The 144179-nt window shown below is 47.0% G+C and overlaps 1 protein-coding gene across 1 annotated transcript; it reads left to right on the forward strand.

Annotated features, from left to right (window-relative positions):
- Positions 1–43420: 43420 nt before the first annotated feature.
- On the forward strand, positions 43421–115278 carry PRIMA1 (proline rich membrane anchor 1). Its single transcript, XM_083167565.1, has 5 exons — positions 43421–44453; positions 58617–58737; positions 61597–61744; positions 91734–91845; positions 112373–115278. The coding sequence occupies exons 2-5, from the start codon at positions 58648–58650 to the stop codon at positions 112440–112442; spliced, it is 420 nt and encodes a 139-aa protein (XP_083023691.1). The 5' UTR covers positions 43421–44453; positions 58617–58647; the 3' UTR covers positions 112443–115278.
- Positions 115279–144179: the final 28901 nt, after the last annotated feature.

The following is a 144179-nucleotide window of genomic DNA, read 5'->3' on the forward strand; positions in this document are numbered from 1 at the left end:
GACAAGCTCCTGCTACAGCAATTAAACTGGTTCTACCACGGATGCAGAGTATCTCTGTCTATTTTACTGTTATTTAATAGCAACTGGCTCATGAATATGTTTGTTTTGCAATGGAATGTACGTTCATGAGTAAATCGCACTTATCTCCCCCGCTGTGAGTCACACGAGTCCAAAAGCGGAAGTTATAAGGCAGATTTTATACCTCGACGGGGGGCCCTGCGCAGGGTCGTCTTAACACTATTGTAGGCCCGGGGCAAAGAAATGCGCTGGGGCCCCTACACACCCATTAACAGGATGGACACAAGCAATAGGTCGATATGGAAACTGTCAACATGAAAAAGGTTGACGTGTTTTTTGCTTTTTTTTGGGCACGGTGCCTTCCTACACTCAGAATACTTATAATCTAACTCTGTGTCCACTTGGATGTTAATTATGAAAAAACACCTTTTTCGTGTGAAAAACTTATGTTGACCTTTTCCACGTCGGCGTTTTAATGTTGAGTTATTGCTTGTGTCGATTTTTTGACCATGTCGACCCACGGTAAGTTAACCTTTTTTCGACCAATGGCATGTTGACCAACAGTGGTCGACTTAATTGACTGTCGACCTGCCGACTGCATTGTGGGTACTGCACAATCTGCCAGCATTAATCCTTATCAGTGTCCTATATCCAAGATTCTCAAAATCGGTCCTCAGGACCCCACACAGTGCATGTTTTGCAGGGCTCCTCACAGAATCGCAAGTGAAATCCTTATCTCCGCCTGTGGATCTTTTAAAAAGTGTCAGTCAGTAATGGGTGCACCTGTGCACCTGCCGGGTGACCTGGAAAACGTGAACTGTGTGGGGTACTGAGGACCGAGTTTGGGAACCCCTGTCCTATATAAAACCGGCATAACCTGTAATCTCCTGCACTACAGAGATGTAATATTTGGGCATCAAGGAGCCAATAGCACAACCTTGTGCCATCGCAGGGCTGGTACGTCCACTGAAATGGCTCCAAATGGAACGTCAATTTAAATAAAGGCCGACAACAATGTAATGTTCCACTGAGCGCTTGACATAAATTGAGGATCAGCAGACACAGGCGCAGGCCCCGCACATGCGTGTGATTGCAGTCATTACACAGCTAATGCTATTTCCCAGCTGTGGAACTGCAGTTTCTGTGAAGGGGCAAGCGCCGTAAATGCCTTGTCTGCCCCTCGTCCGCCACGCTAATTAACCGCATGGAAAATCAGCAGCGGCAGGATTAATTTACCGTGAGCAAAGCCGGCTGCAAAGTGTCAGGGCAGCTAGAATAAATGGTTTTCTCTGGCTAATGACAGAGAGGTTATGTATTAATATGCAGATAATTATATTATCCCTCTTACTGAAGGCAACAGACACAGCTTGCTGTTTAGATGGGTTTCTTGGAAGCCAAAGTCGTCTTCTTTAATTAGCTTCCAATTCTCATTTGATTTTAAAAATGATTTCTTGCTCTTTATACTAAGTTACATGTTTGTATGTAGTATTATTCTCACCTTGATACATTTTATTATGCTAGACTAGTTATTCAGAATGATCCACCACCCACACCCTGGAGCAGCCGGTGGTTTTTGTTGTGGTATACATACAGTACGATATCTCAACAATCAGGACGCCAGCGGTAAAAAATACCAACCCCGGCATCCCAAAATGGAGAATCCTGACAGAGGTTTACAGCCATGGGTGCCGATGTGTCGGCCGGGCCCCTCTAAAATGGTGGGGGCGTTTCCAGAGGGCGGAGTGTGGTCTCCGAGAAAAACAACGTAATTTGTACGGGATGCAGGATCCTTGTCTCCTCACATACACAGAGGGAGAGAGAGCACAGGCTGCCGCTGCGGCAGTCTCTCTCCCCAGCTCAGAACACTCCACTGAGCAGCGTGTGCTGGGCTGGGGGTGGAGGCTGTGCTGCGACAGCAGCCTGTCATCCATCTCCCCACTGCCTAGCTCCCTGCAACAGGGGGAGAGAGGAGAGGGACTCTGGCCCCTCCAAGGGGTTGGATCGTTTGGTCTACAGCAAGTTGGTTGGCAAGCATTAGGTCGACACCGTTAGGTCAACATGGGTCTAGGTCGACATGGGTTTAGGTCGACAGTTCAATAGGTCGACACATGCAATAGGTCGACAGGGTCTAGGTCGACAGTCAAAAGGTCGACATGGGGTTTTTCACTGTTTTTTTATCCGAATGTCGACACAGTCTACATGGACACAGGTTCCAGTGCACTGCAACGCCCTTTAGGCGCGGTGCCTTACTACGCTCGGCCCACTATTTTATTCTTCCACCACGCCCTAGTGGATGGTAGGGCATAAAATACCGCCTGTCGGCACATGCCAGCGCAAAAAAACAGTGAAAAATCCCATGTCGACCTTTTGACTGTCGACCTAGACCCTGTTGACCTAATGCTTGTGTCGACCTAATGGCCTGTCGACCAAAACCCATGTCGACCTTGACCCATGTCAACCTTGACCCATGTCAACCTTGACCCATGTAGACCTATCCCCATGTCGACCTAAAGGCGTTGACCCAATGCTTGTCGACCAACTTGCTGTAGACCCAATGACTGTGTCCCGTAAAAAGTACCCACCCCTAACCCCTCTGAATGCCAATGCGTTACAGCAGCCTAAACCTAACCCCTACATTACTGCAACCCTCCACAATAATACCTAACCCCCTACCCCGCCAGCTAAACCTAACCGCTTCACAGCCTATCCCTTACTGTTGCCAGTAATGCCTTACCCTGTCCCTTACTGTTCCCAGCAACGCCTTACCCTGTCCCTTACTGTTCCCAGTAAGGCCTTACCCTGTCCCTTACTGTTCCCAGTAATGCCTTACCCTGTCCCCTACTGTTCCCAGTAATGCCTTACCCTGTCCCTTACTGTTCCCAGTAATGCCTTACCCTGTCCCTTACTGTTCCCAGTAATGCCTTACCCTGTCCCCTACTGTTCCGAGTAATGCCTTACCCTGTCCCTTACTGTTCCCAGTAATGCCTTACCCTGTCCCTTACTGTTCCCAGTAATGCCTTACCCTGTCCCTTACTGTTCCCAGTAATGCCTTACCCTGTCCCTTACTGTTCCCATTAATGCCTTACCCTGTCCCTTACTGTTCCCAGTAATGCCTTACCCTGTCCCTTACTGTTCCCAGTAATGCCTTACCCTGTCCCTTACTGTTGCCAGTAATGCCTTACCCTGTCCCTTACTGTTCCCAGTAATGCCTTACCCTGTCCCTTACTGTTCCCAGTAATGCCTTACCCTGGCCCCTACTTCCCCAGTCACAAGCTAGCCTGCCCTACATACTTACCAATCAGAATGCCAGCTGTCCATATTACGCCGTCGGCATCTTCATTCTTTTTGAAGTATTGGTGCCGTGCCCTGACAGTAGTTGGCATCTGTATATTAAACACTGGCATCCTGGCCATCTGGAGACTGACCACATCCCATTTGTAGGGCCTATTGCATCCGCAAAGTAAGAGGTGTACTGAAGTAGTGCCCAATATAAACACACATTACATGGTTAATGTGGATGATGAGATTCAGTCACTAGGTCTCCCACCATTAAGTCGACAAGCATTAAGGTTAACACTACTAGTTTGACATGCATGAATGTCGACATGACTTAAGGTCAACATGGGGTTAGGTCGACAGGGTCATTAGGTCGACACAAGCATTAGATCAACGTGGGGAAGGTAGACAGTTAAAAGGTCAACATTGGGTTTTTCGCTTTGAGCCGACATGTGCCAACAGGCGGTATTGAATGCCCTACCATCCACTAGGGTGTGGTACGAGAATAAAATAGTATGCCCGACGCATGGCGAGGGCAGTGCGCCATGCAAGGGGACCCGGTACACTTTTTTTAGTGTCCATGTCGACTGTGTCGACATTCGGGTGAAAAAGAAAAACTTGCTGATTTAGAAATGACTGTCTGGATGTTGATTGGTTACATTTTCTCAGCCAGTCAGCTTCCGGCCAGTCTTTTCAAAATCAGCGCGCTCTTTCCGCCCCACCGCCCGGCAAATAGTGCTACAAGCTTCCAGCCGCTGCTGCCTGACACCCGCCACAGCAGCTCCCCGGGGCAGTGCTGTCTTCTCCATTGAGGTGGTCTCCTAGATTCCTTGGGCCCCTGGGCCACTGCCCATTAAGCCCAATGGAAAAGATGGCACTTACCTTCAGTCATGTCGACCTTCGTGCATGTCGACCTAGTGGTGGCAACCTAATGCTTGTCGACCTAATTGTTGTCTATCTAATGTACCTGTGGACGATATCCCATCATTCAAGTCCTATGGACAATGGGCCTGATTCAGAGGGACTTGCCATATTGCAGGGTGGGACGATCATGACAGCGCATCTCTGCTGAATCCGTAAGCAGAAGTCACTGATGTTCAAGCCTTGCGTTACAAAGCCCTGGGGCAGTGGCGTAGCTAGAAATGTAAAAAAATTACGCCCCCCCCAGCTGACAGGTGACCCTGGCAGCAGTGAGCACTGAGCTTGTCCCTCTCCGTGCATATCTAATGAGCGGGGACCCAGAACGGTGCATATTTAATGAGCGGGTCCCATATGCATGGGGAAGGGACCCGCTCATTCAATATGCACTGCACTGGGTCCCCGCTCATTATATATGCACGGAGTGGGACCAGCTCAGCGCCTTACTACTCCCAGGGTCACCTGTTGGTTCAGCCAGCGGCACCCACCACAGACCCCGCTGGCGTCGCTCCCCCAAGCCGCCGCAGGGTCTGCCACATATGTAGCTACGCCCCTGCCTTGGGGCGTATGCTCTCATGGCGGAGAAGTGCCAAGATTGTGGTTCCAACATGTGTCTTCCCATTCTCACTCACAGTCCTCTACTCGGATTCTTCACTCCCTCATTTGTGCCACACTCCTGTCCTTCTGTGAAGAAAGAAACAGGTTGCCCCCTCACCCACAATGATCAGATCTCTTTGCAGGACCTTCGAATGTCCACGTATAACGTATTGGGCTGTGGATCCTGAGCCGATGTAGTGATGCGGCTCCAGCGGAGGGACTGCTGCACAGTTCAAAATTCAAACAGGGGAGCCACACCCACTGCCAGTGAGTCAGTTTGGAATGGCAGTTGGTGGCAGTGGGTGTGACTCCTCTATTTGAATTTTGAACGGTGCTGCGCCCCCGCCTCTGGAGCTGCTTCTGCTCACATCCAATCCTGAAAGGCCCAGCCATGGTTTTTATTGGGAGGCCTGACTACTTCTAACTCATGGTTGCCATCAATGGCAATAGTGCAATTGGCCATCGATGGTGGCATCCTATGCAATGGAGGACCATCAATGTTTTTACCTATCGATGGGCATCCATTTTCTTTGACTGATTGGCCTAAAGGCAGAGCATCACAGGTGTCAGGGGCGGAGCTATAAGTGTCCCGGTCCCTTGGGGAGAACAAAAACTAATCAGTTATGCTTGCCACCGATAGAGGGAAACTATCTGTGTACCCATCGATGGCAATGGCAATCCCTAAACAGCACTGTCTGGAACATCCTCAGGAGGCAACTGGAGAGAACAAATTTTATTCTCTGATCATTAAAATAAGCCATTCGCAATCTCAGAGAAAGTGGCAGAACAATTGCTTATAAGGCAAAATAAATGTGTTGCTACCACAGTGTGACTTATAATTCACAGCAGCTGCCTTTAGTGTACGGAAGGGATAATATATATTTACATTCACAGCCATAAATCGCACATTTAAAGGCCTGTGAAGAGAGATTCCATTTTCACAATGCGTTTCCACCCAGGGTGCAGGGGAAAAATTACTTCAACTCGCTAAATTTTATATGCCCCGGGTTGGACTTGGTGACAAATGACCTGCAACAGCAGCTGCTGTGGATTGAACAGTCCCTGTAACACAGTGATGGATATGAGAATCCCCCTCGCAGCCAATAAATCAGCTGATAATTAGATGGAGTGGTTGCAAACAGGATTCAGTAGAAGCTGAGATGGATAACTAGAGGGAGGAAATAAATCACTGCTCGGAGCTGAGGTTGGAAAATACCCAAGATGAGTGAGGTCATTTATAAACAGTACTAGCTGAGGGGACCCATTTCTGTTAACCCGCCACTTACTTGAGGAGAGTGGCCAGTTTTGGAAGTTTTGGTCCATACATTGCTAACATGAGACAAAACATTTACATGAAGCGCAAACGGGAGGAATCAGAGACTCTAGGCTGCTGTCCTGTCAGCTCGCACAGAACTTCTGCACCCAGTGCTGTCTGCACTTCTGCACCATAGTGGATGAAGCATATCTTGAAAAACTGCTGCACCTGCATTTCAAAGCCTTACATATGCTTTAATACACCAATGGTGTCTCCAAATAAATTCCCACCACCCCAAAAAAAAAGAAAAATGTAACATTTACTATGGCCCTTATTCTGTTTCACTCGCAAAGGTAAATTCCTTCTCAAATGGACAAAACCATGTGCACTGCAGGTGGGGCAGATGTAACATGTGCAGAGAGAATTAGATTTGGGTGAGGTATTTTGTTTCTGTGCAGGGTAAATACTGACTGCTTTATTTTTACACTGCAATATAGATCTCACTTTGCAGTAAAACTCCACCCAAATCTAATTCTCTCTGCACATGTTACATCTGCCCCACCTGCAGTGCACATGGGTTTGTCCATTTGAGAAGGAATTTGCCTTTGCGAGTGAAACAGAATAAGGGCCTATGAGGGGCATATTTATTAATTATAGGGTATCACCACTATTTGCATCACTAAGATATTTGGCATTCACCAGAATGTAGTAAAGATGCACAAAGAAGGAAAATAATAATAATAATAATAATAATAATAATAATAATAATAATAATAAAAATAGCAAGCATTACACTATATTGGGAACTGGCAAGGGCGTAACTACCATAGGTGCAAGGGGTGCAGCTGCTATGGGGCCCAGAGCTGAAGGGGGGCCATCTTTGCTGTCTAAGTATATGTTTTACATACATTTATCACCATCAGTTACTAAATAGGGGGCCCTTACAAACTTTTACTATGGGGCCCACGATTATCTAGGTACGCCTCTGGGAACTGGGGCAGTTCTGGACATGTACAGTCCCTCCCAAAATGGTCGCCACCTCATAGGAGACAGTTATTATTATGGATGCTAGTGGAGGGAGCTGCCATTTTGGGAGGGACATTGTTAAGGGGGCAGTATCAACAGCAAACCCTCCCTAGTACATTGGGTTGATACTGTACATAGCAGATATTATGGGGGATATGTTCTAAACCTTGGAGAATAGGCTATACCTTTAAATGACATGAATTACACAGGTTCTGTGGCTGATTAAATCTAAGAGAAAAAATGCTTGAAGCTAACCAGCCACAGAAACTGTGTAATTCATGTGTCCCAGGTTTAAAGTGATATTGTCGTAAGCATTTTGGAGAGAGATAAAGGGACATTGATAATAGTCAGGTAATGTGGATGGAGGAAAACTACCAACCAACCAGCTCCTAGCTGCCATTTTTTCAAACACAGCATGTAACATGGCAGTTAGGAGCTGACTGACTGGCATTTTATCTCTCCCCACTTTGTCTCTCTCTCCGAGACTTACTACATACACCCCAAAGTACCAGCAATAAGCTCATAACTACCATGTTACAGGCTATTTTTGTTTAAATGATTTAGGTGCGGATTGGTTGGTAGTTTATCTCTTTCCACTTTATCATCTCCAATGCTTAGTACATCGGTCCCAAAGTATAAACAGACATTAAAGATTCTCAGACAATACAATACAATACAATATCATATATGGGATAACAATGTGTAAACAGACTTTGAATGATTTTATTAGAATAGGATATATATAAAAAGTATGGGAAATAGGAAATAAAACAAAGGGGCTCATTCAGGATCGCTCTGTAAAATCCGAGAATATAAGTTTAAACTGACTTTTATTTCCGAAGGGGAGAGAAATTATTTGATGGTCGGCGACTGATGTTTAGCGAGCAGTACCGAATCAGGCCCCAAAGTTGGAACGAGAAAAGTTTTCGTACAGAACGGAGAAGTTTGTTGGCGCTACCCGTTCATTCCAGAAATAGGATGGCAACAAAGAAATTCCCAAGACTTTAATACGTCAATCTCCACTTACTCAGAGCTACATACAGTAAGTGTTAGTTCAGGCTGGCATGAAACAGGTTCTGCAATATCCCCCCCCCACCCCTGTCTTGTTCCGCTCACGTACATACAATTCCCAGGGCGTCCTCCGGGGCTATACGAGTAAATGCTATGAGTAATGGTAGCGCAAATCTAGAGCCAGCTTCTAAATTGAGATGGTATTTTAAGAAAGGTTATGGTTACAAACAGGTCAGGCATCTAAAATAGACATCACTAGAAGTAATTTTATCTTTGTATATAAAATATTTATCTACCTTTCCAATTATATACCTCGGAATTCTAATTTGGGGAACACTGAGTGCTGCGCGGGACGCCATGGGAATGGGTATTGCGCAGTTTGGATTCATTCTGCTGCCGTGCACAATCTAAAGAGAAGACTTACACTTGGCGATGACGGTACTTTGAGAAAGAACTTAATTGTATAAAAGAAAATGTACCCACTAAAGGTGCTTTTCCAAGGTGCTTTTCCACTAAAGGTGTATTTTCGGCCGATAAAAATGGCAGAATTTCGTGATTAATGACCGATGGTCATTATCACAGTATCCAATTATCATTTTTATTGCTCGAAAAATGGACCTGCAACCCGCGAGGTTGGTTTTGCCAATTCTGGACCTCCAACAACTTGATCCATATTAAATTTACACCTCAAAAGTCTTTGGACACCTCCCAGCAGTAGTAGCAAATGCTTTATCTATTTGTTCTCAGGATTGTGTTGGCACCTCATATGATAGGCCATGTCGCCCATTCTTTTGGGTCAGGGGCGTAACTAAATAGTCGTAGATAAAGTGTAGATACAGTAGATAATGTACTACCAACCAATCAGCCCCTAACTGTCACCCTATAGGCTGTGGGATAGATTTATCACAATTTGGAAAGAGATAGTTATTTGAAACATTATCTCTTGCAGCTTTATCGTCATACTTGCCGACTTTCTGGCTGCTCTTTCTGGGAGAGGGCAGCCAGCTCAGGGGGGGGGGGGGGGGCCGCCGAGAGTTGAAAGGGGTGGGGAGGGGGCGGAGCCACACGGACGGCTACTTGTTGGGGCGTGGCCAGAGCGATAGCTTTGTTGTAGCCACGCCCCCCACGTACATTGCCATTTTTTATGGCATTGCACTGCGGTGGTCGGGGCTAAAACAGCGATATTTGCAGGAGCCAGGCACTTTTGCGGGAGGGTTGCCCCTCTTTCCGGGGGGGCCAGGAGGGGGACCCGATTTCCGGGACCCTCCCGGCCATTCCGGGAGGGTAGGCAACCCTGTTTATCGGTCTCCACAACTTGATACACCCCCACCCCCCATCCTATTAGCATCTGACTCAATGATATCTTCAAGGGCCAATTATGTGTACAGAGATGTGGCTAACTCCAATTGGCTTGCAGCCAGCGCCAAATGTGTATTACAGCGCCTTGAGTCCTGATGGAGAAAGTGCGCTATATAAACAAAACTTACTTACTTCCTTACATTTACATACACTGTGACATCACTATCACACTGTATCACACTGTAACACACTGGATTGCATCAGTATCAGACTGGGTATGAGTCATAGTTAGGGTCGACAGTAATTACTGTAGGTCGACAAGCTATAGATCGCCCACTGATGGTCTACAGTAGGTCGACACGTGAAAAAAGTCAACGTACAATAAATCGACATGGTCAAAAAGTCGACACAGGCAATAGATTGGCATGAAAAACATCAACATGAAAAAGGTCAACATGAGTTTTTCTGTTTTTTTGGTGCCTATGTTGACATAAGTAAATATGGTCACCATATAAGCGTACCGCGTCCCCTCGGATGGCTCCCTTCGCTCGGGATTGCTTCTAGCACACTATTATTATAATCTATGTAAAATAAGAAAAACCACCTATTCGGAAAAAAAATTTGAAAAACTTTTTTGATGTGGTTGACTTTTTGACTATCGACCAATCCCATCACACTATACATTAGAATTCGATAACATTCAGCATTTTTCTATTACTGAAATAGAATTTGGCCCCATATCGAATGTTGTACATATTCCGATGATCGTTTGCCTTTAAGAAAAGGAGTTACGATGTAGCAGCTATCTCTGACAGCGATAACATTGTGTAATACAAAACACCTGTGTATGCAGCCGATATTGCGCAAATTATCTGCATGTGAATCATTGTACTGGGCCAGCTCGCCGCTGATTGGCTGACCTCCACATAACCCATAAAATATGTATATACTTCTCAGTATACAACTAACAAAGACAGATCTCTATTAATACGAGGACATGTGCGCCCCACATGTTCCTGGGGTCTGTTATTATTCTATATTTTATGGGGAAAACTGACAGTAAAAGGAAAATAGAGCAAATTAACTGACATTTTTGCGCTGATTTATGGGTTTATTATTGTTATAACAGTTTAAGAAATCCTATATATGTAAAGGAGCTTATTTGAAATGAGACGTATATAACAAGTCTTTTATATGTGTAAGAGATGCCCCCCATATTGTGCCTATGGGCAGTGCCGCCAATAAGTATTGGCGGCATTGCCCATATAGCTATAGTGTTTAACATGCGTGGGTCGATGGCGCTCAGATTGTTGGGTAGAGGTTCAGGACTGAGAAGCTTCAGTGAGTGATCAGCTACAGAACAGTATTTAGATGGGGTGGGGGCATGAGTTGCATGTCATGATGCTTGCCCCCCCTCACTGCAGGGCATATGGGCATCTCCTATAACCTGCCCTGCCTCACCTCCTTTATTCTCCTCCTGCTTATTGTACCTGTCTACAGCAATCAAATCCAGAGTAATAAAATGCACACAGAAGCATTCCAAGTGTGTCTCTGTCCCCATCCCTCCTCCAACCCCATATTTATGTGTTCTTCTGAAACCCCTCCCCCTAGGACCTGATTAACCAATAGGCTGATCAGGCTGCAGCCTATAGTGCTGGGATCTGGGTGGGGGTGCAGTGCCGGCACCATAGACTGCATTGGGGCTGTGTGAGGTCTCGTAAGGGTGCTCCCCAAGATCTGTGGGGGTGCTTCCTGTTGCCATCGGAGCACTCCCACAGTGGGAGGTCCTGTCTGGGAACTGTGGGAGCATTGCTCCTTATTCACATTACATCACAATGTATTGCTCCTTATTCACACTGCACCACAGAGTAGTGCCCTTTATACACAATATGCCACACTGTATACGCATAACTGCACACAGTGATAGCGACCCTCATTCACATATTGCCACATGGTAATGCCCCTTGCACATTATACCACACATTAGTAATGCCTTTATACACATAATGCCACACAGTAATTGCCCTTACACATTATGCTGCACATTAGTACACACATGATACTCATTATTACATCACCCGCCCAACACTCAACCGGCCGGGACTATGCAGATATTGCAGACTGGGATGGCTGCAGGGAGTTATTCTTCTGGCTCAATTGGTCCATGGGAGGAGGAGCTGCTATGGTTGGGCATGCTCAGCTGCCGGCATTTGCCTAGTTTGCCTATGCCTAGGGCCAGCTCTGATCCCATCTTCTTCCACAGACGGAAACATGACATGTGTGGGGTTACAGGAGGGATGGAGTGAACCTCTGATCTAGAAAATTAAAAACTCCCTGCACTACTTAGTAGCTACCAGATTGGCCAAGGGAAGTGGTGGCACAAAGCTATTTTTCTGTTGCTTGTGGAATCCATCAACAGCAGCGTTATAAAGTCTTCACCTACCAACACCAAGAACAGGAGAGCCCGGTTATTTCTAACAGGTAGGCTTACCGTAACATCCCTTTAAACCAGGCGCTTGTGGATTACACAGGTTCCGTGGCTGATTAAAACAAGGGGAAATACAGGCTTGATGTCAGCCAGCCATAGGACCCGCACCATCTGACAGCCCAGTGAGGAGGGCATTTGTGGATACTACCACCTACACCTGTGTTCATCTGGTGCCCCCCGGTCATCAATTTACCAGAACCAACTTTTTTTTAAAAAGGGGACATCCATCTACACCGCATGTAAGTGAGAATTTGGTGACTGCACAAAATGACTTTTAAGGGAACCTTGACTCCAACTCATGGAGTAAAAAACCCACATTATGTGGAACTGAATCAATTAAAGCTAACCAATTGGACCGTAGAAGTTCTAAGGCCCATTTGAGCCCTTACTTTAAGTGTAATTGTTTCATAGCTATTATGATATATGAAATGTTATTATGTGTAATGCTATGTGATTTGTTTTAATTAAAATTGTGTTTTTTAATTGTCCAACTGATTCATTATTTATATACCAAGCGCCAAACGATATTGTCTCTTTTGTTCCACAGGACCTGCCTCGTTCATCATTCATGAGTGTCCCCGTATATAGGGATAGAACACCAAGCCAACTTATAGGGATCAACCCATGTGATAAATAAAAGGGAAAATGAGGAAGAAGACCATCGCAAATCTTCCCAATCTGTAAAACGAGATCCAGGTTATGGATATTTTCTATATACAGTACAAGGAAATGCCTCCAGGCTTATTGGTCATTGCTCCATCCTGTAACTAACCAGCGATCAATACACTCTGTCATGGTGTTAATCAAGTGTCCTGGGATCAACACAAGTCATTAGAAACTCAATGAGCATTGCTAAAACATACAGTATATCAACTGAAATTGGCCGCAGAAACAGTTTAATGCTTGAGGGGCCCCCACCAACAAAATTGATTCCAAACACCCCCCCCCCCCCCCAGTACGTCCGATGCTGCGGACAGGGGAGAAGGAAAGACTCAGAGTAGACCGTTGACAGTCACTCTGCAGCTGCAGTGGACCGTTGCACTGCCATTTACTGCAGTGGGAGTAAGTAACAGTCACCAGTGGGAGCTGGATGGGGCAGGCCAGACTAGGGATGGCCATCGGTGCAGACGCCATTGATGGTTGCCATCGATGGCAAGTCTGCACCCAACCATCGATAGTAGTAAACTATTTGATGGCTAACCAACGATAGTTTTAACTATCGATGGTCATCCATTATATGTGACTGAATGGCCTGTGGGCCAATCAGAACTTGGGGGGTGGGACTTCTGGGTGTCGGGGGGCAGATCTTGAAAAAAAAAAAAAAGAAACATCGGTTCTCCTTTGCCATCAATGTGGGGAAACCATCTGGTTCTCCCACATCGATGGCAAAAGTATTCAACTCGGCCATAAACCAGCGATGATTTCAAATCATCGATGGTCGACTTTGACAAAAGATCAACACAAGCCTACAGTCCACATTGACATTGTCGACACTCAAAAGGTCAACACGAGTTTTTCACTTTTTTATTTACATAGAAGTGCTTCGGGCACGGTGCCCTGCTACGCCTGGCACACTGTTACTTTCTCACTCTATGCCCACTTGTATAGCAAAGTATGAACAAAGTCGGTCTAAACCAAGAAAGCATGAAAAACTTGTGTCGACGATGTCCATGTTGACCCTAAGCTTGTGTCGAACTTCTGTCATTGTCGATCTATGGACCCAGGAACGGATAAGTGGTTACTTATTAGCAAAGGATTTCTCCTCCTCTGCCCAGCACCCGCAGCTGCCGCGTCACCCAGGACCCACCCTGTTTTGTGGGAATGCCCATTAAAGGCCGGGGCTCCGCCTGGTGTCCAGGCTGTGAGTGTCTCGGCGAAAGCAAAAATTTGACGAAGGCGATCGCACATGCGCACCAGAGACGAGGCGCATGCGCAGACCCCCACCCCCAAATCGCCCCCTAAGTGAGGGTGTGATGATCAAACGGGGGACTACACAGACCTGGATGTATGCCATACTTGCCTACTTTTGAAAACTAGTTTCAGGGAGTTTAGAGTTGGTAATAGAATTTTGCACAGCGCCCCATTGAGGGGGCGTGTCATGCTCCACTTAAAGGGTGTGGCTAGTTCCATATATGGAGAGATTGTGAAAAGAGATTGTGAAGTGGCAGCTAGAAGCATGGGTGTGTACTGCTACATCTGAGAGGAATCTTTGGTACTTATTTCCTAGCACGGCGCCCGTCTCATTGATTGTATACCTTAAGTTTAAGGTACTTAAGGCATACAATCAACGCGATGTACCCGATTTTTTAATCTCATGGATCTTATGCATCCATAAGATGCATGAGATCCATGAGATCCATGAGATAAAAAATCGTGAGCCCCCAATAACCATTGTAAACGCCACCAGCACTATCAACGCCAACCGAAAGTGTGACGAGCGCAGCGAGCCCGCAAAGGGGCGGCGTTACGCGTCCTCCGACCTTTTCATACCGCCACTATCCACGTCGGCGTGGAATTGATTTTATATAGCGTGGCGAGCGCAGCTAACCACCAAGCTACTACTTCACATGTATTCCGCGTCCGCTCGCCACGCTTCAGGCTCGCTGCGCTCGCCACACTATATAAAATCAACTCCACGCCGACGTGGATAGTGGGGGTATGAAAAGGTCGGAGGACGCGTACCAACGCCGCTCGCCACGCTTCGGGTTGGCGTCAATAGTGGGGCGGCGTTAACAATGGGGGGGCCATTTCACCCATAAGGGGGTTAGCAATTAAAATTGGGGTTTTGGGGGCTTTTTACATTGATTCCAATGTAAAAATCTCGTCGATTGCGTCGATTGCATCATCTCATGCATCTTATGCCGCACAAACACATAAGATGCATGAGATGCTTGAGATATCAGCCCAACACATACAATGTAGATCGTGGGCGCCGTGCTAGGAAATAAGTACCGAATCTTTTATAATGAGTTATATCCAAATGTAGATGAGCCCCAAAGCAGTTAGTAAGAGATACTATACTTGGTAAAGTGCTGGGGAATGGTGCTGATGATTCAATGTAAATGTATCTGTCTCTCATTCCTTTTTCCCAAAATGTAACAGTGTAATGTGGGCTAGGTGACATGAGGGAGATTGCTAGACTAATGAGGCAGAGAGGGAGATTGCTGCTATGTCAGGGAGTCTCCTGCAGAATACAGGAGGGCAGGTAACTATGATGTAACAGTGTAATGTGGGCTAGGTGACATGAGGGAGATTGCTAGACTAATGAGGGAGAGAGGGAGATTGCTGCTATGTCAGGGTGTCTCCTGCAGAATGCAGGAGGGGAGGTAACTATGATGTAACAGTGTAATGTGGGCTAGATGACATGAGGGAGATTGCTAGACTAATGAGGGAGAGAGGGAGATTGCTGCTATGTCAGGGTGTCTCCTGCAGAATGCAGGAGGGGAGGTTACTATGGTGTAACAGTGTAATGTGGGCTAGGTGACATGAGGGAGATTGCTGGACTAATGAGGGAGAGAGGGAGATTGCTGCTATTTCATATTTCAGGGAGTCTCCTGCAGAATGCAGAAGGGGAGGTAACTATAGTGTAACAGTGTAATGTGGGCTAGGTGACATCAAGGAGATTGGTAGACTAATGAGGGAGAGAGGGAGATTGCTGCTATGTCAGGGAGTCTCCTGCAGAATGCAGGAGGGGAGGTAACTATGATGTAAGCGCAGATACATCCTAGTACAGGGGAAGGTGCAAGTGTGCACTAATAATGATAATAACTGGCTAGATGGGGGGTAGGCGCACCACAATGTACTTACAAGTCTTTATATGGGCGTATATATACGTTTATTTCATGCATGCACCCAATTTAATATTCAGCTCCCCATCAGGACTCCTCTATGCATCTGAGATCCAAACTGTCTGGATGTACAGCAGGAATAGCGCTCTCCGTACCATTGGCTGAAAGATGAACATCAATGTGCCTGTTTTTATGAAACAATTTCTCTTGAATTATAAATGAATTCATCATATGGCCCATAAAAGCTTCAGTCTGCAGCAATGTACCACTAGGTGGCGTACCAGGTTAGGAGAAATGTACCACAACCACACTCATTCCATTTAATGTCCTTTCATCCAGTAATATTGTCATCCAGGAAGCAGCAACTGATCTGTTATTTGGGGACGTTAAGAGGAGCTGATGCGGCCCAGGATGTACGTAGTCCTGTGTGTGCAGCGTACATTGCAGTACAGGCCATGAAGAGTTGGACTTTAATTGCTCTACACTTATGGGGGTTTATTTACTAATTTGGGAGTTCTATTGAAGATGGGATGTTGCCCATGGCAACCATTCAGATTCCATTTATTATCTTCTAGGGTACTTGTGCAGTTTCACGGCACCAGATAAAATATCGCATGCGATCCGATGCGATCCGATTGCACCCGATTTTCATGGAAAATGGGACCTTTTCATACCCCCACTATCCAACTATGCATGGAGTTGATTTTATATAGTGTGGCGAGCGCAGCGAGCCCCGTGAGGGGACACGGATTAGTTTACATGTATTGCGCGTCCCTTGCGGCGCGCAATACATGTAACGTCATCCGTGTCATCCAATGCGTAGTTGGATAGTGGGGGTATGAAAAGGTCCCATTTTCCATGAAAATCAGGTGCAATCGGATCGCATCGGATCGCATGCGATATTGTATGGCACCGTGAAACTACACAAGTACCTCTTCTAGAAGGTGCAAAGTAAATAAGACGTAGAATCTGATTGGTTGCAATGGGCAATATGCCATCTTTAATTCAAACCCCATCTTAGTCAATTTACCCCTCAAGGAGGTGTAAATGGGATATCGGAAGATGCATACAGCTTTATTATAACACTGCAATTTAGTTTGGGGCATAATGGTGTGTGGTGTAATATGTAATGGGCATCACGGTATATGGAATAATGTGTAACAGACATCATAGTGTGTGGAATGATGTGTAACAGGCATTATGGAGTGGGTAATAATGTGTAACAGGCATCACGGTCAGGGCAGCCAAGAGGGGAGGAATGGGTACTAATTACCTGGGCCCAGGCTTGCTGGAGGGGCCCCACAGGGGCCCTGGTCCAACCCCTCCCTTCCCCCTCCGTCCGTCCCGGGTAGCAACAGCATGCTGAGCCTTCTGTCAGCACAGCACATGCTGTAGGTGTGTGCTGCTGCTGAGATTACAGTTTTTAGAGTTTTCTTTCCCACACCTCCCACACTTAGGCCATGCCCACAAAATTTTACCGGGGCCCGGCATTCCTCTCGGCAGCCCTGATCACTGTGTGTGGAATAATGTGTAACAGGCATCACGGTGTGTGGAATAATGTGTAACAGGCATCACGGTGTGTGGAATAATGTGTAACAGGCATCACGGTGTGTGGAATAATGCGTAACGGGGGGGGATATGGTCATTGGGTCTACAAGCATTAGGTTGACACCACTAGGTCAACATGACTGAAGGTCGACATGACTGAAGGTCGACATGACTGAAGGTTGACATGCAAGAAGGTTGACATGACTGAAGGGTGACATGGGTTAGGTTGACCCAAGCATTAGGTCAACACAAGCATTAGGTCAACATGGGGAAGGTCGACAGTGAAAAGGTCGACATGCTTCACTTATTTTTTTTAGCCAACATGTGCCGACAGGTGGTATTTCATGCCCTACCATCGACTAAGGCGTGGTGGGAGAATAAAATAAAATAAAATAGTGTGTCGACCGTAGCAAGGCACCGTGCCCGAACTGTGTCGACAGTCAGGACAAAAAAGGGAAAAACCCTCATGCTTGTGTGGACCTAATGACCCTGTTGACCTAACCCATGTCGACCGTCAGTCATTTTGACCTTCCTGCATGTCGACCTTCAGTCATGTCGACCTTCATGCATGTCGACCTAGTGGTGTCGACCTATTACTTGTCACCCTAGTTCATGTCTATCCAATGATCCATACCCATAATGGGAATCGGGGTGTGTAGCACAATTTGTAATGGGCATCACGGTGTGTGGCACAATGTGTATTGGGCGTTATGGTGTGTGGCACAATGTGTAATGGGCATTATGGTGTGTGGCACAATGGGGCAGATGTATGAACGGTCGTTATGGGGGAGAAGGGGTATTAGCGCACGTTATGTGCACTGATACCGCTTCTCCCCCATGTATGAAGCGGCCGGGATGCGGTAATGGACAGGGGCGCTATGCGCCCCTGTCCATATCGGCGCTGCTATCAAAATGATAGCAGGCCGAATGTATGAACGGTCAGCATCGCTGACCGTTCCGCACGAAGCCGGGTTTGGCTTCGCCAGCATCAGGCTGGCGAAGCCCTATCTAAACAGCAGGGACAGCGCTGTCCCTGCTGTTAGGTCTGGGCTGCGCTGGGGATCTCGCGTGAACAGCGAGATCTCGCGCATGCCCAGTGCTGCCGGCCGGGGGACAGGAGATAGCGCATCAGTATTAACTGATGCGCTATCTTCAGAAAGGGACATCGCCGAAGGGGGGAGTTAACGCTCCCCCACTTCGGCAGACAAGATGTTAATACATCTTGTCGATGTCCCTTCCTGCTTCGCCTCGCTATTAAGGCGAAGCAGGAAGTATCATAGCGGCGCGATAAGCGCTGCTATGATACATCTGCCCCAATGTGTAATACCCATTACAGTGTGTGGCACAATGTGTAATGGCGAGGTGTGTCTAAGGGGCTCTAGTGGCTCGGTATGTCTAAGCGGCACTACTGTGTGGTATAATGTGAATTGGTACTATTATGTGGCCATGTCCCTATTTTTATCAGTTGATACTCCACCCATATTGTAGCTCCACCCACAATATCCACTGTAAGGGGTGCTAAAATCTATGTTTGCTTAACAAAGAAATTTGACTCGAGCCGGCCATGCTCTCCTCCCTGCAGCTTCCACCTATGGCCATGCTAGCCTCTCCCTGCAGCTTCCACCTATCATTTCTTCTTGATAAATCATAGCTACAGTAGAAGCCGATTAGGGATCTTCTCTCTTCCAATGGTTAATGCATTTCCCGTTAGTGTTTTATTGACGAAGTGCAACTAGCTAAATGAGAATCTTTCCCGTACAGCAGCGGCACTTTACTTAATTTCATATGCAAATGCAAGAGACCGCCAAAGTGTGGAGAAAACCTGTGTGATTGGCAGTGGAACAATCTCCCACACACTGGGTCTACACCTGCAGCTGCAGCCACCAGAGTGGATAGGGAGGACGGTGCTGTGGGGGGGGGGGGTTTGGCAGAACACTAATAATTACACCTCCTGATTAGAGTGTATAGGGGGGCAAGGTGCGGGGGGAAGAACATTAATAATTATACCTCCCAACTAGAGTGGTTGGGGGGGGGGGGGAGGGGGGAAGGTGCGGGGGGCAGGTGCTAAATACACAGGCCTGGGATATCATCGCCTACCCTCTGCACAAGGCCCCTAATTTTTGGGGTAGTTCCCTTCAGCCACGGTAGAGTAGGTGGCTCGAGACTATGTAAAGACCCCGGACATCAAAATCTGCATTCCAGAGCTTGTAGTGTCCGGTCCGGGGGTGTCCCCGTCCTGGGGGTGTCTTTTCCGGCAGGATGCCTGTGACAGCTTTCACCAGGGACATGATAAAGGGAAGATTACAGCCTCCCCGTGTGGTCCGGACCGTTCCGATTATTCTCCCCCTCCTCCTCTCCCTGGCGACAGCTGTCACAGGACACCCCTGGACAGGAAGCTACAAGCTCCGGAATGCAGAGTTTGATGTCCGGTCCGGGGTCTTGTCCTGGTCCGGTTTTCATCCATACCCGGTGGCTCTATTCACAGTGAGGCAATGCACCTTTTTTGGGGTGCCAGCCAAAGCTGTGGAAAGGGGGGGGGGGGGGGGGCATTTTTTGTGTGTGCTGGAAGCCTAATTGTCCAGTAACAGCCCTGCGGCCCCCTACTCTCATTTGTGAGACCCACCGAGTTTCTGCTCCATCACAAAATCTAATTCCACTACAGAAAGCACAAACCTGATAACCTGCTACGCTCTAATTACTTACAGTAATTAGCTATAAGACCCCGGAGTGCAGGAAAACAGCAACCTGATTAGTAAATGCTAGCAGCAGATTAAGAGGACACTGATTGCGAGATAATGGTGCCACAAATATAAAATGTATTATAGCATTCCCATACATGGAAGTTCTGCGTGTTCCTGCCGGCAATCAGGCAGAGAGGTTCTGTGTCCAGATCAGGGAATACCTTTGCATTGCTAATGATGATATATAGTGTATGTCATACCGCAAGAGCAACAGCCTGTACGTAGATCTGTCAGAGTCATGCTGGCCATGCGCCTGATGAATGTCCTATTACTGGGAATACGCTGCATTTTCCATAACAGAGAAATATGTTCCAGCACCAGAGCTAAACCAGATCCGGCGGTTACTATTGGATCTTAGCTGGTCCCGGTGTCGTAAATCAAATTGGAGATGTAGTTACTAAAAACAAATGACATTGAAATGTATTGTATTAAAAAATAAACGTTTAAAAATGTAGACTTAGAACTATTTTTACTTACCTGCAGATCGCCTTCTTTTTTTTTTTTTTTTACAAACACAGAACAAAAGAAGTTTGGCAAAGTAGTATGCGAAAAGCGTCCTGTTGTTATCACATAATGGGGTTATTCTGGTTGAATCGCTCGGATACGAATTCGCAATCTTGCCAGTCAACCAAACCCAGCATTGCGAATGGTTGGCTACCGCCATCCGGCGCCCCGTGCCTCCTCCGCCCCCCACCTGCTGTCCTGGGTTGCGTGCACTCTGTGTATGCACATGCGTAGAAATGCGCACAGCGCGACCATCAGGGTGGCAGCGAACAGACTTGAATAAGGTCCAATAACCCTATTGGTAATGAAGAACCTTGACACTCCAGTTGTTGTTGAGCTACACATCCCAGCATGCCCTGCAACGGTTTAAGCATGGCCAAATGGCAGGGCATGCTGGAAAATGTAGTTCAACAACAGCTGACGTGCCAAGGTTCCCATCACTGCCCTCTTTTCTCCCACAGATGGCTCCCATCACAGGGGAACAAGTGAAGGTGAGAGTCAGTTTTAAAAATTAGGGGCCATTTTATTATTTAATTTTTTAGGCTAATTCCCGAATACACCCAGTTTGGGGGGTGAGCCGCACATATTAAGGGGGAAATTTACTAAGATGTGCATACTACTTCACATGTGATGTTGCTAAGGCAACCAATCAGATCCTGTCTACTATCTTCTAGAGATGTGTCTACCCTATATAGGTCGACATGCATCGGGCCAACCACTAAAGGTCGACAGAGCTTTATGTCGACACCTGCAATAAGTCAACATGGTTGGAAGGTTGACACAAGCATTAGGTCAACAATGGGAGGTCTATAGTCAAAAGGTTGACATGATTTTTTTACGGATGTTGACATAGTCGACATGGACACCGTCAAAATGTACCGCTGCGCTCGCCACACTTTGTGTTCGGTGCCTCGCTGCAATCACTGCCTCGGTGCCTCGCTGCACTATTTTATTCTCCCGCCACGCCATAGTGGAAGGTAGGGCATGAAATAACACCTGCCGTGCCGCCTGAAAAAAGTGTGAAATCCTCATGTCGACCTTTTGACTGTCAACCTTGCCATTGTCGACCCAATGCATTTCGACCTAAAGAGGGTCATCCTTATTATGACCATATCCCATCTTCAATATCTGCTGTGATCTCCCCCAGTCCTGCAAGCAGCCGCATCGGTTTCTCTGGGGGATGTAATGCTGCCTGATTTACCAATGTATCAGCCCCCCCCCCCACACACACACACACACCCGCATTGCTCGCCATCTGTAGATGGACATTTTATAACTTTATCACTTTTCACGGCTTAGTACATTTAGTAAATCCGGCCCTCTGTGTTGCGTATCCTGCGGACAGGTGGAGCCATATCTTTCTGTCTCGGTGCCACATTCGTCGAGGCATGGTGGCACCCGCAGAATGAACAAATGGTGGCTCCCTCTGTGTGCCCGAAATTGAATCCCCTGTATTTAAACAGTTATGACCCCCAGTAATTACATCTAGACCCAGGACCGGCTCCACCACTAGGCAGCTTTAGGCATTTGCCTAGGGCGCTGGCCACTAGAGGGTGGAAGTTGGAGCACGTGTCGTCCACGCCGCCGCATCGCCCATTCCCCCGTGGAGTTACCAGGGCCACAGCAGCATGGCCCCCGGGAGCAGGAGGTAAGCGGACAATCTCCCCCCCCCCCCCCATGGAGCATCTTCGTGGCTGCCGCATCGCCCATCCCCTTGTGGAGTTACCAGGGCCACAGCAGCATGGCCCCGGCAGCAGGAGGTAAGCGGACACTCTTCCCCCCCCCCATGGAGCATCTTCGCGGCTGCCGCACCGCCCATCCCCCCGTCCCCCGTGGAGTGACTCGGCGGCAGCAGGAGGGGAGCGGACACCGCATCGCCTGGCACCCCCCCTTCCCTCATCAACAACCCCCCCCCCTTATGGCACGGATGAGCGCCGGGGCGCCGCCCCCTGCCTGGGGCGCTCCGGTGCCTTACACCGGCCCTGTCTAGACCACAGGTTCTCAAAGTCGGTCTCCACACAGAATCACAAGTGAAATAATTAGCTCCACCTGTGGATCTTTTAAAATGTGTCAGTCAGTAATGAGCAGGGCATAAAGTGGTCATGCAGAGGTGGGGGAACTCATTTCTTTATGCCACCTAATTACACCCCATCTCCTCCCCCCATTAGGCAGAGACAGGGCCAGTGGTAGGGTTTTGGCCTCCCCCTGCAAACTAGAATGTTTTCCTGTAAGAATTACTGTGCAGGGCCAATGTGGAGGTTAAAATGTTCCACCTCACCATAAGAGGTGGTGGAACTCAGTTCCACTCCGTTCCCCCTCACTTTAACCCCTGGTAATGAGTGCACCTGCCGGGTGACCAGGAAAACGTGAACTGTGTGGGGTCCTGAGAACCGAGTTTAAGAACCACTGATTTAGACTAACTTCATTACAAAGTACTTTATTGCTATTATTTAGCCAAATTATCTTAAATCGTAGTATAAATTAATTCCATTCAGAGTCTGTGAATCCCTATAGACTCCATATTGTACAGACTGTTAATCAATGCAGAAGCGGCCACCCAGCAATAAGTGACAATGGTTTTGACCCCAATTATCAGCTCCCCTGTAAATCCATTAGGAAAGTGAGCTGTAAATCCGTATTTTAATTAAGTGCTTTTAATGACTTTTATCAATTATTAAACTGTTTCCTCAATTATTCATTGGTTTCCTGCCATTTCCTGCAGGATCATAAATCCTCAGGAATCATCATATTGTATTTAATGCTTTTAATATCAGTGTCGCTGGAATGGGATCTCCTATATTTCATGCCTTTTGATTGCAGGACTGAGCTTTCCCTGGAGACTAGAGGAAGGTCCAGGTGACCAAGGTGGGGCTTCATAGTGGCCCTATGATGTGTTCACAGCATTACGTCGCTGGGATCCAACCAGGACATCAGGCCTCTTGTCCTGAACAATTCACCAAAGAAGTGACAGGTTGTGAGAGAGTTGCCACACTCCTGGGAGTTGGGGAGACTACTCCCCAAATTCATCCCTGTAACCACAAGTTGGCTTCATTCAGTGGCGTAACTACTGTAAGGCAGCCCCAGCTGACGCTTGGGGGGAGCAAGCCACAGTGGGGTCTGTGTGGGTGCCGGCACCCACTCGATGCACTGATATGCTGCTGCCTGTCGCTGCCCACTGGCTGAGCACCAGAGGCTAGTCAGCTGCAGCGCGGGTGCGGCCATGGCAGAGATGACAAATCTCTCCCCTGATTCATTTAACTGTACACAGAGCTGGCTATTGGCTACTGTGTACAGGAAGGGCAAAGGTGGATGGGAAGCGGGCCCCGGGCCCCTCCTGCAAACTTGGACCTGGGTAAAAAGTACCCGCTCCGTCCCCCTGTCCCCCCCCCCCCCCGTCTCGAAGGCCCTGCTCTGTTTAACCAAATTAACGTCGCTCCATCTGTATGATTGGTGGTCTCCTCCCCCATCCCCCAATGACGCGCCGCTGCTCTCCCCTGCTCCCTTTGTGATGTCAGAGACCAGGCTTATTGCCTGTTCGCTGTGGGGCATCACAAATGCCGGGTCACTCCCGGGCAGGGTTACCACATCATTCCTTTCATTCATTCATCCTTTCATATTAATTAAACAGGTTCTGTGGCTGGCTGACTTCAAGGCTCCATTTCACCTAGTTTTAATCAGCCGCAGAACCTGTGTAATTAATATGTGCCCAGAATTAAAGGGATATGGTGTGCGACCCGGCATTTGCGATGTGAAAGGGATATAAACAAACTCCTACCTCTACCCAACATTTCCTATTGCTTCTCTATAATGTCCCATCCAAAAAAGTTAAAGAACACCAAAATGGGCAATGAGCTGCGCAAGAGGCCAGCATGGATGTAGCAGCATAAATGATAGGAATTGCACGTCAGGGATTATGTGGTTTTAGTCTGGTTCTCTTTTTAATAAGTTTGAAACAAGTCACAATTTAAGGGTAATTCCCCTGTCCGACTTATACTCTGCAACGCAGATCACAAGCCCTGCAAATCCCCTTTATTTATGTATTTCATTTCCAATGCCAAGATGAGGGCTTATGTTCTCCCAGTATGTGTCACCGGGGTATCACGACCGCCGGCATTATCCTTGTTTAAAGGGAGATTTTCTGTCCCTGTCTCCATCAGCGGGAATAACAGCAACAGCTCCCAGAGTCTTTAGAAGTAGAATTAAACTGTTTATGTCTTGTGTTTACTGCACATTTATTTGCTCTTTAAAATCTCCCCCCGAGTTGCGCTCTGTAATACACCTCACAGAGCAGTTTATTGGGATCCGCACGTAATCCCCTGACTCTGACATGACAATCTGTTACAGGAGTAATGACAGGCATGCACCAGACATGGATTACATCTCAAGACGAGAGGCAGAAAATTAATTCTGAAAAGCAAATATTCTATATCCACCCAAGTAAATATTCTCTCCGAGGAAGATGGATGGATAAGGTTTCCCAAAATAAGCTTTAACTCATAAGCGTCCGTGAAGAAGAGGAAATTTGTGAGCAGGGTTATAGGAATATATACAGAAACTCAAGTGCTATAACAATAAGGTAACCTGGTACCATCCGGGGCTGGTAGACTTTGTTATCCAATTCCAACATTGGACTCCTGCTTCTTCCCCCAGTAATGTGTATGGTCTTTAATCTAAGCATGTATATAATGGGTGGAGGTGTGTGGTGAACATGGGACTCTATATCTACGGGGTCCTCTCCACACACCCTGAACGCTTAGACAATGCTTATCTGCCCAACAAAAAACAATCTCTGGTTAAAGGGAGCTGGGCACCATGTTCCTGGAGATCTGCACATGGGCAGTAGAGCAATCACAGGGTAAAGGGTGCTGGGCGCCATGTTCCTGGAGATCTGCACATGGGCAGTAGAGCAATCACAGGGTAAAGGGTGCTGGGCGCCATGTTCCTGGAGATCTGTACATGGGCAGTAGAACAATCACTGGGTAAAGGGCGCTGGGTGCCATGTTCCTGGAGATCTGCACATGGGCAGTAGAGCAATCACAGGGTAAAGGGTGCTGGGCGCCATGTTTCTGGAGATCTGCACATGGGCAGTATAACAATCACTGGCTAAAGGTTGCTGGGTGCCATGTTCCTGGAGATCTGCACATGGGCAGTAGAACAATCACTGGCTAAAGGTTGCTGGGTGCCATGTTCCTGGAGATCTGCACATGGGCAGTAGAACAATCACTGGCTAAAGGTTGCTGGGTGCCATGTTCCTGGAGATCTGCACATGAGCAGTAGAACAATCACTGGGTAAAGAGTGCTATGCGCCATGTTCCTGGAGATCTGCACTTGAGCAGTAGAGCACTCACTGGGTAAAGGGCGCTAGGCGCCATGTTTCTGGAGATCTGCACAAGAGCAGTAGAGCAATCACTGGGTAAAAAAGGGTGCTGGGCGCCATGTTCCTGGAGTTCTGCACATGGCCAGTAAAGCAATCACAGGGTAAAGGGCGCTGGGCACCATGTTCCTGGAGATCTGCACATGGGCAGTAGACCAATCACTGGGTAAAGAGTGCTGGGTGCATGTTCCTGGAGATCTGCATATGGGCAGTAGAGCACTCACTGGGTAAAGAGTGCTGGGTGCCATGTTCCTGGAGATCTGCACATGGGCAGTAGAGCAATCACTGGGTAAAGGGCGCTGGGCGCCATGTTCCTGGAGATCTGCACATAAGCAGTAGAGCAATCACTGGGTAAAGGGCCCTGGGTGCCATGTTCCTGGAGATCTGCACATGAGCACTAGAACAATCACTGGGTAAAGGGCTCTGGGCACCATGTTCCTGGAGATATGCACATGAGCAGTAGAACAATCACTGGGTAAAGGACGCTGGGCGCCATGTTTCTGGAGATCTGCACATGAGCAGTAGAACAATCACTGGGTAAAGGGTGCTGGGCGCCATGTTTCTGGAGATCAGCACATGAGTAGCAGAACAATCACTGGGTAAAGGGTGCTTAGTGCCATGTTCCTTGAGATCTGCACATGAGCAGTAGAGCAATCACTGGGTAAAGGGCGCTGGGCGCCATGTTCCTGGAGATCAGCACATGAGCAGTAGAACAATCACTGGGTAAAGGGTGCTGGGCGCCATGTTCCTGGAGATCTGCACATGGGCAGTAGAGCAATCACAGGGTAAAGGGTGCTGGGCGCCATGTTCGTGAAGATCTGCACATGAGCAGTAGAACAATCACTGGGTAAAGGGCGCTGGGTGCCATGTTCCTGGAGATCTGCACATGAGCAGTAGAACAATCACTGGGTAAAGGGCGCTGGGTGCCATGTTCCTGGAGATCAGCACATGAGCAGTAGAACAATCACTGGGTAAAGGGTGCTGGGCGCCATGTTTCTGGAGATCTGCACATGAGCAGTAGAACAATCACTGGGTAAAGGGTGCTGGGTGCCATGTTCCTGAAGATCTGCACATGAGCAGTAGAACAATCACTGGGTAAAGGGCGCTGGGTGCCATGTTTCTGGAGATCAGCACATGAGCAGTAGAACAATCACTGGGTAAAGGGTGCTGGGCGCCATGTTTCTGGAGATCTGCACATGAGCAGTAGAACAATCACTGGGTAAAGGGTGCTGGGTGCCATGTTCCTGGAGATCTGCACATGAGCAGTAGAACAATCAATGGGTAAAGGGCGCTGGGTGCCATGTTTCTGGAGATCAGCACATGAGTAGCAGAACAATCACTGGGTAAAGGGTGCTTAGTGCCATGTTCCTTGAGATCTGCACATGAGCAGTAGAGCAATCACTGGGTAAAGGGCGCTGGGCGCCATGTTCCTGGAGATCAGCACATGAGCAGTAGAACAATCACTGGGTAAAGGGTGCTGGGCGCCATGTTCCTGGAGATCTGCACATGGGCAGTAGAGCAATCACAGGGTAAAGGGTGCTGGGCGCCATGTTCCTGGAGATCTGCACATGAGCAGTAGAACAATCACTGGGTAAAGGGCGCTGGGCGCCATGTTCCTGGAGATCTGCACATGAGCAGTAGAACAATCACTGGGTAAAGGGCGCTGGGCGCCATGTTCCTGGAGATCTGCACATGAGCAGTAGAACAATCACTGGGTAAAGGGCGCTGGGCGCCATGTTCCTGGAGATCAGCACATGAGCAGTAGAACAATCACTGGGTAAAGGGTGCTGGGCGCCATGTTCCTTGAGATCTGCACATGAGCAGTAGAACAATCAATCACTGGGTAAAGGGTGCTGGGTGCCATGTTCCTGGAGATCTGCCATGGATTACATACATCAGAGCATGTATATTTATACTGTATGTGCTAAATGGTTCCCCCTGCACTGTCTGGGCCGCTGCTGACTGTATTACATTATGATCCAATACTAGATTGTGATTTTTACACCTACAGTATGTACCTAACCCTTGCCTTAGACTTGTTTGCTGTACTGTCTACTTCTATTTGCTTTCAACTTATGTACATTACACAGTAATTGTGCTCCGAATGGATCCACGCTGGTTTCTATTAATATCATGTAATTTGTCCGAATTATTCTGCCGGCAGAAATATCCCCACAAGCCTTGATTTTCTTGTTTGCAACAATAAATGGATTATTAATTCAAGAGGACAGGAAAACTCCGTTCCTGCTTGTAAACAAGGGTGACAAATTATGATTGCAGCCACGCCGTCAAACAAATCGTATCACTCTTGATTTGCGCGAATTGTCGGACGCCTACGAATGCCATTGACAACCAAGTTCATTTGTAGATGTGAGGCTAGTGGTCCTCTGCAGCCTCAGACCATGTCCTTGGGAAGGGACCTTTAAAAAAAAAGTGACAGGCTGAGTTGTGAGAATGGAGGCCGTCCTTATAACCTCACCAGAATGAAGGCCATTCTGTTCTTGTACAACTGTTCTCAATGACCTTTGACCTTTGATCCTGGCAGCTTTGGATGTACAAAAGACAATTCCCAAGGTCACACATGTTACAGTATGTAGGGCTGTGATGATTTCCCATGATGGTGCCATGGAAAAAAGAATGTGATTTTCAAAATGCCACATTATAATCATCCTGTTATAAGCAGAAGTGTAGTCAGATCCATGCAAGTGTCTCCCTGTGTTCCCTTCAGTTACTAGATTATCATATAATTAGCAAGGACTGCAGAACAAATAAATAACATACGCTTCTTTGATTGTAGGGGATCAGGCTGCGTAATCGGGTCAGCCTGTACTAATGGAATGTCTGGACAGTGCTAGATACATCAGTCAGCACTGAGCATACTAATCCCACTAGGTGCAGGAGCAGCAAAGATCTCACAGATAATGCAATATACAAATCAAGGGCAAAGCCATATTTAAGCCCATGGTCCTTTAAGAGCAGATATGAAGGGTATACAATAGTTTAACCTAAGGCTGCAGCTCTTAGTGGCCCAGAAACCCCCATCCTCTTGGCAAGTGGTTCAAATTATGACAATAGTAATGGTATATAATACGATTACTGGAGTTGTCGCCACATCTTGCAGTGTAAGGGACAAAGCGGTACTGCTGCGCATGCCCAGTGGTAGTAACTTCTTCTGCCAAGTTGTCTGTGTTCTCAGTCAGTGCACTGGACCAGAGAGCAGCTGCCAGGAAGAAGAGACAGGAGCCTTACCATGAGGTGGGAGAATGTGAGCTTTGAAAGTGCAGTACTGGTTCTATTAAATTTTTAGTATATTTATACATTATGGTATGTTTAACCTTTTCCTGACATAATGGGGGAAATTTACTAAAGGAAATTTGTAAAAAAATAGGTTTATTTGTATCCAGAAATACACTTATTTTTTACATTTACTATCCCGAAAATACGGCAATTCGTAGTTGTATTGATGTGCTATCAATACGAATACGAACTGCCGTATTTTCGGGATAGTAAATGTCAAAAATAAGTGTATTTCTGGATACAAATACAGCTAATTTTTTTTACAAATTTCCTTTAGTAAATTTCCCCCATATTGTGTTAAATATTAGTCCTGTATTCCATAGAGTATCTAGTGTATAAAAAGACCAGTGTGGACATTAATGTCCAGGGTGGTTACTAGGTTCTACTAGCGCCCCCAAAGACTCCTGCTCTTACTCCGATGTTCAAGTGTAAAATTTGTGGACTGCATTTGGAAAACCCCTCTAGAAATCCTGCATTTGCCACCGAAGGGGTGGGGGGTTCAGAGGAGGGGGGGGGGGGGTTGTGCTGGGCAGGGCCGGCTGGGGGGCGGTAGTTGGGAGCAGGGCAGGAGGGAGAGCTGGAGGTCTGGATTAGCGGGCAGGAGGGAGGGCTCGCTGCACTCTGTGCAGTTCAGTCCCGGTGCATATTAACTGACATTTTCCTCCACCCGCACCGCGTACAGCCGCTCAGCGTCTGAGGGTGAGCCAAGTGCTCAGCGCTGCCCGGCTGAGCGGCTGTACATGGTGCGTGTGGAGGAAAATGTCAGTTTACATGCACCGGGACTGAACTGCGTGCAGCGAGCCCTCCCCCCTGCCCGCTAAGCCAGACCTCCAGCTCTCCCTCCCGCCCGCTGAGCTAGACCGTCACCCGAGCTCCTCCTGAAGGGTGAGTAGCACGGCGGCCGTATCCCTCCCCCCCCCCCCCAGATCAGCGTGCCGCTGCCGGCATCACGCATCACCTTCCCCCCCCAGGAGCAGCACGGCGGCCGTATTCCTCCCCACCCCCCACCCGTAGAGCGGGTGAGCGCCTTGCACCGGCACTGGTGCTGGGGCATTTAGTGGTCAACACTAAAATTCTTTAATATGACCAATGCCACATTGGGTGAGTTTGGAAAATCCTGATTCAGGTTTCTCAAAAAAGCATGCATGTGGGAAAAACCATGCTGCACTGCAGGCTGGGCAGATGTAACATGTGCAAAGAGAGAAATGGGGCCTATACACGGTGAGATGCCATTTGAGTCTATACATTGTGTGCTATTTGGACACGGTGTGATTTAACCCCACATGAGATACGAACTACACCCAATTTTACTACGCGCGCATCGCATCGCAAGGCAAATACACGCGGTGCAGCGTGTACTGGACGTGATGGTCAAATCGCACACGATAATCACACCGTGTAGGCGGAGGCCCCATAGGATTTGGGTGGGGTGTGTACAAACTGAAATCTAAATTGCAGTGTAAGAATAAAGCAGTCAGTATTTACCCTGTACAGAAACAAAATAACCCAAATCTAAGTCGCTCTACACACGATATTTACACACATATTTTCGGGGACATTTGTAAAACAATGGTCCACATTCCTAATACCCCTTTAACACCAGCCTAAATTCCCGGGTTGAGTCCGGGAACAACCCGGGACTAGCGCTGGTGTGAAAGGTTCCTGGGACAAATTATCGTGCTAATTTGCCGGCAATCCAACCCTGCTAGGTAGTTGTTTCCGGGTTCAACGCCGGAGAGCTGCGTCATCATCACCACCGCCTGTCCCGTCATTTGCGCCCGCCGCCTGCGTGGATCCCCGGCCTGCACAGAGGACAAGCAACCGGGGTGAGTATTCTCTCCACCTCCTGCCCACCCCTGCAGCCATCCCGCCGACTGCCCAACGCCATACCGCTGACTGCCGCCTCCTCCCCACCATCCTGCCGACTGCCTGCCTCCTCCCCACCTCCTGCCGGCCTCCTTCCCGCCCCCTTCACACACCAGAAAATGCAGGGACTTTTCTGGTGTGAAAGGGTCCCTGCTTGTCCCGGGAATGTAATTCCCGGGTTTGTCTCTGCATTTCTGGTGTGAAAGGCTGAATGTAGAGTTGTGAGCTATGTACAGTATCAAGGATGGTATCCCCAATATGGCCACATGAATTCTGGCATAACAAAGGCAGCTTTTGTTGTCCGCCACACATGTGGGGAATAGAAACATATAGCGACACCACCGGCATTACTAATAAACAGTGCAACTTAAACCCAGGTTATTGTCGGCTTGCTGCCTGGCCAACCTTGGTCTATGGGCATTGTAAAAGCACCAAACCTAATAACCCAGCAACCCGGCAATTCGACCTGGATTATAGAAGGGATAAACCCGGGTCACCCTGTGTATAATGGGCAAGATCCCAGGTCCGACCCAGCTTTGCGATGTGAAAGTGGTACAAGTGTGAAATTCGTGTACAGTGTTGTTACTTTCAAATATAAATAATAGAGTTGTATATTTCCTGATGCATTTATTTACAGTGTCTTATATAGCGCAGCAGATTCCGTTACAGTGTCTTATATAGCGCAGCAGATTCCGTTACAGCGTCTTATATAGAGCAGCAGATTCCGTTACAGTGTCTTATATAGTGCAGCAGATTCCGTTACAGCGTCTTATATAGCGCAGCAGATTCCGTTACAGTGTCTTATCTAGCGCAGCAGATTCCGTTACAGTGGCCCTTATTCTGATCGGTGCGGCCGGAGCCGATTATGCGGCCAGGACCGTGCGTGCGAAACCCCGCCTTCCATACGGATCGCCAACTCCGTCCGTATGCGGTAAGAAGCTGGCCGAACGGACCGCACGTGTATTTTACACAGAATACGCCTCCTCCATCTAAGGGAACCTCCCCCATCATTCGATGGTCGCAGACCATCGAATGCAGGACCGAGTGCTCCACCAGCTCCCGCAACCTCAGACCACACTGACATTTTTCCGTGCAAAAGCAGGGATCTGGGCGGGCAGCTGACATCCGGCGATGTCATATGTCCGCCCCCTACACGCGCGTCACGGCCGCATTACCATACGTACGCCAAGCGTTTGCATGGGAACGCCCATGAAACGCGGGGCGTACGCATATGGTAATGAGCCCAAATAGCCCTTCACGCCCCTCTCCACCCCCTGTTCGGAGTGTTGATATTTCATGCGGGATTTGGCCGTACGCCCCGCTCGCACATGCGCAGAGACGCCTCTGCACATGCGCAGGCACAAAACATCGGCGGCCCGAACGCACGCGGATATATCCGCACCGATCAGAATAAGGGCCAGTGTCTTATATAGCGCAGCAGATTCCGTTACAGCGTCTTATATAGAGCAGCAGATTCCGTTACAGTGTCTTATATAGCGCGGCAGATTCCGTTACAGCGTCTTATATAGCGCAGCAGATTCCGTTACAGTATCTTATATAGCGCAGCAGATTCCGTTACAGTATCTTATATAGCGCAGCAGATTCCGTTACAGTGTCTTATATAGCGCAGCAGATTCCGTTACAGTTTCTTATATAGCGCAGCAGATTCCGTTACAGTGTCTTATATAGCGCAGCAGATTCCGTTACAGTGTCTTATATAGCGCAGCAGATTCCGTTACAGTGTCTTATATAGCGCAGCAGATTCCGTTACAGTGTCTTATATAGCGCAGCAGATTCCGTTACAGTGTCTTATATAGCGCAGCAGATTCCGTTACAGTGTCTTATATAACGCAGCAGATTCCGTTACAGCGTCTTATATAGCGCAGCAGATTCCGTTACAGTGTCTTATATAGCGCAGCAGATTCCGTTACAGTGTCTTATATAGCGCAGCAGATTCCGTTACAGCGTCTTATATAGAGCAGCAGATTCCGTTACAGTGTCTTATATAGTGCAGCAGATTCCGTTACAGTGTCTTATATAGCTCAGCAGATTCCGTTACAGTGTCTTATATAGCGCAGCAGATTCCGTTACAGGGTCTTATATAGCGCAGCAGATTCCGTTACAGGGTCTTATATAGCGCAGCAGATTCCGTTACAGTGTCTTATATAGCGCAGCAGATTCCGTAACAGTGTCTTATCTAGTGCAGCAGATTCCGTTACAGTGTCTTATATAGCGCAGCAGATTCCGTTACAGAGTCTTATCTAGCGCAGCAGATTCCGTTACAGTGTCTTATATAGCGCAGCAGATTCCATTACAGCGTCTTATATAGCGCAGCAGATTCCGTTACAGGGTCTTATATAGCGCAGCAGATTCCGTTACAGTGTCTTATATAGCGCAGCAGATTCCGTTACAGTGTCTTATATAGCGCAGCAGATTCCGTTACAGGGTCTTATATAGCGCAGCAGATTCCGTTACAGTGTCTTATATAGCGCAGCAGATTCCGTTACAGCGTCTTATCTAGCGCAGCAGATTCCGTTACAGCATCTTATATAGAGCAGCAGATTCCGTTACAGTGTCTTATATAGCGCAGCAGATTCCGTTACAGTGTCTTATATAGCGCAGCAGATTCCGTTACAGTGTCTTATCTAGCGCAGCAGATTCCGTTACAGTGGCCCTTATTCTGATCGGTGCGGCCGGAGCCGATTATGCGGCCAGGACCGTGCGTGCGAAACCCCGCCTTCCATATGGATCGCCAACTCCGTCCGTATGCGGTAAGAAGCTGGCCGAACGGACCGCACGTGTATTTTACACGGAATACGCCTCCTCCATCTCAGGGAACCTCCCCCATCATTCGATGGTCGCAGACCATCGAATGCAGGACCGAGTTCTCCACCAGCTCCCGCAACCTCAGACCACACGGACATTTTTCCGTGCAAAAGCAGGGATCTGGGCGGGCAGCTGACATCCGGCGATGTCATATGTCCGCCCCCTACACGTGCGTCACGCCCGCATTACCATACGTACGCCCAGCGTTTTCATGGGAACTCCCATGAAACGCGGGGCGTATGCATATAGTAATGAGCCCAAATAGCCCTTCACGCCCCTCTCCACCCCCTGTTCGGAGTGTTGATATTTCATGCGGGAATTGGCCCTACGCCCCGCTCGCACATGCGCAGAGACGCCTCTGCACATGCGCAGACACAAAACATCGGCGGCCCGAACGCACGCGGATATATCCGCACCGATAAGAATAAGGGCCAGTGTCTTATATAGCGCAGCAGATTCCGTTACAGCGTCTTATATAGAGCAGCAGATTACGTTACAGTGTCTTATATAGCGCGGCAGATTCCGTTACAGCGTCTTATATAGCGCAGCAGATTCCGTTACAGTATCTTATATAGCGCAGCAGATTCCGTTACAGTATCTTATATAGCGCAGCAGATTCCGTTACAGTGTCTTATATAGCGCAGCAGATTCCGTTACAGTTTCTTATATAGCGCAGCAAATTCCGTTACAGTGTCTTATATAGCGCAGCAGATTCCGTTACAGTGTCTTATATAGCGCAGCAGATTCCGTTACAGCGTCTTATATAGCGCAGCAGATTCCGTTACAGCGTCTTATATAGAGCAGCAGATTCCGTTGCGCTTTACATTAGTAGACAGTGATAAAACAAACTGGGTAACAACAGACAGACTTGGAGGTAGGAGGGCCCTGCTGCAAGCTTACAATCTATACAAAATCTGATGTCTTCTCTGTGAGATTTGGGAACATTACCAGGTATCATGGCAGCTACAGATCGGCACCCGATCACTACCCAGGAGTTTCCGCAGTAGCGGAAGGCTTCACAGCTAGTACCCCCCTGCCACCACCTCCCCCCCCCCCTTCCCTACTGTTATCCAAATCATTCAAATAAATGCAGCCAGGCTTACCGCTGTTAAATATGATGCACAGTAATACTAAACAAATAATACAATTTTAAGGATTAATTGCTGATATGATCCACAGTTGCTGATGAAGCTAATGAGAACCCAGCCAATATTAGATCCTTGGATTTCAAGTCATTTTGTTTTCAGTCTAGAACAACCGGATGCAATATCCCACAGTAGATGCGGTCCCCCCCCCCCCCCCCCCGAGCTAGCTTTCACTTCATCTACTGCCACATATGTAGATGGCCAAGTGTATTATGCGGTTGGTGTTGAGCGCAAGTGCTGAAATAGCTTCAGGAGACTTGCAGATCGTCCTGCGCTGACAGGCTATAGAACGGAACCATCAAGATACATTAAGGGGATTGCACTAATTCCTGGGGACGTGCAGCGAGGCCTGAGCTCAGGATGGTCGGATTAAGTAGCAGAACGCCAGCCCGGCTAATGTGCAGCGGAAACACTAACAGACGATTGGAGGCTGATCTAATAGGAATTAAGTCACGGCTGATTCTGGAGGAGATGATGAATGTCTGCATTTGTCTAGATTGACATTTAGGAACTTACATATAGGGGTTGAGCAGCAAATTTGTTGATGGTGGGGGGACTGCGCATGTGCAGACCCCCCGCAACGAGGGGCGTCGTGGCGTTCGCATAGAGATTGACAGCGTTCCAGGGTAGATATCTAGAGTTTCATGGGCGTGCCCTTAGAAATCCTGGGCGGGGCCCATTTAAAAGCAGACGTTTCCGGCCTTCTCAGGGCTGGTGGATGACGTCACAAGACGTCAGCGCCCGCCCCCAAATCATACAAGAAGGTGCAGCCGAAAAAAGTGACTTTAGGACTAATTCAGAGACGTGATAGCAAGGCTGCGAATTTGCAGGCCGGGCGATTATCTATAGACCGCAAATGTCTACCGCCATTAGTATGCTTGCATGAGGCCGTGCTAGTTTTTTGATCGGTGGCCTTACGCTAGGTGATTGACAGGAAGCCGGCATTTGGGGGGTGGTAATTGGCCATTTTCTGGGAGTGTCAGGGAAACGCGGGCGTGACCAGGTGTTTGAGTGGAAGGGCGTGTGACGTCAGCTCTGACCCCGATCAGCTTGTTTCTATCGCAGCCGCCGTGATCAGGTCTGAATTAGGCCTTTAACCTTAGTGTGTGGGATTACTCACAGGGGGCTGATCAGTGGGATAGAACTGCAAAGACTGATTACTGGTAGCATTTAAAACGGCAATGCTAGTAAATGTAAATCCAGGCCTTGTTTTGCCCCCAGTAGCATTGCCGATTTAAATCCCGCTGACAAAACCGCTGCAAATTCACAATTTTGACCATTTACCTCCAGGAAGCCCACAAAGGGCTTTGGAGTGAATTGCCAGCCCATAAAGCAGGGGGTGTGGCCTAATCACTGAGAGGTGACCACACCCTCTTTATTTAAAAAAAAAAGTTACTGTTAATGCGCCGCGGATCTGCGCCGGTCTGCACACAGAGGAACTGTGCACCCCCAGCCGGGTACATCTCCATGGTATGAGTCATTGGGTCAACCCAACTTTTGCCCCGAATGTCCACATACTGTAGTCTACATGGACACCGTCAAAGTGTACCGTGTCCCCAGATTCGGAGACTGCTACACCAAGTGTATGCGATCGACATTGATAGGCGTCGACACTGACACCTTCAAAACTGTAAAAAAAAAATCATGTCACTTTCCATGTGTCTGAGATTTTCATGTCAACTTTTTTGCTCCTATCAACATTTTTGTCAACTTTGACAATTTATGTCAACCTTTTGGTATCGACCTACTGATTTTCTACCCAAAACAAGAAAATTCACATAAATTACACAAATCACCGGCCGGTAATAATCATAAAAAACATATAAAATAAATAAAGATCACCTTATCCAGCTCAATATGAGGCAATGCATGAGTTAATTTGTTAATATAGCATGGCAGGGAAAAAACAGCTGTTATAGAGCTTTCTCTGTTATGGTTTAATTAGTCCAGGTTTTATGCCCGGTACACACCAGGACGATCCTGCTCGTCACAGGAACGTATGACCCGCTTACGAGCTGATGGAGCCGCCGACCGGCACAGAAAAAGCCCCTGATGTGATTGCGATCCGATCACGACCCGCACCCACTACAATGGTTGTTTCTGAGATCCTACCTGCAGCAGGTAGGATCTCAGAAAAGACCTAACAACCCATGGGGCCGCGCATCGGACCGGGATCACATCAAAAGGGCAGCGAAATGGCCCAAAACACGGCCGATTTACATACAATCGGTCGAGATTGTATGGCTCGTTTTGGGCCATATCGTCCTGGTGTGTACACATTAGTTTTATTGTAATTCCTTTGCTTGTATGGAAATAGTGAACAATAATAATAATAATAATGTCTTTATTATCATAAAATGCTCACATACATGAACATTAAACGAAATTCAGTTATGAACAGTACAAAAGATGAGAAAAGACAATAAAAGTAGAACAATATGCAAACAAGATCTGTACCCAGAAAAATTCCCACTAAAAATTTAAGACACGAATTGCTGTTGGAAACAATAAACCCGCTTATTAGCTCTCTCACAGCTTGGTTTGTTAGTAATTGTTAGTAGCATGCAAATTTTACAGTGAAATGTAGACTCAGTCAATACTGAAAACAATTTTGATGCCTGAGCTCATAAGAGCTCTGACTTGCCAGTCTTCCCGTTGAGTTGCTTGTCTGGAACCGTGGCGTCCCGGCTGCTGGTTCCTTGACAAAGTTTGTGCAGTTCTTCAGGGTTCTGTCCACGGACAATCACTGGGGCGACGGTGATCGGTGCAAAGGTCCTTTAACGCGTTTCTCCGCCTGTAACTCGGAGGCTTTCTGGGGAAGCCGCCGAGTTACAGGCGAGGCACCGTGCCCGAAGCACAAGAGGCTGCCGTACACTTAGGGGGTTATTTTGGTTCACTCTTTCTGACAAATTCCTTCTTAAATGGACAAAACCATGTGCACTGCAGGTGGGGCAGATGTAACATGTGCAGAAAGAGTTAGATATGGGTGGGGTTTTTCTTCCAAGTGACATCTATATTGCAGTGTAAAAATAAAGCAGTCAGTATTTACCCTGCACAGAAACAAAATAACTCACCCAGATCTAATTCTCTCTGCACATTTTACTTCAGCCCCACCTGCAGTTTGTCCATCTAAGAAGGATTTTGACAGAAAGAGTGAACTAGAATAAGGCCCTTAGTCAGGGGCGTAACTAGATATTCGCAGGCCTCATAGCAAAAGTTTATAAGGGCCCCTATATACCAAATATTGGCGATAAATGTATATAGAAAATATAAATTATACAGTAATGATGGGCCCCCTTTTGCTCCGGGACCCATAGCAGCTGCACCCCTTGCACCTATGGTAGTTACAAGGCGTAACTACCATAGGTGCAAGGGGTGCAGCTGCTATGCCCTTAGTGTCCAGAACTAGACATCTAGATGTAGATGCCTAAAAAAATAAAAAAAATACGTGTTGACCTTCTGCATTGTCGACCTTCCACCGGTCGACCTAAGGACACTGTCAACCTTCAGTCCCTTTTTGACCTTCTGCCTGTCGACCTTCCGTTGTCGATCTCAGGAGTGTCAACCTTTCTTAGGCCGACCTAACAACTATATCCCCTCCTCCCGCCGTGCCAGTAAATCAGCTAATGGTGACATCTGACTTACTGGGTGAGATTTAATAGGATGAGAGATTCAGAAAGTGAGAGATTTGGTAAGAAATCTCCAGTTTTTTTTAAAGTGGCAATCATTTACACTTTTGCCGTGTAAATGATTGCCGCTTTAAAAAAACTAATGCCTAGTTGGTTAGAAGTGATTAGGGCTATTACAGATCAATGTCATTAACATTCTGGAGCAGTTTATTATTATCTTATCTCAGCTATTCTCATGTCACTAAGTGAAAACACAACTTAACATAGGGCATCATTCAGACCCGCTTGCTGTGCTGCGTATATATCCGCCGCCCCGCCGAACACATGCCCCCCTCTGGGCAAATCCGCACATTAGATACTTCCACATCCGCTCGCATGCAGCCGCACAGAGGAAAAATCATTCGATGGTCACAAACCATCGAATTATTTCTCTAGTCTTCGCTCTGAAAAGTAAGTCTAATGGGGGGGGGGGGGGCTTCTCTGCCTGTCATCATTCTGGGCAGTGCCAGATGACTCTTACGGAGTTGTGCAGGGCTACCTGCAAAGGTGACCGTCAAGTCATCTTGTTGACATTCAGAATGTTGACTCCAGAATGTTCAAAATATCGACACCGAGAATCACAATATCACAAAATCAAAATTACGTGTTTAGTTTTTTTCTTAGTTTTTTTTTTTTTCTCTTTAAATAAATTTGCAAAAATAAGCAATTTTTTTTCACGTTGTCACTATGGGGTACTGTGTGCAGAATCGTTGGGGTAAAAATTTAATTATTCCATTTTGGTATAAGGCTGTAACATAGGAAAATGAGGAAACAGTGAAGCGCCGTGAATACTTTCCGCATGCACTGTAATATAATATATACAGTGCTGAACTTATGACCTTTACTGACATTTTGTGTGTTGATATAGCATATGTCGACATTCTAAATGACTACATGCAGGCCATGTCGGCATTCTGGTGTCGATATGGACGATATAACATTTCCCACCTCACCCGTGTACCATGATTTGCAGAAATGCCCCAAAGACTGTCACAATGAATGGGTAGCCATGTTTAAAAGTTACACTAGCCCCCTCCCCTCCGGGGAGTGTCAGCTGATCAGGATTCCTAGCCATCATTATCACTTAGGCGGCCTCAGACACCTGTTGCCTGAACCACAGAAATGATTTCTGATCAATAAGCCATCAGTTCAGACTGAGACCAGTGGACAATGGGATGTTGCTATCTTGGTACCCAAGGCTGGAAGCTGTATATGCTGTCTATATATGCAGCCACCCCTCCCCCTACTCCTTGCACACAGACAACCTTTTAAATCAAGGAGGCAAAAAAGTGTATTTCCTGGGAACAACGGAACACATCACTCACACAACATCAGCGTCAGTAAATTTACTGAAGAATAAATTGTTACACCCAATGAAGTAAGAGAAAATCAGTCGCCCTTTTAATGCTGCACATGTCAGTAAGAAATACTTAATACTTAAATGACAGCACCAAGTAATTTCCATGCTTGGCAGTATTGCATCAGGGACAATGTATACAGGACCAATCAGCGAATTAATCAAAGGTGACGTGCATCGCTCACATAATCTGTAATCCGATGGTTATTCACCATCGATAGCACCCAGTGACCCGCTAAGCCCCACCTCCTTTCCTAATTGTTCCGTGGCCTGCCCTTCACCAGCAGAGGGAAGTCCATTGATTGATGCTAAGCATCAATGGTTTCCCTTCCATGGTTTTATGCCATTTATGTTTAAAACCAATAGCACTATCAATGTTGATCACCGTCGGTTGACCTACCAATGGCCATCTCTAATTCTGCTTCATGATGACAAAATTCATATCACAATGTCCCGCCTCTGCTGTGCGAAGATGTGGCATTCATCATTGGGCACGGGACATGGTGATGTCATCATGGCCACGCCCCCTCACACTAGCTGTCCTCTGGGCTCTCCTGGAGAGGCGGTACAAACAATATGTATTGTAATGTATCAGGTGTTCCCTGTGGGGGCTGCGAGGGGCTATTCAGATGTACAAAGATGGTCTGTCCTCTGGGCTCCTACCTGTTATTTCACACACTGGGTTTGAAAAATGACAGGTAGGAGCTGATTGGCTGGTTGTTTATCACTCTCTACGTTATCACTTTTTGAAGCTTGATAAATCTGGCGGTATATGATATAAGATAATGGACTGTTATTGTGACTGGAACAATAGGGGGAAGTATACGGATAGGGGGCTAAGTGCGAAGTGGAGAGGATACAGTTCTACTTTGGCAGTGGGGTGGCCAATCCCAGGATCGGCGGGATCCTGGAATTTGGCCCCAAAATGTCTGGGATTTCAATCCCGGGATTGGAGTATCCAATCCCGGGATTAGACTGCGCATGCGCAGTCTAATGCCGGGCAACGTCTGAGCACTCGCTCAGACGCTGCCCGGCTGTTCCTGACCCGGTGTGTGGCCTGTGCAGCGTGATTCGGTCATAGGTCACGCTGCGCAGGCCACAGCGTGGCATCACCAGCACCCAGAACTCCCTCGCCGGCGGGCCTATCCCAGCTTCACACGTCATACCGGACACGCCTCCCAGCCGCCCGCGTCATTCCCGACGCCTGCCCCCGCATCTCTGCCGCCTGCCCCCTTCCACAGCTCCCAAAAAGTAAATTATGTGGGGGTACACCGGCAATTTTCTTTTAGGGATGCTCAATCCCGATTGAGCATTTTTCAATCCCGATTCCCGGGATTGAAAAAATGCCCCGGGATTGGCATCCCTATTTGGCAGTAAGTATATTATTTCTTATAATATTATACTAATACCATGGTCCCCATTAATTTAAAATTGGATATTGTTTTTTTTTTAAATAAAACTAGAAGTTAGGTATTAATAAACCATGTTCAGTTCTTGACTGCAAATAAAGTGTTTTTATATCCACGTCTTGACTATGCAGGAGCATTAATGCATTACATGAGTCTGATTTATTTATACATGTGTTTATCCAGGCAATGGGCAGGTTTGATAACCAGCATTCGTCTTGGCCTATTGGTGTATGCTCTTTTCCAATCGGTAAATAAGAGCATGTATGAAGTGTGGCTGTTACCTAGTGTTTGCATTTGGTGGCATTTAACAGCAGACCCTCCAATGACCTCGATCCATTCACTGCGCAAGTAAGCGGCTGCGTTAAGTGCGTGTGGTGGTGTCTATGATGTCATACCGTTGACATGCTTCTATCACTGGTAGGAAATGCTTGGCCCTAGGCCTAGATCAGGCTTGTCCAACCTGCGGCCCTCCAGATGTGCTAAAACTACACATCCCAGCATGCCTTGCCACAATTTGGCTATTAGGGAATGCTAGAATGATGGCAATGCATGCTGGGATGTGTAGTTTTAGCACATCTGGAGGGCCGCAGGTTGGACATGCCTAGCCTAGATAAAGAAAACCGAAGGCTGATTAAGCTTGAGGTGACATAAACTATAACCGAAGGATTCTGAGCTGCCTGCACTTTAGGTTGTGTGTTTTGCTAGGGGCTATGATGATCAGTATTAGCCAATTAGGGAGCAGGGGAGGAGTTCCTATAGTTAGGAATAGCCAGGAAGTCAGGTGATCTGTCTCTCTGGTCCGGTTTTCCCCACCATCCCTCCCTATTTTTCTATCTTCTTGGCGGCGGTAAAGAACGGTCGCTGTTGAAATGGAAGTAGTATGAGGATAGTGCGGTGCGCTCTCCCGACATTGATACGTCACTAGCCCTTGCCCCTTGGACAGGGGATGGGCTACACCATCGATAGCACCCAGTGACCCGCTAAGCCCCACCTCCTTTCCTGATTGTTCCGTGGTGGGTTGCGAGGGGAGAGTTGAACACCAACGATGTTTGAACGGTGTGATGTGATCTTACCCCTCTTTTCTCTATGACCGTTCTTTAGAGCCGCCACCCATTTTATAGATCAATATAAATAACTGTCAATCAATAAATTTGACATTCATATTAAAACGCCAGCACTTGTGTCTGTCTCGTTATTTTTAGTGTTAAGTTATATAAGGTTTAGATACGTTTATTGAAGTGTGGGGCATAAAGATTGCCGATGGTAAGTTTATGCACTCACAATACTGCTTACTCTGCAGGTTAGGACACATAGATCTAATACAGAGTAATCATCCTGCATGATACAAATATCTGGACATTATCAATTGTAGCCTTTCAAATCTCTCGCTACGTTCCATACACACTCGCCGATGCCGGCGGGTGACGATCAATGGTGGGGGTGGGGGAGTCTTAAAGGGGGAGGAGGGTAGTTAACGACCTGTGGGTGTGCACATCGTCCGTCGACGTGTGCGTACACACTTAGAGATATAATGAGCGATATCGCTCGCAAGGGCTAAAATGAGCGATAAACAGGCCTTTAGATTTGGGTGGGTTGTGTTCAAACTGAAATCTATACTGTATTGTAAATAAAGCTGTCTAATATGTGTAGGCTACATGCAAAAGCTGACAGTATTTACTCTGCACAGGAAAAACAAAGAAACAAAAAATGTCTTTATTAAAAGATTCATATACAGTGCAGCAAATGACTTACAGACACCTGCTTACATGATGTAACTGGCACTAGACAGGTAATGGGTTAATGACTGGCATTGGTCACAGTGTTTCAGTACACCTGGCTGCAACATTACTTCAATCTAGTTGCCTCCAGCATTGTATGCACCTTGGTGCCTGGTGCCACCCACCTCTGCCCACATCACTCATCTCCCACTCCCAGGCAGGTACCCTGCAGCCAGTGAGTGCCAGGCAGCCTCCCCCATGCCCTCCCACCACCTATACTGGATAGTATGGCTCTGTCTAGGCGCTGGAGAAGCATCAGATAATAACAGAGAGTGCCACCTGCACAATGGGCTCTAGCTGGGGATGAGCAATGACTGCAGCACACTGAGGGCACATTGCAGCCAGCCTCCTCTGCACCCCCAGTGCTGCTGCTGGAGACCTGACCTATGCTGGCCGGGAAGAGGATGCAGGAGAGTTTGGAGGAATACGCGATGTTCTCCTGTCACAGCTGTGGCTCCGGGAGTCCCTGGCTGTGAGTGAGCTGCACCCCAGCTGGGAGTCCCTGTCTGTGAGTGAGCTGCACCGGGGCTGGGAGTCCCTGTCTGTGAGTGAGCTGCACCCCTCCTCTGCTCCGGCTGGGAGTCCCTGGCTGTGAGTGAGCTGCACTCCTCCTGTGCTCCGGCTGTGAGTCCCTGTCTGTGAGTGAGCTGCACCCCGGCTGGGAGCCCCTGTCTGTGAGTGAGCTGCACTCCTCCTGTGCTCAGTACTCCGGCTGTGAGTCCCTGTCTGTGAGTGAGCTGCACTCCTCCTGTGCTCAGTACTCCGGCTGTGAGTCCCTGTCTGTGAGTGAGCTGTACTCCTCCTGTGCTCAGAACTCCGGCTGTGAGTCCCTGTCTGTGAGTGAGCTGTACTCCTCCTGTGCTCAGAACTCCGGCTGTGAGTCCCTGTCTGTGACTGAGCTGCACTCCTCCTGTGTTCAGTACTCCGGCTGTGAGTCCCTGTCTGTGAGTGAGCTGCACTCCTCCTGTGTTCAGAACTCCGGCTGTGAGTCCCTGTCTGTGAGTGAGCTGCACTCCTCCTGTGCTCAGTACTCCGGCTGGGGGTCTCTGGAGCGGGCGGGCGCAGGAGAGGAGGAGGAGGAGGAGGTAGCACCAGTGTCCAGAAGCTGGAGGAAGATGCAGCTGCACTCGGGTGAGGCTGAGACATGGGAGATATAATTACTACAGAGGGAGGATTCGGACCTGGAGCTCGAGCAGAGCCTCCAACTTTCCCCTGCAGGGAAGGAAGAAGCCTGGAGCCCCCACTGGGCACAGCCACAGCACAGGTAAGTGAGTATGGGATGCCCCATAGCCTCTCACAGCCCTGACAATCTCTCCTAGACAGACACATGCAGTATTCTGTTCCTGTATGTTTCCTTCTACCCAGAGAGCTTCCATATCTGTCTGCATTTATTGTCAATGTCCTCTGCTTATTGCAGTGTTACATGCCTTCTGCTGCTGGTTCCTTGTGCCAAGGCAATGCCACACAAACTTTATCCTGACCATCACTTTGCTATAGGACCTCTGGTAAAATAGCATTCCTGCTGTATACCACTCTTACTCCACTGCCAGGGCATCCCTACTGTACGACACTCTTACCCCACTGCCAGGGCATCCCTGCTGTATGCAATTCTTACCCCACTGCCAGGGCATCCCTGCTGTACGCCACTCTTACCCTACTGCCAGGGCATCCCTGCTGTACGCCACTCTTACCCCACTGCCAGGGCATCCCTGCTGTTCGCCACTCTTGCCCCACTGCCAGGGCATCCCTGCTGTACGCCACTCTTACCCCACTGTCAGGGCATCCCTGCTTTATTCCTCTCTTACCCCACTGCCAGGGCATCCCTGCTGTACGCCACTCTTACCCCACTGCCAGAGCATCCCTGCTGTACGCCACTCTAACCCCACTGCCAGAGCATCCCTGCTGTACGCCACTCTTACCCTACTGCCAGGGCATCCCTGCTGTACGCCACTCTTACCCCACTGCCAGGGCATCCCTGCCGTACGCCCCTCTTACCCCACTGCCAGGGCATCCCTACCGTACGCCCCTCTAACCCCACTGCCAGGGCATCCCTGCTGTATGCCACTCTTACCTCACTGCCAGGGCATCCCTGCTGTACATCACTCTTACCCCACTGCCAGGGCATTCCTGCTTTATTCCACTCTTACCCCACTGCCAGGGCATCCCTGCTGTACGCCACTCTTACCCCACTGCCAGGGCATCCCTGCTGTGCGCCACTCTTACCCACTGCCAGGGCATCCCTGCTGTGCGCCACTCTTACCCACTGCCAGGGCATCCCTGCTGTGCGCCACTCTTACACCACTGCCAGGGCATCCCTGCTGTGCTCCACTCCTACCCCACTGCCAGAGCATCCCTGCTGTGTGCCACTCTTACCACACTGCCAGAGCATCCCTGCTGTACGCCACTCTTACCCCACTGCCAGAGCATTCCTGCTTTATTCCACTCTTACCCCACTGCCAGAGCATCCCTGCTGTACGCCACTCTTACCCCACTGCCAGAGCATCCCTGCTGTACGCCACTCTTACCCCACTGCCAGAGCATCCCTGCTGTACGCCACTCTTACCCCACTGCCAGAGCATTCCTGCTTTATTCCACTCTTACCCCACTGCCAGAGCATCCCTGCTGTACGCCACTCTTACCCCACTGCCAGGGCATCCCTGCTGTACGCCACTCTTACCCCACTACCAGGGCATCCCTTCTGTATGCCACTCTTACCCCACTGCCAGGGAATCTCTGCTGTACGCCCCTCTTACCCCACTGCCAGGGAATCCCTGCTGTATGCCCCTCTTACCCCACTGCCAGGGCATCCCTGCTGTACGCCCCTCTTACCCCACTGCCAGAGCATCCCTGCTGTATGCCACTCTTACCCCACTACCAGCGCATCCCTGCTGTACGCCCCTCTTACCCCACTGCCAGAGCATCCCTGCTGTATGCCACTCTTACCCCACTACCAGGGCATCCTTGCTGTACGCCCCTCTTACCCCACTGCCAGAGCATCCCTGCTTTTTTCCACTCTTACCCCACTGCCAGGGCATCTCGGGTGTACGCCCCTCTGACCCCACTGTCAGGGCATCCCTGCTGTACACCACTCTTACCCCACTGCCAGGGCATCCCTGCTGTACGCCACTCTCACCCCACTGCCAGAGCATCCCTGCTGTATGCCACTCTTACCCCACTGCCAGGGCATCCCTGCTGTACACCACTCTTACCCAACTGCCAGGGTATCCATGCTGTGTGCCACTCTTACCCCACTGCCAGAGCATCCCTGCTGTATGTCACTCTTACCCCACTGCCAGGGCATCCTCCTTGTACCCCGTAACTCCTATTGGTATGGATGGTGTAGATCTGCATGCCATTACGGTAATATATCTAGGTCTCAGTAGTGTTCTGAGTATTAGATCTGTACCATATACAATCCTTGTATTGCTGCGGTTTGTGGTTCGCCTCGTCCGTGCGGAAGGAGTTAAGGAATCCTTGCTGAAATGAAGCAATGTAAACAGTGCACCTTATGCATTCTCAGCATAAGACAATCTCAGGGAAGGACGCCAGTAAATATTTGGCAGGTTTCCCCCCCACTGAAACATACTCATTTTTTATTCATTTATAAATAATAGTGCACACGGATTGCAGAGCGGTATTCGTCTGGCATTAGCAAAAGTTTATTAAATGTACGTCTGCAATCTGGCAGCCCAGGGCAGTAGCTATTAATGCACCCTAGTGTGATGATAACATTTTAATGAATGGTTCTCAGAGGTACAGAAAATCACTTATCTCCTCGCTGCTGAATGAGGACTGATAAGCCCTATTCTGGGGCATGGGAATCAGATAGGACTTTAATGGTGCTTGATAGGACTATATGTACTTTGCAAAATTGGCATGGGCTGGCAAACAGTGCCACACGGATAACTGCTTATGTCTGGAGAGCTCTTTATTCCTTAGATTCCTAATAAACAGATTTACACTGGGACAATGGGACCGTCTGTCTCAAAATGCAATGGTGACAGCAAGAGGTTCTGCAGCAGCTGGAAGCATTGACGCTGATGTTTATTAATCAAACATCGAGCAGCACTTATGGACTGCTGGTATCCATAGGCCTATACCCCTGACATTCATGGGTGCATTGACAGTTGTTGTTACTGCTTAACCCTTTGAGCGCTGTGTGAATTCGTCAAAATAGGTGTGAAAATTGCCAAGCAAACATTTGTATTCATCGTAATGACCTGTAATGTTTACCGTACACAGGAAATATAACTTTTTTTGCACACAACATTTTTTATTTGAATTGATATAACAAATGTGAGCGACGCTGGCATTGTTTTTAGCAGATATTTTGAACATCTCTCACAGAGATGTTGGCACTGCAATGCATTATGGGTAATTACGCTCTAAGGAGCAGATTTATCAACAGTTGATATTCTTGTTATCACTCACTATGTTCTGGGCAAACAGCCCCTGTCTTGTGAAAAAATGACAGTTATGGGGCTGATTGGCTGAAGCACCATTTGTAAGGAGTGATAACCAGAATATCATTCATTAAATTTAGGGGATAAAATCAGGGTTTTGGGTAATACTGTACAAAGTAGCATAAATTAAAGTAATTTATGTCTACATATAAATAATATTGTCGCTCAGCACTTATGCAGTACATACCATACAGCAGTAACTGTGACAGTGATTTGCATTTGATGCCAGGGGAATCGTACACTTGAGACACACACAGTAGTAAGAAGCCAGAGAGCCTTGTGCCAGCCACTACGGCTGGATAAGATGACAATAGCTGCGCTGTGAATGGTGGGGGTGGGATGTTCCTCCTTGAGGATTCTGTGTTGGAATTCCGTGCACTGAGCTGTTTACTACTGGAGTTTGCAGAATCATCTTCCAGGAGTCACCGGGAGGGGAAGGAGCAAAGTTCTGCGCAGCAGGTAAAACTTTCTGGGGATTATTCTGGTTCACTCGCAGAGGCAAATTCGCTCTCAGATGGACAAAACCATGTGCGCTGCAGGGGGGGGGGGGGGGTAGATGTAACATGTGCAGAGAGAGTTAGATTTGGTGAGGTATTTTGTTTCTGTGCAGGGTAAATACTGACTGCTTTATTTTTACACTGCAATATAGATTTCAGGTTGAAGTACAAACCCCACCCAAATCTAACTCTCTCTGCACAAGTAACATCTGCCCCACCTGCAGTGCACATGGTTTTGTCCATCTAAGAAGGATTTTGGCAGAAAGAGTGAACTAGAATAAGGCACTTACTGAGGGCCAGATGACTGTACTAAACTTGAAAAGTGATAAACCACCAGCCAATCAGCTGCTAACTGCCATGTCACAGGCTGTGTTTGAAAAAATGACAGGTAGGAGCTGATTGGTTGTTGGTTTATCACTCTCCTTTTGATCGCTTTTCAAGGCTTAGTAAATCTGCTGCTCAATGAGAAAGAGGCATTTAGATGACGTACTGTGTTATCGGGTGTCCCTGGTGGCACTCTGCCCAAAACGGTTTGCTCAGTAGTTGATGCCAAGTTTCTGCTGCCAGTATCATCCTAAGCTCATTGCGCCCAAAAGCGTGAGACAGAAATATGGCGCAGAGTAACAATAGGTAAAATAATATCTTGGTTATATTGGTTCAGATTGTAAGGATATCCATGCTTGAGCAGAGGTGACTTAAATAGCACCACAATCATTTTGATGTGACTATCTGTGCTCAAGCATGGCATAACCTGGACTGTTAAGGTTCCTTGAGGTCTGAGTTTGGGTGTATGTCAAGAAAATGCTATATTTAAACAGTTCCTTGAGGATAAAGCCTGGGAACCACTTACCTACTCTATATAAGGACTTACCCTATAACATGACATACCCTACAGCATGGCATAGACTATATAACATGACATACCCTACACAGCATGGCATAGACTATATAACATGGCATACCCTACAGCATGGCATAGACTATATAACATGACATACCCTACACAGCATGGCATAGACTATATAACATGGCATACCCTACACAGCATGGCATAGACTATATAACATGGCATACCCTACACAGCATGGCATAGACTATATAACATGGCATACCCTACAGCATGGCATAGACTATATAACATGGCATACCCTACAGAATGGCATAGACTATATAACATGGCATACCCTACAGCATGGCATAGACTATATAACATAGCATACCCTACAGCATGGCATAGACTATATAACATGGCGTACCCTACACAGCATGGCATAGACCATATAACATGGCATGGACTATATAACATGGCATACCCTACAGCATGGCATAGCCTATATAACATGGCATAGACTGTATAACATGGCATAGACTATATAACATGGCATACCCTACAGCATGGCATAGCCTATATAACATGGCATAGACTGTATAACATGGCATAGACTATATAACATGGCATACCCTACAGCATGGCATAGACTATATAACATGGCATACCCTACACAGCATGGCATAGACTATATAACATGGCATACCCTACACAGCATGGCATAGACTATATAACATGGCATACCCTACAGCATGGCATAGCCTATATAACATGGCTTACCCTACAGCATGGCATAGAATATATAACATGGCATACCCTACAGCATGGCATAGACTATATAACATGGCATACCCTACAGCATGGCATATACTATATAACATGGCATACCCTACACAGCATGGCATAGACTATATAACATGGCATACCCTACACAGCATGGCATAGACTATATAACATGGCATACCATACACAGCATGGCATAGACTATATAACATGGCATAGACTGTATAACATGGCATAGACTATATAACATGGCATAGACTATATAACATGGCATACCCTACAACATGGCATAGACTATATAACATGGCATACCCTACAGCATGGCATAGACTATATAACATGGCGTACCCTACAGCATGGCATAGACTATATAACATGGCCTACCCTACACAGCATGGCATAGACTATATAACATGGCATAGACTATATAACATGGCATACACTGTATAACATGGCATAGACTATATAACATGGCATGGCATAGACTATATAACATGGCATACCCTACAGCATGGCATAGACTATATAACATGGCATACCCTACACAGCATGGCATAGACTATATAACATGGCATACCCTACAGCATGGCATAGAATATATAACATGGCATACCCTACAGCATGGCATAGACTATATAACATGGCATACCCTACAGCATGGCATAGACTATATAACATGGCATACCCTACAGCATGGCATAGACTATATAACATGGCATACCCTACACAGCATGGCATAGACTATATAACATGGCCTACCCTACAGCATGGCATATACTATATAACATGGCATACCCTACACAGCATGGCATAGACTATATAACATGGCATACCCTACACAGCATGGCATAGACTATATAACATGGCATAGACTGTATAACATGGCATAGACTATATAACATGGCATAGACTATATAACATGGCATAGACTATATAACATGGCATACCCTACAACATGGCATAGACTATATAACATGGCGTACCCTACAGCATGGCATAGACTATATAACATGGCCTACCCTACACAGCATGGCATAGACTATATAACATGGCATACAGTAGGAGCAAGTTTCATCTTTGCTCCTTTGGGCGGGGCTAGCCATGGCTAGCCATGGCTAATCTATTGTTCTCAACTGCAATACAATACGTATTGCAGCTGAGAACAATAGAATAGCCATGGCTAGCCATGGCTAGCCATGGCCAAAGGAGCAAAGATGAAACTTGCTCCTACTGTACACTATATAACATGGCATACACTGTATAACATGGCATACACTGTATAACATGGCATACACTATATAACATGGCATAGACTATATAACATGGCATAGACTATATAGCATGGCATAGACTATATAACATGGCATAGACTATATAGCATGGCATAGACTATATAACATGGCATAGACTATATAGCATGGCATAGACTATATAACATGGCATAGACTATATAACATGGCATAGACTGTATAACATGGCATACACTATATAACATTGCGTACACTGTATAACATGGCATACACTATATAACATGGCATAGACTATATAACATGGCATAGACTATATAGCATGGCATAGACTATATAACATGGCATAGACTATATAGCATGGCATACACTATATAACATGGCATACACTATATAACATGGCATAGCCTATATAACATGGCATACACTATATAACATGGCATACACTATATAACATGGCATACACTGTATAACATGGCATAGACTGTATAACATGGCATAGACTATATAACATGGCATAGACTATATAACATGGCATACACTATATAACATTGCGTACACTGTATAACATGGCATACACTATATAACATGGCATAGACTATATAACATGGCATAGACTATATAGCATGGCATAGACTATATAACATGGCATACACTATATAACATGGCATAGACTATATAACATGGCATAGACTATATAACATGGCATACACTATATAACATGGCATACACTATATAACATGGCATACACTATATAACATGGCATACACTGTATAACATGGCATAGTCTATATAACATGGCATAGTCTATATAACATGGCATAGACTATATAACATGGCATAGACTATATAACATGGCATACACTATATAACATGGCATAGCCTATATAACATGGCATAGTCTATATAACATGGCATACACTATATAACATGGCATACACTATATAACATGGCATAGCCTATATAACATGGCATAGTCTATATAACATGGCATAGCCTATATAACATGGCATAGACTATATAACATGGCATAGACTATATAGCATGGCATAGACTATATAACATGGCATAGACTATATAACATGGCATACACTATATAACATGGCATAGACTGTATAACATGGCATAGACTATATAACATGGCATACACTATATAACATGGCATACACTATATAACATGGCATAGCCTATATAACATGGCATAGACTATATAGCATGGCATAGACTATATAACATGGCATACACTATATAACATGGCATAGACTATATAACATGGCATACCCTACAGCATGGCATAGACTGTATAACATGGCATACCCTACAGCATGGCATAGACTATAAAACATGGCATACCCTACACAGCATGGCATAGACTATATAACATGGCATAGACTGTATAACATGGCATACACTATATAACATGGCATACCCTACACAGCATGGCATACACTATATAACATGGCATAGACTATATAACATGGCATAGACTGTATAACATGGCATACACTATATAACATGGCGTACCCTACACAGCATGGCATACACTATATAACATGGCATAGACTATATAACATGGCATAGACTATATAACATGGCATACACTATATAACATGGCATAGACTGTATAACATGGCATAGACTATATAACATGGCATAGACTATATAACATGGCATACACTATATAACATGGCATACACTATATAACCTGGCATACACTATATAACATGGCATAGACTATATAACATGGCATACACTGTATAACCTGGCATACACTATATAACATGGCATAGACTATATAACATGGCATAGACTATATAACATGGCATACACTATATAACATGGCATACACTATATAACATGGCATAGCCTATATAACATGGCATAGACTATATAGCATGGCATAGACTATATAACATGGCATACACTATATAACATGGCATAGACTATATAACATGGCATACCCTACAGCATGGCATAGACTGTATAACATGGCATACCCTACAGCATGGCATAGACTATAAAACATGGCATACCCTACACAGCATGGCATAGACTATATAACATGGCATAGACTGTATAACATGGCATACACTATATAACATGGCATACCCTACACAGCATGGCATACACTATATAACATGGCATAGACTATATAACATGGCATAGACTGTATAACATGGCATACACTATATAACATGGCGTACCCTACACAGCATGGCATACACTATATAACATGGCATAGACTATATAACATGGCATAGACTATATAACATGGCATACACTATATAACATGGCATAGACTGTATAACATGGCATAGACTATATAACATGGCATAGACTATATAACATGGCATACACTATATAACATGGCATACACTATATAACCTGGCATACACTATATAACATGGCATAGACTATATAACATGGCATACACTGTATAACCTGGCATACACTATATAACATGGCATAGACTATATAACATGGCATAGACTATATAACATGGCATACACTATATAACATGGCATACACTATATAACATGGCATAGCCTATATAACATGGCATAGACTATATAGCATGGCATAGACTATATAACATGGCATACACTATATAACATGGCATAGACTATATAACATGGCATACCCTACAGCATGGCATAGACTGTATAACATGGCATACCCTACAGCATGGCATAGACTATAAAACATGGCATACCCTACACAGCATGGCATAGACTATATAACATGGCATAGACTGTATAACATGGCATACACTATATAACATGGCATACCCTACACAGCATGGCATACACTATATAACATGGCATAGACTATATAACATGGCATAGACTGTATAACATGGCATACACTATATAACATGGCGTACCCTACACAGCATGGCATACACTATATAACATGGCATAGACTATATAACATGGCATAGACTATATAACATGGCATAGACTGTATAACATGGCATAGACTATATAACATGGCATAGACTATATAACATGGCATACACTATATAACATGGCATAGACTGTATAACATGGCATAGACTATATAACATGGCATAGACTATATAACATGGCATACACTATATAACATGGCATAGACTGTATAACATGGCATAGACTATATAACATGGCATAGACTATATAACATGGCATACACTATATAACATGGCATACACTATATAACCTGGCATACACTATATAACATGGCATAGACTATATAACATGGCATACACTATATAACCTGGCATACACTATATAACATGGCATAGACTATATAACATGGCATAGACTGTATAACATGGCATAGACTATATAACATGGCATAGACTGTATAACATGGCATACACTGTATAACATGGCATAGACTATATAACATGGCATAGACTATATAACATGGCATAGACTATATAGCATGGCATAGACTATATAGCATGGCATAGACTATATAACATGGCATAGACTATATAACATGGCATAGACTGTATAACATGGCATAGACTATATAACATGGCATAGACTATATAACATGGCATAGACTATATAACATGGCATACACTATATAACATTGCGTACACTGTATAACATGGCATAGACTATATAACATGGCATAGACTATATAACATTGCGTACACTGTATAACATGGCATAGACTATATAACATGGCATACACTATATAACATGGCATAGACTATATAACATGGCATAGACTATATAACATGGCATACACTATATAACATGGCATACACTATATAACATGGCATAGACTATATAACATGGCATAGACTATATAACATGGCATACACTATATAACATGGCATACACTATATAACATGGCATAGACTGTATAACATGGCATAGACTATATAACATGGCGTACACTATATAACATGGCATAGACTATATAACATGGCATACACTATATAACATGGCATACACTATATAACATGGCATACACTATATAACATGGCATACACTATATAACATGGCATAGACTATATAACATGGCATAGACTATATAACATGGCATACACTATATAACATGGCATACACTATATAACATGGCATACACTGTATAACATGGCATACACTATATAACATGGCATATACTATATAACATGGCATAGACTGTATAACATGGCATAGACTGTATAACATGGCATAGACTATATAACATGGCATACACTATATAACATGGCATACACTATATAACATGGCATAGACTATATAACATGGCATAGACTGTATAACATGGCATAGACTATATAGCATGGCATAGACTATATAACATGGCATACACTATATAACATGGCATACACTATATAACATGGCATAGACTATATAACATGGCATAGACTATATAACATGGCATACACTGTATAACATGGCATAGACTATATAACATGGCATAGACTATATAACATGGCATAGACTGTATAACATGGCATAGACTATATAACATGGCATACACTATATAACATGGCATACACTATATAACATGGCATACACTGTATAACATGGCATAGACTGTATAACATGGCATAGACTATATAACATGGCATACACTATATAACATGGCGTACCCTACACAGCATGGCATACACTATATAACATGGCATAGACTATATAACATGGCATAGACTATATTACATGGCATACACTGTATAACATGGCATAGACTATATAACATGGCATACCCTACAGCATGGCATACACTATATAATGTGGCATACCCTACAGCATGGCATAGACTATATAACATGGCATAGACTGTATAACATGGCATAGACTATATAGCATGGCATAGACTATATAACATGGCATACACTATATTACATGGCATAGACTATATAACATGGCATACACTATATTACATGGCATAGACTATATAACATGGCATACACTATATTACATGGCATACACTATATAACATGGCATACACTATATTACATGGCATAGACTATATAACATGGCATACACTATATTACATGGCATACCCTACAGCATACACTGTGCATTTAGATTAGTTTAGGATGTTATGTAAACCCCAGGAAATGTCTATGATTAGAATGTTTGCTTTCGGTAAAAGCCAGATAAGGCTCCTGAGGTTTGATGGTGGAAGAGAAGGAGGGTTCACCATTTATTAGGCCCGTTCTTGGTCTTTAGGCTATAAGCCTAAGAGCAGGCGTATTCGCATCTGGGGCCCATGTTTGAGCTCTGCTGTATGGATGTCAGTCTCCCGCCCCGTTCTCGAACTGGACAGCGCAAATAATGGTCAGTTAAGAATGACTTATATTTCCGAAAAAAAAATTCTGGTCGGCAACCATGTAACGATTTCTCCCCCGTTTGTTACCCTGCGAATGAATGTTTATGCAAAACATCCATTTGTAAAGCGGTGGGAATGTACGCGCGGCGGCAGAGGGTGGGCATTCGCTCGCCCATGGGTGGCGTTAGATGGAAAAGTGAAAAATCGCTGCTTAGCAAGTGAGAATCAGAATCACCCCCAATATATATAGCTAATAATGTTCCTCAGAATTACTATTCTGCTAGTCTCTGTTCTAACCTGTAGGTGTCGCTGTTGTTTCCATTGTCCATAAGTAGGCTTGTCCTGGGTGTACTCTTAAAGAAATAGAATTTTTTTTTTATTTAAAATTCAATGAAAACAGTACACACTGTCATGCCAGAATGCGTTGTCAACTCCATCTATCTATTCAGTTCTTATATCGGCTCCAACCTGGATTTCCAAGTTCATTTTATCATCTGTACAACATACTTACCTACCTGACCCGCTCCATGAGGGAGAACATGCTCTGTTCCTGGACTTCCCTGGTAATGTAGGATTGCCAGCACATGTGGGGAAAACACCTTTCTTATCAGTTACCTAGCTCCCCACAGGTGATGGCAATCATACATTACCAGGGAAGCCCAGGAACAGCGCATTTTCTCCCTGAAGGGGAGGGTCAGGTAGGCAGGTATGCTGTACAATTCAATTCTTACTGTACAATACATTTCTTACTGTACAATACATTTTAAACCAGGGGTAGCCAACTCCAGTCCCATACCTCCCAACATGACCCTCTCCAGGAGGGACACAATTCTCTGTTTCTAGACTTCCCTCTTAATGTATGATTGCCATCACCTGTTTTAAACAGGATAATTGATAAGAAAGGTGATTCAGCACAGGTGATGGTAATCATAAATTAAGAGGGAAGTCCAGAAACAGAGCATTGTGTCCGTCCTGGAGAGGGTCATGTTGGGAGGTATGCAGTCCTCGCGAGCTACCAACAGTTCATGTTTTCCAGATCACCTCACACAGAGCCGGATTATAATAGGGGCACAAGGGGTCAGTGCCCCTGGGCCCCCCTCTAGCTAGGGCCCCCCTGTGGTTGGCATGTATTTTTCAAAAAAATTTTTTTTTAGCTAAAGGTTTTGTGCATGGGAGTGGGGTAGTGCTGCAGCTTCACCTATCTGTCAATGTGACAATGATTAATGGTGCTGAGCATTGGGAGCCAAGTGTGCAGTGCATTACTGGGAGTTGACTAAGTCCCATGACACTTTGCACCAGAGGGCAGAGGCTGAGACGTTTGTGCTGAGCTCTGATTGGTGGAGCTCATTACATGCTTCTCAGGCCCATGGATAACAGCAGCAGCAGCCTAGTCATGGGAGGGTTTTTAATCAGAGGCAGCACTGGGACTGTGAGGTCTCCTTCAGAGAAAGGTGCAGAGGGACAAACACAGGCTTTTCATGTGATATATATGAGTGTGTGTGTGTGTGTGTGTGTGTGTGTGTGTGTGTGTGTATCCCCTGAAGTTACCCATTGACCAAGTTTATACTGCCTTTACTCTGTTTTGACAGTGTAATATTCTCCCGTGCAGTTTGCGGCCAGTAATGACAAGTGCAAGGGGGCCCCCCTGTCTAAAGTGCCCCGGGCCCCCCGAAGGCTTAATCTGGCACTGACCTCACAGGTGCACTCATTACTGACTCACACATTTAAAAGATCCACATGTTCAGCTAATTACTTCACTTGTGATTCTGTGAGGAGACCTGGAAAACATGCACTGTTGGTAGCTCTCGAGGACTGGAGTTGGCTACCCCTGTTTTAAACCAACCTTACAGTAAGAAAGTTATATCAATAGATATATGAAAAATAAATACTTATATTTGTTTATTCTGCTAGTCAATTTAATGTAAGTAATGTGGCATCCACACGGGGCGATTGCTTACCAGATCGCTTAAAAATGAAGCACAGATCACTCCGTGTGTACCCCCCAGCGACAGGACCTGACTACATTTATACTGCATGCAGATCTGACAGATCGCTCTGCACAGACCACTCAGCACACAGCGCTGACGCATTGCTGTGCAGCGCTGTGTGTTGAGGGATCTGAGCGCTCTAACTTTTCTCAGATCGCTCAGCAGTGTCGCCTTGTGTATAGGCCCCATTAGTCCACCCTGTGAATATGCTATTTATTGAATAACCCGGTTGATGTGTGAAACGCTCTATGTCTCATTGCTGCATGTGCACACATTGGCTGCTGGCATGTTATTGTCACACGTGAGCTCCCCGCTGCTGCCAGATCAGTCTCTTCCTCTGTAGTTCTGCAGGTTTGACCAGCGCTGAAGAAGTAATGCAGAACAGGGGGCTCTTCCACTGCTGTCCCCTCTCTCCCTCGCTCCTGATTCACTGTCTGACGCTCCCCCTGGCAGGATTCCTCCAGGTAAGAGGAAAATTCATCTGACACGTTTTCTGTGTAGAAATGACCCCGGCTGCTGGTGATTAGTGTTTTGCATTATTTACGTTTAAAGTTCCTGCACCCTAGACGGGACTAAAGGCAGAGTGGTGACTACATAGCAGAGTGCTGCTGTGCTTATGGGATGCGGTCATTTGGTCTACAGCATGATGGTAGACAGTCATTAGGTCGACACCATTAGGTTGACATGGGAAAAGGTTGACATGGGTCGAGGTCGACATAGGAAAAGGTTGACATGGTTCTAGGTCGACAGGTCATTAGTTCGACAGGTCGTTAGTTCGACAGGTCATTAGTTCGACATGGGGTTTTTCACTATTTTTTGAGCCGACATGTGCCAACAGGCGGTATTTCATGCCCTACCTTCCACTAGGGCGTGGTGGGAGAAAAAAAATAGTGTGCCGAGCGCAGCGAGCACTGTGAGGGGATGCGGTGCACTCTAAACTGTGTCCATCTCGACTGTGTTGAAATTCAGGTAAAAAAAAACTGTGAAAAACCCCATGTCGACCTTTTCACTGTCGACCTAGACATTGTCGAACTAATGACCTGTCGAACTAATGACCTTCCGACCTAGAACCATGTCGACCTTTTCTCATGTCGATCTACACCCATGTCAACCTTTTTCCATGTCGACCTAATGGTGTCAACCTAATGGCTGTCGACCATCATGCTGTAGACCAAATTATCCCAACCCGTTCTTATTGTGTATCCCCAGTACAGTGGCCGACGGTGTCTACATATGTCACTAAGAGAGCTGCATGGCAAGGGTTGACCCGTGAAAATCATTGACATGAGTTTTTCACAATTTTTTTGGGCACTATAACACCCATGTGGACTTCGATTGGGAAGAGTAAAGTGGCCAAAAGCATGGGGTACGCGCTAAACTAAATGGGGGTCCAGTGCTCAGGTGTCGACATTGACGCACAAAATGTGAAAAAGTCATGTCAAGCTTTTCATGTACCGACATTTTCCATGTCGACATTGTTATTTTTATTTTGCTTGTGTTGAAATTTTTCTTGGGTTGACCTTGCGCATCTCGACTTTTTGTCAATGTCGGCCACAGGCACGTCTACCTTTTGGTGTCGACCTATTAACTGTCAACCTAGACACTGTCTATCCTATGATCTGTACCCGATCTGTGATACAAGTGCCAGTTTATGTAACTTTTAGGGAATTTTCCTAACCTGTGTCATCCAAATCTTTTGCAACTCAGTTTAAAAAATATAGTTTTAAAGTGGCGGATCCAGGGGTGGGGGTGTGCAGCACAGTACAAAGTTTTAATTGGGGAGCTACACCAGCTGCCACCCCAAGCACTTCCGCCTGTCACCCCCAAACATGGCTCCGTGGCTGGGTCAGTTTGGAATTTTAAGTTTAAGCCAAGTTTTTATCCAAACAGTTTTATTTGTGCCTCAGTAAACAGACTTTTGTTCCGCTAGCTGCGTAAATCATAAACAGTCTATATTTAACATGCGACATTTGATCTTTATTTGTTGAGTTAAATGTACTTCAATGAAATATGGCTATTTATAACGAAGTGTCCTTTTTAATATGCCTGCTCCATAAATGGTATAATCTCTAACTGACAATTATAACTGAATGATTGGCTCCGTATATACGTTAAAGCTTAATTCCCAGAGCACCTAAGACAATCCACTATCATTAAATGCTGCCGTGCCTGCTGTCTATATACTTCTAATGGGTACAATAAATACTCTTGTTCTGCAGCTATATAATTCAAATTAATTTATACCAACGTTGGCAGTTCTAGTGTATATTTCTATGAATATCCTACGTGACCTGGCACCCTCTGCTTTTGAGGGACTACAAGACACAGGATGCCCTGCCAGATGCCTTCTTGTAAGATTAGCAAATCAGAACATGACTCTGTATAATTCCGTCTGGATTATTAGAGCCGTTCTGGGAATAATTTCAGAGTTCCATGTCGCTTGATGGGGTATGGGTCACTAGAGGTTGACACATGAAATAGGTCCACATGGCTAAGGTCGACAGGTTGACACAAGCATTAGGTTGACAGTTGTTTTTTTTAACAGACATGTGCAGACAGGTGGTATTTCATGCCCTACCATTCACTACGGCAGGGCTGGGCAATTGCGGCCCTCCAGATGTTGAGGAACTACACATCCCAGCATGCCTTGCATCAGTTTCAGCATGGCCACATAGCAAAACTAATGCAAAGCATCCTGGGATGTGTAGTTCCTCAACATCTGGAGGGCCGCAATTGCCCAGCCCTGCACTACGGCGTGGTGGGAGAATAAAATAGTGTGCCTGAAACATGGAGAGCCTTACGAGGGGACGTGGTACACTTAGACGGTGTCCATGTCGACTGCGTCAACATTTGGGACAAATAAAACCGTGAAAAACTCGACCTTTTGACTGTCAACCTTCCCATTGTCGACCTAATGCTTGTGTCGACGTTCCGACACTATCAACCGTAGCCATGTCGACCTTTTTCAGGCCAAGGCCTGTCGACCTTCAGTGGTCGACCCAATGCATGTCAACCTAAATTAGGTCGACTTGATGCTGGGGTAAGTCACAGCCACAGACAGCATTTTTTTTTTATCGCTGGCCGTACGCAGGGTGATTGACAGGCTGGCATTTGTGGGTGGTAACCGTCCGCCCAGGTGATTTCAGGAAAGTCATGTGACGTCAGCTCAGATACCTGTTTATAAATGGTGATCACTAAGTGCTGGGAGTATGCGGGGACGTTGTGGCACGCAAGTTGTCACTTTCTTATAAATAGCTTCAGTTTATGTGTCAAGCAGTGCCTGAAATACACTGAATAATGAACTTATGGGTTCCCTTATATAGATTGCCAAGGCTGAGCTCCAGAAGACATGTTCCAGATCCACAGTGGAAAATCTACCAGGTGGTTGCCAGCAAGTGTGCCAGTGCAGACCTCCACCGTTACTGCCTCCGCCACCCCCGCCACCGCCACCTCCAAGACTCCCAGTGCCTAGTGAGTACCCTGCACACTGTCATTCCTACCGGTGTGTAATAGTAATTCCTACCGGTGTGTGATAGTCATTCCTACCGGTGTGTAATCGTCATTCCTACTGGTGTGTAATAGTCATTCCTACCGGTGTGTAATAGTCATTCCTACCGGTGTGTAATAGTCATTCCTACTGGTGTGTAATAGTAATTCCTACCGGTGTGTGATAGTCATTCCTACCGGTGTGTAATCTTCATTCCTACTGGTGTGTAATAGTAATTCCTACCGGTGTGTGATAGTCATTCCTACCGGTGTGTAATCGTCATTCCTACCGGTGTGTAATAGTCATTCCTACCGGTGTGTAATCGTCATTCCTACTGGTGTGTAATAGTCATTCCTACCGGTGTGTGATAGTCATTCCTACCGGTGTGTAATAGTCATTCCTACCGGTGTGTAATAGTCATTCCTACTGGTGTGTAATAGTCATTCCTACCGGTGTGTAATCGTCATTCCTACTGGTGTGTAATAGTCATTCCTACTGGTGTGTAATAGTCATTCCTACTGGTGTGTAATAGTCATTCCTACCGGTGTGTGATAGTCATTCCTACCGGTGTGTAATCGTCATTCCTACCGGTGTGTAATCGTCATTCCTACCGGTGTGTAATAGTCATTCTGGTACTTGTGTAGTTTCACGGCGCCATTGTGGAATAGTAATTCCTATTGTACTGGTGTGTAATAGTAATTCCCACCATTGTGTAATAGTAATTCCTATTGGTGTGTAACAGTAATTCCTACCGGTGTGTATTAGTAATTCCTACTGGTGTGTAATAGTAATTCCTACCGGTGTGTATATAATTCCTACTGGTGTGTAATAGTAATTCCTACCAGTGTGTGCCTACCGGTGTGTAATAGTCATTCCTACAATTGTATAATAGTCATTCCTACCATTGTGTAATAGTAATTCCTATTGGTGTGTAATAGTAATTCCTACCATTGTATAATAGTCATTCCTACCATTGTGTAACAGTGATTCCTACCGGTGTGTAATAGTAAATCCTACTGGTGTGTAATATTAATTCCCACCATTGTGTAATAGTAATTCCTACCATTGTGTAATAGTAATTCCTATTGGTGTGTAACAGTAAATCCTACCATTATATAATAGTCATTCCTACCATTGTGTAATAGTAATTTCTACCGGTGTATAATAGTAACTCCTACTGGTGTGTAATAGTCATTCCTACCATTGTATAATAATCATTCCCACCATTGTGTAATAGTAATTCCTATTGTACTGGTGTGTAATAGTAATTCCCACCATTGTTTAATAGTAATTCCTATTGATGTGTAATAGTAATTCCTATTGGTGTGTAATAGTAATTCCTACCGGTGTGTATTAGTAATTCCTACTGGTGTGTAATAGTAATTCCTACCGGTGTGTATATAATTCCTACTGGTGTGTAATAGTAATTCCTACCAGTGTGTGCCTACCGGTGTGTAATAGTCATTCCTACCATTGTATAATAGTCATTCCTACCATTGTGTAATAGTAATTCCTATTGGTGTGTAATAGTAATTCCTACCATTGTATAATAGTCATTCCTACCATTGTGTAACAGTGATTCCTACCGGTGTGTAATAGTAAATCCTACTGGTGTGTAATATTAATTCCCACCATTGTGTAATAGTAATTCCTACCATTGTGTAATAGTAATTCCTACCATTGTGTAATAGTAATTCCTATTGGTGTGTAACAGTAAATCCTACCATTATATTATAGTCATTCCTACCATTGTGTAATAGTAATTCCTACCGGTGTATAATAGTAACTCCTACTGGTGTGTAATAGTCATTCCTACCATTGTATAATAATCATTCCCACCATTGTGTAATAGTAATTCCTATTGTACTGGTGTGTAATAGTAATTCCCACCATTGTTTAATAGTAATTCCTATTGATGTGTAATAGTAATTCCTACTGGTGTGTAATAGTAATTCCTACCGGTGTGTAATAGTAATTCCTACCGGTGTGTAATAGTAATTGTAATAGTAATTCCTATTGTACTGGTGTGTAATAGTAATTCCCACCATTGTGTAATAGTAATTCCTATTGGTGTGTAATAGTAATTCCTACCGGTGTGTATTAGTAATTCCTACTGGTGTGTAATAGTAATTCCTACCGGTGTGTATATAATTCCTACTGGTGTGTAATAGTATTTCCTACCAGTGTGTGCCTACCGGTGTGTAATAGTCATTCCTACCATTGTATAATAGTCATTCCTACCATTGTATAATAGTCATTCCTACCATTGTGTAACAGTGATTCCTACCGGTGTGTAATAGTAAATCCTACTGGTGTGTAATATTCATTCCCACCATTGTGTAATAGTAATTCCTACCATTGTGTAATAGTAATTCCTACCATTGTGTAATAGTAATTCCAATTGGTGTGTAACAGTAAATCCTACCATTATATAATAGTCATTCCTACCATTGTGTAATAGTAATTCCTACCGGTGTATAATAGTAACTCCTACTGGTGTGTAATAGTCATTCCTACCATTGTATAATAATCATTCCCACCATTGTGTAATAGTAATTCCTATTGTACTGGTGTGTAATAGTAATTCCCACCATTGTTTAATAGTAATTCCTATTGATGTGTAATAGTAATTCCTACTGGTGTGTAATAGTCATTCCTACCGGTGTGTAATAGTAATTCCTACTGGTGTGTGATAGTCATTCCTACCGGTGTGTAATAGTAATTCCTACCAGTGTGTGTTAGTAATTCCTACCGGTGTGTAATAGTCATTCCTACCGGTGTGTAATAGTCATTCCTACCAGTGTGTAATAGTCATTACTACCAGTGTGTAATAGTCATTCCTACCAGTGTGTAATAGTAGTTCCTACCAGTGTGTGTTAGTAATTTTTACCGGTGTGTAATAGTCATTCCTACCAGTGTGTAATAGTCATTCCTACCAGTGTGTAATAGTCATTCCTACTGGTGTGTAATAGTCATTCCTACCGGTGTGTAATAGTCATTCCTACCAGTGTGTAATAGTAATTCCTACTGGTGTGTAATAGTCATTCCTACCGGTGTGTAATAGTCATTCCTACCAGTGTGTAATAGTCATTCCTACCAGTGTGTAATAGTAGTTCCTACCAGTGTGTGTTAGTAATTCCTACCGGTGTGTAATAGTCATTCCTACCAGTGTGTAATAGTAATTCCTACTGGTGTGTAATAGTCATTCCTACCGGTGTGTAATAGTCATTCCTACCGGTGTGTAATAGTCATTCCTACTGGTGTGTAATAGTCATTCCTACCAGTGTGTAATAGTCATTCCTACCAGTGTGTAATAGTAGTTCCTACCAGTGTGTGTTAGTAATTTGTACCGGTGTGTAGTAGTCATTTGCATCGTATGCAAATCGCATCCAAATATTGCATGTGATTTGCATACGATTCGATCCGCAATGCGATTTAGCACCCCCCCACTATCCACATCAGCCCGAAGCAAGGCTAGCGCTGCGAGCCCTATGAGTGGATGCGGTACGCATACTCCCGACCTGTTCTTACCCCCACTATCCATGGCGGCGTGGAGTTGAATTTATAAAGCGTGGCGAGTGCATGCGGAAAACGAGCCCAAAGCGTGGCAAGCGGACACGGATTACTTGACGTGTATTCCGCTTCTGGCTCAAAGGGGCTACACCGACGTGGATAGTGGGGGTATGAACAGGTCGGGAGGACGCGTACCGCATATGAGCAGCCATCAGGTACACACTAGTGGTTTGAAGCCGCTGGGTGGGGGTGTTGCCGTGCTGGCCAATAAGCAGTGATCGGCAGCACAGCAGGCACTGAGGGAGGGTGCAGGGAGGCAGTGGTAAGACGGTTCTCTTCCAATAGCCGTCCACGCTGTGCATTTGACTAGTTGCATCAGATAATATACAGCCTGGTGTGGTTGCAAACAATCCATCCATGCCAGGCAAGTGGTTAAAACCTGTTGCATACTGTACGATAAAACTCATTGATAAACGGGCCCCTATACCGTGAGGTTAGTACATTCTCTGAACCTCTTCTGCTCTGTCTGGAGCCCTGAGATGTTGATTGTTAAGCTGAAGCCATAGGTAGGCAAATGCGGGGGGGGGGGGGGGGGTTCTGGTTGCACATAATCCTCTCGGCAAGTGCCTTAAATGATGACAACAATAGGACTGGTATATAATATGATCAATAGAGCTGCTACCACATCATGCAGTGTAAGGGACAGAGCAGAGCTGCTGCACATGCCCGGTGTACTATCTTCTACCACATTTACTGTATGTGTGGATCTGAGCCCTCAAACATTGCAGTGGACCAGAGAGCAGCAGCCAGGAGGAAGAGACAGGAGCCTTACCATGAATTGGGAGATTGTGAGCTTAGAGAGTGCAGTACTGGTTCTATAATGTTTGTGTATTTATATATTTATTATGTTTAACCTTTTCCTGACCAATTATTTAAAAGTTTGAAACAGCCTGAACCAGATGTACTGTTAAATATTAGTACTGTATTCCATACAGTATCCAATGTATTACAAGACCAACTTTCAGGGCTTTTACCAGTCCCTCAGACTCTCGTACTTACTCCAATGTGCTGCAGAGTGGGAGATTTAGGATTACATTTGGAAACCCCCCTCTAAAAATCCTGCATTTACCACTGGAAGCTGCATTGGTAAGCTTTGGTTAATTGAATTGAAGGATCAGTCTGCGGTATATATTTTGCTGATCATTAGGAGCAGTACATTACAGGGCCAGCATGGTGATGTTCTGTGATCCAGGATCAGCCCAAGGATGTTCTGTGATGCTGGGTCACTGTGAGAATGGTCTGTGAAGCGGGATTATGCTAGGCATAGTCTCTGATGCTATTGATGCTAGGTGTGTCTGGGGATGGTTAGTCTATGATCCTGGGTAGAGCCTTGGGAATGTCTGTGATTATAGGTCAGCATTGAGATAGTCTGTGATCCTGGTCAGCCCAGTCAATGACATCTTCTCACTGTAGCGGTCAGCCCAGCCAATGACATCTCACTGTAAGGATCAGCCCAACCAAAGACATCTTCTCACTGTAGCGGTCAGCTCAGCCAATGACATCTTCTCACTGTAGTGGTCAGCCCAGCCAATGACATCTTCTCACTGTATCGTTCTGCCCAGCCATATGCTATATAGCCAAATGACCGCATGTTCAGCGGGTCCCGATGATGTCACTAAACGATATCGTTTACCAATATCATTCAGTGTGTATACGCAATATTGCCCACCTGCGGCCAATAATATTAACTATATCGGCCAGGGTCGCCTGTTGTATTTGGGGCTTTAGTTTTGTAGACTATACACAATAGTTACCTGTGGTATATTATGTCGAAAATTACTATATTGACAACAAAGGTTGACATGCGCAAGGTTGACACAATTAAAATGTTGGCACAGAAAAGTTCAATGCATAAAAAGTTCAACATGAGTTTTTATACATTGTTTTGGTTCCATTGTCGACACCTAATTACGTGACCCCCAAATAGTGTATTGCGTCCCCTCACATGGCTTCCCTTGCCATGCTTCAATCCAACTGTTCCCAACATACAGATTGCAAAATATGAAAAAGTTAAATAAATGCTAAAAAGTCATGATGACCATTCCGGGTGCCGGATGCCGGTCCGACGGGGGATCCCGGCAGTCAGTATCCCGACGTCGGGATCCTGACTGCCGGTGCTCTGAGAGGGGGGATCCCGACTCACAGGGGCTATTCTCCCTTGTGGGGGTCAACGAACCTCATAGAGGGAGAAAAGAACCTGTGGCGAGCGTAGCGAGAAACCGGTACTTCACTTCATAGAGGTGAGGAGTAGTTAGCTATATATATATATATATATATATATATATAGAGAGAGAGAGAGAGAGAGAGAGAGAACTAATTCTTTCAACCTTTCAAAATTAAGAAGTTTTAAAACATTTATTTAAAAATACAATAGTAAAATGCACTTATGACATTTCCTTGGAGTGATTCTTTCTTAATGACAGTCATTAATATTCATAGATCAGATGTAACAAATCCAACGCGTTTCATCTCGAAAGAGACTTCATCAGGGGTAATTAATTTCCATAGGACTGATGAAGTCTCTTTCAAAACTAAACGCATTGCGTTTGTTACATCTATGAATATTAATGACTGTCAGTAAGAAAGAATCACTGCAACGACAAGGAGCTATCAGAAGTGCATTTTACTACTGTTTAAAAAAAAAAACTTCTTAATTATGAAAGGATCTTGCATATCAAAAGATTTAAGATTGGGGCGCTGGTAACACTATTGTTTGTGATCAAATTGACTCTTTATTCAAAGAAATTTGACGAGTGCCGCTTCTATCCTGTTCGGTATTTGGGACTTTGTGCCTAAAGCTCGCACCAGAGAGCTTTATACACTATAACATGGGGACGAGTGCGTTATCATCTATATATATATATATGTCTAGTTTCTCCAAAACACTGCCATCTGTTGGCAGCGAGTGAAACTACATATCTTTCTCTCTCACACATGCACAAACACAGAGGCAATCACAAGGTAGCAGACTAGCTTTCGGAACATTTGCTTTGAGCGGGGTTACTAGTATGTATATACATATAATAACTGTGGTTTTCATAAATCCCTCAAACATTTACGTAGATACCTACTAAATATGATTAGAAGCTCATTTTTTAAGCGTTAAAGGTCCTTTACATTTTATTGGAGGGGAAAACTAAAATCCCTGACATACCTAGTGTAAAACATTTCCAAATGGTATTATTATTTTTTCTGTAGTTGCCAGAAGCCTGTAAATTGAGATTAGAGGCAGTAAGCCAGTTCGGCCTCCCTTGTGTCATGAAAGTGCTTGAAATATTACCTTCTTTCAAGTATTCCTGTGAGCTGTGGGGTTATCAGCTTGCACTAGATCCCTCACTGCTATAGAAATAGCAAGAACAAAGCCAAATATCTTTGGGAAAGCTTTCAGATAGGGCCCCAATTATTGTAACAAATGGTTCTATTTTTTTTTTTTTTTACAAATGAATGTTCCACTCGCAGTGGCTGGGAGCAAGTTATTAAATCTCCCAAAATTCTGCCGCCCCAGAAAAACTCATATTGGTCATGGTTCACACATAACACATTTTAAGGGGCGGATAATTTGTAGCACAGAATTATAGTCAGATACAAGATGTTCCCGGATGAAAGAACATTTTATAGAGCTCAAATGTTTTTGTACTCTGACAGAACTTATTATTTCAAATTGCAACTGATCGTCCCACCTACGTAGGGGTAAACCGTGTTGTCTTGTATGCATCATTTCCCCAACATTTTATTGGCTCATTTTTACTCAGGAAGTGCTTTGGAAAGGTCGCAGTGCAAAGGTAAATTGATTCTGCCTTCTATTATATTACCCCCTAATACAGGGGTGGGCAAACTACGGCCCGCCCGCTGGATGCGGCCTGGCGGCCGATCTGGACTGGCCCGCTGGCCTCAAGCCTCAACTGCCTCTCCCGACAGTGCCCTGACTGGACGCCCCTTTAGCCACCTCCTGAGCAGTTTGGAAGCCCAGTGGAAGACGCAGCAGCGCTGTGTAGACTCGAGTGTACGTAATGCAGGGTACTTGTGTATTTTGGCGGCGCCCCCGATGTCCGTAGTACGATGAACGGATTGCATTGCATCGCATGCCATGTCCCTGATAACATGCGATGCGATGCAACACGATTTTGACCCCCTATACGATCAAAAATCGTATAAGCACCCAATGGGTGCTTACAATGTTAAATGCACCCCCACGCCACCCCCCCACTATAAACGTGAACCCGAAGCGTGGCGAGCGCAGCGAGCCCGCGTGGGGCGGCGGTACGCGTCCTACGACCTTTTCATACCCCCACTATCCACGTCGGCGTGGAGTTGAGAATAGAAAGTGTGGCGAGCGCAGCGAGCCACCGAGCCCGAAGCGTGATACCGGTACTAAGTGGAGTGCCCCAGGGTTCGGTTTTGGGGCCCATTTTGTTTAACATTTTTATTAACGATATTGGGATAGGGTTACTCAGCAATGTATCCATCTTTGCGGACGATACAAAACTTAGCAAAGTCATCAAATCACCAGAAGATGTCACCATGCTTCAAAATGATCTTGCAATTCTAGATGAGTGGGCAAAAAAATGGAAGATGAGGTTCAATGTAGATAAATGTAAGGTTATGCACCTTGGGAGACACAACCAGTGTGCAAGTTACAACCTTAGCGGAGAGGAACTGGGTAATTCCATACTTGAAAAGGATCTAGGAGTCCAAATAGACAGCAAACTAGAATGTAGTGCCCATTGTAATGTAGCTACAAAAAAGGCCAACAAAATTCTGGCATGTATTAAGAGGGGAATGGAAACTAGGGACTCAAGGGTAATTATGCCACTATATAAAGCATTGGTGAGACCTCACCTAGAGTACGGAGTACAGTTCTGGGCCCCACACTATAAAAAGGACATCATAGAATTAGAAAAAGTCCAAAGGCGAGCAACAAAGCTTATTAGGGGAATGGAGAATTTAAGCTACGGGGAGAGATTAAGCAATTTGGGACTATTTACATTAAAAAAGAGACGTTTAAGGGGGGACATGCTCAACATGTACTAGTATATCAAGGGCCAATATAAGGAACTGTCACACACCCTATTTTCTACTAGAAAGGAATCTAGGACGCGAGGGCATGAGTATAGATTAGAAGAAAAAAGATTTCATTCAGCTAGTAGAAATTATTTCTTTACGGTCAGAACAGTCAAACTCTGGAACTCTCTTCCCAGAGAGGTGGTAACGGCTGGCTCATTAAATGCATTCAAGGCAAAGTTGGAAAAACATTTACTGGAGAAAAACATCCATGGGTACAAATAAGAAATATAATTTGTCTGTAAAATACCAGAACCTACCAAATCAGCAATGTATATCTATACCAGGTTGAACTAGATGGACGCAAGTCTTTTTTCAGCCTTACCTACTATGTAACTATGTGGCATTGTATGCCATGTACAATGGCATACAATTTCAAAATTGTATGCCATCGTGCACTATCGTACGATATTGCGTCGCATCGCATACCATCGCATGCGTTATGGTATGCGATGCGATGGGCGCCGCCAAAATACACAAGTACCTAATGCAGGTATAGTCGTGACCTGCAGGGGGCAGGCGGCTCGGGCTAGGCGCTCCTGTGTGTGTGCGCACATGTGGCGCTGTCCTGTGAAGCTGCCGCCGCCCGTGATCAGCCTGTGCGTACAGGCGCCATGAGTGTCCCGACGCATACGCAAAAGACTCTCATAGTTGGTGGGACTGCAGTCAGCGCCATTACATGGTGAGAGAAAAAGAGAATAGCAGCGCTTGTATTAATTACAGGGAATACCCCTAAGAACAATTGGACTGATTTTACATTAAATTAAAAATACATTTTATTAAAACTCATATAGCTTTTGACCAATGATGTTTATATAACACTGCAATGCATGCATTAGGCTAAGATCCCACACAGTTCCTGGTAAAGGTGATAAAGGTACTGTCCATTTCTATTAGGCCCCTAGTATTGTTGGTTAAATGGATATATTTGTTATTGCCGTCCGCCATAAATGAGTTAGCAGTCTCGCACTCCTGTTCGCCTCCTGTTGGGTGTATTAAGCTGGTCCAATTGGAATCCAGTCCACCATTGAGGATAGCTTGGCGGTGGAGTTTGCAGCTGATGGTGGACTCCCACAGCTGGGGTGCAAAAGCTGGTGCTGGATACTTCTGGGGCTGGTCCAGATCAGTCCAGGTAAAAGTGGAATAAGATGGAGTTTCTGTTCAGGAACACTGTGAGGTAAGAACCACTGACGCGTTTCGCCGTGTTAAACAGCTTTATCAAAGGATGATCAGTGTTTGGAACTACTAAGTGTGTGGAATTATTATGGTGTTTGGAACTACTAGAGGAGGCAGGTGTTTGAAATAACTAAGGAGGGGCAGGTGCGTGGAAAAACAAAGGAGGGGCATATGTGTGTTTATTAAATTACTAATATAAGGGGCAAGTATAAGGGGCCTACTATTGTGTTGCATGATGTGTAAAAGGGCTATGTGGTGTGCTACAATACATTCAAAGACAAACCCCCTTTTGAGTGACCACACCCCCTATTTCTGGAGTGCGACCCTCAAATATCTGCTGGAAGTATTATGTGGCCCCCCCAGCTGAAATAATTGCCCACCCCTGCCCTCATGCGTCAGCCTAGATGAGCACTGAGGAAGGCCTTCCTCCCCCCATGGAAATCTTGTTGCAGCCTGTAAACCCCTCCATATGCGCACACCTCTAAACACTCTGTACGCCCAAATAATGCACAATGTATATGAACCTTTCCACAACATCTTCTTGTGCCTTGTGTGAAGAGAGGAGGCCCCAATACCCTGTTAAATCACAGTATACGGTATGACTTATACCTCTTACCGGAGTAAAAGGGGTTAACCCGTGTTCTTTTACTTGGGACTTCTACCCAGGTCCTGACCAGGGTAGAACATGGGCAGGACATGGGTAGAGGGCAGTGTTAAAGGGTACGCCGGGTCATCTGGCTGAGCGACACTGAATTACTCAGATCGCTCAGCACAGATTGCTCAGCACACAGTGCTTCACCAGCTGTGCAACACAGCTTATGGCCGATATATATCTAGAGATACAGTATATTAGCACATAGGCCCTTATTCTGATTGAGTCGGACGGCTCATTGCGCGGTCGGACGGCCGATGTTTGATATTTGCGCATGTGCAGAGGCGTATCTGCGCATGTGCGAACGCGTCGCACGTCCGAACACGAAGTGAGTTCTGTGCAGAACATGATCGGTCAGAACCGTCCGAGCAGGGGGTGGAGAGGGGCGTGGAGGGCTGTTTGGGCTCATTACCATATGCGTACGCCCCGCGTTTCATGGGCGTTCCCATGAAAACGCTGGGCGTACGTATGGTAATGCGGCCGTGACGCACATGTGGGGGGCGGACATATGACATAGCCGGATGTCAGTTGCGCGCCCATATCCCTGCTTTCATACGGAAAAATGTCTGAGTGGTCTGGAGCACTCGGTGCTGCCTGACCGCTCGGTCCATCATTCGATGGTCAGCGACCATCGGAGGATGGGGGAGATTCCCTGAGATGAAGGAGGTGTTCACACGAAACATCCACTCACGGTCCGATTGCTCGGCGTCTTACCGTTCGGACGGTGTGAGCGATCCGTATGAAAGGCGGGGCTAAGAACACTCGGTTCCTATCCGAAAATATGCATCCGTCCGAGTCAACTAGAATAAGGGCCATTGTGCTGTGTGTGCAGATGATCCGCTGACCACCAATAACAGCCGCACCTGGAGCCATCGGTGATTGGCAGTTTAGAGGGCGGGCACATGCAAATGCTCCCACTTGTGATGTCAGTTCCAACGGATCAGGGAGTGTGAATGGAGAACAGGCTACATGATCCGTCTATAGCTATATCTGTAGATATATATATTAGTGTGCATCCAGCTTTATTCTGCTACCCCCCAGACCAGGGTGGGTGGCAGTCTCCATCAGATGTGCAGTTGTTTACCCAGCTGATGCATGATCATCTCGTTAGACGGTTTATTTAATAAAGTGGAAATAGTTTTAAGCCGGGCTATAAATACACGCAGTAACGATGCTGCGCTTGGCCCATTTTCCTAATAGAATAGACCCAGCCTCTGATATAAATACTGTGCCTGAGCTGTGACAAAGTAAACTTGATTATGGTAAAGCTGTCATTAATTCTATCTGCTGGCCTGTGCAGTCCTAAAGCTCATTAAATGTTGCAGGGCTCGCATTATTAAATTGTGCTACATTTAATCTTTTATAATAATTGGTAATTGTGGGGAAGGAGAGAACGCTGATTATCTGTTCAGCCCGTGTCATCTGTTGCTTTTTTTTCATACGTGAATCTGCATTTATCAAGAAGAATCCTGTTACGGAGCGCGCATCGTCGTTTTCTGTGATCCGTGGGTTGCTGCATACTTAGGGCTACCTGGGCAAAAGTGGTTGCCTATTGGTGAGATTTGCCTAGTCATGTGTCACCTTAGCTCTTATCCATTGTGGGTATAACGTGTCATTGCCGTCACTGGATGGTCTAAGAAACGGGTCTCTGGCTTCTGACAAATGTGTGAGTTTATCGGATAGTTCTGGAGAGACGGTTCTGTAATGACAGCAGATGTTGGGTTCTCCTAGCTTCTCTTCTGAGGCTGTTGATAGTGACAACTGTAGACATTGCAGACTTTAAATACAGAAATAGGAAACATACAGGTGCTCACAGGGGTTGGAAATTTATTACCAGTTATTTGTGTAGCGCACACATATACCGCAGCGCTATACAGAGAATATTTGAGCATTCACATTAGTCCTTGCCGCAGCGGAGTTTACAATCTATAGTCCCTACCACATGTACACGCACACACATTCATTCTAGGGTTAATTTCTTGAAGAGCCAGTTAACCTACCAGTCTATTTTGGAGAATGGGAGGAAACCGGAGTACCCGGAGGAAACCCATGCAAGCAAGGGGAGAATATACAAACTCTGCACAGTTGGGGCCATGGTGGGAATCGAACCCATGACCTCAGTGCTGTGGTGGTTCCCCTATTCCTGGCCCGTAGTCTATTTATGCAACGCAATCGGTGGATGCCGCTACCGATGTCAGCAGCATGGCTCCGCTCCCAAAACCATTGTATTGTTCACTATCCTTTCAGTAAACGAATATTTCCAAACATATATCCTGAGATCATGCCATCGTTTTGGAGATTGCTGTGCCAAGGGCAAGTCACCACTGTCATTATTATATTTAGGATAGTTGTAGGAATTTTCCAGGCTGCTAGAACTTTCACGATCCCTCCTACGACGCGTAGAAGTTCTGTATCACATGACCCGGTCATGCATTCTAATATCAGATAACAGGTATTTGACAATGATAGATCACCTCGTAGATAACTCAGCCAATGAGGACACTTATCTCATATCTGCAGGCAATGTCTGTGCTTCATTACAAAGGAGAATTGGATGTTTTATCTGCTGCATACACGGCGCATGGAGGCAAAAGTATTGATTAGGTGTATTAATCCCAAGTGCAATAAACTACACAATGACCTTGTGGATATTTCAATGTGAGAAGCAGCAAAAAGTAAAAATTCTGCGGATAAAGGTCCTGATTCTGGAGGACTTGGGACTTACCGAGTGCCAGCACCCGCCCCACCGAAAAGCCGCTTCTATGTGCCCACTGCAGGAGAAATCATTCGATGTTTGCTGACCATCGATTGTTTTCTTGTGGGCTCGCAAATTAAAGTCAGTGGAGACTTTTATTTGCATGTACTGGGACAAAGACAGGGGGGCCGGCTGGCGTCATGTGACGTCAACCACTTGTCCCCGGCACGCATTGGCCTGCCCGCATCGCCATGGAAACGCACAGAATTTACATGGGGATGCCCATGAAATGCTGTGTGTTCCCATGGGCGACGCCCATCCCAGCCACCACACCTCCGGCCCGCCCTGTGACCCCCATCATAAATCAGGCAAAAGGACAGATTTAATTACCCGCTGTTAATTACCGAGGGCTAATCCATCTGCAGTAGCTATTCAGTTATACCCATGATCCCGCAGGCTACAGTTGATATGCAAGAGAAGGGCAGCGGTGGGGATGTCGGCGTTCACAATACCGACGCCGGGATCTCTAATACTGTCTGGAGACCAGTGCCGGAATCCCAACATCAACGAGTATGCCAGTGCCAGAATCCCGACTGCTGGGATGCCGAACGTAAGCATGTGGTGCAGGTTAGAGTTGGGGGGGGGGGGTAGGTTTAGGCACGGGGGGAGGGGGGACATAGGGTTAGTTTGCAAAGGAGGTGGGGTTAAGTTTAGGCTGCGGGGATGGAGGGTTGGGAACTTAGAAGTGGAGGCAAGGGTTGAGCTGCGAGATAGGGGGGTTTGGCAGCAGGGTATGGAGGTTAGGGTCCGTCAATAGCATGGAGGGTTAGGTGCGGGTGTAAAGTAAGGATTCCCTCCTTAGGGATGCTATTGTCTCTTTTTTGACTGCTGTTATCACCACCGTCAATCATCCGTATATATCCCTGACATGTGCATGGCCATAGACAACTGTGGGGTAGATGTGTGAGGCAGTGATAAGGGAGGAGAAGTGAGCCAGAGGAGAAGTGGCTCATGGCAACCAATCAGCATTGAAGTAGCATCTATAATTTGCATAAAATAACATACAGAGCATCTGATTGGTTGCCATGGGCCACTCCTCCTCTGGCTCACTTCTCATCCCTTATCACCACTTCCTACATCTACCCCTGAATGTGAAAGCCCTCTAACTTCTGGAGATCATACTGTGTATTTTTCCTAATTAAACAGCTTATATTGGGTACATCTATCTGCAGGGACCATACATTGTAGATCTGCCATTTATTAGGATTTTATTTAGTGAAATGAAATCATTTGTTTTCTGAAAGATAATTTATGATCAAATTTCTCTTTGCCAAGAGCACAAACGATCGATATGTTCTTTAATGCAGGAAGCCTCCAATATGTCATTAATCTGTTTATCTGGCCGCGAGGTCACACAGCTTCTCCCTGGTGCCGTAAGCAGCCTTATCTCAGCCGTGGCTGGAAAGTCTGTGTGATAAAATCTGGCTGGCCGGGCTCTTGGGTTCAAGTGTAGCGTGTAGGAAAAGCTTATTTATTCTAAAGTACAGATATTATCAGGGAGAGTCCATCACGGAGAGTCAATGGTAAGGGCCCATGTTTGCAGATTTCGCCGGCCTCTAGAGGGGGTGTGGCCAGTCTACATAGGGGGTGTGGCCAGCCTTGACAATTAGTGAGTGTATGGTTTGTGCTCCTTGATAAATATATATACACAGGGCCGGATTTGTCATTGAGGCACGGGCCTAGGGGTGGGACCTATTGCAGGCCGCAGATGTCAGTCTGAGGGGTAGATTTATTAAGCTCTGTGAAGTGATAAAGTGTCTGGTTTTTATCAGCAACCAATCAGCTCCTAGCTGTCATTTTCCAAACCAAGCCTGTAACTTCACAGATAGGAGCTGATTGGCCGATTATAAAAAACAGACACTTTGGGGGGCATGACCTGGTCGGCATCCCATGAGGACGCATCTCTGAGGGCTCTTCACTAAAAGAGAATATATCCCCCTCCATCTGCCCATCCTAAACTCCCTACTGCCTCATCCCCCCTATAATCCTTTTCCCCATCCCCTCCCCAGCAGCCTGACCTGTGCCGCGGAGCCGGGGAGAGCCTCCGGGCGATCCTGCGGGTTGCGGCCTAGCCCCCCTCCCTGAATAAACCCCAAAAGCGCAACACACCACCAGGTACCTGGGTATTACACACAGCCCTTGCCCAGCCACACGGCTATTGGGGTCTGGAGTCTCTAGGACCCGCTCGAGACCTTTGGGGGAAGCTTGGAGCAGTGGGAGTACCTGTCCCCCCTCTGCACGTCGCAGCGAGACATATCCTGCCCCACAGCAAGTACACAACCACCTGACCCCCTGTAAAAGTGCCACTTTGAAACTCGATATTATGCACGATACAGGAACCATGGCAGCCTAGGCCTATGCCTGTCCCGGAGTCTTGCTAAATATATCTCTGATTGGGAGAAAGAGGACCCCCTCCAACTGAAACATTAGTCTTGGTCAGACCCCTCTGCTCCTGTAGAACACCTTTTGGCCTTTTCGTCATGCCTAAGGGCCAGCGTAAACACGACAACGTGGAGCCCTCTCAGACACTAAGTAGATATGCATTTACGGCAGACAAGTCGCAAAAAAAAGTTCTGAGCGCATCCCAGGAACATTCTGATTCGGATGAATCTGACAACGCCCCCCTGACCAGGGGTGACCTCCGCTCTCTACTTCGAGAAGTACAGGAGACCCGTCGCTCTGTACAAGCAGTCCAAACCGAAGTCAGAGAGGCAATTAACTCCCTTAAGTCTGATATCAACGAAATCGGCAACAGAACGGACCATCTAGAATCCAAAGTAGATGATATTGCCACCTTCCAAAATGATTTGTCTGCCGACCTGCAAAATTTAAAACAAGAACTACTGGATCTACAAGACCGACAAGAGGACCAGGAAAACAGGGCAAGACGTAACAACTTACGAATAAGAGGCATCCCAGAAGAGGTAGAGGCCCATGCCCTAGATGACTATATCAAGAAATTATTCTCTCACCTCTCCCCAACAACACCGGAGGATCACCTTCTCTTAGATAGAGCGCATAGAGCGCTTCGACCCAGATCCATGGACCCTTCTATGCCAAGAGATGTCATCCTCCGCTGCCACTACTTTCAGGCCAAGGAAGATATCGTCAGAGAAGTACGTAAAATCCCCAAAGTGTCTTTTCAGGGACATCACTTACAAATCTATCAAGATATTGCACCTGCCACCCTGACGAAGCGTAAAGAGTTTAAACCCATCACTACTATTCTCCGAGATAAGAACATCAGATATAGATGGGGTTTCCCTTTCCGTATCCTCATATGGCACCAAAATAAATTCCTCTCTGCCAAGACCTTAGACGAAGCCCAGAAGATCTTGACTACCTTGGGCCTTAATGCAACGTCCTCTTCTGCTGATGCTGCTCAGACTGCACAATCCACGCCAACAGCAATCCCCACAACCACTCCCAGAAGGCACCTTCACCGTGATTGGACTCAGACTCCGACCGCCAAGAAATCTGCCTCAACTGACCACCCTCCCTGAGGATGAACCTCACGGCGGTATTGTTAGAACATCTATTTCTGGAGTACACGGACGTGGAACCCTCCAGGTTTTCAATGTTTCTTTTTATTTTTTCCTCTCTCGTCAGCTAGCTGGTTAGTTCATTTGGTTAGTTGGTTAGAATTAACATTGTTAGTAGGTTTTCAGATACATAAGTTAAACCAAACGTGTCTCTAGACATTGTATCTTAGGGTTTCTACTGTTTCTATTTGTTCTTAACCTAGTTATTATGACTGATTATTGTTGTGCACTCTGTATTGTTTTGCACTTCCATGTAAGATCTGTCTCCCACTCTATCTTTCTAGTTACTGCCCTAGACTCCGGGCCAGTTTTATTGCTTAGTGACTCTTGAAGTCATCATGACACAGAACTCCCCAGGCCACGACCCCACGTTGGGGCTTTCTGCCCCTGCCCGGCCCTGGTCATCTCTCGACCGTCCCCTTCCCCCCAATGGCCGGCACAAAGGACCAGAGAATGTTTCATCTGGTCTCCTACCCCCTCACCTTCTTCCATCACTCCCAGTAACTCCCTGCATCCCCTGCCCCTGCCCTCTCCCCTTGATTGACAGGTACATACCACCCACATTAGTTAGTAGAAGCACGTCATGGGCACAATCAGATAGTTCTTCCTTCCACCATCATGCCGTTTAGAATATATTCCCACAATGTAAAGGGCCTGAATAGCCCTTTCAAACGTACTAAACTATTCCTTACACTAAAAAATGCCAGGAGTGACTTGGTCTTCCTCCAAGAGACGCATTTTAAAAAATCATCCCACCCTGAGCTGAAGTCCAGACTTTACCCCCTCACATTTCATGCATGTGATTCCACTCACAAAAAAAGAGGAGTCTCTATTCTTATTGCTTCCCATCTCACATTTACCCAGGAAAATGTTTTTTCAGATAAAGAGGGTGTCACACGTAGCCGCGACGGAGCGCGGCGGGTACAGTACTCACCCGTCCGCGCCCGCCGCCGGCTAGCGTGTGCAGGCTCCGGTCTGCGGTGTGCGGGTAGCGGCAGCTCTGGGTAGGGATGGCAGCAGTAGTGGTGCCGGGAGGCCGGCGTCGCCATCTTGGTTGAGGGCAGGAGACAGATTGGCCCAGAGTGGAGGTTCCCTCCTCATCCTGTGCTGACAGCCAATGGCAGCCATCCCCTGGGGATATAGGGGATCTGCCTAGGCTGTTCAGTGTCAGTGCAATGAGTCTTTGGAGTCATTCACAACTCCTAGCTGATTCCCGGATCCTGGCTCTTTCTCTCCTGACTCTGGTGCCTTGCTCCCTGCATCTTGCTACAAGGAAGTTTTCTCCTGACACCAATGCTGCAAGTCCTACCTAGTGCTTGTTCCTGCTTGTGTCCCAGAATTACCCTGCACAGCTTCCCGCTGTCCTCCTTCATACAACTCATTCATTCCATCATCTTTCAGTCATCCGGATCCATTTCTTCTGTCATCAAATCAACCTCCTTCCGGATCCTCATCTATGTACTCTGGCTCACCAAGTATACGTTTCCAGATTTCCCTGCCCGTTATTAGTATTGTGCTGGACTCTATTTAATTTATTCCAACTGTCACTTAAAGAAGTATTTGAGTGAAGTTTATCATTTATGAAATCCGTTATTAAACCTGCACGTTTCAATCCTACTCCTCCTGGTCCGTCTCCGGTTCCTGTGCACCACACGACTCCATCCAGCCCTTTAGCCGTGACAGTTTGCACTGACCCGATGGAATCGGGTGAAGCACAGGCCTCCATGACGGATGTTTTTCAAGGCATCATGGCTCGATTGGAACAAGTAGAGACTACCCAGCGTCAAGTGGCTCAATTTCTCCAGATCTTGTCATCACCTCAGGCGGCTCCCTCAGTTTCAGCAGCACCAACCTCCGGAGCTTCGGCCCCTGCTGCTCCCCCTGGGCCAGCTGCTCCTCACCAGCTACACCTGTCAACCCCCAGTAAATATGACGGGTCCCCGAGGGGGTGTCGAGGATTCCTGAATCAATGTGACGTCCATTTTACCCTCCAGCCTTCCAATTTCCCCTCTCCCAAGACTCGGGTGGCTTACATCGTGTCCCTACTGGCGGGTCCAGCCCTGGAGTGGGTGTCCCCCCTTTGGGAGCGTGCGGATCCCATCCTCAATAACTATGAAGAATTTGTGGCCTCCTTCCGTCGCATCTTCGACGAGCCTGGCAGAGTGTCCTCCGCAGCCACGGAGATCCTAAGGATTCGTCAGGGCAGTCGCCCAGTGGGACAATATGTCGTACAATTTCAAACCCTGGCTTCCGAACTCAGATGGAACGAAGAGGCTCTCGTTTCTGCCTTCTGGAACGGCCTAGCCGGGCGCATCAAGGACGAGTTAGCAACTCGCGATTCTCCTTCCACCCTGGCTGAACTCATTTCATTATGTAACAAAGTCGATCTGCGACTCCAAGAACGCCAACTTGAGAGGAATCGCTCTGATCGCCTTCGCCCTCGATTTCCTTCCAATGTCGCACCAGCCTCCAAACCAACCCCGCCTCCTGCGGTGTCAACAGATGAGCCCATGCAAATCAACCGCTCCCGTCTCTCTCTCGAAGAGAAGTCCCGAAGACGGCGAGAGAATCTATGCATGTACTGTGGCTCCTCAGCTCACTTATTGGCTTCCTGCCCGCTGCGGCCGGGAAACGACCGCTCCTAATCTCCCCGAGGGAGGTCCGATTAGGAGTCTTGCTTCCATCTCCCTCTTCTTCTGATTCCACCATTCCGGTTACCCTTGTGTGTCCCCAAGGGAGAAAAAGAGTTCAGGCCCTATTGGACTCTGGAGCAGCGGGAAACTTCCTTTCTTCTTCTTTTGTTACCCAACATGCCCTGCCTGTGCAACCCCTGGATCACTCGCTGGTCCTCACTGCAGTGGATGGGAGTCGAATTCGTAGTGGACAAATCACCCATCAGACCACCCCGGTGACACTGCTCATAGGAGCTCTACATCAAGAGACCCTCGAATTCTTCATTCTTCCACAGTCCTCACACCAAATGGTCCTGGGCCTTCCCTGGCTCTCCAAACATAACCCACACATCGATTGGACCAATATGGAGGTCAAGGCCTGGGGAACAGATTGCCAGTCTACTTGCATTCCTCAGATCCTTCCGGTCTACCAGACCCATCCACAACGTGAGGGTAACTGTCCTTCATCCTCTTCAGCTCCACCCTTGTCGATACCCGCACCATATCGTTCATTTACAGATGTATTCAGTAAAGGTGGTGCCGACACCCTGCCTCCTCACCGTCCTTGGGACTGCCCGATAGAGCTGGTGGCCGGGAAATTCCCTCCTCGTGGCCGCATCTATCCCCTGTCGCTACCTGAGACTGAGGCCATGTCCTCGTACATTCAAGAGAACTTAAACAAAGGTTTCATTCGACCATCTACTTCTCCGGCCGGGGCCGGGTTTTTCTTTGTGAAAAAGAAAGATGGCGGTCTTCGGCCATGTATCGACTATAGGGGCCTGAACGACATCACCATTAAAAACCGCTATCCCTTACCCCTTATCGCAGAACTATTCAACAAGATCAGAGGGGCAGCAATCTTTACTAAATTGGACCTGCGAGGGGCCTACAATTTGATCCGGATCCGTCCAGGTGACGAGTGGAAGACGGCTTTTAACACGCGCGACGGCCACTATGAATACCTGGTGATGCCCTTCGGCCTTTGTAACGCCCCCGCTGTCTTCCAACAGTTTGTAAATGATATCTTTCGGGACTTGCTGTACCACTCCATCGTAGTCTATCTAGACGATATACTCATCTTCTCTCCAAATCTCCAACTTCACAGACAGACAGTGTCCGAAGTCCTACGACGTCTTCGCCAAAATCAACTGTTCTGCAAGTTGGAAAAGTGCGTTTTTGAGGTCACGTCCATTCCATTCTTGGGTCACATTCTCTCCGCCACTGGGATAGAAATGGACCCAGAGAAGGTGAGAGCCATCCAAGACTGGGCAGCCCCCACAACACTCAAAGGAATTCAGAGATTCCTAGGGTTCTCAAACTATTACAGGCGATTTATCCGGAACTTCTCTACTATCGCTGCTCCCCTCACTGCTCTCACTTGCAAGGGAGCTGATCCAAGCCGATGGTCGCCAGAAGCATCCTCTGCCTTCCAGCAGTTAAAGAGAGCATTCATGACGGCACCAATCCTCCTCCAACCAGACCTCGACAGGCCCTTCATTCTCGAGGTGGACGCATCCTCGGAAGGGATCGGGGCCATCTTGTCACAAAAAGGTGAGGATCAAGAATTACACCCTTGTGCCTTCCTCTCCAAAAAATTCCTCCCAGCAGAGAAGAATTACCCCATCGGGGAACAGGAGTTGCTTGCAGTCAAAACTGCGTTAGAGGAGTGGCGATACCTTCTGGAGGGGGCACGACATAAGATCACCGTGTATTCAGACCACAAAAATCTGTCCTTTCTTAAACAGGCTCAGTGCCTTACTGCCCGCCAAGCCCGTTGGGCCATGTTTTTTGAACGCTTTGATTTCCAAATTAAATTCCGACCTGGAACCACGAATACTAAGGCAGACGCTCTATCCCGCTCCTTTGAGACGACCTCTGACCTAGAGACTCCTCCTCGTCCAATCCTCGATCCGCTGGTCTTCGCCCAAGTAACCGTACAGCCATCTCCTCCTCCAGGTAAAACGTTCGTTCCCCCCGAACTTCGCAAGAAAATATTGTCATGGGCACATTCTTCCCGCTTCGCAGGGCACGCAGGAGCACAAAAGACCTTGATGTTCCTGTCACGTTCTTATTGGTGGCCAACCATCCGCCACGACGTAACCAACTTCGTTGCCTCTTGTGTAAGATGTGCTCAGCATAAAGTGCCCAGAACAACTCCCGCTGGTCCTCTCCGCCCTCTAACCATTCCCACAGAACCATGGACCCATCTGTCAATGGACTTCATTTGCGAACTACCTCCCTCAAAAGGTCATACCGCAATCTGGGTAGTGGTCGACCGATTCTCGAAAATGGTCCATTTTTTCCCACTAAAAGGTCTCCCCTCTGCTCCAGTATTGGCTCAGCTATTCATCTCAACCATTTTTAAACTTCACGGACTGCCCAAAGAGATTGTATCCGACCGCGGAGTACAGTTCGTTGCAAAGTTCTGGAGAGCTCTCTGTGCCGCGGTACAGGTCAAACTCAAGTTTTCCACTGCCTTTCATCCCCAGACCAACGGCCAGACAGAACGGGTGAATCAAGACTTGGAGGCCTTTATCCGACTGTTTGTCTCGTCTTCCCAAGATGACTGGGTGGATCTTCTCCCGTGGGCAGAATATATGCATAACAACTCCTATCACTCTTCCTCCGGAACCACCCCCTTCTTTACAGTATTCGGCAAACATCCACGATCTCCGGATTTCTCAGAATTATCCTCTTCCGAAGTTCCTGCAGCAACCACTTCATTACAACGCTTTGCTAAAATCTGGTCGGATGTCCACACCGCTCTTCTTAAATCTTCCGCCCGATACAAGAGGATGGCAGACAGGAAAAGAAGGGCAGCGCCCAGATTGAAAGTCGGAGACCGGGTATGGCTGTCTACCCGCCATATACGCCTCCGTCTGCCCTCTATGAAGCTGGCTCCCCGGTTCATTGGGCCATACCCTATCACCCAAGTCATTAATCCTGTCGCTTATAGACTTCAACTTCCTCCTTCCCTAAGGATTTCGAATTCCTTCCATGTGTCCCTCCTCAAGCCTTTAAGGTTGAACTCTTATCAAAAGAAGATTCCCAAACCGCCCAAGATTAACTCCGAAAGTGGGGCTGAATTCGAGGTAAGACGCATTATAGACTCTCGTTGCCGCAATTCTCGTACCCAGTATCTGGTGGAATGGGTTGGGTTTGGTCCCGAAGAGAACTCTTGGGTGGATTCCATTGATTTGCACGCTCCAAAACTGGTAAAGCAATTTCTCCAGAGAAATCCGCACAAGGCCCATAGGCGCCCTGGGGTCACCCTGAAAAGGGGGGGTACTGTCACACGTAGCCGCGACGGAGCGCGGCGGGTACAGTACTCACCCGTCCGCGCCCGCCGCCGGCTAGCGTGTGCAGGCTCCGGTCTGCGGTGTGCGGGTAGCGGCAGCTCTGGGTAGGGATGGCAGCAGTAGTGGTGCCGGGAGGCCGGCGTCGCCATCTTGGTTGAGGGCAGGAGACAGATTGGCCCAGAGTGGAGGTTCCCTCCTCATCCTGTGCTGACAGCCAATGGCAGCCATCCCCTGGGGATATAGGGGATCTGCCTAGGCTGTTCAGTGTCAGTGCAATGAGTCTTTGGAGTCATTCACAACTCCTAGCTGATTCCCGGATCCTGGCTCTTTCTCTCCTGACTCTGGTGCCTTGCTCCCTGCATCTTGCTACAAGGAAGTTTTCTCCTGACACCAATGCTGCAAGTCCTACCTAGTGCTTGTTCCTGCTTGTGTCCCAGAATTACCCTGCACAGCTTCCCGCTGTCCTCCTTCATACAACTCATTCATTCCATCATCTTTCAGTCATCCGGATCCATTTCTTCTGTCATCAAATCAACCTCCTTCCGGATCCTCATCTATGTACTCTGGCTCACCAAGTATACGTTTCCAGATTTCCCTGCCCGTTATTAGTATTGTGCTGGACTCTATTTAATTTATTCCAACTGTCACTTAAAGAAGTATTTGAGTGAAGTTTATCATTTATGAAATCCGTTATTAAACCTGCACGTTTCAATCCTACTCCTCCTGGTCCGTCTCCGGTTCCTGTGCACCACACGACTCCATCCAGCCCTTTAGCCGTGACAGAGGGAAGATGGCTTGTTGTGATAGGGAAAATCAATCAAGAGCTCTGCACCCTAGTCAATATCTACGCCCCGAACCAACGACAAGCACGGTTTTTTAATAAACTTAGAGCCCTATTAGATAAATACGCTAAAGGTTCTATAATAATGGCAGGGGACTTTAACGAGGTCCTTGATGGCAGTCTGGATCGTTCCTCGCGCGCTAATTCCTCTGCAAACACTCCCTCTCCCGGGTCAAGAGCCCTCCTCTCTTTACTCAAAAAACACCTATTATTTGACTCCTTCCGACTTATTGATCCTACGGCCAAAGACTATACATACTATTCTCCAGTCCACAAAACCTACTCGAGGATAGATCTGATTCTACTCAGTAGAGATATTTCACGCAGTATCCTAGCAGCCGACATACATCCTATGGTTTGGTCGGATCACAACCCAATTTCAGCAGATCTCTCCTCGATAGCCGCCCGCCCCCCACCATCGTCTTGGCGACTGAATGATTCGCTCCTTCATAACCCTACCTATACAGACCAAATTAAAAAACTCCTCATAGAATACTTCCAACTTAACTCCTCCCCAGACATTTCCCCCCAAACTCTCTGGGAGGCACACAAAGCGGTCTTGAGGGGACATCTTATTAGCCTGTCCTCCAGACATAAAAAAACATCGGTTCAACATCTGTCCACGCTCACTTCTAAACTCCAGACCCTAGAGATCCAGCATAAACTTGCCCCCACCCCATTGCTTTCAGCACAACTACTCACAGCAAGACAAGACTTATCCACTTATATGTCCGAACGTACGGCAAAAGCACTTCAAAAATTAAACCAACTCTTTTATGAAAAAGGGGACAAGGCTGACAAGCTCTTGGCCTCCAGACTCAAAGCCAAAAACTCATGCAACAACATACCAGCCATCAAGGATGGGGCAGGAGTGCTGTCGTACTCGGCGGACAGTATAAGCGGGGAGTTTGAGAAATTCTATACTAACCTATATAACATCCAAGGTCCCGACTCTTCTACCACCCAATCACAAGAGGCCATTGACGACTTTCTAAAAAAGGCCAATCTCCCGTCCCTAACAGATCATACCTCCTCACAACTCTGCCAAGACATCTCCGATGATGAGATAATAAGCGCCCTGAAATCCTTAAAAACATCCAAAGCCCCAGGCCCAGACGGATTCACGGCCTCCTATTATAAAAAATTCACACACATACTAACCCCTCACCTGAACACCTTATACAACGCAGCTCTCCATGGGGCCAAGCTTCCCTCGACAATGCTAGAAGCCAAAATTATCTTAATCCACAAAGAAGGTAAAAACCCACATGAATGTTCTAGCTACAGGCCAATCTCCCTTCTCAATATTGATATCAAGCTCTATGCAAAAATACTGGCTAATCGACTAAACAAAGTATTAACATCCCTGATACACTATGACCAGGTAGGTTTTATCCCTGGGAGGCAAGCTAGGGACAATACAAGACGCACGATTGACATCATTCAAATTTTAAATCGTAGGAAAACCCCTTCCCTGATCTTAGCGCTAGACGCAGAAAAAGCGTTCGACCGCATATCCTGGCCCTTTCTATTTAAATCTCTGCAAGCATTCGGTATAAAAGGTGAATTCCTAACAGCTATATCCGCCCTCTACTCCTCTCCGTCAGCGAGAATCTTGACAAATGGCATTCTCTCCAAACCTTTCACTCTATCTAATGGCACCCGCCAGGGATGCCCCTTATCTCCTTTGGTTTTTGCCCTGGTGATAGAGCCCCTGGCTGCCAGAATTAGAAACTCCGCTGACATAAAGGGAGTGGAGATTGGATCTACAGAATTCAAACTCTCGCTGTTTGCGGATGATGTGTTATTGACCCTGACTCGACCCCACTCCTCTCTACCCGCACTATATGACATTATAGAAGAATATGGGCAAATTTCAGGCTATAAAATTAACTTCTCTAAATCAGAAGCCCTATCCCTCTACATCTCTAGCAACTTAAAAACCTCCCTAGCCTCCAAATTTCACTTCAAATGGCAAGATCGCAAAATCAAATACCTAGGTACCTACATCACCCCCAATTACGATTCCCTCTTTAACGAAAACTACTCTCGCCTTATTGATAAAATATCTAGGGAACTCACGAAATGGAGAACTTATATTATTTCCTGGTCAGGGAGAATAACCGCGGTAAAAATGTCTATCCTCCCCCAATTACTATATCTTTTCCAAACCCTACCAGTCAAGGTCCCCGACAAAATTCTAAGAGCGCTACAATCCTCCATCTCTAAATTCATTTGGAATAACAAACCTCCAAGAATTGCATTTAGCATACTAAGACTGCCCAGGTCGGGTGGAGGCAGGGGCCTCCCAGATGTGAAATGTTACTACCTGGCTAGTCATCTGAGCCAGGTGGTGGCCTCGTTTGCGCCAAGAGGCACCACCTCTTGGTTAGACCTTGAGGCCTCGGATCTGGGGGTCGACTCCCTCTCCTCGATATGGCTAACAAACAAAAGCGCAAAATCAGGCCCTCCCATCGCCCTACCCTCCCTCAGGTTCCTCGTCTCACTCTGGAACAGCTCCAACATCAAATTTAGCCTTTTCTCTAACCCCTCTCCCCTCACTCCTCTGTGGGGTAACCCGGGCTTCCCCCCTGGATGCTCCCCCAATAATTTTAAACCTTGGAAAAGTGCGGGTATCATCCGGTTTGCCGACTTGTTGGAGGGGGGTCGGGTCGCGTCCCTAGAGGATATCAGGGAGAAACACCCCTCTCTAGTCCCCAAACTTTATGAATACTTTCAAATCCGACATTTCATCACTTCATACACCCGATCGGCCCCCTTCCCGTCCCCTACTACTTTAGAGCTGGAGTGCCTGAATCGCCCTCAGAGCCGCGGTATGATATCGCGGGTCTATTCCCTCCTGATTGCCGCAACAGCCCCCAACTCGTTAAGACACGAACTAGACTGGGAGCGGGACTTGGGTCCCCCTCCCGATAAGGCATGCTGGACAGAGATCCGAGAAGCCATTGCCAAGAGCTCGATTTCCACCCGTATTATGGAGACGTCATACAAGCTTTACTACAGATGGTACTATACCCCGGTTAGACTTTCCAAAATGTACCACCTTGCCAACCCTGTATGCTGGAGAGGATGTGGGGAGAGAGGAACTCTGCTCCACATCTGGTGGGACTGCCCCGTGATTGTCACATTTTGGAATAGGGTGAGAGACCTGATGTGCTCCCTCTCAGGTATTTCTATCCCCCTAGACCCTTGGACATGCTTATTGGCACGCCCGATACAGAACCTCGACCCCCGTATGAACAAGCTCCTTTCCCATGTTCTGGCCGCAGCCAAAATTCTCATAGCAAAAAACTGGAAGTCCCCTGCTCCCCCCTCCATGCAAGCCCTTCACAACAATATGCAATTCATTGCTAACATGGAAAAAATTTCCTACTACCTCCACGATTGTCCGTATAAGTTTGACCAAGTATGGCGTCCATGGACCATGGCGTCCAATCCCTCCCCCCCCCCTTGATCTAGTCTCTATACGAGGACCATATCCCTATCGCGTACGGCTCTCCTGATGCCCCTCAAGCCCGCCTAGAGCCAACTTTAATCTCTTTTCTCATTCGTAATCTGGTAGTACCTACCTGTCCTCCCCTTCCCTCCCTCCCCCCTCCTTTATTACCACGTAGCAAAAATGTTTCTTAACAAGTCTGCCTGCATGCTGTATTATATGCCGCTTACTTAAATGTACAATCTGCTTCTTTTGTCAGCTGTCAGATTTTGCTATTGTGTCACAAAATCCTTAAATAAAGAGTTTAAAAAAAAAAAAAAAACAGACACTTTATCACTTCATGGGGTTTTTCACTGTTTTTTGAGCCAACACGCGATATTTCATGCCCTACCATCCACTAGGGCGTGGTGGGAGAATAAAATAGTGTGCCGAGGGTAGCGAGGCACCATGCCCGAAGCATGGCGATTGCAGCAAGTGATGCAAGGGGATGCGTGCACATTAAACTGTGTCCATGTCGACTGTGTTGACATTCGGGTCAAAAAAACAGTGAAAAACCCCATGTTGACCTAGACATTGTCGAACTAATGACCTGTCAAACTAATGACCTTTCGACCTAGAACCATGTTGACATTTTCCCATGTCGACCTAATGGGGTCGACATAATGACTGTCGACCATCATGCTGTAGACCAAATGATCCCAACCCACAAATAATAATGGAAAACCGCTCACTTTCTTATTCTCACACCCCATTACATTCAGCCTATGGTTATCAAAAAGCTTGTTTGCAAATAGTTTCCATATAATTGATGACTTTTTCCGACTCCCCTCCACCTACATTTGAGTGTAGCTCTTAATAATGATGTTTCATTGCTTCCACCGATCATGTAGTTTACTTTTGTATGTAGTGTTCTCTTAGGGGCTCATTCGGAGTCAAGCGTTGCTGCCATTACTTGGGCATCTTTGGCTGTAGTTTATGACTTTATACTGATGGTAGTATAAGCCCTTCCCCCACTGTACAAGCCTGCATCAGAATGTGCACTCACCTACACTTTGTCTTAGATACAACACTTGGAACGTCTATAAACCCTAACATCGGTCGCACCATCGAATCGCCTGCCTGGCACATGTTAGTTGCGGAGCATCCATCAGAGTATGGCTGCCGGTGGGAGCGATGCAGCGGTTTTAGTAAGCAACCAGTTAAGCGTACCTTCCAAAGGGCCAGATGCACTAAGCTTCAAAAGTGATAAAATGGAGAGCAGGGCCGGCGCCACCACTAGGCAGCTTTAGGCATTTGCCTAGGGCGCCAGCCACTGGAGGGCGGTAATGAGCTGCCTGCAGCCTTCCAACATGCGAGCAGCAGCAGCGCCTCCTGGAAGGAAAGTACCAGGCCAGGAAGGAGCAGGTGAGCGTACCCCGCCCCCCCTGGAATTAATCTGCTCAGAAGCCCCCCACCCTGCTTGGTTGCCACTGCCCCCCCCCCCCTTCCCCTTATCAGCGGCAGCTCCTGTTCAGCGGGTGGCCCCTAGAGTTAATCTGCGTGTGGCACCCGCCGCTGCCCCTACCCTGCCTGGTTGCCACGGCCGCTCCCTTCCCCCCCCCTCCCGGACAGCGGCAATCTGTGCCCGCACCCCCCCCGGTCAGCGGTAAAAGGCGACTGGCGCACCCCAGCCCCCCCCGCTGATCAGCCGCAGCAGCAATTTGCTGCCTGCCCAACTCCACCCCCCCCCTTGGCGCCAGGGGGGGTGGGGCATTTGGGTTTATATGCCTAGGGTGCCCAACGTTCTTGCACCGGCCCTGATGGAGAGTGATACACAACCAACCAATCAGCTCCTGCCTAACATTTTTCAAACACTGTCTGGGACATGGCAGGTAGGAGCTGATTGGCTGGCTGTTTATCACTCTCCCTTTTATCACTTTCGAAGCTTAGAGAATCTGACCCATTCCAGGAGGGACAAAATGCTCTGCTCCTGGACTTCCTGGCCAGTTGCAGAGGTGGGACTGTTGCAGTTTTGAGGTTGCAGTTGCAGCCAGTTGCAGTAGCAGAGGTGGGACTGCACCACTGTCACAAATTCAAATAGGGGAGCTACACCTGCCAGTGAGTCTGGACTGTGTTCTTTAGGGTGGCAGTTGGTGGGGCTCCCCTATCTGAATTTTGGACTGTGCTGCAGCCCTGCAACTCTGCAACTGCCACTGGCATGGATGTCCAGAAACAGAGCATCTTGTCCCTCCTGGAATGGGTCATTTTGGGAGGTTTTCTTGTATGTTACTTTGTGTTATTAAGTCTGTAAAGTCTCATTATGTTGGACAAACTAGCGTATCCTTCTCCGTTCTAGATCCTGACCACTTGTAAAGTAAAGATCAACGTTGCACAGTATAGGGCAGGGTTATAATGTTGCGAAACGCGCCATGACTTTCCCAGCACTTAGCCCTTGGACCTTCTTCCCAAGATCTACTGGAAAGGAGGTCCATTAAGTGGTAAATATGTATTAACAATACATGTGGTGTCTACCTACCTCTGATACAATGTTGCTGGCTCTATGGAGTCTCCAGCCGGCCCACATTGGCCTGTAAACAACTTACCTGGTTAAAGTAATTGTCCATGTCCTCAGCACATGAGAATAACTCCTATACTAGGGGAAGGCCATGGACAACATTCGTGCCTGTTTCCATCAAGTGAATGGGCCTAGTACATGTGTCCAGTGTGTGAGACTACAGGAACATGGCTGACCAGGTAAATGGTGCGGCAGAGGTAAGTAAGATACCAGATTTAGCGCAAACATACAGTATTAAACCTCACCCAGTACTAGATTTTACGGAACCGTTCTTTAATGATCATTTCATACCAGCCTATGGTTGGATCACCTTTGCTAGTTATTGATGTTTAGGATATGAAGACGTATATAGACTCCGCCCCCCACTCACTCATTGGTTTTGTCTTTGCAGTTAAGATCCCACAATGCTGTGTGGAGGAGACCTGGTGGCATTTCCTGCTCATTATCATGGCAGCAGTGGTCCTCTTCCTAGTGGTTATTATGTGCTACAAGGCAATAAAAAGGTAAGTCAGGGGGGTCTATAGAATATCTGCTCCCCACTGTGTAGATCTAGGCAAACATCTCCTAAAAATATTACCATTGACAACTCCAGAGGCGGGGCTGCAGCACGGTTCTAAATTCAAAGCCACACTCACTGCCACCAACTGACATTCCAAACTGACTCTCTGGCAGTTGATGTTTCTCCCCTTTTTGAATTGTGCTGTAGCCTCTCTTCTGTAGCCATCAAAGGTAATATTTTTAGGAGATGTTGGCTCCTGCTCTGGAGCCGCCTCCTGAATATTACAGTTAGCCGGCCGAGCTGCCGGACCTGCTTCCAGGGACCTTGCAGGGTACTGCATGGCTTACCAGGATGATTTCCGCCTGTGTAGGTGCACGCAGTAATCAGTGTCCACAGTGGACTTATTTTCTGTGCTGCAAGCTGCTGGCGGCAGCGCCCAGCTAATTAAATCTGCCCCTATAAAAGAAAAAAAAATGGATTATGTGAGACATTATTGTAGATAATAAGCAAAAAAAAAGCATCTGAGTCAATAAACCTAGCAGGGACTGAGAGAGAAAGATTATAATACAGGGATTAGTACAGCCATTTATGTAAGAACCGTCAGGGTTAATTAGTGCAGTAAGATTAGTTTTATGAGAATATAAGTGCGCTTCTATGTTATTACATTGGCCTTATTCAGATCTGATCGCAGTGCAAATTTGTTCTCAAAATGGGCAAAACCATGTGCACTGCAGGTGGGGCAGATGTAACATGTGCAGAAAGAGTTAGATTTGGGTGGGGTGTGTTGAAACTGAAATCTAAATTGCCGTGTAAAAATAATGCAGCCAGTATTTGCCCTGCACAGAAACAAAATAACTCACACAAATCTAACTCTCTCTATACATGTTACATCTGCCCCACCTGCAGTGCACATGGTATTGCCCATTTTGAGAACAAATTTGTACTGCGATCAGATCTGAAAAAGGGCCATTATGAGGTGATCAAGAGGACATTATGGGGAGGTTTATCCACTACACATTTGAGAAGTGAGGAAGGAATTTTTGTTTCCGTTTTTGAGACTAATTTGCCAGTTATTGCAGGGACGTGTTTTGTTTTCTGATTGAGCAATGAAATGAGTATAGGGATTCCCAAACTTACAATGGGCCTAATTCAGCATCAGTTGTAGTTTTGCAAAGACCCGCACAAACATACTCCGGCCTGCGCGCACGTGCATATTAGCAAAATCGCGATATGCCCGGAACAACAAGCAAGAAAAACCTGCCAATGTGGTAAAAAATGTAAATCAATGTTTGGTTGGGGGGAGGGGCGGCTACAAACTTTTTGGGCATTTCTAGCTATGCCACTGCATGGGCACATACCACTGCATGTTACTGGTGGACGCTTAAAAAAAGTTTAGTGTGTACAAAATATTAGTGTAGGTCACTTTTGGCTATATAGCCAACGAACTGCATATTAAGCGGGTTGCGGTGACGTCACTGAAAGATATAATTTACCGACAGTGTGTATGCTCAGTTTGTGCAGCCAATATTGTATACTTTATATCGGCCATGGTGCAGGTAGTCTTGTGTGTATGGGGCTTAAGGGCCATATGTATCAAGCTTCAAAAAGTGATAACATGGAGGGTGGTAAACAGCCAGCCAATCAGCTCCTACCTGTCATTTTTCAAATCCAGCCTGTAACATGTCAGATATGAACTGATTGGATGGTTGTTATTACTCTCCATTTTATCACTTATTGATGCTGGATACATCTGGCCCGAAGTCCCTTTCCCTCTCACCACAGAGCTGGGTCCATGGCAGGGCCGGTCTGGCCATCTGGCACGTCTGGCAAATGCCAGAGGGGCCGATGGCTAGGTGAGCCAATTTATTCTTGCAGGAAGGCACAGAGAAAGAGCCGCTGGACTCGCGGCAAGTCCATGGCTCTCTCTGTGCGCTGCTGAGGTCCAGGAGAGAGGGGGGCATCCTGCAAGCCGGGAGAGGCAGCGCGCGCACACGCAGTGCACGTGTTTGCGAATGCATGCCCGACATGTGCACATGCGCGAGGCGGGCACTGACGACATGTGACATCATCTGCCCACTCCAAGCAGGCATCAACCCACATGCGGCCCGATTATAAGGACCCCAGTGACCTTAACCTTTATCTTATCATTTACACAATATTTTTGGTGCAGTGAACGACTGAAACATTTATAAGTTAGAATAGAAGTTCTGTTCGTATGCAGCATATTATATTCTACGTAATGTTTTGCTGTAATAAACATCAAGTGGAAAACATTTCCCTCCATTTTTTTTCTTACAAATTAAAGAAACTGAAAACATTCTATAATCTCAGTGGTGCGCGGGTCCCATGTGGTTCCCCTGATTGCTGTACTGCTGCTTGGATTAATTGCTTTACCTTTCATTTAAATACCCCCTTTCCAACTCCGCTCCTGTAATGATGCCGTACGCGGCGGCGCGTTTCAGAGCTCCGTTATTACATACACTGCCATATATGTGTATAGTGGGCTTATTGTGAGTATATCTTACTTTAGTTATGAAAGCGGGTTTTGAAAATATATATTCCCTTTACCCATCTAATATGGGGTCACCCGACAGTACTGCATGTTTTATTTTGTGATGCCACTCTCATATTGTATTAGATCTTTCTCTGCTAGGATACACCAGTTTCGCACACAGAAACTGGTGTTGCCCACAATTTAAGCCCCACCTCAAACATTAGCCCCCCCCCCCATTTTCTGAAGCCCACAAATATTGTGTATCTTGCAACTGCTGTAATCTCCTGGCTGCTGTTTCCTGGTATAATGTCAATTTCATACATAAATTATATATTGCATGTCTAGTGGTTTCCCTAGCCTGGCTTCTGGTTAACCCCTTCAAGGTCTAGCATCTGGCATTGTCATCTATCTATCCATCTATTGGCGAAATGTAATAGGGTGCGATTTTTAGTCGTGTTTTAAAATCGCACTAAATCGCATGCGAAAAAATCGCATGTGATTTACTGCAAGTTTTAGTAAGGAAAAAGTGCGGGTTTTAGTTACAAAAATGTGCGATTTTTAGACGTGCAATTTTTTTCACATGGTAATGTGCATTTTTTTGTAAAAATAAAAAATTTAAGAAAAAAAACGGCATGGGCATAACCAGCCCCATGTTCAAAAAACCGGTTCTGGTTTTAAAAAATCACGGGGCAAAAGAAATAGGGTCCCTTTGATTTTTTAAAACCAGCACCGGTCTCAAGGGACGGTCCTGGTTCCCAAAATACGGGGGACAAAATGAGTAGGTCCCTCGTATATCAAGAACCAGAGCACCGGCCCAACCAGCTAGCAGGGTAATGCCACAGTCGGGGGGAGACTTTTTATACAAGCACCCCATGACAAAGCATTTACCCCTGACCGGTCAGCCTTGGCAGGGATCCTGGGGAAGTGGGGACCCCCCCCAATGAAGGGGTCCCCCCCCTGCAGAATTTACCTGCCCAGGCTGAAGCCTGGTTCTGTTCCCGATGCTCCTTGGGCGGTGGTTATCGGGCTGATAAGTGGTGTAAAATAGAACAAACTATTGTGTATGGTTGTGGAACAATCATGATTGGCCGGTGGGCAGGCCTTACTCCCAGTCTGTGGGCGGAGCCACAGATGTACTCTATTAAATGTGCGATTTTCTGAAAATATGCGAATTCCGACGTAGTCAGTTGTCAGGTCATGTTGGGGGTGTAGTGTTCTGTGTCTGTATAGGGTGTGATAGATGTATTATGGCCAGCGGTCAGGTCAGGTTGGGGTGTAGTGTCCTATGTCTGTATAGGTTGTAATAGCTGTATTATGGCCAGCGGTCAGGTCAGAGGCGGAACTAGTGAGTTATGGGCCCAGGTGCAAAAATATGCTTTGGGCCCCCCACCCCATACTCAAAATAGAAACTGTGTGCGCCAAAGGCGGGCGACAAAAAGGGCATGACTTCCTGGGGAAGGGTCATGGCCACATAATAAGCTTTGGTGTGTGTGTGTGTGTGTATTAAGCATAGGGTTAGGTTAGTGTTATAGGCTGTGGTGGGGGGTATATGTTAAGGCTATAGGCTGTGGGTGTGTGCCTGTATGGTTAGTGTTATAGGCTGTGGTGTGTGCCTGTTTGGTTTGTGTTATAGGTTTCTGGGGGGTGTATAGTTAGGCTGCGGAGGGGAGTGTATGGTTTGGGCTGTGGGGAGGGGGATGGGTGGGGTTAGGCTGCAGGAGGGTGGTGAATGGTTGGGCTGTGGGGGAGGGGGTGTATAGATAGGGTTAGTCTATGGGGGGATGTATAGTTAGGGTTAGGCTACATGGGAGTGTTTAATTAAGGTAAGGCTATGGGGCATGTACAGTTAGGATTAAGCGATGGGGGGTGTATACTGTAGTTAGTGTTAGGCTGCAGGTGAGGGGGTGTATAGTTAAGGTTAGCCTGTGGGGGAGGGGGTGTATGATTAAGGTTAGGCTGCGGGGGAGGAGGGTCAGGTGTATGGTTAGAGTTAGGCTGAGGGGGAGGGTGGTGCATAGTTAGGCTGTGGGGAAGGGGGGTGCATGGTTAGAGTTAGGCTGAGGGAGGGGATATTGTTAGGCTTCAGGGGGTGTGCTGTAGTTACTAACCTGACCCTCTGTGCTTCAAAGGAGGCTGCTTTTGGGGGGCACTCCGGACCAGTTGCCTTCACTGCAGCTCTTCAGTCATGGGGACCTCCGGTTCCAGGATGCCGACAGCCTTCTTCTCCTTCCTCCACTCCGCACGGCACCCTCCTGAGCTCCCTGAAGCTGGGACCCGCTTTCCTCTGGTCCTGCGGCTGGCAGCACCGCGTCCACGCTGCTCTCCTCTTCTGGCTCTCTCCCCTCCAGCAGCCCCGACGGCGTGACTCCTGACACGCACGGAGCAGACACGCGCGCTGTGCAGGCTCCAGAGTGAGGGAGAGACACTCGGAGTCCCGCGGCAGGCCTGCAGTGTCTGGGTCACGTGATCCCAGGACATCCTGTCAGGCCTGCTACCTCCCGTCCGCGGGCCCGCCCCTCACATCCACGCTGCCGCTGTGTCCCTTAAAGGAAAAAAAAAAGGAAACTAGCGGCAGCAGCATACGGTGCAGACGGCCGCGGGCCCCATGGTCTCCTTGGGCCCCGGTGCACTGCACCGGCTGCACCGGCGGTAGTTCCGCCTCTGCTCATCCAGGACGGCCGGACAGTGGCGGGGGTTGGGCCCCCCCTGGCTCAGGGGCCCGGTCGCAGGTGCGACCGCTGCGACCCCTGTAGCTACGCCACTGGGTCAGGTCATGTTGGGGTGTAGTGTCCTATGTCTGTATAGGGTGTAATAGATGTATTATGGCCAGCGGTCAGGACATGTTGGGGGTGTAGTGTCCTGTGTCTGTATAGGGTGTAATAGATGTATTATGGCCAGTGGCCAGGACATGTTGGGGTGTAGTGTCGTATGTCTGTATAGGGTGTAATAGATGTATTATGGCCAGCGGTCAGGACATGTTGGGGGGTGTAGTGTCCTATGTCTGTATAAGGTGTAATAGATGTATTATGGTCAGTGGTCAGGACATGTTGGGGGTGTAGTGTTCTGTGTCTGTATAGGGTGTAATAGATGTATTATGGTCAGTGGTCAGGACATGTTGGGGTGTAGTGTCCTATGTCTGTATAGGGTGTAATAGATGTATTATGGCCAGCGGTCAGGACATGTTGGAGGTGTAGTGTCCTATGTCTGTATAGGGTGTAATAGATGTATTATGGTCAGTGGTCAGGACATGTTGGGGGTGTATAGTTCTGTGTCTGTATAGGGTGTAATAGATGTATTATGGTCAGTGGTCAGGACATGTTGGGATGTAGTGTCCTATGTCTGTATAGGGTGTAATAGATGTATTATGGTTAGGACATGTTGGGGTGTAGTGTCCTATGTCTGTATAGGGTGTAATAGATGTATTATGGTCAGTGGTCAGGACATGTTGGGGTGTAGTGTCCTATGTCTGTATAGGTTGTAATAGATGTATTATGACCAGTGGTCAGGTCATGTTGGGGTGTAGTGTCCTATGTCTGTATAGGGTGTAATAGATGTATTATGGCCGGTGGTCAGGACATGTTGGGGTGTAGTGTCCTATGTCTGTATAGGGTGTAATAGATGTATTATGGCCGGTGGTCAGGACATGTTGGGGTGTAGTGTCCTATGTCTGTATAGGGTGTAATAGATGTATTATGGCCAGCGGTCAGGACATGTTGGGGTGTAGTGTCCTATGTCTGTATAGGGTGTAATAGATGTATTATGGCCAGCAATCAGGACATGTTGGGGTGTAGTGTCCTATGTCTGTATAGGTTGTAATAGATGTATTATGGCCAGCGGTCAGGTCATGTTGGGGTGTAGTGTCCTATGTCTGTATAGGGTGTAATAGATGTATTATGGCCAGTGGTCAGGTCATGTTGGGGTGTAGTGTCCTATGTCTGTATAGGTTGTAATAGATATATTATGGCCAGCGGTCAGGACATGTTGGGGTGTAGTGTCCTGTGTCTGTATAGGGTGTAATAGATGTATTATGGCCAGTGGTCAGGTCATGTTGGGGTGTAGTGTCCTATGTCTGTATAGGGTGTAATAGATGTATTATGGCCAGTGGTCAGGACATGTTGGGGTGTAGTGTCCTATGTCTGTATAGGGTGTAATAGATGTATTATGGCCAGCGTTCAGGACATGTTGGGTGTAGTGTCCTATGTCTGTATAGGGTGTAATAGATGTATTATGGAGAGTGGTCAGGACATGTTGAGTTGTAGTGTCCTATGTCTGTATAGGGTGTAATAGATGTATTATGGTCAGTGGTCAGGACATGTTGGGGTGTAGTGTCCTATGTCTGTATAGGGTGTAATAGATGTATTATGGTCAGTGGTCAGGACATGTTGGGATGTAGTGTCCTATGTCTGTATAGGGTGTAATAGATGTATTATGGTCAGTGGTCAGGACATGTTGGGGTGTAGTATCCTATGTCTGTATAGGGTGTAATACATGTATTATGGCCAGTGGTCAGGACATGTTGGGGTGTAGTGTCCTATGTCTGTATAGGGTGTAATAGATGTATTATGGTCAGTGGTCAGGTCATGTTGGGGTGTAGTGTCCTATGTCTGTATAGGGTGTAATAGATGTATTATGGGCAGGGGTCAGGACATGGGGTGTAGTGTCCTATGTCTATATAGGGTTTAATATATGTATTATGGCCAGTGGTCAGGTCATGTTGGGAGTGTAGTGTCCTATGTCTGTATAGGATGTAATAGATGTATTATGGCCAGTGGTCAGGACATGTTGGGGGTGTAGTGTCCTATGTCTGTATAGGGTGTAATAGATGTATTATGGGCAGCGGTCAGGACATGTTGGGGGTGTAGTGTCATATGTCTGTATAGGGTGTAATAGATGTATTATGGCCAGTGGTCAGGTCATGTTGGGGGTGTAGTGTCCTATGTCTGTATAGGGTGTAATAGATGTATTATGGCCAGTGGTCAGGATATGTTGGGGTGTAGTGTCCTATGTATGTATAAGGTGTAATAGATGTATTATGGCCAGTGGTCAGGACATGTTGGGGTGTAGTGTCCTATGTCTGTATAGGGTGTAATAGATGTATTATGGGCAGCGGTCAGGACATGTTGGGGGTGTAGTGTCATATGTCTGTATAGGGTGTAATAGATGTATTATGGCCAGTGGTCAGGTCATGTTGGGGGTGTAGTGTCCTATGTCTGTATAGGGTGTAATAGATGTATTATGGCCAGTGGTCAGGATATGTTGGGGTGTAGTGTCCTATGTATGTATAAGGTGTAATAGATGTATTATGGCCAGTGGTCAGGACATGTTGGGGTGTAGTGTCCTATGTCTGTATGGGTGTAATAGATGTATTATGGCCAGTGGTCAGGTCATGTTGGGGGTGTAGTGTCCTATGTCTGTATAGGGTGTAATAGATGTATTATGGCCAGCGGTCAGGTCATGTTGGGGGTGTAGTGTCCTGTGTCTGTATAGGGTGTAATAGATGTATTATGGCCAGCGGTCAGGTCATGTTGGGGGTGTAGTGTCCTGTGTCTGTATAGGGTGTAATAGATGTATTATGGTCAATGGTCAGGACATGTTGGGGTGTAGTGTCATATGTCTGTATAGGGTGTAATAGATGTATTATGGCCAGTGGTCAGGTCATGTTGGGGGTGTAGTGTCCTATGTCTGTATAGGGTGTAATAGATGTACTATGGTCATGTACAGCGAGCCCTGTGAGGGGACGAGGAATACATGTAAAGTAATCGGCGTCCCCTGGCAGGGCGCGCTGCGCTCGCCACGCTTCGGGCTCGGTGGCTCGCTGCGCTCGCCACACTATCTGAAAACAACTCCACACCGACGTGGATAGTGGGGGTATGAAAATGTCGAAGGACGCGTCCCGCCGCCCCTCACGAGCTCGCTGCGCTCGCCACGCTTCGGGTTGTCATTGATAGTGGGGGTGTCATTGACAATGGGGGTGCATTTACCATTGTAAGCACCCATCAGGGTGCTTGTACAATAAAAAATCGCATCGCATGCCGCTATTTTGCATGCGATGCGATAAGATGCACTTCGATCAAAATCGCGGGGGTGCCGTGCTAGGAAACAAGTATCCATTACTGGGAGTTGACTAAGTCCCATAAGACTTTGCACAAGAGGTCAGAGGCTGAGTGGCTTGTGCTGAACTCTGCTTGGTGGAGCTCATCATAAGCTTCTCAGGCCTATGGAGGACAGCAGCAGCAGCTGCCTTGTTATCGGAGGGTTTGTAATCAGAGGCAGCGCTGAGCCTGTCAGGGCTCCTACAGAGTAAGGTATAGAGGGACAAACAGAGGCTTTTCATGTTGTATTAATATATATATATATATATATATATATATACATATACCCCCCCCCCCCCCCCCCGCAGTTGACCATTGACCAAGTTTATACTGCTCTTACTCTGTGTTTTGACAGGGGGTGTGCTGTAGTTACTAACCTGACCCTCTGTGCTTCAAAGGAGGCTGCTTTTGGGGGGCACTCCGGACCAGTTGCCTTCACTGCAGCTCTTCAGTCATGGGGACCTCCGGTTCCAGGATGCCGACAGCCTTCTTCTCCTTCCTCCACTCCGCACGGCACCCTCCTGAGCTCCCTGAAGCTGGGACCCGCTTTCCTCTGGTCCTGCGGCTGGCAGCACCGCGTCCACGCTGCTCTCCTCTTCTGGCTCTCTCCCCTCCAGCAGCCCCGACGGCGTGACTCCTGACACGCACGGAGCAGACACGCGCGCTGTGCAGGCTCCAGAGTGAGGAAGAGACACTCGGAGTCCCGCGGCAGGCCTGCAGTGTCTGGGTCACGTGATCCCAGGACATCCTGTCAGGCCTGCTACCTCCCGTCCGCGGGCCCGCCCCTCACATCCACGCTGCCGCTGTGTCCCTTAAAGGAAAAAAAAAAGGAAACTAGCGGCAGCAGCATACGGTGCAGACGGCCGCGGGCCCCATGGTCTCCTTGGGCCCCGGTGCACTGCACCGGCTGCACCGGCGGTAGTTCCGCCTCTGCTCATCCAGGACGGCCGGACAGTGGCGGGGGTTGGGCCCCCCTGGCTCAGGGGCCCGGTCGCAGGTGCGACCGCTGCGACCCCTGTAGCTACGCCACTGGGTCAGGTCATGTTGGGGTGTAGTGTCCTATGTCTGTATAGGGTGTAATAGATGTATTATGGCCAGCGGTCAGGACATGTTGGGGGTGTAGTGTCCTGTGTCTGTATAGGGTGTAATAGATGTATTATGGCCAGTGGCCAGGACATGTTGGGGTGTAGTGTCGTATGTCTGTATAGGGTGTAATAGATGTATTATGGCCAGCGGTCAGGACATGTTGGGGGGTGTAGTGTCCTATGTCTGTATAAGGTGTAATAGATGTATTATGGTCAGTGGTCAGGACATGTTGGGGGTGTAGTGTTCTGTGTCTGTATAGGGTGTAATAGATGTATTATGGTCAGTGGTCAGGACATGTTGGGGTGTAGTGTCCTATGTCTGTATAGGGTGTAATAGATGTATTATGGCCAGCGGTCAGGACATGTTGGAGGTGTAGTGTCCTATGTCTGTATAGGGTGTAATAGATGTATTATGGTCAGTGGTCAGGACATGTTGGGGGTGTATAGTTCTGTGTCTGTATAGGGTGTAATAGATGTATTATGGTCAGTGGTCAGGACATGTTGGGATGTAGTGTCCTATGTCTGTATAGGGTGTAATAGATGTATTATGGTTAGGACATGTTGGGGTGTAGTGTCCTATGTCTGTATAGGGTGTAATAGATGTATTATGGTCAGTGGTCAGGACATGTTGGGGTGTAGTGTCCTATGTCTGTATAGGTTGTAATAGATGTATTATGACCGGTGGTCAGGTCATGTTGGGGTGTAGTGTCCTATGTCTGTATAGGGTGTAATAGATGTATTATGGCCGGTGGTCAGGACATGTTGGGGTGTAGTGTCCTATGTCTGTATAGGGTGTAATAGATGTATTATGGCCGGTGGTCAGGACATGTTGGGGTGTAGTGTCCTATGTCTGTATAGGGTGTAATAGATGTATTATGGCCAGCGGTCAGGACATGTTGGGGTGTAGTGTCCTATGTCTGTATAGGGTGTAATAGATGTATTATGGCCAGCAATCAGGACATGTTGGGGTGTAGTGTCCTATGTCTGTATAGGTTGTAATAGATGTATTATGGCCAGCGGTCAGGTCATGTTGGGGTGTAGTGTCCTATGTCTGTATAGGGTGTAATAGATGTATTATGGCCAGTGGTCAGGTCATGTTGGGGTGTAGTGTCCTGTGTCTGTATAGGTTGTAATAGATATATTATGGCCAGCGGTCAGGACATGTTGGGGTGTAGTGTCCTGTGTCTGTATAGGGTGTAATAGATGTATTATGGCCAGTGGTCAGGTCATGTTGGGGTGTAGTGTCCTATGTCTGTATAGGGTGTAATAGATGTATTATGGCCAGTGGTCAGGACATGTTGGGGTGTAGTGTCCTATGTCTGTATAGGGTGTAATAGATGTATTATGGCCAGCGTTCAGGACATGTTGGGTGTAGTGTCCTATGTCTGTATAGGGTGTAATAGATGTATTATGGAGAGTGGTCAGGACATGTTGAGTTGTAGTGTCCTATGTCTGTATAGGGTGTAATAGATGTATTATGGTCAGTGGTCAGGACATGTTGGGGTGTAGTGTCCTATGTCTGTATAGGGTGTAATAGATGTATTATGGTCAGTGGTCAGGACATGTTGGGGTGTAGTGTCCTATGTCTGTATAGGGTGTAATAGATGTATTATGGTCAGTGGTCAGGACATGTTGGGGTGTAGTATCCTATGTCTGTATAGGGTGTAATACATGTATTATGGCCAGTGGTCAGGACATGTTGGGGTGTAGTGTCCTATGTCTGTATAGGGTGTAATAGATGTATTATGGTCAGTGGTCAGGTCATGTTGGGGTGTAGTGTCCTATGTCTGTATAGGGTGTAATAGATGTATTATGGGCAGGGGTCAGGACATGGGGTGTAGTGTCCTATGTCTATATAGGGTTTAATATATGTATTATGGCCAGTGGTCAGGTCATGTTGGGAGTGTAGTGTCCTATGTCTGTATAGGATGTAATAGATGTATTATGGCCAGTGGTCAGGACATGTTGGGGGTGTAGTGTCCTATGTCTGTATAGGGTGTAATAGATGTATTATGGGCAGCGGTCAGGACATGTTGGGGGTGTAGTGTCATATGTCTGTATAGGGTGTAATAGATGTATTATGGCCAGTGGTCAGGTCATGTTGGGGGTGTAGTGTCCTATGTCTGTATAGGGTGTAATAGATGTATTATGGCCAGTGGTCAGGATATGTTGGGGTGTAGTGTCCTATGTATGTATAAGGTGTAATAGATGTATTATGGCCAGTGGTCAGGACATGTTGGGGTGTAGTGTCCTATGTCTGTATAGGGTGTAATAGATGTATTATGGGCAGCGGTCAGGACATGTTGGGGGTGTAGTGTCATATGTCTGTATAGGGTGTAATAGATGTATTATGGCCAGTGGTCAGGTCATGTTGGGGGTGTAGTGTCCTATGTCTGTATAGGGTGTAATAGATGTATTATGGCCAGTGGTCAGGATATGTTGGGGTGTAGTGTCCTATGTATGTATAAGGTGTAATAGATGTATTATGGCCAGTGGTCAGGACATGTTGGGGTGTAGTGTCCTATGTCTGTATGGGTGTAATAGATGTATTATGGCCAGTGGTCAGGTCATGTTGGGGGTGTAGTGTCCTATGTCTGTATAGGGTGTAATAGATGTATTATGGCCAGCGGTCAGGTCATGTTGGGGGTGTAGTGTCCTGTGTCTGTATAGGGTGTAATAGATGTATTATGGCCAGCGGTCAGGTCATGTTGGGGGTGTAGTGTCCTGTGTCTGTATAGGGTGTAATAGATGTATTATGGTCAATGGTCAGGACATGTTGGGGTGTAGTGTCATATGTCTGTATAGGGTGTAATAGATGTATTATGGCCAGTGGTCAGGTCATGTTGGGGGTGTAGTGTCCTATGTCTGTATAGGGTGTAATAGATGTACTATGGTCATGTACAGCGAGCCCTGTGAGGGGACGAGGAATACATGTAAAGTAATCGGCGTCCCCTGGCAGGGCGCGCTGCGCTCGCCACGCTTCGGGCTCGGTGGCTCGCTGCGCTCGCCACACTATCTGAAAACAACTCCACACCGACGTGGATAGTGGGGGTATGAAAATGTCGAAGGACGCGTCCCGCCGCCCCTCACGAGCTCGCTGCGCTCGCCACGCTTCGGGTTGTCATTGATAGTGGGGGTGTCATTGACAATGGGGGTGCATTTACCATTGTAAGCACCCATCAGGGTGCTTGTACAATAAAAAATCGCATCGCATGCCGCTATTTTGCATGCGATGCGATAAGATGCACTTCGATCAAAATCGCGGGGGTGCCGTGCTAGGAAACAAGTATCCATTACTGGGAGTTGACTAAGTCCCATAAGACTTTGCACAAGAGGTCAGAGGCTGAGTGGCTTGTGCTGAACTCTGCTTGGTGGAGCTCATCATAAGCTTCTCAGGCCTATGGAGGACAGCAGCAGCAGCTGCCTTGTTATCGGAGGGTTTGTAATCAGAGGCAGCGCTGAGCCTGTCAGGGCTCCTACAGAGTAAGGTATAGAGGGACAAACAGAGGCTTTTCATGTTGTATTAATATATATATATATATATATATATATATATATATACATATACCCCCCCCCCCCCCCCGCAGTTGACCATTGACCAAGTTTATACTGCTCTTACTCTGTGTTTTGACAGTGTAATATTCTCCCATGCAGTTGGCAGCCACTAATGACAAGTAGGAGGGGGCCCCCTTTTCTAAAGTGCCCCGGGCCCCCCGAAGGCTTAGTCCAGCTTTGATCTGACCCCGGCAGTACACATGGTTTTGTCCATCTAAGAAGGGATTTGTCAGAAGGAGTGAACCAGAATAAGGCCCCCTGTGCCTTTATGGGTGGAATATAATTGTATTATAATCCTGTCCGCTGGTCCAATGAAGTATCCAATGAAGGTGCAGCATAATATATTGTGCGCTCAAAGAAAGAACAAGGCTTCTGGTTTTTTTTGCACTTAATAGTCATATATAATATAATACAGAATATAATAATGTTCCTCCATAATATATCAGTTTTGCTATTTATTGCACATCTGCAAAATTTGTGCATTTTATTATTTAATTATAACTGTATGTCTACACTACTATAGTACAGTTTTAAATATATTAAAATATATAAAATACATGTATATGGCGGAATATATAAAATAGGTACTCGTTTCCTAGCACGGTGCCCACGATTTTCATCTTATGCCATCGCATCGATGCGATGCGATCAGACACGTTTTTAATTGTACAGGCACCCTGATGGGTGATTAGTATGTTAAATGCCCCCCCATTGTTAACGCCACCCCCACTATCAACGCCAACCCGAAGTGTGGTGAGCGCAGCGAGCCCGCGAGGGACGGCGGTATGCGTCCTCCGAACTTTTCATACCCCCACTATCCACGTCGGCGTGGAGTTGATTTTATATAGTGTGGCGAGTGCAGCGAGCCACCGAGCCTGAAGCGCTGCGCTCGCCACGCTTCGGGCTCGGTGGTTCGCTGCGCTCTCCACACTATCTAAGATCAATTCCACACCGACGTGGATAGTGGGGGTATGAAAAGGTCGCTGGCTCGCTGCGCTCGACACGCTTCGAGTTGGCGTTGATAGTGGGGGTGGCGTTAACAATGGGGGGGCATTTAACATAGTAATCACCCATCAGGGTGCCTGTACAATTAAAAATCGGGTCTGATCGCATCGCATATGGCGGAATATATCAAATACATGTATATGGCGGAATATATCAAATACATGTATATGGCGGAATATATCAAATACATGTATATGGCGGAATATATCAAATACATGTATATGGCGGAATATATAAAATACATGTATATGGCGGAATATATAAAATACATGCATATGGCGGAATATATAAAATACATGTATATGGCGGAATATATAAAATACATGTTTATGGCGGTATATATAAAATACATGTATATGGCGGAATATATAAAATACATGTATATGGCGGAATATATAAAATACATGTATATGGCGGAATATATAAAATACATGTATATGGCGGAATATATAAAATACATGTATATGGCGGAATATATAAAATACATGTATATGGCGGAATATATAAAATACATGTATATGGCGGAATATATAAAATACATGTATATGGCGGAATATATAAAATACATGTATATGGCGGAATATATAAAATACATGTATATGGCGGAATATATAAAATACATGTATATGGCGGTATATATAAAATACATGTATATGGCCTTCATGGCTTCACTTGCGGCTAAGTGGGTGTGACTGGGCGGCAATGGACCGCAGGGACGGAATTCTGGGCTCTGCAGGGATGAGACCAGTCTGACTTCAGTCACATCTCATGCACCAAGTATAGAGTCAGGGAATTACCTGACAATTTAATTACTAGTGTCATCAGTAGATGGATGGGGGCAGGTCCGGTGCATGGATGCGGTGGTCTCTGTACTGTTAATTACATTTAATAGGTCTTTACTATAAATTTGCAGCTATTAGATTGGCCAAACAAACTGTTCTATACCCCCCTCCTCTGACCACACCACCGATAGGAAGCCATGGTGTTACATGAGACCTAGAAGAGTTGATGGCTATTCCTATGGAATTGTATACCAGGATTTCCATACTGCGCTCGTCGGTGCATTAAATGCTGAAGCTTCTTGTAGCTCTGGGAATTGATGTGAGGGTATATGGAAACATTCCTCTGACGGCACACTGGTTTTATTGTGATTGATGAGAAGGCAGATGGTGGAAGACCAGAAGTTAGCGGAAATATGAATAATACATCTTTACGTGGTTGTCCCTGTAGCGCGTGAGGGCAGAGAGTGCTGGTTACACTGGTTGGATTAGGAAATGCAATCTTACAGCCTGACTACAAGAATTACAGTGGATGCAGCATCTACATCAGGCATGTCCAAAGTGTGGCCCTCCAGCTGCTGTGAAACTACACATCCCAGCATGCCTTGCCATAGATTTAGCATTCCCTAAGCGCAAAACTATGGCAAGGCATGATGGGACTTGTAGTTTCACAACAGCTGGAGGGCCACACTTTGGACATGCCTGATGTACATACAGCAAACACACATACAGATGTCCTCACACACATCATGGCTGCAGTCGCGCCAAGCAGCACCTCCCTCTAAGGTCTACATGGTCTAAAGGTCGACAAGTGTGCCCGAAACATGGAGAGCGCAGCAAGCCATGTGCGCCCGAAACTTGGAGAGCGCAGCAAGCCATGCGAGGGGACGCGGTACACTTACAGTGTCCATGTCAACTGTGTCGACATTTACGTCAAAAAAGGTGAGAAACTCATTGTCGACATTCAGACCATGTCGATCTTACCCATGTCAACCTATTTCAGGTGTCGACCTAAGGCCTGTTGACGCAATTCATGAGCTCAAGTGTCAACATTGACCTAATAAAAAGTGATCTGTCGATCTGTTCATGTGTCAATGTTGACCTTTTGTTTGTGTCAACATTGGTTAATGACGACCTATTGCTGTTAACCAAATGACTGCCGACCTAGATATTGACCCAAATTCAGACACAATAGCACAGCTGCGAATTTCCAGGCCGGGCAATTATCGATAGACTGCGTATGGGTACGGCACTTAGTAGGCATGCGCGAGACTGTCCTTCGATAAAATACTGATAAAGTTTTTAATCGCTGGCCGTATGCAAGTTGAAGGGAAGCCGGCATTTGGGGGTGGTAACAAGCCGTTTTCTGGGAGTGCCAGGAAAACCACAGGCGTGCCCAGGTGTTTTATGGGAAGGGGTGTGAGATCAGCTCCGCCCCGGATCAGCCTGCTTCTATCGCAGCCGCCGAGAAAGTCCTGGGCTACACACAGACTGCACAAAATTAGCGATGACCATCGGTGCAGATGCCATCGATGGTTGCCATTGATGGCAATTCTGAACCCAGCCACTATAGTGGCAAACTATTTGATGGATAACCATCGATAGTTTTAGCTATCGATGGCTATCCATTATATTTGACTGAATGGCACGTGGGCCAATCAGAACACAGGGGCAGGACTTCCGGTGTCGGGGGCGGAGCTATGCTCTGTGTCCCGGCACCTTGAAAGAAAAAAAAAAGTAAACATCGCTTCTCCTTTGCCATCAATGTAAGGAAACCATCTGGTACTCCCACATCGATGGCAAAAGTATTCGACACCGGACACAAACCATCGATGATTTTATATCATCGATGGTCGAGGGTCATCCCTACACAAAGTCATTTGAGCAGCTTGCGGATGGGTTTGCAGGCTTGTAATATTTTCGCACAATTGCACGGGGCGGGATTTAGTGGCAGCGTATACCTGATCACTGGGCTGCAATATTTAGCAGCCCAGCGGTCCGGCTGAATTAGGCCCTTTGTCTGTGAGTTATACCACAGCCCTCATTCCTTTCTGTGAAACCGCTTCTCTCAGCCAGAACATAATGTTGTTTTTAGTGTGTATTTTGTTGAAAGCTATTACCACACAGTGCACTAATTGTGCCTGTAATTGCGACCTTAGACAAGGTCGCCTGATGTAACCGAATAATAGAAGCAGATATTTGCCGTCTCTATACAGAAATTCTCGCGTATCTCTTTCCTTCCAGATATTCCTCTAGTGGATCAGATTCTTATATCTGGCTTAATCCTTTCATTCGTTCTCAAAAACAATAGTGTGTGATGCAGAGGCGCACGTTGTGCATCTCAAACCCCCCAGTGTTCCCAGCGGTGCAGGTACTACGTTCCATAAATCTAATTGAAGACTTCCCAGGACGGATATCTCCGGAACAGCGCACACTTTAGTCTCCGCGCCTTTTACTATATGAAACGCTGATTGATCCTGTTTATATTAGAGCGGGGGTTCCCAAACTTTTTCAAATCATGACCGTTTTTTGTTATCACACTGAGCATAAATAATTTGAATCTTGAACCACCAACCCCAGGCATCCCAGCAAGTATTCTGAGGCACCCCAGTAAATATGCTGGCGGTGTGAAACGATAACAGATGAGGGATTGTCTGCCACTGTTCATGCACAACGCAATAACGGTGGGAAGGAGGGAGGATGGCAGGAGCGCCAGCCTACCAGGGTGGGATCAGAAGACCCTTCTCCGGCCAGGCTTTCACCAAAGGGCAAGTTGGTTTTAGCTGGCAATTGCAAAGGTTTTTGTGCTGTATGTACTAAATATCTCTGATATCTACTTACAGACCATTGTCCGCCCCCACCACCCAACGGTTTTCACTTACACCCCATTTTCCCTGCATTCTGTATTTCAGCTCCTTATTCTGCCCTTACAGTTTTCTCTGACCCCCCAATTTATCTCTCTCTATTTCCTTTGTAACTTTTAAGCCCCTCCCATTCCTCTCTCTGTCCCCCATTCTCTCACACCCCCCTCAGTCTCTCCCTCTGTGAGTCTCTTTCCAGACTTACCGCTAATCCTCACTTATCTGTACTTGTACTTGCCACACATCTGCAGTTACATAGAAACATAGAATTTGATGGCAGATAACCATTTGGCCCATCTAGTCTGCCCCTTTTTTATCCTTCAGGTAATCTCCCCTTTTTAATCCTTATTTCTTTGTAAGGATATTTATATGCCTATCCCAAGCATGTTTAAATTGTTCTACTATATTAGCCTCTACCACCTCTGATGGTAGGCTATTCCACTTATCCACTACCCTTTCTGTGAAGTAATTCTTTCTAACATTTCCCCTGAACCTACCTCCCTCCAGTTTCAGTGCATGTCCTCATGTTCTATTACTTCTTTTCCTTTGAAGAAAATTTCCCTCCTGTACTATGTTAAAACCCTTGATATATTTGAAGATTTCTATCATGTCCCCCCTTTCCCTTTTCTGCTCCAAACTATACATGTTAAGATCTTTTAGTCTATCCAGGTAAGTTTTGTGATGTAGGCCATGCACCAATTTCATTGCCCTTCTTTGTACACTCTCCAATGTATTTATATCCTTCTGGAGATATGGCCTCCAGAACTGAACACAATACTCTAGATGAGGTCGTACCAATGACCTATACAGTGGCATTATTACTTCTTTCTTTCTACTGCTGATACCTCTCCCTATGCAACCAAGCATCTGACTCGCCTTCCTCATTGCTTTGTTACATTGCTTTCCTGCCTTTAAGTCCCCTGAAATAGTGACTCCTAGCTGCGGTGATTTTGTTATAAGAAAAGCGTAACTTCAATTCAGACCGTTTCGGTGAATAATTAAATTATTGGGTATTCCAAGGTGGGTCGGAGTTCCTTTTATAATGACCTTGGCGTAGGGTGGCTGCTAGATCGAAGTGCGCTAAAGGACCTTTAATGTCACAACCACATAATCTGCGATGGCAGGGGGAGGTGCATGGCTACCATCTTTTTGGAATAATAACCTGTGACAAATGGAGCAAGCCTCCTTGCTTGAACCTTGGCAAGTGAGTGTGGGCCTTCTTAGAAAGTGTATGGGTCATTGCGTCAACCCGATTTTGGTCGACATGCATTGGGCTGACCATTGAAGGTCGACAGGCCTCAAAGCAATACCTTAAATAGGTCACAGTGTGTGAATGTCGACACAAGCATTAGGTCGATGAGTTTTTTACGCATTTTTTGTCCTAAATGTCGACAGTCTGCGTTTGCCATGCTTCGGGCACTATTTTATTGTCCCACTACTCCGTAATGGATGGTAGGGCATGAAATAACGCCTGTCGGCACATGTCGGCTCACATGTCGACCTTTTCACCTAGGGCCTGTAGACCTTAAAAGGGTTCGACCTAATGACCAGATCCCCTTGGAAGTGTACCTAAATATGAGTTCAGCCCCCTCCAGAGTACAGTTATGCCCAGACTAGCTGTGAGCTGGCAGACTCTCTCCCTGCAGCAGTTCCGGGACTCCGGAGTGTTTATAGGAACTGAGTGTTGTGACTGTGTCTCTATAGAACACAGAGGAATATTTAGAGCAAGTTCAAAGCCGGCACAAGTGAAAGTCCTCGAGAGATTGGTAACAGGTGTTCTCCTCCAGGCCTGCGGTGAGGGTACACAACCCAGACACATATAGCAGTGATTGCACAGGGGGAGAGCACATTGCCACAGGCCTGTATTATAAACGTAACAGAGCCGTCGTCTGGAAAACCAGCAAGTCGTCAGCGGATCCACGTTATCCTCACCCCATTTTATTTTTTATTTACCCCTAGTATTTGCATGAACTTAATTATAATATTTGTGTTATAACTTTACCTTCTTTTTTATAATGGTGCTAGTTGTGTTCACAGTATGCGGTCAGGAAGTCGACATTCCAAATGTGGCAGGGTATGCTGTCGACATGGTTGAAATGTTGACATCTTTGAAACCTAACAGAGAAAAATGTGGATATGGACAGAATTAGGGATGCCAATACCGGATGCTCAATCCAGGGATTGGCCACCCTAGTAAACAAAAAAAAATGCTTCCGCCCCCCCCCCACACCATGCACCCCACACATTTACTAACATGGGCGGGTGGTGCAGCCAGGAGCAGGGCAGGTGGGGGTTCTCGGTGATGCCTGGAGTGAGTGAGCAGGCAGTAACAGTGTGGACGGGGGCGTGGCCTGCGCAGCGTGACCTCTCACCAGGTCACACTGCCATGAGTTGCACACCAGTGTCAGGAGCAGCCGCGCAGTGACTGAGTGTGTGCTCAGACTGTGCATGCGCAGTTCAATCCTGAAATTGGAAACTCCAATCCCTGAATTGAAATCCCAGGAGTTTTAGGGTCAAGCCGTCATTTGAAGGTTCTTGCAGTTGTAGGTAAACAGTTGGATGACTGATGTTGTTCATGAATGACATATAATACAGCTGTTTTCTCTTCCCACTCTGTAAAATCTCATTTCTGTCTCCCTTTCTCCCCATACGTCCTGAAGGAAACCACTCCATAAAGAAGAAAACGGAACCACACGAGCCGAATATGCAATGACCCTCGAAACAGCCTAGACGTGACGTAGAAGATCTTGGTCACACAGCCCCTGCAGACCCTCCCGCGATGTCGGAGGTGTCAAACTTTTGTTTTCGGAGTACAAAAAAAACCCCAAAATGCTCCGTTCCGGATAAAGCTGGGTACAGAGATGGTGTGGACCATTGCCTGGAAATGTTACTCCAGAACATATGTGAGGACAAGGGTATGGCCTTGCTAAGTGTCACACACAGAGTAAAGCAGAGATTGACATACTGTGGGTAGAGGCGACGCCCACTGCAGCGCCTCTGCTGCGGTTACTGACTGCGCAGAACGCACCGCGACACTGGCATGTGGAAGGAGGTGTACGCAACCAAGCGGAGGATTGAGGAGACTTTACCTGCATGCGCAGAGTTTTCATACCCAGGATACAAAACCTTATTTTATCTTATATTGAACAGCGCCTTTCATGTACAAAAATGCCAACAGAATTGCATGCACTTAATACCTTAGCCAAGAACACACAGCAGTGATATCACTTCTATGCAATAACCCAAGGCCGAAACATTATCAATGGAGAACGTATAGAATGGATTATTATCAGGCGACAGGGCTCCCTTAGTTTTCAAAAAGAATAATTAAGACCCCCTTTTAACATGAAGATTACTCAGTGCGCTACAGATGTCCCACGCTTTCCTTTGGGGTCACAAACACAGATATTTCCCAGCTACTGTAAGAGCACTTTCCTGAAATTGAAAATGTGGCGCTATAAAGCAAGGATTCAATTCCACCCGAACCAATGAGATTTTCAGCATTCTGCTGCTCCCGCCCCCCTGAACATGTGATGCGCTTATTGTATGTCACACTGGGGTGGAGGGGAAGCAGGTACTAATAACCCAGGCCTGGGATTGCTGGGGTTTGATGCAACCACCATGGTATCATTACCTTGATGTGTGGGTCCTTCCCAGTGACATCTTCTCAGTGCCATCTTTGGGAAGATGGTGCCACACATTGAAAGAAAAGACTCTGGAGTGTCTTTACCTTCAAATGCAGGTGAGCCATCTTCCTAAATATCCCCATGTGGGTACCGGTGCCTAGCGTGGCTCTCTATTACACCATGAAAGCGCTGCCTGCAGCATTATGACAGCAGGGTGGCTTTAACAAGACTGGGGAACAGCATTCTCCACACACTTCTTTGATGCATTGTCAGAGGTGGCCAACCAATCGGAGGCAATGAGTCAATAAATGTTTTAGTGTAAGACAAAGAGCCGATACCATGCATACAAATGGGTGTGGCCTAGCTCCCGCAAGGCCACACCACATTTTTAAATTCCCATTCATGTATATATGACACCTTGTGACATGTTTATTTTAATCTTAGCAACCCATTTAAACACTACAAAACGCCATATGATACATTACTATATTATTCTTGCAGAAATCCATTGCAGGCTAAGCCTACAGCTGAATCAGTCCCCACCACTAGTGACTAAAATAACTTACAAGCTTAGGAAAGAAGCTTGTCCAATGGGGTGAAGCACTGGAGTGAGCAGCATAAACACGCCCCTGAGGAGCTGAAATAAAGATGACCACTAAATGGCTCCTCCCTGGCATCTCCTTTTATAATTTCATACAAGCAAGAGAGCTGAGATTGCCAAGGCAGAAAAGCCCAGGGCACTGCCACTTGCCTCCTCTGACTGTGCCAGCAATTGCAGGGCCGCCGACAGGGGGGTGCTGTGGGTACAGCTGGCCTGGGCAGCTCATTTTAACCACAGCAACCCTCCACTGTGTGCTGCCTGCGCTGCACTCGGTCCTCAGCAGGTCCTCAGCACAGCCTGGCTTCTTCAATACAGGAAGGCACCGGCCGATTAAATTGCTGCCTCGGCTTTTGAGCCAATTAGAGCTTGTGTACCATTAGCGAATCAGAGCAGCTGCCAGTACATGAGCTCTGAGTGGCTCACCCGCCGGTGCTGCTTGTTGATTGGCCGCTGGCGTCCTGTATTGATGAAGCCACGCTGTGCTTCGGGACGTGCTGAGTCGGGGCGGTAAGTGAAGGATGATGGGGGTCCATGGCGGGGGGCCTATGGGGCCCGGACTGGAAATCAGTCCCGGGCCCCAAAATTCCTGGTGGCAGCCCTGGACAATTGACAGTGCCACAGAAAACCATGGTTTGGCCACCCCTGTGCATCAGTTTTGGTGGAGATTTTGCAAACTTTCTAAAGAGAAGGTGCCAAAGTTGCAACCAACTCTAGTTATTTTTTTTAACAATGTACTAGATAAATGATGATATCTACAATCTTCCCCCCTTGCCCTCTTTAGAAGGTTTAACATACTGCTTTGGAACGCTACCATTCCCTGGTCACAAAATGGTGGTCCTATCAGAAAATTGTGGTTTTACAACACGCCACTGTGACATCGCCCTGATGGGGTTTACCTCATTGAATTGAAGGGTTAAGGCAAAATCATTTCCAGCTGATGTGAATATGATTATTCAGGAAAATTGTAACGTACAGACACACTGGGCAGCTGCCTAGCGTCCTGCAAATCTAGGGCCCTTCAAAACAGGAAGGGTGGTGGTCACACAATCAGAGCGGCGAGGCAGGATTCCCTTCCTGCATGCTGATTGGTGGAACAGTAAGGCACTGCATAACTATCCTTTGCAGAACTCGGCTAACATATGATGGTATAAGGGTCCCTTTGAGGTTTCCTGGTGCTTATAAAACTCCATTTTATACAGAATATTTTATTTCAGAGCTATAAAGCAAATCTGTTCATTGCCCCTTTGACAAAAATACTGGTGCTTGGTTAATGAAACGTCACCATTCGCACAAATGCATTTTAGTCCATCACAAACATTTGCCATCACTTTCTAAACTGCGCTGGAAAAAAAAGACACACATTGGGGAATTAAATTCTGAGCGATGCTCATTCACTCAGGGTTACACTAGACCAGGGCTGGGCAATTGCGGCCCTCCAGATGTTGAGGAACTACACATCCCAGGATGCTTTGCATTAGTTTTGCTATGTGGCCATGCTGAAACTGATGCAAGGCATGCTGGGATGTGTAGTTCCTCAACATCTGGAGGGCCGCAATTGCCCAGCCCTGCACTAGACTAACTGCATTCATTCAGGGTTACACTAGACCGGTAATGGAGAACCCTGGCACTCCAGCTGTTGAACTACACATCCCAGCATACCCTGCAACAATTTTGACGTTTGGCCATGCTACAACTGTTGCAGGGCATGCTGGGATGTGTAGTTCAAAAACAGCTAGTTCTCTCTCACTTGACTGAATTCATTCATTGTACTGTGCACCTTTACGGGGGCGCAAGGTAAAATGATCTATGATGCAATCGCAATGTACCTACTGGCATTGGCTTCCAGTTAGGATATAGCGCATTGCCAATATAACTTGAATTGCCTACCATGCAGTCCATTATGTGGGGCAGATGTGCTGAGCCTTGAAGACTGATAAAGTGAAGAGAGATAACGAACCAACCACACATTAGACAATGTGTGTACTAAGCGATGTTGTGTGCAATATCCTCCACTAAGGACCCGCAGGAGCACACACCGGTAAGAATACAGTGCATACACACTAGATCACGGGGTCTCAAAGTGCATGTTTTCCAGGTCTCCTCACAGAATTAAAAGTTAAATAATTAGCTCCACCTGCGGATCTTTTAAAAAGTATCAGTGAGTAATGAGTGCACCTGTGCACCTGCCGGGTGACCTGGAAAACGTGAACTGTGTGGGGACAGAGTTTGAGAACCCTTGCACTTGATGCTATATATGAAAATATCATTAAAGATATAATTATCGTGGAAATCGTTAAAACAATTGTCTAGTGCAACTGTAATGCGTATTCGCACTGCGGTTGGTGTGAAAAAGTGGAACACTTCCAGGTGCAAAAAGTTGAATCCGATTTTAATTCGGAGCATTATATTTGTAAGTCATTAGGTACTTGTGTAGTATCACGGCTCCCATCGCATGCCATATGTAGTGGCATGCGATGCGATTTTACCATGTTTTTATGCATTTTTTATAAAAATCGCATGCGATCGCATCGCATCAGATCGCATGCGATCTGATGCGATGTCATTTTTCACTGAAATTATGGACATGAGTTGAAATCATGTCAAATGCACCCCAAATGTAATTTTTCACACTGTAACACCCCCACTATCAACCCGAAGCGTGGCGAGCGCAGCGGTACGCGTCCTATGACCTTTTCATACCCCCACTATCCACGTCGGCGTGGAGTTGAGAATAGAAAGTGTGGCGAGCGCAGGGCTCGCTGCACTCGCCACGCTTCGGGCTCGGTGGCTCGCTGCGCTCGCCACACTTTCTATTCTCAACTCCACGCCGACGTAGATAGTGGGGGTATGAAAAGGTCGTAGGACGCGTACCGCCGCCCCTCACGGGCTCGCTGTGCTCGCCACGCTTCGGGTTGGCGTTGATAGTGGGGGTTGGTACAGTGTCAAAAATGACATTTGTGGTGCATTTTACATGATTTCCACTCATGTCCATAATTTCAGTGAAAAATGACATTGCATGAGATCGCATGCGATGCAATGCGATTTTTCCCTGTGGGAGCCGTGATACTACACAAGGACCAGTCATTACATTGGCTGTGTTCTCTAAAATAGACATTATAATGTCCGGGTTTGCTACTTTTTTCCTGAGAGGCTAAAATCAACACCCATTTACCCCTTGTGTACAGATGGAGCCGGCCTCTTTCTTGCAGGGGCTGGCGATTCTATCGCCAGCGGCCGGCTCTCGCCAGGGGCGCGAGCACACAAGACGCTCGCCGCCTCCCCCCGGTGCCCCCCACCGTCCCCCCTATCCCTGCCCATCTCCCTGAAGAGGAGATGGGCAGGATACCGCTGTGGTGCCATCCTGAAACGGGGACGCGCGTGCGTGTGAGACGCCCATGCTGGTGATCCCCGGGCAAGGTTTAGAGGCGCCACATCTGTATGTTCTGGGTACTATCCTTGCCTCTCTGCTAGGGTGTGCTAACCATAGACCAGCTCTGTCTTCATAAACGTACTGTATCAGTCATTTTTCAAACACAACCTGTAACATGAAAGTTAGGAGTTGATTGGCTGGTACTTTATCTCCACTGTATCACTCGCCAAGACTTATGGGGCCTACACACGGGGTGATTTCAGAGCATTTTCTAAGCAATCTTACTAGATCGCTTAGAAAATGCCCCTGCATTGCTCCGTGTGTAGGGGCCATTGCAGTGTGCAGCCCCCCCTGTCGCTATCGCCTGGTGATTAAGATCTAGTCAATCGCTGGTCAGGGCCAGTGTTCTCACCGGAGATTTTATCAATTTTCAAAGCTTAGTACATCTGGTGTTCAATAATGGACAAAAAGACCCTCTAGTGCAGTGATCGCTAACCTTGACACTCCAGCTGTTGTTGAACTACACATCCCAGCATGCTCTGCCACAGTTTTGCTATTTGGCCATGCTAAAAATGATGTAGGGCATGCTGGGATGTGTAGTTCAACAACAGCTGGAGTGTCAAGGTTAGCCATCACTGCTCTAGTGACAGCAAACTCCTGGCCAGGGGCTCATAGATGGATCCCGATTTTGGGGCACTGGCCTAGAGATGCAACCATGCCAACATGACTTTGTGACCATGCTCAATGAGCATTTACAGACGGGACCCAATATTCCCATTGTGATTTGGCAACAACCGCACATTCTTTACCAGAGACCACAATTTATCATGGTAGCCCTGCTGGGGACACTGGTCTTTCTCCTGTAGTGGGTATTGAAAGTAATTATCCTTCATACAAAGTTGGCAAGGTCCTTAAATCATAAGTAGGAGAAGAATTTATGAGGAGATTGGCATTGCATGAGGTGGATGCGGGATGGCGTACGACACCACAAATCCTGCTGATCACCTGTTCAGTCTGGTATGCCACGCTTTGTGATCTTGTCACACATCTCTGCCCAATTTGCAGACCTTCAGGGAAAGGCACCTGCTCCCCTCACAGTCCAAGAGTTGTCCGAATAAACTCTGGAGTCGTCATGGCATTCCAAAAGTTTAGATACTGGTGTATTAAAGCCTTTGCCAAAAGCAGAACTGCATGCCAGGCAGGTGTGTGGCCTGCAGCCAAGCCTTGGACACTTCAGCCCACAAACAGAGGACATTTTTTTATCTACTGGCAAGATTTGATTGGCCCTCACTCATGGGCTTTCCTATGCCCATTTCGGTTACCCAGGCAGCCATCTTTGTCATTGGCACAGCGACATATTGCAATTCCCATGATAAAATGTATAGTAGCATACTGTTTGTAATGTTCACAAGCCTATAAACTAAGGTAATTTATAAATATATATATATATACCTTAATATGTAACAATGGTTCATAATATACCAAAGCAAATGGCGTTAACATGGTTACCAGTAAAACAGTTCAGTAAAACTTTATTGCTAAATCGACTTTACGACACTATAGTACAGGATGTCTATCCTGAGGAGAAGTCAGTGGGAATGGCATCACAAAACATAAGGTTATATACAGTGATCAGACACAGCTTGTTCACAATTCACTTTACTCAGCCTCAATACCTTATAGACCTTTATCCCTGGTCATATGGAAGACTAAAATGATATCCCCTTGATGAATGTGACTTCTGTTTCATCGATGACTATTCATTTACATGTATAATGCAATCTTCACAGCTTATAACAGCACGTACAGCAATGAAAAGATTGTTTTAATATGCGTGAATAGGGTACTTCACTATACTCAGTTATTATAAATAAAATATATTGAGATTATATCTTGTTAAGATTCTTGATGATTTTTCTTTTCTCCTATTACAACGAAGGTTTTTTAGATGGTGCACGATGGAAAATGCTTATATAGCTTGGAGGGACGGATAGGCACTCTCCCCAATATTACACATCCACCTGCGTGCCTTTGTGAAGATAAATGTAGTCGTCACAGTCCAAAAACCAAATGGTTGATGAGAAGATGCACGGGTGTGGTATAATTACCCGACAGTCGGGATTCCGACAGTCATTACTCAGACGTCGGAATCCCGACTGCACAGCGTGGGGAGCGCAATGAAGCCTCTTGCGGGCTCGCTGCGTTGCGGGCACGGTGGCGAGCTGCGCTCGCCACCTAGTTTATTCTCCCTCTATGGTGGTCATGGACCCCCACGAGGGAGCAGTCGGGATTCCGACGTCGGAGTATTGACTGTCGGAATCCCGACTGTTGGGGAGCCGTCCGGCACCCAAGATGCACACGGCACTGCAGGATAAGTCAAAGGTTCCTTTATTGTCCTCTAGTGTTTTCGTAACACCATGTCCCCTCGTCCGGAGAGCACGGTGCTCTGAAAACTTTAGAGGGGGGGGCGGGGCAAAAATGACGCGATTATGACAATTTAGCCCCTCCCGAGAGGTTCGCTAGGCCATGTCTCTACGCGTTTTGTCACACTGGACTTCGCCAGAGGCCTCTGTCGAAGTCCGGTGTGAAGAAACGCATGTCCTAGTGTGCGGACTGTGGGCGAGATGTATCAAATGGAAAATGCGGTAAAACCCCGGTTTTACCGCATTTTCCAATGTATCAAAAATTATACTGCAGGGCAGGGTATCGCCACCTTTGGGTGGCGATACCCTATAGAAGCCTATGGGCTTCTTTTCGCCGCCCACCGACGCAAACCCGCCACCTCGCCGACCCCCACTCTGGCTTACCTTCCTCTTGGACCCCGGAAGGTAAGCCCTGCCTCCCCCTAGTGAAGCAGCCGGACATCCTTCCGGCTGCAGGGGGGAGGAGGAGGCGCCGGGGACAGCATGCTTAGCTGTCCCCGGCGTGAGGAGAGCAGGAGGCGGCAGGGAGGTGACGGAGACCCCCCGCACACCAGTGTACAGGTATCGCGGGGGGCCTCCGTCACCGCACCGCGATGCCAGCCGCATATGTTAGTACATATGCGGCAGCATCGCGGCGGGGGGGCGGCGAAGGGCGGGGATATATTTTAATACATCCCGCCCTGTGTCTGAAGAGATCCACGAGTGGAGAGCATGAGAGTGTAACCTACAAATTGTGTACAACCTCCTCTTGTGGTATGTGATTTGCTCCATATTCCGTGTTCTTATTATTTTAATAAATTTGGCTCAAAAAATATATTGCACTATGGAGAACTCTTGATTGTCTTTGTAGATATATATAAATATATGTGCACAAAGAATGAATATAGAGAGCGCTAAAACGGAACCTCCACCTTAGTGTGATACTCAACAGTGGGTACAAACTTTTACAATTTGTAAAGGAATTTTATTTAAAACATAGATGACATAATTGATGTCAGACACTGGTGTTTATTCTAGTTCATTCTTTCTGACAAAATCCTTCTTAGATGGACAAAACCATGTGCACTGCAGGGGGGCAGATGTAACATGTGCAGATAGAATTAGATTTGGGTGAGTTATTTTGTTTCTGTGCAGGGAAAATACTGACTGCTTTATTTTATACTGCAATTTAGATCTCACTTTGAAGAAAAACCCCCACCCAAATCTAATTCTCTCTGCACAAGTTACATCTGCCCCACCCGCAGTGCACATGGTTTTGTCCATCTAAGAAGGATTTTGTCAGAAAGAATGAACTAGAATAACCCCCACTGTGAACATTTAACATTGTTGTTTGATAAAACAAAGTTTCCAAGTCGAGACCCAATGCGTTTCGTCGATGAACGACTTCCTCAGGGGCAATAGACTCGAAATTCTGAGCTTAGAAGGTAAACATAGAGTTTTTAAAAAAACTTCTTATGATGACGCTATGATGACGTCCTTCGGTGTCAGAAGATCTGTCATACACATTGAAGTATCAATGGATTCGCCGTCCATAAATTAAATACAAAAACCGGAGGTGTGCAAATAGATCCTTTCCAGTGTCTGCCTGCCTTATATATATATTCAGAGAATCCCAGGTAGTAGAAAACAGCACTCACCAGTCTGCAGCGAATGATGCAATAAAAGTCCAAAGTTTTATTCCAAGTTCAATCTGCCTGCTGACGTTTCGGTCCTTGCTGTAACCTTTATCAAGGCAGTGGAACTGTGGTCAAAATCCAACAACGGAAGGGAAGTCTGCAGCATTCAAATACTCATAGCCAAATTGGATGGGGGTTATATATAGAGTTGTACAGTCCGATATCTAATGTGGGGTACACCCCAGAACGGCCACGATCGTCCACGACCGATAGACGACCATGGAACGATTTCCCCTGGACTGTCCGTGAGCTCCCGGGCAGTCCCCAGCAAACGATTTGCAAAAAGTGTGTTTTTTGGCTAAACGATCTTGATCCGATGCAATGGTATTGGACTGTCCATGATGGACAGTCGGTCGAACAGGGATTGACGGATCCTACCTGCAGTACGTAAGACCACGACGTGACCAAACGAGCGGTGGGTAAGTGCATCGGGTCGGAATCGGATCAAAAAATGACAAAAAAGCACAAAAGTACATACACTCTACATACAATTAGTTGGTATTGTATCAGGATTGACGGGATTGAGGGAAATCGTCCTGGTGTGTACCCAGCATTAAACTATGCCGTCCCAGATAGCTAAATGTCTGAGGAAGCTGCATTAAAATTTATCATGTTTAATTCATTTTTAGATTGAATCTACTTTACACAAGAAGTGGTGTCATTTATACTGTCGTATTCTGTTCCTCGTATATAGATATACTGCAATCCTTCCACACGCCCAGAAGGATATGGAATATATTACGCATTTCATAACAGAGTATGTATAATCATTCATGCTAGTCACTGGCCCGGGGGAGCTTACAGTCTACATTCTGTACCATGCACACTAACACCTGCTGGGAATTCTGTACGTTCCTCTCTAGCTGCCTGCTATGAAGTCCTCCTCTCTCCCCCAGCGGCTCTGTCCCCACCAAGTGTCACCCCTGGGCAGGTGCCTCAGGTGACTAGTGGGAATCCACCGCTGCTCCTAGGGTGGTCCCCATGTGACACAAATATGTTAATTGTCAGAGTGCACATAACTTATAAATAAAATTAGTGCTGATCTGATCTTACCACATGACTACAATGAAACATGACCTCTTCAACAATAGGTCTGATATAAAAAATAGATATAGGCGTGTGTGTGTGTGTGTGTATATATGTATATATATGGAACAAGTAGATTAAGTGAGATGTGCGCCAAGAAATTTGGTTTGGACTGATAGCGACTGTTATGCACGTATTAAATTCACATGGGACATGACAGGGTATTGTCTAATCGCTGTGCCCAATTACCCCCCACAAATGACATAACTCTCTTGTTGGATAAAATTGGCCACAGCAGCCATCTTTATTGAAACAATACAATTTTTAAACAATAATCCAAAAACATTCCCACGGAAGGTGGTCCCCGAGGCCCTCAATAAATATATATCCACACCTCTAAGCACTTCCAGGAGCTCTTACCCCCAGCCGATAGCGATTGGCTCGAGGGCACCAATTGTACACACCCAGTGCTCATTAATTAACCTCACCCAGGGGAGTCCAGCCCCCTCATGGGGCCCTCCCCGCCGCATAATTAAGCCTCAATGCCACCAACCTCGAGGACCCCCCTCCGCACAGGCCACTGTGACAAAAAGACATCCTATCAAATATTCTACCTAAACTATAAAAAATAGGGAAGGGTGGGTGGGAGCTGTTGAGAAAATCTCCCAGTGACCCCTATTTCCCGCCTGAACCCTGCTTATAAACCCCTCCAACACCCCGTTAAGCCCCTCCCCTTATGACCCTCTCCTTAGACACCCCTCCTATGACTAACCTGCTAGTCAGCTCCCTACAAACCCTGTCAGGGGAGCCTACCCCTAGGCTTTGCCTCCAGTCCGGCTCCTACATGACAGGGTATTGTCTAATCGCTGTGCCCAATTACCCCCCACAAATGACATAACTCTCTTGTTGGATAAAATTGGCCACAGCAGCCATCTTTATTGAAACAATACAATTTTTAAACAATAATCCAAAAACATTCCCACGGAAGGTGGTCCCCGAGGCCCTCAATAAATATATATCCACACCTCTAAGCACTTCCAGGAGCTCTTACCCCCAGCCGATAGCGATTGGCTCGAGGGCACCAATTGTACACACCCAGTGCTCATTAATTAACCTCACCCAGGGGAGTCCAGCCCCCTCATGGGGCCCTCCCCGCCGCATAATTAAGCCTCAATGCCACCAACCTCGAGGACCCCCCTCCGCCACTAAGCACGAGGTTAAACCCTTAACCCCGTGCGCCCCCCCCACATCCGGAACGCTGTTTCTATTCCCTCTTGTAGTCCCAAAGACCAAACATCTATCCCCACAGCATTCAGGTGCACACCGTCACCTCTCCAAAATGCCCCGGCACCAGACTCAAGTTCCCTGTGCCTCACCACAACAGCCCCGTTCCTGGCCATAAAACGCCCAATCGCCCTGTTAACTTTAATCCGTGCCTTATTGAGCTTGTCAGCCGACCTCGCATCCCTCCAATAATGGCGTGGCACGATGTCTGACCAAACCGTGATTAATTCCGGAAACATTGCCCATAACCGTAGGAGATCAAACTTGATATCCCGTATCAACTCCCTAAATGGTCTGCCCCCAAGGTCATTCCCGCCCACATGCAAAACTAATATGTCGGGAACCCTATCGAGCCGAACAAAACGGTGAAATTCCTGCAGCAATCCACTCCATACCATACCGCGTTTTCCCAGCCAGCGAACCACTGCCTCCTCTCTATCCAAACCCAGCTGGCGGCCGTTCGGTCTGACATCAGCCCGTAAAGCTCCCCAAAAGACATATGAATGTCCTAAAATCCAAATCAGGCACGGAGGCTGCCCTAAAACAGAAAAAACACAGTCAACCTCAACAATCCCCTAAACGAACATAAGACCGAAAGCGAGACGATTCCCACCGCCCAATACGCTTAATCAACTCATCCCCAAATCCCATTCTAGCAGCCTCAGTTGCGGCCCCAATGCGGAAAGAGTGACCCGCGTATTCCTCCCCCTTGAGGCCCAACGTCCGCAGGACTGCTCTAAACACACTTGTGAACTGAAACCGTGATAAAAAGGATCCATTCGCATGCATCAGCAACGGATCCCTTTCCCTGCCCACTCTGACCTCCTTAAATATCCTCAGCCGTGCCACCGGGCACATATCTGAGCCTGGTACAGAGAAGAGAACTACCTTCTTCCCCCTCCCTAACTGATCCGTCTTAGACCTCCTCACCACTAGCTCCACCCTATCCGAGTATAAATCCAGCCCTCTCCTAACAAACCTCCCGGCCTGGACACGCTTGGACTCACGAGCTCCCCAATCCGCAGTGCCCCGAAGAAGGCAAGCGAAAAAGCTACCCCGAACAACCTTTCCTCGAAATTGGAACTACAGACCTCCCCTAACTTCATGCCCATATTCTGTAACAACTGGAAAGACACCGGCCTTCTCTGATCCTGTACGACATGACCTCTCCTCCAACCTTTTAAAGCCTGCGCAATCAGGAAATTCTTAGTGACGTCAGGCCTGCCGCCTGCACGAAACCCAAAAGCCAAGCCCGCCATGCAGCGCGTGATTTTTGCCACTGACCAACCAATCTCCTTACAATGGCCTATATATAGCAAGACAGCCAACTCGTCATCATCCTCCTTCAGACCTACTACCTCACGCCATTCTAACCAGCTCCGCCATTCCTGATTGTATGCCGACCATGTATTCGGGGCCAAGGATTCCCTGATGAGCTGATCGACTACCCGTCCAGCAGAGCCCAGAGCCGACTCGGGAACCCGGTCCCCTCCCTGTCCGCCTCTGGTGCCAACTCCCGAAAACGCTCCCACTGTGAACGAGATAAAGCATCCGCAATGCCGTTAGAGACACCGGGAACGTGCCTAGCCACAACCCACAAATTCAAAGCCAGACATTCCAATACTAACTGCTGCAAAATAGTGACCACTGACGGTGAAGATGCCGACAATTGGTTAATAGCCGTGACAACCCCCAAATTATCGCAGTGAAAAAAAATCTTCCTATTGCGGAATAGCTCCCCCCAAACAACTACTGCTACCAAGATAGGAAACAACTCCAACAATGCCAAGTTTTTAACCATGCCTCTCTGCACCCAAGACTCCGGCCACCGGCCTACACACCAATGTCCCTGGCAATATGCCCCGAACCCACCACTCCCGGCCGCGTCTGTGAAAAGGTCTAGCTCAGTAGCGACGCATGTGTCTGACATCCACAAAGCTCTCCCGTTAAAAGCTTCCAAAAAAGTTGCCCACACCCGCAAGTCCCCTTTCAACTCACTACCTAATCTGACAAAATGATGAGGAAGAACCACCCCTGCTGTCGCTGCTGCCAGCCTCCTGCTGAAAATGCGGCCCATAGGCATAATGCGACACGCAAAATTCAATTTGCCCAGCAAGGATTGCAATTCCCGCAATCTAATCTTCTTCAACAGCAATGCCCTCCCTACCTCGGCCTTCAAACCCAGCAATTTCTCCTCGGGCAAGCGGCACTCCATATTCTCGGTATCAATGACAATACCCAAAAAACTGATCACAGTCGCAGGGCCCTCCGTCTTACCTGGAGCAAGCGGGACCCCAAAGTCTGCCGACATCCTTTCAACAGTCCTCAACAATAAGTCACATACTCCGGTCCCCCCAGGACCAATACATAAGAAGTCATCTAGGTAATGAATAACTGAACTACACCCAGAGACATCCTTAACCACCCACTCCAAAAAAGAACTAAAGGCCTCAAAATAAGCACATGACAAAGAACAACCCATCGGTAAACAACGATCAACAAAAAATTCCCCGTCCCAACAACAACCCAACAAACGCAAACTGGTTGGGTGAACCGGCAGCAAACGGAATGCCGATTCAATATCAGTCTTTGCCAACCTGGCCCCTTTCCCAAACCGCTTCACCCACTGAACAGCCGCGTCAAACGATGTATAAACCACCGAGCAGATGTCAGGGTCAATGCCATCATTGACCGACGCCCCTTTTGGAAAAGATAAATGGTGTATAAGACGAAACTTGTTCGCCTCCTTTTTTGGCACCACCCCCAATGGAGAGACTATCAAATCTGGCCATGGTGCCGACCCAAAAGGTCCAGCCATACGACCCAGCTGCACCTCCTTACGCAGTTTATCCTGCACCACCTCTGGATGCTCCCTTGCAGACTTCAAATTCCTCCTCAAGCCCCCTGAAACCTGCACGTCGGAAGGTATCTTAAAACCTTCCCTAAACCCCTCCTCCAACAACACGGCTGTCTGCTGGTCAGGATACCTACGCAGATAGCCCAGCATCCTTTCCAGCCGAACCGGTGTCTCCCCCTTTTGAATTACCGTCCCGTGACTTCCCTCTGAAGCATTTATTTGCACCATGGGTCCCTCCACACGAGGAACATTCATGTTTAAATTTGCATTTTGCCCCAAAACGACATGACCCGTCATTAAAGGCAAAGCAGAGTCCCTTCTGCATGGCCGTCCCATTTGTGGCCTCCCTCGGCCCCCCCCCCGTCCCCACGAAAGGGCTGCCCACTTTTTGTGGGAGCCGTCACCTTTAACCATAAAGCAATATCCTTATGGTCCCAACGTATGTTAGGGCGAACAGCCTTCCTCTGCCTAAACTGCTCATCGTACCTGAGCCAAGCCAAGCCCCCATATACACGGTATGCCTCTCCTATCGCATCCATGTAACAAAACAAGCCTGAACAGTTGTCAGGTGCCTTCTCCCCAATCACACTAGCTAAAATAGCAAATGCTTGCAGCCAATTCGTGAATGACCGCGGTATCAGCCGATACCGCCGCCGTTCCTCCTCCTCCTTCTTCTCCTCCTTACGGGGCCTATCCAGATTAAAACGCTCTAAAGGGAGCAATGAAAATATATCAACATATTCCCCTTTCCAAATCTTCTCCCTCACCTCCTGCTTCAGGTGGGCCCCCAATGGCCCCTCAAAGCATACATACACCTCCCCTTTTGCAGTGTCACTGAGCCTCCCACTCTCCTCCTGCGTCCCAACACTGCCCCCTTCTGCCCCTGCACTACTGCTACTTTGCTCACCGCCGGATACCGGCACCCCGCTGCTCACCGGCACCCCACTGCTAACCGGCACCCCACTGCTAACCGGCACACTATTACTGACTGGCACACTAATGCTAGCTGGTGTGCCCGCATTCTGCGGCACCCATGCTGCCGCCGGGGACGGCCCCGCCCCCTGCCGCAAACCCACCAACCAATCTGCAAAACCACTCAATAATTCAGTAAAACCTCTACTCATTTCCCCTTGGAGGGCTAACCCTCCCCCCCCCTGACTCTGTGCTAAAGCATTAACAGACATAGAGACAGACTCACCAGGCTGCCTGGGGGCTGTGAACCCAGCAGCCGCAGGTCCAGTGTCCTGACGAACTCCAGCCAATGAGGAAGGACCAGGTATTTCTCCATCATCTGCTGACGCTGCCATCTCTCTTCTCCTGTCATCCCGACCCTCAGGTACAGCACCAGCCGGCGTGACCTCGTTGGAGGCGGAGCCAGCTGTGCGCCTCTCGCTCCGTGTACCAGGCCTGCGGTCCTCAGCCTGTACTTCTGCCCCCCTGGCACGACTCACCCCGCGCTGGGCAGCAGCATGCCCCGCATGCCCCACCGCACCAGGTCCAGTACCACGCAACGCCGGATCTTCTTGCACGTGGGGGGGATCCCCCCCGCGCGGAGGGTTCCGCCTGCTGGTTGGATTCCTCCCAGACCTGGTCCTGCGGGCGGAAGGTGCCCGGCCCGCAGCCTGGCCTGGAGGGTCCCTAACGGGGCTCCGTGAACGGCGCTGAACCCTGGGGGACACAGATGGGCTAAAGCGCTCCGGAGGCCTGGACCTCCGAGGCCGTGCACCCGCTGGAGCAGCCTCCTGCGTTGCTGCTCCCAGTCCCCCCAGCAGACCTGACATCTGCTGCTGCAGCCACTCAGCCCCTCTGGTGCCAGCTGCCTCCCTGAGGGCAGCAAGCGCAGCGGATACCTCCGCATCAGCGTTGCCTGGGGAAGCCATGGGAGATGTCACGCTGCTTAGCTGTTGAGAAAATCTCCCAGTGACCCCTATTTCCCGCCTGAACCCTGCTTATAAACCCCTCCAACACCCCGTTAAGCCCCTCCCCTTATGACCCTCTCCTTAGACACCCCCTCCTATGACTAACCTGCTAGTCAGCTCCCTACAAACCCTGTCAGGGGAGCCTACCCCCAGGCTTTGCCTCCAGTCCGGCTCCTACAGTATTTATAAATATAGGTTCAACAATTTATTATGCACAGGGGAAAAAATAAAATAAAAAGAGGGTACTCTTTACCTAGAAGGGCGCCCATCGCGACCATCGCGACCATCGAATGCACTAAAAATCGGGTGCGACGCGATGGCCGCGATTTCCCATAGGGACCAATGTTAAAAATCAGATTGGACCCAATTTTAGTGTTCAATGCCTCAATGCCCGCGATTTTTACATAGGAAACAATGTTAAATGGGCCACAGAGCCCTAATAGTCACCGTGAACTCTGAAATGGCCCCCACAATTGTTAACGCCACCCCACGATCAACGTCAACCCGAAGCGTGGCGAGCGCAGCGAGCCCGCGAGGGGCGGCGGTACGCGTCCTCCGACCTTTTCATGCCCTACTATCCACGTCGGCGTGGAGTTGAGAATAGAATAGTGTGGCGAGCGCAGCGAGCCACCGAGCCCGAAGCGTGGCGAGCGCAGCGAGCCCCGCGAGGGGACGCGGATACCTTCACAGTTATACGCGTCCCCTCGCGGGCTTCACAGGTGTCCGTGGCGAAAAGCGGACACCTGTGAAGCCCGCGAGGGGACGCGTTTACCTGTGAAGGTATCCGCGTCCCCTCGCGGGGTTAGCTGCGCTCGCCACGCTTCGGGCCTCGGTGGCTCGCTGCGCTCGCCACACTATTCTATTCTCAACTCCACGCCGACGTGGATAGTAGGGCATGAAAAGGTCGGAGGACGCGTACCGCTGCGCTCGCCACGCTTCGGGTTGACGTTGATCGTGGGGTGGCGGTAACAATTGTGGGGGCCATTTCAGAGTTCACGGTGACTATTAGGGCCCTGTGGGCCATTTAACATTGATTCCTATGGCCAAATCGCGGGCATTGAGGCATTTAACATTAAAATCGCGGTCAATCACCGTTTTTAACATTGATCCCTATGGGAAAATCGCGGTCATCGCGGGTACCCGATTTTAATGTACCCGCGATTTACCCGCGATGGCCGCGATTTTTTACCCCCGATGCCCGCGATTTCAATCGCTGGCGCCCTTCTTGGTAAAGAGTACCAAAAAGAGATACATAAAAAATGTTGTTTCCTAGCACGGCGCCCATCGCATTGCATACCATAGCCATACAATGGTATGCGATGCGATGTTACGCCATTTCAGCTGATGTTATACAATTTTAAATCGTATACCATCGCATTGTATGCCATATACAATGGTATATGATTTAAAATTGTATAAGCACCCTAATGGGTGTTTTCAATGTTAAATGGGCCCCCTATAAGATTATTAATTGTATAAGCACCGTAAGGGGTGCTTACAATGTTAAAAGCACCCCCACGCCACCCCCACTATCAACGCCAACCCGAAGTGTGGCGAGCTGACCTCTGACCTTTTCATACCCCCACTATCCACGTCGGCGTGGAGTTGATTTTAGATAGTGAGGTGAGCGCAGCGAGCCACCGAGCCCGAAGCGTGGCGAGCGGACGCGGAATACATGTAAAGTAATACACGTCCCCACACGGGCCAATACCGCTACCAGTTCCCATCCGCTGCAAGGACCCCGCCACTGACTGCCCAGCAGTTCCGCCAATGTGTTTTCAGACTCAGCGGCACAGGTTGGAGGCGAGCAATGGGTGAGCTCTGGCCGTGGCCCGTGGGTGCCTATCATTTTCCATGGGTGCTCAGGCCCCGGAATCGGCGCCTATGTCTGCAATGTACTTTCACTTTGAGCTGTGACAGTTTTTAGCCCACAAACTCTCCACCCCACACCCAGTCCCTATCTGTTCCTACCTCCAATCTCTGTCTTCACAGCTCCCTCTCTTCATATCCAGCAAGTTTGAAACAGACCAGTGTCCCTGCAAAAATTGCTTTCACTTTGTTATGACATCTTTCAGCACAGAAAGGATCTGTCGAGTGGCCTCTAGTGGTCACTGGGGGTACTTCACCTTATAGAGGTATATGTACTGTATACATAACTGCTCCTCCATTAGTAAATTCACCTCCGAAAGTTAAGTACAATTTACAGTCAATTTAAAATTCTGCTTCTGTTTTGCAGCTCAGGAGCACAATATCAGAGTGGATTTCTCCCATAGCAACAGTACAGCAGCCGGCACCATCAATTTTGTAGTCACGTTTGTTTACATTTAAAAAAAAAATGTACTTACCGGTTTTCCCTTATTAATAAACATTGTGTATTAAAAAATGAATTCAATGACTAAACTTCTGACAAATCTGGTTTCCCAACAGATTAAGCAGAAAAGTATGTCAAGTAGCACGAACACCGTATGGCGCCAGGGAAATAAGACAAATGGGATGCTACATCAGCCAGCATCGCTGCTCATTTAATCAGAACGTGCGGCGGGGCTGGCAGAACAGCTCGTGAAGGAACATAGATTAGGATTTCCCTAATGAACACATAATTAGCTTTGAATTTTACATCATTAAGCAATTTGGCTTGTTATGTATTGCCTGGAAAATGTAAGCAATTATCAACTCAGCTGGTTGGGTGAAAATGATGAGGACTGTAGTCCTGTAATAGCCGTAGGCTTTCTAATACAATACCTAAGCGGGACCCCACAATCCCAGGGGCAATGGAGAAGGAGAGAATGTGCCTTCCGAGCTGGGAGCTTCTTGAGATGTAGGTAGAGAATACTTCCAGCTGCCCTGATAGTGAATTACCTTCAGAGGGCCTCATTCAGATTATCGGGAAGCTGCACATGCGCAGGACCCCTTCTGTACATGTGCACAAGGGGCAAGATTGCCTACCCTCCCTGAATGGCCGGGTCCTTCCAAGAAAGGGGGGGGAAGGCCCCCCGCATTGCCGCTGGCCTCCCCCCCCCCCCCTCGCCCTGGGGGTGTCCGTGGGGATCAAATGATGCTAATCGTATCAACGTAGCCCTGCCTTCTGCTGTGCAGTACCGGTATTACCAGCGTTGCACAATGGGGGCGTGGCCACAAGGATGCAATCATGCCAGGCACTCCCACAAAGAGCACATTTTCCCCGTAACTACACCCTGTCCTTTTTTTCATCAAACTGGCAGCCCCGCCCCCTGCCTCACGGCACTGGCTGCCCTTTCCCAATTTTAGCACTGTAAATGCCTCTGCCTGTCCATTTTCAAGGAGGGATAGGGGTGGCGGTGGCCAGCGCTTGGGGAAAATGTTTGCATGACATTGGGTGTGTTTCCAATTTGGAGGCTCATCCATTGGTCTTGACAAATGGATATGTCATGGGAGTGTATGAAAAGGTCTGTGTGATTGAATCGTTCTTCTGGGGAAGGAATCCTGCGTCTGATGGATATCATGCACCTAACAGTCAGCTGCTGCACATGCAGATGGTAATGGTGACAGTCGCAGATGCCGGTGCATGGGTGGCACAGGTTTCAGCTTGCAGCATAGTCCAAAGTTCAAATAATGCAGAAAAAAACTCACCAACTGCCAGTGAGACAGTTTGGAATGGCAGTTGGTGACAGTGGGTGTGCCTCCCCCATTTGAAGTTTGAACTGTGCTGTCGCCCCACCTCTGGAGCCTCTACTGCAGGGGTGGCCAAACCTGTCCTCAAGATCTACCAACAGTCCATGTATATCAGACAACCTGTGGATCTATAGTAGGAATGAATGCAGCAGGTTTGAAAATGTGACAGTTAGTAATGACTACAGCTGTGCACCAGCCAGGTGGTCTGGGAAATGTGACAGTTAGTAATGACTACAGATGTGCACCAGCTAGGGATTCTGGGAAATGTGACAGTTAGTAATGACTACAGATGTGCACCAGCTAGGGATTCTGGGAAATGTGACAGTTAGTAATGACTACAGATGTAGCTAGGTGGTCTAGGAAATGTGGACCGTTGGTAGATCTTGAGGACCGGTTTGGCCACCCCTGCTCTACTGAGTATGACACAGAATCAGTAACTTGAATGGCTCTATGCTAATTTTGTGGATGTTAAAGAGACTGGGATGTGCCACAAGGCCAGGCCCGTGTGACTCGTGGCGCGCCTCTGGGACAGTGACAACCCCCCCTTGTAGCGGGTGGCGGCTAGAATGCCATGGTTGATTTAGAGCCCATTCCGTCCCTGAAAATAGAGATGTCTGCTGCATTCTCCAGTTCTCCAGCCAGGAATAATGAGAACAACATGGGGCTCTAGAGAAGGCATCTAGGGTTCCTGTGTGCCATGACCCCACCTAATAGGGAAAGGGCCATAACCTATAAAGAACAGTACAGACGGTGTAGTGGTTAGCATTACTGCCTCACAGCACTGAGGTCATGGGTTTGATTCCCACCATGGCCCTAGCTGTGCAGAGTTTGTATATTCTCCCCGTACTTGTGTGGGTTTCCTCCGGGTACTCCGGTTTCCTCCCACAATCCAAAAATATACTCATTGACTCCCACACATTAACCCTAGAATGTCTGTGTGTGTGCCTGTACATGTGGTAGGGAATATAGATTGTAAGCTCCACTGGGGCAGGGACTGATGTGAATGTTAACATATTCTCTGTAAAGCGCTGCAGAATATGTGTGCGCTATATAAGAAACTGTTAATAAATAGCAATTCATTTTAGTTAAAACCCATTTTCAGGCAGTTAACCAGTCACAGCTCCAGAGGTGGGGCTGCAGCACAGTTTAAAATTCAAATAGGGGAGCCACACCCACTGCCAGTGAGTCCGTTTGGAATGGCAGTTGGTGGCAGTTGCTGTGGCTCCTCTATTGGAATTTTGAACTGTGCTGCAGCGCCCCCTCCGGAGCCTCTGACCAGACAATGCAATATTTAAAGAAGTAATATTGGCCATAGCATGAGGTAACTAGCCAACTAACATGGCCGCCGCCACTGAGAATCATTACATTTTTAATGAGACACAGCCTGAAAAATGAATCATTGATAAAGACGGTGATCTGTGCACCACAGGTAATTGTATCTTCAGGACGACCTCTAGAAGCCCCCGCGATAGCTGCTGTCCGACACAACCTAGGCTAAGCCAAACAGACGCAATGCAGTGGGAATACAAGTAATTACATTCCCCTGACCCTTTCTTAGCTGTAATCTGAGTATAATTCAATTAGACATTTCAAGCAATTTAAACATTCATGTATTGTCCAGTGTGGGGGTTTGATTTGCCAGACAGCAAACAAGAGCTGACAGCTTCAACAGGCCCACTGAGAGTTGTAATGTGAAAGAAGACGCTGGCTTATTCATCGATGCCTCTTGGACAAACAAGTAGACGTTTGTGTTCATTGTATTGTTACAGAGGCAGAATGTTTACACTGTGTCAGTGGAGCCTTGTGTAGCTCAATAGCAAACAGTGCGGAAGTGTAAGGAACCTGGGACACATTTATGGGCCGCAAGATGAGCGCAGTTTCATTTGCACCCTATTAAATAGGCAACGGTCTGTTTTAAAATGCAGCCCCCCCAGTAAAAATCTGCCACCAACACCAGTAAGCTCCTTGCTTCCTATTGGAAGCACAATCTGCTAATCACATGCTGAGCTGTGATCAGCAGATATGGCTTCCAATGGGAAGCCTTTCTGCCAGCTCAGCTCTGCTTCTAGGGCTGCAGACGACGCAGTCCCGAGAAGCCGCAGGGAAGAAGCCGGGTGCGAGTGCGCGTGTTGGTGCAGCCCATAGAAATTAGTGCAGATGCGCGCCACTGCTGTCAGGATTTCCCCGACACTGTAGTGATGGCAATTGGTGCAGTCGTCATCGGTGGTTGTCATTGATGGCGATTCTGCAACCAGCCATCATTAGTTTTAGCCATCGATGGTCATCCATTCTCTTTGACTGACTGGCCCATAGGCCAATCAAAAAGTGGGGACGGGGCTTCAGGTTTCTTGAGGGGTGGAGTCTGCTCCGTGCCATCGAAACCATCTGGTTTTCCCCCATCGATGGCAAAAGTATTCGACATAGGCCATAAACCATTATTGATATCCAATCATCGATGGTTGATGGCCATCTCTATGACACTGTAACTAGCACGTGCGCAAACAGACAAGGCTTGCTTCGGGTCCGAGCAGAGCAGCAAAAGCTAACAGCAGCTCCCCCGATGCACACAGGTAGGAGCCACCACTCAGAGCCAGCCCTAGGCATAGGCATACTAGGCAATTGCCTAGGGCGGCAGCCTATACCTAGGGGCGGCAGCTCCCGGAGGCGAATCTAAGGGCCGGGGGTGCCAGCATAGGCCTCCTCCTACACAGAATGCGGCAGCAGCGGGGAGCTAGCACCGCACTCTGCCCGCGGCGGCCACTCCAAAGATGGCCGCCACCTTGAAGAAGACATACACTAGAGGTTGGCTTAGCCCCTAGTGTCTGTCAGATGAGCGCAGCGTGCCCAGCAATAACTGACTGGAGCGCTGTAAACAAGGCCCTGCCCTGTCTCCTCACCCATCAGCGGCACCATGGGGGAAGCGACACCTCCCTCCCCCCTGCAGCCGCACCGTGGAGGAACTGGAAGCCAGAGCCTCTGAGGGTGCGATCTGTACATCCTGGATTCCTCCTGCAGCAGGCCTCCCCTTCTCCCTGTCCCTGGATCCACTGGCCACCCTGACACCCTGAAGCTCCCCCCACACAGATTGGTGAGTGCCCAGGGATCGCTATACCCATCAACTCTTGTTGACCTCCTTATTTTGTATGTGTGACCTTCTGTACACTGCTTTCCCTGTGTGTGTGTGACCCCCTGTACCCCCCTAATCCCTGGTGTTTGACCCCACGTGTACCCCCTTCGACTGTGTGTGACATCTTGTCCCCTGCTAGTACTACCCCTTTCCCCTGTGTCTGTGAACCCATCTACCCCAATTTCCCTGGTGTCTGATCCCCTCTTACCCTTATGTGTATGTGTGAGACACCTTGTAACCAAATAAAAATGTGTAATGGGCATTACGGAGTGTGGTATAACTTGTCATGGGCATTACGGTGTGTGGCATAATTTGTAATGGGCATTAAGGCGTGTGATATTATGTGTAATAGGCATTACGGTGTGTGATATTATGTGTAATGGGCATTACGGTGTGTGGCATAATTTGTAATGGGCATTACAGCATGTGGTATAATATGTAATAAGCATTACAGTGTGTGTCATTATGTATAATGGGCATTACAGTGTTTGTAATGTGTAATAGGCATTATGGTGTGTGATATTATGTGTAATGGGCATTACGGTGTGTGATATTATGGGGGTTATTCAGGTTGATTCGCAAGGCTGCGAATTTGCAGCCTTGCGAGTCCACCAAACCCCACCTGGCGAACGACCGCCCCCCTGCCGCCCCCTCAAAGTGCGGCTTCGCCCGAACAGCTGCGAATGGATGTTTTGCATAAACATCCATTCGCATGGCTCGGGTAACCGCCCACATCGTGGATATGGGCAGGCAGCTGACATCCGGTGATGTCAGCTACACGCCCCCCACACCTGCGTCACTGCCTCATTACCATGAGAACGCCCAGCGTTCTCATGGGAACGGCCATGGAACGCTGGGCGTTCCCATATGGTAATGGAGCAGGCCGGCGCCCCCCGCCCCTCTCCGCCCCCCCCCCCCCCCCACGCCGGCATGGGTGCATGCACCCGGCGACCAGAAAGGTCGTCGTGGGTGCACGCACCATACGCCTGCACATGCGCAGATACCCGCCTGCGCAGACGCACAACAATGGATCTGAATCAGGCCCTATGTGTAATGGGCATTACAGTGTGGTCTAATGTGTAATACCACACCCCCTTTTTGCCACGCAAGGGTCAAACTTGCTTGAGTATTTGGATCTGGGACCATTCATTACCATATTTCTAGATTTGCCTATGCCTGGGGCCCTGGCACTGCAGCCGCTGCTGTAACTTCTGCCCATCAGAGGTGCGGCTAGGATTCCCACTGTATATAGTGGCGAGCCTCACCGTTTTCACGGCCCCTCTCGCCGTTTCCTCCTCGAGACTGAAACGGCAAGTAGGGGCGGTTACTGGGTTCAGTTGAATATTTGGTGGTGGTATCATTTGCTACGGGGCGCCAACAAAAATCTTGCCTAGGGCATCAAATTGGATAAGGCCGACTCTGCCACCACTAGTTTTCATAAATAGCTCCATGTGTAAGGACTTTGACTGCGATGCACAAGGTTGTAAGTTCGGTTACAATATGCTGAGCATTGTTTAAACAAGTAAAACAAACCCTACTATTTGGCAGTTCATGCAAACTATAATGACAATGTTTTTGCTTCCTACATGGATATACATTACAGAATCACACATCAGTATAGATCTGTGCGCACAGAGAATTTATGTTTCACATTATCTGCGCTACCATCTATATCAGTGCACAGAAATACTTCAATTACGATATTGCAGAGATGACTGTGGAGGGGTGAGTGACCTTCAAGGTGAGGGGGGGCCTCCGATTCTTCCCTTTGGCAACGCCACATCTGTCACCGGAGATCAGAAGAAAACCAATCACGTTTTAATAACTGCCTGCTCCCTCAGGTTTATGTTTCCTGACCAAAAGCTTCATCTCCTTGCTGGCTGGAAAAGTAAAATACTTATTTTTAATCCAAGGAATATTATGCTCAAAAGGGCCCATATGCAGCATGCCCCCTCACCTGATCAGCGAACACCTCCGGTACCCATTCATGGTACTATGTTCCCAGTTATATTTGGGAACATGGCGCATGCATACCTTCCAACTTCTAACTCTCTGCAAGTGGGACAGTGTGAAAGGTGCCACGCCCCATTTTCACCGCTGTGGGGGCATGCCCAACAGCTCCGTGAGCTATGCCCCCGGGCCTCTCTGGCTGCACGAATAGATGCTGTGCATATGCACAGCATCTATTCATGTGTGACAAAGGGGGGCCTCTCAATTGCCCCCCCACCCGTCCTGGGACACCGCCGGCCCCGGGAGGGAAGCCGGAATGTGCCAAAAAAACAGGATGTTCCCGCGATAAGCGGGACAGTTGGGAGGTATGCACATGCAAGCAAGAGAGACTTTTTGCCCCTGCCAATAAGTCGCACTGAGATGGTCTTGCAATGGCGGTCATTGTGAGGATTTATTCACAAAGTGATTGACAGGCAGGGTGTATTTGTGGGCAGTAACAGGGGTGGAGCTTCAAACACAGGTGTCTTGACCCTTTTGGAAGGGGTGTGGATTATAAAATAGACAGGGTCTCTAGATAGATAGTCAATATGTTGACTCCAAGTACTCTACATGCAATAGATCGATAGGGTCAAAAGGTTGGCATGAAAAGGGTAGACACGTCAAAAAGTCAACATGAGTTTTTCACATTGATTTGGTGTTAATGTCAACAACTGTCAACATGCACCTTTAATTAGTGTGGTGGCCTATTAAAATGCTTCACCGGCTTTTGAGCCAATCAGAGCTTGTGTACCATTAGTCAATCAGAGCACTGCCGGTACATAAGCTCTGATTGGCTCACCAGCTGGTGCTGCATTTTAATTGGCCGCAGATGTCCTGCATGGAAGAAGCCTGTGCTTGGGGACCTGCTGCGTTCAGCAGGAGGGGATGAGGGAGCAGCAGTCATGCGGTAAGTGAAGGGAGATGATAGGGGGAGGTGGAGGGGCCCGAACTGGAAATCAGTCCCGGGCCCCAAAATTCCTAGTGGCAGCCCTGCCCATACGCATCTTTCTTCAGATGCCATGCTGCTAGAACCATAAGCCTGCTCAGAAGGCCGATGATCGACTGTTGTGTGCCCAATGTTTTGAGTCCAGTGTTGGATCTGAGACGGCACCAGTATGGCATTTGCCAAATCCAAAACCGCTGCATACAGGAGCTCAGCTGTGACAACATTTGTCTCAGTCCACACTCAGCAGCCCAGCAAATATTACCTGAGTGTTTAGGTTATTGCCCTTTAATCACCAGCAATATTGTGATTATATGATACTTACAGCGGGGGCATTTCCGTGTGCAGACTCTGGATGGGCCCCCTCCTCTCCACGTCAGTAGGCTCTGGCCATTTGGCGCATTCATGGGTCTTTGAAAACATGGTGTCCGCCATGTTCAGAGACTAATTTTACCACTGTGCATGGGAGGTGGTGATTTTGGGTGCCATTTTTGCCGCGGCTGCAGCACCCATCGCAGGACTCTGGAAAGGTAAATAAAAAAATCATATTTGCACTGTGTGCGGCCTGGGGCCCCCAGAACTCTGGGGCTTGTTTGCACTGCACACGTTATAGAAACGCTGATGACTTACAGGTTCATTTAAAAGCAAGGAAAGTCATCACACAGGGGCAAATTTATTAAGATGGGAGTTCTGTTGAAGATGGGATGTTGCCATAGCAACCAATCAGATTCTGGGCCAGATGCACTAAGCTTCAAAAGGGATAAAGTGGAGAGTGATAAACAACCAACCAATCAGCTCCAGCCTGACATTTTTTCAAACACAGCCTGTGACATGGCAGGTAGGAGCTGATTGGCTGGCTGCTTTTCACTCGCCATTTTATCACTTTTGAAGCCTAGAGCATCTGGTCCTATATCTATTATCTTCAAGAGCTAGAAGGTGCTAAATAATTAGGAAGGAGATTGGTTGCTATGGGCAACATCCCATTTCAATAGTACCCCCATCTTAGTAAATGTCCCCCACGGTGCTTGATTATTGAAAGCTAAAGACACTGTTACCGCCATATAAAATGTAAATATTGAAACAAATCTTGTATGGAACGGTATAGCCATTTTTTTTTAATAGAAGTTATGATAAATTGTGTCATTATATCTCTGTCACCTAAGTGAACCATTCATCAATCGTGAATTTAAAATATTTGTATGATTTGGTGACAATGATGACCTCTCGGAATCAGATGATGAAATTATATTTTTGCGGCGACTGAAACTGAGCAGTCATCCATTATCTGCTGTCATACTCGCAGAGGTCACACATACCCCATCCCGTCATCTCCCACTGACACAAAGAGACGTGTAAATCACTCCCTGCTCTCTTCTGGCGTCCAATAGTACAAATGTGAATGATTTGCTGATTTAATTGAGCTTTTGCAAAAGAGATTTAAGTCTTAGCCGCCAAAGGCGTTATATATCTTTGTGGCAATCTTTAATCTTTTTAAATGATGTCACTCACCCTTCCATCTGTGCTCTTGTAAAATGAAAAGTCTGGGAACTGGGATGTCAGCTTGCACCATGAATCAGGATGCAATCGTTGGCTCTAAATCTTATATTTTGGGTTAAAAAAAAAGATTTTTTTCTCTCTGGTTTAAAAGGCATTTAAAGAGAAAGGGTAAGTTAGATTTAAAACATTGTGGGTTCTTGGCCCTGATCAATACAAAGATCACCTTTATCCCAAATCCCTAGAAGGTTCTCTTGGAGCATAGGCCTGGAGAATCACCTTCATCTCAATAATTGGGGAGGGTGGTAGTTGATTAATTTTTTTCCCCGTGGGAGTTGTTGAAATATCAACTATAAATTATTTTCTCCTCGCCGTGATAAATATGGAACTTCAAAGAAGATGGTGAGGTGGGATCTACAGCGATACCAACAGTGAACAGAATGAGTGGTAGAATGTAAGTGAAATAGATCATTTTCTTGGCCCCATCTGGAATCTTAGGAATGGGTACTTAGAGTGGGGTTTATGGGTAGGCTGTGGGGTAAGGCGAAGAAGGTTAGGGCTAGGTACTAACTGAGAGGTTTAGGGTTAGGCAGGGGTTAAAGTGAGGGGGAACATGTAATTGTAGGTGGAACTAGATCCACCTCCACCACAGCCCTGCACAGTTATTCCAACAGAAAAACATGACCTGCCACCCAGTCAATAGATGATACTAGTGTCATTAATGATGTGCAACCACCTCCCCGCCTCAGGAACTTATGACACCTTGGTTCTCCTCCACCTGCGATCCCGCCTTCTGGTACTCAAGGGGAAATGAGTTCCACTATCTGTCTTTAAGCACTGGGGTTAGGCCACAGGGGGGGAGGTTAAGGTTAGGCTGTAAGAAGGGAGGGTTGGGGGGAAGGGAGAAGGTAAGTATACTTACCTGACCCATGTTGGGATTTCCCCTTATCAGGATGCCGGTGTCTCAATTCTGACCGCCGTCATCCTCTGAGAGTCATGATAACCAGTTTTGAGATCATCGTACCAATGAAATTTTTCAGCCAATCCTGGGTCACCACTCCATGGCCACCTAATACAACAGGCTGCTCATTTGTCAGAGGTTGCAAATCAGATATAAGCTAGCAATTCTCCCTTAGGACAGCATGCGTTTTCCTCTTAGCTAAAGATGGAGGTAAGAAGAACCTGCATTATGAATACAAGGACAGAATCCATGTATAGTAAGTGAGCACGTCAAAGCTGCCACAATGCAGCCCATCCACTGTGTAAATGCCATTTCATTACCTTGCGCAAGAAACATAGGATTATACACATCAGGAGATTTGGATATTGGTCCAATCTCTATCCACTACTCTCCACACCAAGAGAATTATCTGATTGCTGCCACTTTTGGCATATACATAGAGATACTATTGTATCCGGATAAAAAATAATCAGACACTTAGAGACACCAATTAATATCACCCAATTTTATCTACCTGAATACTTTAACCCGCTGATATCCGTTACAAGGCCACATTAAGCCATCGGATACTTACAGGGCAGTACCAGTAAGTGATAAAAGGAGAGGTGATCTGCACACAGGGAGGTGCTGCATGTTAATACCGCACGCACAGTTTTTAACCATCACTGTAATTCACTGTTTCATGTTATATGTTAGTTTGTATATTTCGCAGTTTTAAATAAACCAAATAAAAGGTATATTTTAAAGTCTAATAGTTATTTTTCTATGGTGCACCACAACCGTGACAAACCCTACTCTGTCCCCTAATATACCCCAAGAAACATAGGGACCAGCTTGGCCACCCTATGCACACTGGAGACTGCTATGGAGATACTTAGTAGAAATGGCAGGAACACACTGATGCCTGAAAATAGGGAATAGCTATTCCGGCTAGTACTTGGAGCATCTCAGGCATAATGTATGCAGAAGTCTGTGATAGTGCTCAGCAGGACTGGCCAGCACATGGACTATATCAGGAATATGCAGGAGACTATGGTTCATGCTCAGCAGGACTGGCCAGCACATGGACTATATGAGGAATATGCAGGAGAATATGGTCCGTGCTCAGCAGGATTGGCTGGCGCTTGAAGTGACAAAGCAATACATAGGACAGTGGTTCCCAAACTGTGCGCCGTGGCTCCCTGGGGTGCCTCGGGACACATGCAGGGGTGCCCTGGGTTGGTGGTCCAGGACCAACTCAAATTATTAATGGTTAATTATTTATAAGCAAAACCAGAGCTGGTGGCTGCCAATCATAAAATGTGTACAAACAGAAGCAATTCCTGCCCTTTTCCACATAACTGACCCTAAGAATCGCATATAAATCCAATCTAATTAAAATAAATTTGGCCTAGGGGTGCCGCGAAAAAAATTCTTATACTCTAGGGTGCCGTGATTAAAAAAAGATTGGGAACCCCTGACATAGGAGATTGTGGATGGGGCTCAGCTGGACCGGCTAATGCAGCAACACAAAGGCTAAATTAAATAGCACTAAACAGGACTGGTTCTCGCTGTGTGGAACACAGTAGCCGGTGGAGAACACTAAACTGTACAGCCAAATTGTGTAAACTACATACAAACTTAGCCAGCAGGATATAGCAGGCAATGAGTAGTGGTGAGCAAGAAATTTATATAGGGCACCCTGGCTGCTGACAGGACACTGAAGTCATGTGCAGGAGATCAGGAATGGGATTGGTTGAGCGGCCTAAATACAAGGATGATCACAGAAGGTCAGGGCCGGCTCCACCACTAGGCAGCATTAGGCAATTGCCTAGGGAGCCGGCCAATGGAGGGCGGCATGAAGGGAGCTGGGATGGGGGTAATGCGGCGGCGTTGTGGTGTGAGGATGACCTCACTCCCCCCTCCCCCTCCCCCTCCCCCCGCGCTGGAACCTCTCTCAGGATCCAACAAGATCTCCCAGACCAAAATACAGCAAAGTATTGCATTGAGCCCTTGAAATTGGATTGACAGCAGGGTAGGGCAGAGCACCAATGGGCTGCTGTTACTGCACTTGAAATAAGTGGCGTAATGATGTTCTATTGAATCCCCAGTCCATAGCATCTCAGACTGTCACTTCCTTTCCTGAGCACCTTATCAAAGATCACTTAGTTTTATCCCAGGAAATGCCATTAATAGAGCAGTCCTGGCGGAATTCAGGATTTTTTCTGTACTTGGCAGAACCACAATGATATACTGTATGTCATTTTTTGATCAAATATGAAAAAGTGGTAAGTAATATTGACAACTTTTTTAAAAAAAGTTCCCAAACTGTCAGAGAAGTTTTAGATATTTCAATCTGTACCTGTACCAGGTTTGGCTAAAATTCTTAGGCCCTTATTCTGGTTGGTGCGGTAATATCCGCGTGCGTTCGTACCGCCGATGTTTTGTGTCTGCGCATGTGCAGAGGCGTCTCTGCGCATGTGCGAGCGGGGCGTATGGGCAAATTCCGCATGAAATGTGAACACTACGAACAGGGGGTGGAGAGGGGCATGAAGGGCTATTTGGGCTCATTTCCATATGCATACGCCCCGCGTTTCATGGGCGTTCCCATGAAAACGCTGGGCGTACGTATGGTAATGCGGCCGTGACGCACGTGTAGGGGGCGGACATATGACATTGCCGGATGTCAGCTGCCCGCCCAGATCCCTGCTTTTGCACGGAGAAATGCCCGAGTGGTCTGAGGTTGCGGGAGCTGGTGGACCACTCGGTCCTGCATTCGATGGTCTGCGACGGTCCTGGCCGCATATTCGGATCCGGCCGCACCGACCAGAATAAGGCCCTTAGTTATTTTCAATTCTTACATTAGTAAGTACACGTTTGTCCTGCAAAAAAAGGCATAGGGGGTATTCCATCCTGAGTCACGACTGTCGTTAGGTCACGACAGCCGTGACCCTGGTCTGTTTTAGTTTTTCTCAACCACAAATCGCCAGGCAGGATTCAATGTCCAGCTTGCCGATCGGCAAAAAGGGGGGGTGTCCACGTAAACGGCAATGGATTGTCGAGATCCGTCCGTGATTGCAACAATTCGCTGCCGTTCTCGGCAAAACGGCTGACAGCTGTCGGTCAAGACAGCATTGAATAGTTGCCCACCGCTATTTCACCCATCAGAAATGGCGGTGGGGATTGAATACCCACCTAAATATTTCCTTTAGACTGGCTTATACACAGAACTTATCTCAAAACGTATATGTGACATATATTCTAATATTCTAACACAGTAAACATGGAACTATTCAAAATAACAAGAGCCCCCCTCCCCCCCCAAAAAAGGGGCAGAAACTAAATGTACCTTTTCAAAAAAATGTAATTATTATTACATCTTGGAAACACTGTACTCACAATTGAGCGTATTTATGAAACATCTTTATTATATAACTTTAAATTCTACATTACTTTGTAATCATATCATTGTTATTACATAAGGAAAATGTATGCAATAAAAACTTTCTGGAAAAAAAAATATCTCAGTGGCCCCGCCCCA

The sequence above is a fragment of the Crinia signifera genome, chromosome 12 (assembly GCF_055691185.1).
Source record: "Crinia signifera chromosome 12, ASM5569118v1, whole genome shotgun sequence".
Lineage (NCBI taxonomy): Eukaryota > Metazoa > Chordata > Amphibia > Anura > Myobatrachidae > Crinia > Crinia signifera.

Coding starts and splice junctions, on each gene's coding strand:
- PRIMA1 (XM_083167565.1), top strand. CDS start 58,648: ATGCAGAACAGGGGGCTCTTCCACTGCTGTCCCCTCTCTCCCTCGCTC. Junction 58,738..61,596: donor CCCTGGCAGGATTCCTCCAG/GTAAGAGGAAAA, acceptor TCCCTTATATAG/ATTGCCAAGGCTGAGCTCCA. Junction 61,745..91,733: donor TCCAAGACTCCCAGTGCCTA/GTGAGTACCCTG, acceptor TTGTCTTTGCAG/TTAAGATCCCACAATGCTGT.